Source organism: Phodopus roborovskii, unplaced genomic scaffold (genome assembly GCF_943737965.1).
Source record: "Phodopus roborovskii unplaced genomic scaffold, PHOROB, whole genome shotgun sequence".
Taxonomy (NCBI): domain Eukaryota; kingdom Metazoa; phylum Chordata; class Mammalia; order Rodentia; family Cricetidae; genus Phodopus; species Phodopus roborovskii.
Window position 1 is genome coordinate 105,781 of NW_026125577.1, and position 105,102 is coordinate 210,882.

Below are 105,102 nucleotides of genomic sequence, written 5' to 3' on the forward strand. Positions count from 1 at the left end.
GGGTTCCAGCCTATAAGGAAATCCTCAGGCTATTGTTTATCTGATATAAAGATGGCCCTTCTGCTGTGCTTTCTGTTGCTGGGATAAGCACCAAAACCAGCAATTTAAGAGGAAAGGGTTTCTTTCAGTTTACACTTCTAGGTCACAGTTCAGCATTAAGGGAAACCATAGCAGGAACTGGAAAAGAAATCATGCGAAATGGAATGTGCCTCATTCTCCAGTTTTTGCTCAGCTTTCTTATATAGCTGAGAACCACCTGCCTAGGGATGGTATCACCTATAGTGGGCCTTCTTATATCAATTAGCAATTAAGAAAAATGCCCCACAGACATGCCACAGGTCAATCTGGGTTCAGCAATCCTCCCTTGAGACTGTCAGATAGCTCTAGACTGTGTCAAATTGACAGCTGAAGCTAAGTAGGACAATGGCCAGTAGTGGGAGTGTTAATTTTCTTTACAGGAATTGTGTGCACCTGTGCAGTACTGGAATTTGACTGCAGAAGTTTACATATTGTTAGGCAAGAGCTCTGCCTAACTGGGACAAATAGTTTTCTTTTTATTTAGTGTGCACTGGGGGAGGGGTGTGTGTGTGAGTGTGTTTATGTTTGTGCATGCACCACAGCACACATGTGGAAGTCAAAGGACAACTTGTGGAAGTTGTTTCTTTCTACCACATGGGTCCTGGGGATTGAACTCAGGTCATCAGGCTTGGTAGGGAGGACCTTTGTCTGTGATCCACCTTGCCACCCCAGGGAGTCTTATTTTTACACAGAGTGGTAGAAACACATGACAAAAATGTTTCCAACATCTGAGTTACTCAGTTGTGACTGATGGCCATGCATGAGGCACCAAGAGCAACTGATGACTAAGAACAAGGCCAGTTCTTCTCAGGCTCTCTTTACCTAGCCTTTAAAGACTTCCAAAGGGGCCAGTGGTGGCAATGCTCGCCAGAGGCAGGTGGATCTCTCTGAGTTTGAGGCCAGCCTTCCTGGACAGGATCCAAAGCTACACAGAGAAACCTGAGTGGAGGGAGGGTGTGGAACGTGGGGGGTGGTGGACCTTCTAAGGGCTAGTCTCCCATCATTACCCATTACACTATATCATGACTGGATTCTGAAAATGGTTATTCTCCCTTGGGATATAAAGTGCACTCAGAGTGACTGATGGTCAACTAGCCTCGTGTCATTTCTGGTTTTGTGACAAAATGCTGATCAAAAGTAGCTTTCAGGAGGAAAGAGTTTATTCAGCCAACGTTGAGGGAAGTCAGCGGGAATCTAAGCAAGAACTTGGAAGGAAGGCATGGCTCCATTCCAGGCCGCACAACCTCTAACCAAACAAAGAACTGATATAACAGCCAAAGAAATAGAAATCAGAAATCATGGAAGTTGCTGCTCACAGCCCAGCTTATACTCAGTTAGCTTCCCTATACAATTCAAGACCACCTGCAGGGATGGCACCACCTACAGTGTGCTGGACCCTCCTATATGAATTAACAGTTAAGACAATCTCCCAAAGACATGCCCACAGGGCCATTCTTACCTAGGCAGTTCCTCAGTTGACTCCAGGCTGTGTCAAGTTGACATTGAAAATATGTATGTAGTGTATGTGAATATATGTATTTTGTATAGGTGTATTCATGTGCACTGGTGTGCTCTCCCATATGCATGTGTATATAAATGCCAGAGGTCAATGTAGGGTGTCTCCCTCAATCTCTTTTTAGATTATTTTTGGAGACAGTGGTGTATCACTTGACTTTTTTTTTAATAATTTAGTTTTATTTTATGTGAATTGGTGTTTTGTCTGCATGTATGTCTGTGTAAGGGTGCCAGATGCCCTGGAACTAGAGTTATAGACAGTTGTGAGCTATCATGTGGATGCTAGGAATTGAACATGGGACCTTTGGAATAGTAGTTGAAAGACCCACAGAGTGCACAGACCCTCAAGCCCTGACTCAGGAAAAGCAGTCCCCCAAATCACTCACAAGAAGTGGTCTTGATGCAAAAGCATGAGGTCTTTTATATTCCAAGTGCACTGGGGTCCGTAGCCATACTCCCACATGGGGGTAGAGGACTGGGAACCCTGGGTACAGGATTGAGACAGCTTTTATAGGGTTACAACAAAGCCCATGCATCAAAAACCAATCATCTCATAGCATCCAGTGCCGACCAATCAATTTGAATTATCCAAGCCTGCACTTAGCCCAGGAAGTCTGCTTTTGCCCGGGCTTCTGGGTGGGGTGACAAGGCTCATTTCCTGTGTTCACTCACTCACAGGTGCTGTCGTAAACAGCCCTGTCAGAAACAGCCCTGTAGTAAAACAGTCAAGAATGTGACCTTTTGCCTACTCACTGCTAGGGGACAGGGTCTGGGGAGAGTTAGGCTAAATTTTTCATCCTTACACAGTCAGAGCTCTTAACCACTGAGCCATCTCTCCAGCCCTCATTTGTGGGTTCTAGGGACCTGAACTCAAGTCTCCATTCTTGCAAGGCATGAACTTTACTAATTGAGCCATCTCTCCACCTGAATCCTTACATTAGGTTATTGTGCTTCTTGTGGCTCTATCTAAACTACCTGTCAGACTAACACTCCAAATGGATTAAAACTATATTCCAAATGAATTTAAAAATTAGTAAATTTGAATACTTTATTTTCTCCGTGGTGCTGGGGATTAGCCAGGTAAATTCAGGGCCTTGCAAGACCTCAGCCACAGAGCTATATCCCTAGCTATATTACTTTTCCTTCCTTCCTTCCTTCCTTTCTTCCTTCCTTCTCTTCTCTTCTCTTTTCTTCTTCTTTTTCTCCTCCTCTTCCTCCCCCTTTTTTAACATAATTGAAGAGGAATACTATTACAAAGAAATAATGGCTTTTCCATTTAATTCATTTTTGTTGTTGTTTTGAGAGAATCTCCCACTATGTAGCCTTCCTGCCCTCCAGTCACCTCCCAAGAACTGGGATTTCGGGTATAGTGGCTCATTAAAAACAAAGGAAAGGCTACAACATGAATGAACTTTGATAACATTCTGCTAAGTGAGAGAGGCCAGATACAACAGAAAAATAACATATGGCTCTATTTGTGTACTGTATAGACTACATGAATTCCCAGAGAGAGCAGAATAGTGATTACCAGAGGCTGGGAGGTGTGTGGTGGGAAGAAAGTTATTGTTTGATAAGGACAGTTTGGGTGATGAAAAAGTTCTGGGAATGGATATGGTTATAGTTGCACAACACTGTAAAAATACCTAATTCCACTTACCTCCATCTGGGTGGTGCATGCCTACCATCCTAGAATTTGGGTAGCCAATGTAAGCTAACCAATGAAATCAAGGCTATACTGGGCCATATTTTGAGACCTCCCCCATCTCAAACAAAAGAAAAGAAAAACAAAGCTAAAAATTGAATAAATGGAATCAAGCATGGGTAAAATCATAAAAAGGCTGAGGCAGAAAGACTGAATTCTGCATAGAGCCTGGGCTACATAGTGAGACCCTGTCCTAAAAATCCAAACCCAACAAAATGGTTCAATGGTAATTTTTATGTGTTTTTCACAATTTTAAAAAGGATGTTGATGAATTTATAATCCCAGCAATCATCTTGGACTAGAGTAAGACCCTGTGTCAAAATACACACACACACACACACACACACACACACACTCACAAAACAAATAAAAATTTTAAAAATAAAATTTTAAAGTTAGAAAAAAGGAACTATTGATACAAACAGCAACATGTCTGAAAGATTTACCTGTTGTAGAAATCAGATTGACTAAAAAATCCAAGCACAAAGGTCTAAATTCACTTATATATGTTCAAATAGATAACCCTCAGTTAAATAAAATTCTAGGAAGCCATTGGTTTAGCATGTCTGAACTGGGTCCCAATAAAGTGGAATTGGAGTCATGCTGAAGTTCCCTCATCAAACCCTAACTAATTTGTTAGACTTTCTCAGAAATCAGGAGAAAGAAATAATATCCAAACCCCCTAACAGGCCAGTTTTATTACAATAAGGAAGTGCCCTCTGCCTCTGGGTTAACCCTATAAGAAAGGTAACTTCTAAATGACCATCCCCTCTGTTTCCCTTTCTGCTTTCTTCAACCCTTTTTCTGCCTATAGACCACTTCCTCTGCTCACTGCATTAGAAGTTTTCTTCTTTAAGCTTATTTGTTTGTGTGTGTGTGTATGTGTGTGTGTGTGTGTGTGTGTGTGTGTGTGTGTCTACAGGAATTTATGTGCACCAAGTGCATGCAACTGAATATGATGCTGTGAGCCTCTTGACATGTGTCTTGGGAACCAATCCTAGGCCCCCTGTAAGAGTAGTGGGTGATTGCAATCGAGCCATCTCTCCAACCTTCTTAGGACCTTGTGCTTTATTTTTTAGAGGGTCTTGCTATGTAGCCCAGGATAGTTTTGAACTCATAATCTCCTGTGTGCTTGGATTAGAAGTGTGCACTACCACATCAAGTTTGGGATATTTTTTTGTAACTTTTTGTCTTTTGTTGTTGACAGAGATGGAGATATAAAGAGGTGTTCCTAAGGATGGAAGTGGGCTAATGAGATGGGAAAAGACAACCACTAAGAAACTTAATGTTGTTGTTTAGGGTTCCTTTTCCTTCTTATTCTTGAGACAGAGGCTAACATAAACTCTCTGTGAAGCTGAAGAAGATCTTGAACTTTTCATCCTCCTCCCTCTACCTCTCTAGTTCTGGAATTAGAGGCACACATACTCACCCAGTTTATTTGGTACTAGGGATCAAACCCAAGGGTTTCCTGTATGGTAGGCAGGGACTTTATTAACTTAACAACATGCTTGCCGTGTCATTTTATCTTTTGACATTCTCAACCCTATATTGATAGAAATCAAAACAGTGGTTTCCTGAAGTTGTATTGCAGTGAATAAGATTAATTGGAGGTGAGTACAAAGGAACTCTCTTAAGTAACAAAAATACTTTTTATCTTTCTTGGAGAGTTGAATATACTTAGTATATACAATTGTCAAAACCCCTAGGATTGTACAGTTAAGTAAGTATTGTTCCATTTAAAGTGTCAACTAAAAATAAAAGACATGACACAAGGAAAAAAATTAAGACAATTTAAAATCAAGTGTGTGAGAGTGGTATATGTGTGTATGGCAAATGTGCAGAGGTCTGTATTTATGTGTATGTGTACGTGAGAGGTTGCGCACAGAGGGCATCTGGAACTCTCTTCTGTCATTTCCTTCTGCCCCCTCCCACACCAGCACTGAGGTTGTAAGTGTGAGACCAGGCCTGGCTTGTTACATGGATGCTGGGTCCATATAATCAAGTCTCATTGTTTCATAGAGAGCACCAAGTTTGTATCTCCAGCACAATTAAAAACATTTTTATTAAAATTAAATAAAAATTTGGCTGGGGCTGGCTTCTCTAGCACCCACATGGTGGCTCACAGTTCCAGGGGATCTAACACCCTCACACAGATGCACATACTGGAAAAACAACAATGCAATAAAATAAAATAAAAATTAGTAAATTATTTTTAAGGATTGCTTCCTTCAGAAACATGTTTGAAAATTTTTATTTAAAAAAAAATTGGCCAGGTATGGTGGCCCATATCCATAATGGAGGCTGGAAAGGGGGATTGTCCTGGTTTAGAGATGAGCCAAGACTACACAGAGAGTACCAGGTCCCTATCTCAGAGACACTAAAATAACAAAAATGAATACAAACTTTAAACACAAAGGTATGAGATGTTACCAAGCAAAACGATGCTGAGACAGCATGGTATGATGGCTCATACCTGCTTAGCTTAGGCTTGGAAACCCAAGCAAGCTGATTAGCATAAATTCAAAGCCAGTATGGGCTACATGGTGAATTTTAGGTCATTCAGGGCTACAGTGTAAAACGCTGTCTCAAACAAAAGTGAAAACAGAACAGAATTCAAGGGGCTGAAGGGATGGATGTCTCAACTGATAAGTGCATGTACTGCTATACCAGAGGACCCCTGTTTGATTCCCTGTACCAACTTCAGGTGGCTCACAGCCACCTGCAACTCCAGCCCCAGGGGGTTCCAGTGCCGATACCTCTGTGGGTTTCTGCAATCAGGCACATGTACCTGACCAACACACATACACATAATTTTAAAAATTTATATTATATATATAAAAGAATTCAGGTTTCCCTGAGTAGCAGAATTCAGCTCCTCTCCTAGCAGTGCAAGTTAACACAAAAACCCACAAGTTCTTTCAAAACCTTAAAATGGTTTCTTGGGACACTAGTGCTTGCTTTGCAGATGGAAGATCTTGAGCTCAATCCTCAGATGGCCTGAAAATAATGATATCATAAAATAATAGTCTGTGTTGTTTCCTGCTTTTACTACACTATTATGCTATCATGTATGAAGACAGAAAGTGAAGCAGAATGCCAGGGTTTGGTGTAACACATTTAAAATCCCAGCACTGGGGAGCATGGAGGCTGGGAGATGACTAGTTAAGTCACACTCGGCTACTACTAGTCCAGGGTATTTGCAAACAGGCCAGGACGCTGTCTCAAAAAGCAAAAGAGAAAGGAGAAATCTCATTTATACTAGTTTTGCTTGGTGGCATTCTGTTTCATTTTGTGAAAGTTCAATTTCAAGAAAAACAAATTTGGTAATGAAAATACCCTGCTTAGTTTTCCCAGTGAAAAGGGTCCAAACAATGGATTACATCAAAAATGCAAACTAAAATGTAAATCCTAGCCAAACTTGCTGGGAACCACACCTGACTTCCTGGGTAGTAGGGTGAGCTTGGGAAACAAGGCCAGGACACATGAGATGGACCCTTCTCTGTACCATGCTGTTTTAGGGCCATTACAGTAGGAGTGTAGAAGAGGGACCTGAAGGGAAGACAGAACATCCCTTGTCTGAATACAAAACTGCATCTCAGCAGAAACTGCCACTGACAGGTTCCAGGAAGGAAGGACAGTGTGGAGGAAGTTGCCACAACAGCCACCTCCTTCTTCTCCCCAGCAGGTGGGCAGGCTTTTGCAAGACTTGGCTGACTAGACAGTAGAAGGCATATCTCTAAACTTGCAGATGGAACTACTGTTTACACAATTCTTTTAATTCCCTATTTTCTGGGATTGGAAAACGTCTGGCAAAAGTTGCATCTAGAGACATATTGCAGAACCTTGGGCTGAAATCCAGCCTCAGGAGTTTGAGCCATTATCCTGAAAATGAGAATCTTTGAAAAAGAGGTTGTGGTCATGCAAATTTTTTCTAGTTCTCTGACTGGAAAGAGAATCCCATCTGGCTGACTTTTTTTTTTTTTTTCTTTACTTTCTTGTATGACTGTGTAGGATATAAGATACAGTCTTCAGAATAGTAGATTTTTATTGCTTTAGTGTTTCAGGTATGATTAAAATATGACATATGTGAAAATTTGCCTCCAGGAGAAACCATGTAATGGACAGTTTATGTACATGGTGAGGTTACCAAAGGTTTTTGCTTTTGTTTAATTTTACATGTATGGTGTTTTGCCTATATGAATATATGTATAGCATGCTGGTGCCTACTGCCCAAGGAGGCCAGAAGTGGGCACCAGATCCTACACAACTGTAGTTACAGATGATTGTAAACTGACATTCGGGTGTGCTGGAAATGGAACCTGGATCCTCTAGAAGAGTAACCAGTTCTCTTAACCACTGAGCCATTATAGATAGATAGATAGATAGATAGATAGATAGATAGATGATAGATAGATATTTAGCAGTTACCTTGTAAAAGGTTAAGAAAGGGCTGGGGTGGGAGGAATGGATGAAACCTGCACGGTCTGGGCTAGCAGCCCGCTGGAAGGAACCTCAGCATAAAAAGCTGAGCTCATGACCCTTATGCAAGCCTTGCTGTTAGCCCAAGAGAAGTCCATAAACATTAACGAGCAGGAGGTACGCTTTTGCAACTGTTCCATATGCATGGGGCTGCCTCAACCGTGGTGGCTGAAGAAAAAAATTACTGAAGAAACTTTTCCAAAGATTTAAAATACCTAAGGTAGCAAAATCAGACAAGGGTCCTGTTTTTGTTGCCCAAGTAAGTCAGTCAATGGCCAAGATATTGGGGATTGATTAAAATTATATTGTGCATGCAGACCCCAAAGCTCAGGTAAAAGAATAAATAAAACCATTAAGGAGACTTTCACTAAATTGACCGCGGAGACTGGCTTTAATGATTGGATAGCTCTCCTACCCTTTGTGCTTTTCAGGGTTAGGAACCTTTAATCTTACACCTACCTGCCTCTGGGATTAAAGGCATGTGCCACTGCTACCCAACTTAGTTGAAACAAGGCTGGCCTTGAACTTGCTATTGAATTGTAATGTAACCCAATAGTTGAGCACAATAATTCCCCGGTCCTCTAGCAGGTAGGGCTGTGGAAGGGCCAGTCCACCTGGTCTCTTCCTGGGGCTGAGCAGGATGGAGAGTGTTGACCTCCCTCCCAGTCACTAGAGAGAACCACACTGAGTTGGGAGCCTTGTCAAAGCAGGATCTCATTTTATTGCATTAGGCATGGGCTTATATATATTTGAGAAAGAGAGTGGGAATCTCAGGATAGGTGTAAGGGCCAATAACATTTCACCACCTTGTTAGCAGTAGCTGGGCAAAGGCAGTTTTGCTGAGTCACTCCTATGCAGAAGTGATAGGCCAAAAACAGGTGAACAAACTCTAGCCAGGCTCAGGAAGTTCCACTAGGCCTTGCACCCAGGCCTTTTTAGGTCCAACAAATAATCCCAGCTAACAGAGTAAAATTATTTTAGTCTGTTGACTCGATGTCATGAGTAGCCTAGAAAGGTTGGGTGGCACTCCTAAGGATTTAGGCATTAGGCTGCCCCTGTCACCTGGCAGAATGCACTCAGGCAATACTCTGGTCAGCCCAGGGTTCCATGAGTACTAGTCTGCAGTCTAAAGGACCCCTTTAGAAGTCAGACCCCTGCCCACTTACGCTCTCTTTTGCTTTCTTTTTTGTTCTCTTTTTGCCTTCCAGATCTGTTCGATCTCTCTCTCTCTCTCTCTCTCTCTCTCTCTCTCTCTCTCTCTCTCTCTCTCTCTCTCTCCTGTTCTCAGTGTCTCTATGTCTCTTCCCTTTCCCCTCACCCCCTTTCTAAATAAAATACTCATTCAGGCTATATCTGCCTGGCGGGTTATTTCCTTCCCCTTGGTCACCCTCACCTGCTATGAAACCTGCTATGCTCTCCCACATGATCCCTTACCTTGGGGCCTCACTCACTTGGGACCACCACTCACCTCCCCTTCTCCAGCCTTTATTCCTAGAACTGTAACAAAGGAACACTTGTACCTTCTATTTCATTAGAATCATTTCATGTTTCCTGATAGAAACAGCCTCCCCCATGCAGCTCCAGGCCAGCCAAGCATAGCTGAATGGGAATGGGGTGCAAAGGCTTTTGCTAGTGGCTCTCTAGAGGGCAACAGTGAGTAGCCACTCCCATTCCCACCCCTTGATCTGTCTACCTGTGGCTATGATTCTAGGCAACACAGCCTCTGGAGACCCTTGCCCTAGCCATGCAATGAATTATAACATATGATATACACGACTGTCTCCAAATGGCTACTCTGGCTGGGTCTGTGGCACAATCCTGTACACTTGGCAATTCAGGAGGCCAAGGAAGGAGGCCTATAGTGAGTTGAAGGCCTACATGGGCAACTCAGTGAGACCCTATCTCAAAATTAAAATGTTGAAAAAAGAAGAAGAAAAGGGGGCGGGGGAAAGCCTGGAATAGAGCTAAGAACTTGCCTAACAAACATAAGGCCCTCAGTTAAAAAAAAACCCACCCCATCCCCACACAAATATTGAAAAAGAAAATTTTCATTAAAAATGAAAAATAACACATTCTATGTTTTATGGCTGCTTCAAGGTTGAGAGAAAATAATTTTAGGACCAGTAAATTCTAAAGTCTTAAAATGCTTAATGAACTCATTGTTGTATTTCTTCGAAGTGGGTTTCTGGATCAGGATTCCTAAGAGGAATATCATGGTTGTGGGTAAGGCACTCTGTAAGTCAACACATGAGTGTGTGGCTATGAAAGAAACCACCCACACATTGGGTGCTGCTTCCAAACATATGTGACCCTCTGGAGACCCTTGAGCCATGGAATTACCATATAATATGATACACGTGACTGATTCCAAATGGATACTTTGGCAGGGTCTGGGAGCACCAGCCTGGACTTTCAGAAATTAAAAAAGCCAAGGAGGAGGATTATAATTCTCATAGCCAGAAGCAGAGAAATTATGTCAAGCATAGGGGATGGGAAACATTGTTATGAAATTCTGAAAGAAAAATACCATGTTCAGGCATACTGAAAAATCATTTCACAAAATTCAGCAGCTCTTTCCTCAGATTTCATATAGACCAAAATAAGAAGGATATATATATATATATATATATATATATATATATATATATGAAAAAAATACTTCAAGCTGATCTCTAGTTCTACATGCAACAGAGGCCAATCTTGAAGTCCTGATCCTGATCTTACTTACTCCATCTTCTGAGTCCTGTCCAAAAACAAAAAATAAATAAGGAATATCTGTTATATGCTATTACTTGAATGAAACTTGACTTAAAGAACATTATGTTAAGCTGGGCAGTGGTGGTACAGGCCTTTAATTCCAGTACTCCAGAGGCAGAGGCAGGCAGATCTCTGTGAGTCTGAAGCTAACCTGGTCTACAAAATGAGTTCCAGGACAGTCAGGGCTACATAGAAAAAATAAAGAATATTATGTTAAGCTTGGCAGTGGTGGTACACACCTTTAATAGCAGCACTCCAGAGGCAGAGGTATATGGATTTCTGTGAGTTCAAAACCAAATTGAGTGAGTTTCAGGACAGGCTCCAAGGCTACACAGAGAAACCAAACCCTGTCTTGGAAAACAAGATGTAGCCATCTTAGTGTACAAGTGTATACTACAATGCTTGCATAAGGCAAAATTGCCTAACAATATACTTCTCAAAACGTACCTCAGGGCTGAGCATTGGGTATATGCTATGTAACCTAGTAACCTGAATTCGATTCTTGGAGCCCACATAAAAGTGGAAGGAGACAACTGACTCCACAAAGTTTTCTTCTGACTTCTACACATGCTCTGTGCCATGTGCATGCACACACACACACACACACACACAGAGAGAGAGAGAGAGAGAGAGAGAGAGAGAGAGAGAGAGAGAGAGAGAGACTAATAATAAATTAGGAACTTTTTGGCCTAGAACACAGTAATGTAAACCAGTCAGACCTCAAATTCTCAGAGATATGACTCCCTAAAGGGTTAAAGGTGTGCACCCCATGCCTGATTATAGATGAGATTTTTTTAATTAAAAAAACTCAATTATTAGGCAACATATGACTGTGCTGTATGATGTCAATTAATACTCATAATAAAAAATTCCTAGAAATGGAAAGAATGATAACTAGAGAAACGGGGAGATTTTAGTAGGTATACACTTTTAGTTCTGCAAGATGGAGTCTTGCACAGTAGCAAGACAGAGTGACACATGAGGCTGAAGCATGAGGATTGTGAATTCTAGGTCAGTCTGAGCTACACAGTGAAATGCTGTCTTTAAAAAAAAAAGAGTTCTGCAGATTGATTGTGTAATAATGTGACTATACTTAATATCATTACCATTGTGGCTAACACAGGACTGGGGTATAGCTCAGTTAGTGTTTGCCTCATAGGCATGATCCCCTCAGCACATAAGCTGGAGATAGTGGTGCATATCTGTAATGTCAGCACTCCCGAGGTAGAGACAGGAGGATCAGAAGTTCTAGGTCATTCTTAGCTATATAGCAAGTTGAAGAGCAGCCTGGCTGCACGAAACCTTGCTTATAGACAAACACAAAACAAGAAACCAATGTCCCCCCAAAATAGAAAATCACTAATAAATATTTTTTCTGTTTGCCAAAATAAAAAATACAAAGAAATAGAATGAAATTTTCTTGATGTGCTAAAGATTGCCATGGCAGAAATTGCATTTTTGAAGACCACTAAGATTAAGCTTTAAAACAACAAAACAAACGCCCACTTTTCTGATTCTGGTGGTTAGGGTGTATGACTTGGTTGGGTCCCATCAAACAGCAGTAATGTGGAGACTCTGGAACTGAATCACAAGAAAGAGCAGGTGAAGAAAACACCCCGTTTCACCAATGGGAACTGTACAGAAGTAGGGTGGTCCTCTGCCAGCTTCAGAATCAATGGTTTATTCATCTGATTGACAGATGACATTTTTTTTTAAAGGAAGGGTCTTACTATGTAGCCCTAACTAGCATGGAATTCAAAGAGATCCTCCTATGTCTGCTTCAAGAATGCTGGGGTGAAAGGTGTGCACCACCACACCTGACCTTTGTGTGTGTGTGTGTGTGTGTGTGTGTGTGTGTGTGTGTGTGTGTGTGTCTACGTGTATGCACCTGTGTGTATGTAGCCATGAAGGCCAGGAAAGGGAATGGATCTTTTAGAGCTGGAGTTATAGGTGGTTATCAGGTGGTTATGAACTGTCCAATATGGTTGCTGAGACAAAGCCCAGGTTCTCTGAGTGGCAGCCCTTTTTTTAAATTTGATTTAAAAAAAAAAAGTGTTTATTTTTTAGTGTGTGTGTTAACTGCATGTATGCAAGTAATACCCAAGGAGGCCAGAAGAAGGCAGAGATTGCCCTGAGACTGGAGTTATAGATGGCTGTGAGCTGCCATGCAGGTGCTGGGAAGAGAAACTGTGAAAGACCACACAGTGTTCTTAACTGCTCAGTCATCTCTCCAGCCCCCAGCAAGCACTCTCTACTGAAGCATATTTCCAACCCCATGAGATGACTTTTTTGATTGAAGATCTCTCCATATCAGTGATAGATACATTACCAATCAGGGTCAAGGAAGAACTGTTAAAAGAGATCTCCTAGTATTCTTGATTCTTGATATCATTTCCCCCACCTTTATGTAATGTTTGGAGGCAAAGTCTATGAATTGCCAAAAAATGATGCAAGGGTGGTGACAGGGAATCAGAAGGTAAAGGCACTTGCCTCACAAGCCTGGTGGTGCCTGAGTTTATCTCTGGAACCTATATAAAGGTGGAAGGAAAGAAGTGATGCCACAAAGTTGTTCTTTGACAGGCATGAGTGTGTATATGTGTGAAGAAAACTACTGCATTCCAAAAAAATCAGAGATTTTATTTTTCAAAAAACAAACAAACAAAACCCCCAAAAGCTATTGAAGCCGGGGATTTAGCTCATTTGGTGACATGCTTGCCTAGTATACATGAAGTCCTGGGTTCAATCCACAGCACTACTAAACAAAACTACTGCAACAAATGAAAAGACTTAAATAAACTGGCCACATTAATCCACTTATTTTTTAAAGAGATTTTCACCTTACTCTGTCAATAACTAGGTAAAAGAATAATTTTAAAATCCCATCCCACTATACTCAGCATTTTGTTCATTTTAAACATGCAGAAAGGTTTTCCTGTCATGAATTCAAAGAACCATTTAGTATTTCCCTCTAGAAATCAATTTCAGTGAAATGAATTCTAAGTCTTCTTGAGATCATATTTAGATAGCTGTCAGTAAATTTGAATGACAAGACCATATAGCTGAACCACATAAGTGACTTGATAATAAAAAATTACTAGACATACACCTGCATTTTGAAAGTCAAACTCCTTAACAATATCTGTACATGTGCATGGATGGTTTTGTGACAGCAGGAACCAAAATATATCATTAACATCTGCTATTCTCGAAATCTTCGTGCTTAAATTTGAAAATAATCATCTCCTGGTAAATTTTAAATCCCATCCCAGGGCCAGAAAGATGACCCAGTGGGTGCATAAACCTGGCATACTTAGAAATTCAAAGGAATAAAATAATCACAAGTAAGTTTATCAACAATGATTGCTGCTCCATTACTATATTACAGAAACTGCAAACCATTATTGAAGACATGAAAATTGAGGCTATAACTAGTGGGAGAGTACTTGCCTGAAAAAGATCAAGAAGAAACAACTTGGAAGTAGCAATGTTCAATTACTAGCACCATAATAATGAATAAATAACCTTTATGAATAGGAAGATAGCCTTTGTTAAGAAGGCCATATGTGTGATGTGACACATGCCTATCAGCAAACAAAACAAAGCAATCTCTGTTGTTGGACACTTTGGTGAAATCCGAACAAAGCCGAAGACTAGTTGATACTCTAGCAATGTTAGCCTTTTAAATTTAAATTTTTTGCTATTTACATAAGTAAACTCAACCCTGCTATAACAACTTCAATCCCAGGAATTGGCAGGTGAAGGCAGGAAGAACAAAAGTTCAGTGTCATCTTTAGCTACGTAGTGATTTTGAGGTAAACTGGCCTTCATGAGATACTCTACCCCCCCCTACCACCACCACCATGCACACAGAAAATACGACTAAAATCCCATCTAAACAGGCATATTGACACACAGACAAACCTTGTTATTTTAAAGAAAATTGCCCTTATGTTCTTTCATTGCCAGTTTATAATTAATTTGTCGTGTTCAATCAAAAATCCTGTTGGGGATTTGATTAAGTTGCATTGAGTTCTATGCGATCAGTTTGAAAAATCTATTACTATTTGAATCAAATGGAGATTTTGCAAAAAAAAGTTGAGCTCTGTGGGGATGCTGACAAACATAGCAAGTGCAAAGAACAGGCCTGTATGCCTTGATGATCCTTTGATCCTTTCATTTAATTTATTATTCATTAATAACTTACCTTGCTTCCTACCGCCCTTGCAAAGTAGGAGGAGGGAGGGAAAAGGTAAGAGCGCAGGCATTCAGTGCTCTTCTCAATCAGCGTTTCCTCCCGTGTGTTTTCAGAGGACACACTATTTGGAACAGTGGAATTGAAGGTAAGGATTGGGAAACAAAGAATGAAGTAAAGAATGCAGATTGGGAAGCCATACATACCCCGAAGTTCACGGGCAGGAATCCTGTATGGAATTTAGGGCTGTAGAAAAATGATGTTTAAGTTAGAGGTGGAAGGGGGATGGGGAGCAGATTGGGTGAGAGTTCCTAGAGTACCAGGAGTTGGAACCGGGCTGCACGAGTTGGAGAAAGAAGTTACAGGTATTCCAAACACTTGGGACAAGCAGCATGTGCATGAATCAGTGATGGGTGCACGGGAGGCAAGGAGAGATGCATTTGGAGCAATAAGAAGTTGATGCGATTATGCAAATCGATGAATACCAGGTTAAGGACTTCGAACTTTGTTCTGGGACACCAGTAGATACTCTTGAACTGGCTTTAGGTTACCGCGGCAAACCAGGAGGTCTCGGCCGCAGAACCACTCTTCCACCTGCAGGGGGCGCTGTCAGGACCGGGCGTCCTCCCCGCCCCATCCCATGTTGCTCTAGGACCGGTGTGCTCGGAACTCGGCTACTCTGCCTGGACGCTTCTGCCTTGGGATGCGACTAGAGTCCAGCCGCACCCCTGTGCGTCACCTCCGCTCTGGCAGAGACACTGCTAGTCTTTCGGGGTGGCGCCAAGGGGAGCCTCTGCGCCTGCGCCGCTGGTCGGCAGACCTCTGTGTGGAAATGCACACGTCTGAACCTGGAAATGCTGTCTGCCTCTAGGCGTTTGCTTTTGTCATAAGAGATGTAGGCAGACAGTTGAGAGAGGCTCGAGAGTTCCAGGACTTCAGTTGCACTGGCTTCCCCTCTGGGAAGCAGTTCTGTCTGCAGCCCGAACTTCATACGAGTGGAAACTTGACCTAGCCTCTAAAGTCGACAATCCATGTTCCTGGGGCTTGTTCCCTGCTTCTCTTCTGCACTTAAATCAGATTCCTAGTTGAAGGGAATCTTGGAGTTGAATTACCAACCCTTTAATGATCTCTTGACATCTTGAAGTAAGTAAATGTAGATTTACTTACAAAATCGCAAAAATCACCTGTTTTTCTGTGACACACACACACACACACACACACACACACACACACACACGGGCTCAGTTTGTAGCTCTGGCTCTGGCTGTCCTGGAACTCATTATGTTTACCAGGCTGGCCTCGAATCCACCCTGAATCTCCTGTCTCTGCCTCCCACCAAGTGCTGGGATTGAAGACTAGCATCAGTACACCAGGCAACTCCTTGTATTCTTACTTCAAGTAACCTCCATGCGAGAGATCATAAAGAATAGACACTGAGTGCTAGGAAAGAGAGACACATGGTAGACTCTAAGAGATGATAGTTAATTAAACTCACCAGAAAAGGCTTTTTGGAGGTTTTGATGTTAAAACTAGCCACGTGAAGAGCTATGTGCTCCAGATTGGGGAAAAACTGTGATTGATAGATGTGAGAAAATGTTAAGAGTGTTTTAAGTAGGAATCAGATGCATAGCTTTGTGCATAACTTTGAAGTGTGTGTTCTTTAGCGTTTGAGATAGTATTTATGTAGTGCTGGCGAGCCTGGAACTCACTGTTCCAGGCTCCCAAATGCTGGGATCTGAGGCTTGTGCCACCACTCTCACCTTGAAATGTATTTTAACATTAATGAGAAGCCAAGACACAGTTTTCTATAGAGAGTTGATGGTTCAGTCATTTTGACCACACAAACCAGTCACTGAAAATAACTGATATGTTTGTTGGTCTCTGAAACTTCTTTTCCATTGCCTCCCCAAGCTGTAGTCTCACTGCCTCTCTCTTTATTTTGTGTGTGGTGCTCCATTCACTGAACATGTATGAAGGCCAAAAGACAACTTTAGCAGTCAATTTTTCTTTTTCTACTGTGTGGGTTCCTGAGACAGAACTCTCAGGTTCTCAGGCTTGGTGGTAAGTGCCATTTATTGACCGAGCCATTTTACCGGCTGGCCTGCTCTGCCGTAACTCAGATGATTTATGGATGGACTTCAAAAATGTCATCTTCAACATATTCAAAGTATGGGAGATTTTTTTTTAAAAAAAAAAGGTGTATATTCTGTGTATATATTATAAAAGGGAAACTGTGAAGAGTTAATTCAGATTCTAGGAGGTCGTTTAAAGACACTGGTTTCAAACATTTTCCATCTGTGAGATCTTGTTTATTGTACTCAAAAAAAAAAAAAAAAAAAAAAAAAAAAAAAAAAGCAGGACATAATGTCAATTTGAGCCCAGGCTGGTTCTTCAAATTGTCTTCTCATCTATGAAACGAAAACTCTGAGAACTAAAACGACATTTTACTCTGAAAGTATTTAATGGTAAAGCATAGTGTGCCACGGTGTTGCACAATGCCACTATCTCGAGTACCTGCACCCTGGGATGGAAGGACAATTCGTAGATACTGCTTCTATAGCATTCCGGGATCTCCATGTCTCTCTTCTGGGGCGTGTACCAGGAGGAAAAACAAAAACTTTTTTTCCGAAGCTAATTATCCAGCTGAAAGATACAAAGCAGGGTGGACTAAGTCCATAAATAAATGCCCGTGGGTTTGTGTAGACACGAGCAATAACTATTAAACATATACATTTTCATGTTATGGAAAGGATGATGGAAACAGGACGATCTCTCTTCCCACCGGACAAATACTGGGCAGTAGTTTTTGTGAGAAGGAACCTATCTTTTGTGTGATCTGTTTAGTATACAGTGCATGCTCAAGGCACTCCTTATCTTCATGTTGGGAACAAAGTACACACACCCCTTTTCTGAGACCCAGTGCCTTGGGATCTCCCAGAGCGAGATGGGCTCCGGGCCTACGGGACCACACAAAGCGGCACTTTGCCTGCTCCCACACCTCCACGCCCAGGCCCTCCAGTCCCGGGTTTGCAATCAGGGTCTCTCGGCCCCGCCCCTGCAGTGCCCTCCCAGCCTCTTGCGCGCGGCCCTTCTCATCCGCGGGCAGCCGGAAAACCCGGAGCTAACCGTCAAGGGCCGGCGGCGCATGCTCAGTCGCGGGCAGGTTCAGTTTGCTATTAGGAAGCTCCGGCGCTACACCGGCGGCGGCGGCGGCAGAGGCAGAGCGGCTGGACTCCCCAGCTGTGACCTCAGGCCCTTCCCCGACCCCGGCCCCCGGGCTCCGCCCCGCTCCGAGCCTCGAGCTCGACTTCCCCGCAGGCGAACCGGCGCCACCGGATAGAGCGTCCCTCCACGCGCGTTCTTGGCTGCCCAGGCCGTGCAGGGAGCGCAGTCCCGGTTGCGGGCAGCCCGGGGCGGAGCGGGGGCCTGCCCCGGGGCGGTGGTGCGGGATGCCTCCGCCGCAACCCCCGTGCTGCGTTGGTTCTCCGCGACCGGCGCGCGTGTCGGGTGGGTGTCCGGCCGCGGGCCTCGCCCCCCATCCGCCTCGCCAGCGCTAGCCGGGCCGCGCGGCGCTCCGAGGGGGCCGGGCTGTGCGCGGGCTGCGGCCCTGCTCTGCGCCGCGAGCCGCCGCCCCTCAGCTCGCCCCGAGGCGTCCCGAGGGCACCATGCAGGCGCAGCAGCTGCCCTACGAATTTTTCAGCGAGGAGAACGCGCCCAAGTGGCGGGGGCTGCTGGTTCCTGCGCTGAAAAAGGTAGGAGCCCAGAACCTGCTTCCCGACCGCAGTCCGCCCCGGGTCGGGCCGGCCGAGGGCGGGGAGGCGGGGCGCGCACTACGTCTTTCTCCTTGGTCGGCGGGGTCCCCGGGAGGACTACACTGGCTGAGAGATTCCCCGTGCTCGGCTGCTCCAGCTGTTGACACTCACCCGGGGTGCGTGGGAAGGCCGCACACAGTCAAGAATGGTTGGTCGGAATAATCCAAGAGCGGAGGCGACGGTTGGAGGACCCTCGGTTTACCGTGGAGGTCAAAGAAGGCCACTGCCTACCTTCTTGGTCTTAGCGAGCTGCGGTCGGCCTCCAGTGCGCTCTTTACTGGCTGGAGAGTTCCCTGGCCAGTGCTTGCCTAAGTAATTGCTGAGGTAGCCTGCCAGCTAGAACATGGCCTGCTTGGCTTTGCGCGCCCTCAGTCTTAACTCCCGGTTCTCTTGACACTCCCCCACTCCCATTACAGGGGTGATGCACATGTCACTGTGTTCAGATGAGTTCTTCTTGGGAGTCTGAGAATCTTCCGAACCCTTGTTTGGTTTGGCATTTTGCATTTTTGGTCTCTGTGTTACTCGAGTTTGCCAGAGGTTGAAGTAAATTATTTGAAAATGTTGCTACATTTTAAAATCTCCCAAAGCAACAGTTTGAACAGTCTGTCCTTTGGTTTGGCATTTTGAATTTTTTAGCAATTGTTTTTAGTTTGCTAGTGGCTAAATCTTAAAAGCTTTCAAAGCAACACTGTTACTTAGATACGGTACTAAGACACCCGAAACAGGTGTTTGAATGGATTTTTAAAACAACCAGATTGTTTTTGCTCTCATTTGCCTTACCTGTAAAAATTGTTTTACTCTGAGTAGTTTTAATCTATATTTCTCGTTGCTCAAATAGTTTTCAAGGTATCTTTGCTAAAATACAGCTTTGTTTCAATTGAGAATTTAGAGTATTTGCTGTACCATTGTGTGGAGGCTTTTATTATACCAGGGAATTTTGAAGGTGTTTCATAGTCCTTAAAGGACAGCAACTTTTAGTTTCTCCTTTGCCTTGTTTATTTCCCCTGTGGTATCTTACGGTGGAAACTGCCGGCAGACTTTGTTTTTATTTCTCATATTTAGGTTACTGGTTTCTATCCTCAAGTGTCTCACTGCTTACAAACCTCTGTGAGGCTTTCTAAGGAGCTCAAAGAGACCACCTTGTGCATACTTTGTTCATTAGTGATCCCATGAGGCCTCATTCCATTTTGACATTGGTTTCACCTGCACACTTGACTGCTTGTAGAAGTGGAGAAGTATGCCTAGTGATGCTTGAAGCTTGGTATCTTGACAAAATGAGAGAGAAAAGTTGATTTATATGTGTAAAAGCCCTCACAGAACATTACCCCCTTTGGGGTATTTGGCTTAAAAGCAAGGCACTCCTATTGTAAGGAAACCTCCAGAATAACACTTGAGAACCCTTTGAAGTGGTGGAAAATGCATTGTAGAAGTTGGCAGACCTCTTTAACCTGCCACATGGGTGGCCCTTGCTGAAATCTATTCACAGACACAATTTGTTTGGCTGGTGTGGTGTTTTTGTTTATCAATTTATGTAATTAGTTGCCAGCATCTTAAATGAGAAATAGCACATACAGGCTGAATTTCTATTTTTTTTTCCCCTTGACAGTCTTGCCATACATTTTCACACAATAGAAAATTACTAGAGTTGTAAATGGCTGCCTTCTTGAGAAAGCATTATGTTTCTAGTTTACCACAGAGTTGCTGATGTTCTATAGCCTCATGGTTGATTTGTTTTTCCACTTTAAACAGAGATATCCCTGAAACAGTGTGTTTACAGAATCTCCCTAAGGTGTAAGGGTCATTTAAATTTCCACCTACAATGCTCTTCAGATCCCTAAGACAAGACTGGACATATTTCTCATAATCTAAATATGATCTTGTAGTACCGAATTATCTTCTGTGTGCTGGGCATTTCATGTAGATGTGTCCTTGGACATTTTGTGTGGATGTGTCCTTACCTTGAACCCTTTCTTCAGACTTTAAACTACTTGTATAATGCCTTTTCTTACCAGAGGCTTTTTGGACAGCTTCTGTTCCTTTCATCTGGTCTAATACTACTCAACCTCAGAGATTTTCCCAAACCCTCAGGGTTGAGTTGATAGTGCTCCATTGTTTCCTCCTAGCATCCTATCCTAACGCAGTGACTTTTAAGTTCCAATTTTACCTATCCATGCTCTCAATCCCCAACCAGAGAATAGGAATGTTATCTTACCCTACTGGACTTTCTATACATGGCTGTACCTGACACCTGTTAGGACTCATTTTGAACAAGTGCCTTTGTGTGTTACTTTGAGTTTGCCAGAGTTAGTAAATTATTTGGAAGTGTTGCTACATTTTAAAAGTTTCTAAAGCAGCATTGTAGACTTAGTAAATCTTCAAACTGTCTTCCCTCTTTTGCTTTGGCAATTTGAATTTTTAGCCTTTGTGTGTTACTTTTAGTTTGTTCATGGATAAAGTTATTTGGAAATGTTGCCAAATGCATAAGGGGAAACTCAAAATAAAACTACCCCCTTCCACCAGTTTTTAACTTTTTGGTTAATGGCTTTAGAATTTTATTTGTTTGACCCAAAACTCTGAAGTCATCCCTGCCTCTTCTCTGTGTACTGCTGCCCACCTTCAGGCAAAACCTTATGTCTGTCAACCTCTAACATGCTTGTAATCTGTTTTCCTAACTGCTTGGCGTTCCTCTCCCAGATGATTGTGATAGCCTCTCAACTGAGTCCCTTGCCCCAGCCCACTTGCCTTTACATATTTCAGAGTTATAATATGTCTATGAAAATGTTAATAAGCATTTATTCAGAATTGTTGATGTCTTTTAAGTTAAAATGTTTTTAGCATGGAATTTATAAGATGGCTCTGCCCTGACCTTCGTATTTGATTTCCTATTAAAATCTTTCTAGGTAGGACTGCTACTTTTCCTGACTATATTAGGTCCCATGGTATCCATCCTACTACATCTAACATAGCCCATAAATACATGATGCTTGTCTCAGAACAAGTATTTGCCCTTGGCACTAAGGATAAATGGCATAATTTTAAAAGATGGTAGCAGGTATGTCTAGAGAAAAAGCTCATTTTTAAGTGAGGGTTTTTGTTTTTTAGACAGTCTCATCATGTAGTCCAGACTAGTCTTGAAGGTGCAGCTTAGCTGACCTGGCTCATCTAGCACATCTGGCCAATGAGGAAGTAACACTTGATTTGAATTTTGTAAGAAAGGGAAGGGAGAGAAGCTGCATTCTGGTTTACTAAGTTCATCTAAGAGGAGATATGTATCTGCTTTAGGATGGATGCTATGTGAGTGGTATTGAAAAGGCAGAACTGTCAGGACTTAACCCCTCACTGATGATTGCAGAAATATTAAGGAAGTGGGAAGAATCTTTTCAAGTTTGCAGTCATGCTGATATTAAAGACTTTTTGGATTGTCTAGGCATATTTCTCCAGTTGGCAGCTCAGTTTTGATACCTGACGCAGCAGATTTGGAAGTCTGAGATAGAAACCTAGATGAGGTCTGTGTCTACAGAAAGTACAAGCCCATCATCCCAGCTTTTCGGGAGACCATTGCAGGAAAATTAAACAATCAAGGCTAGCCTGAACAAGTTTTGCAAGAACTAGTCTCAAAATAAAAAGTAATGAAAGGACTGGGTGATGTAGCACAGTGGTATAGTAGTGGATCACAAACCTAGTGTGTGTGAGATCCTGGATTCAGCCTCCATTACTGACAAACATACATATGAATATTTGTGGTAGGTCTGTTCAGCTCCAAACAAAAATCTAAATATCTATTTGCCTATCAGTAATCAACAAGGAAATGAATGAACAAATTGTATATAGCCATATAATGGAATAAAAGAGAATGCGGGTTACTGATATATATGGCAATTTAGTCAGCCCATTTAATAACTGATAAAGCCAAACTAAAACAGCATGTTCTATGTAACTGTACTTTCATAAAATTCTAGGAAATACAAACTAATGCAGATAGACTTTTAGGTTAGGTATGTTGACATACTCCTGTCATCACAGCACTTGAGAAGTAAAAGCAGAGGACCAGGAGTTGAGGTCATATAGGGAGTTTGAGACTGAAAGAACAATAACAAAATGGAAGACACTTTTATGTTTCCTTATCTTGATTGTGCTAATGGTATCATATATGTTGGTGTATGCTAGGTACTGTCAGATTATACAAGTTAGATATATACAGTTTATTGTTGTCTTGTTTCTCAATGAATACCAATATAGTTATCATCTAGGTTCTATTACTGTTTCACCATGGTTGCTTTATCACATGTCTTTTCACTCTTACATCACATCACAGTCACTCACAATGTAGCCTGGAACTCACTATGAAACCCAGGCTGGTCTCAGACTTGTGACAACCATCCTGTCTCAGTGCCTCCCACTCAGTGATGAGCTGCTAATGCCAGACTCACTGAGATCAGGATGTACCACCATACCACTTATCTGATATTCTGATGATTTTTATACTTTCAGGTATAAGCACACATTACTCTTAAATGCTGCATCAGTCACAATCAATAGCTTTTTTTTTTTAAACAGTCCTTTTGTTTTTGTAAGAAGTTTATATATAGATGCTATTTGTACTACTTAATGAATGTATACTATCAAAGTCTCTAATAAAGTGTAGACTATTACCATTGCTCTTAAAGTTCCCTTCATGCCCTTCTAATCAATTTCTGCCCCTCCTTCCAGAGATAGCCATTGTTGTAACCTTTCATTATCCCATCATAAGTTAATCTCATCTACTTTGGAACATCATGTAAATGGATTCAAGTAGTGAATATTTTTAGTAAAGCATTTGAGGTTATGCTTTAAAAATTCAGTCCTTTTTTTTCCATCATGTGACTATATCACAATTTGTTTATCTAGTGAGTGGATATCTCACGCTTTAAATTTGTAGCTATTAAAAGCCGCCATAAATGTTCTTTTAAAAATTGTAAAATTACGGGCTAGAGAGATGACTCAGAGGTTAAGAGCACTGATGGTTCTTCCAGAGGTTCTGAGTTCAATTCCCAGCAACCACATGGTGGCTCACAACTATCTATAATGAGATCTGGTGCCCCCTTCTGGCATGCAGACAGAACACTGTAAATATGATAAATAAATAAAATCTTTAAAAGAAAATTGTAAAATTGCATTTATGTGTTTGTGCATATGTGCACATGCATCCATGAATGTGGAGTCAAAGGACAACTTGCGTGAATCTTTCTGCCATGGTTTGATCTCTTGGATCTAACTCTGGCATGGTAGCAAGTGAGCCATTTCAGAGTCTCAAACATTTCTTTTTGTTGTTGTTGAGACAGTGTCATGTAACCCAGGCTAGCCATCAACTCCTGATCCTTCTGCCTTTGCCTCCTAAACGTTGGGGTTGCAGGTGCTCACATTCAGCTTCCATGATTCTTACACAAGTCTAGTTATAAACATCTTTCATTTCTTGTACATTAATACCAAGACACATGGCATATAGGATGGATGGATGGATGGATGGGTGAGTGGATGGGTGGGTGGGTGGGTGGATGGATGGATGGACAGATAGACAGACAGACAGATAGGAAAAAGAAGATAGATAGATAGATAGATAGATAGATAGATAGATAGACAGACAGACAGACAGACAAACTTTATGAGAAACTGCTAGACATTTCCCCCAAAATATAGTTGTACCATCTTAGGTCACCATTGATAGATGGAAGTTCCTTGTCTGTATTTGGTGTTATTAGTCTTTAATATTAGTGGCTTAAAGTGCTAACTTATTTTACTTAGCTTTGTGTCCCCTTGTAGATAATTATATTGATTACTTGTTTATGTTCTTTTTTTGCAAATCTGTGTGTGTATGTGTATGTCAGAGAAAAACTTACAGGAGTTGATTTTCTCCTTCCACTCTATGGGTCTCCAGGATCAAATTGAAATCATCAGGCTAGGCAGCAGATACCTTTACCCTCTGAATCACCTTGTTGGCCCCCTGCTTTCATATTCTTATTAGTCCTTCTTGTATATTCTTTTTGAAAATGTCTGCTCAACTATTTTGTTCTCCACAAGACATTGAATTATTTTTTTTCTTTTTAGCATTATAAGATATCTTACATATTCTGATGACTATCCTTTTGATAATGTGTTTTATGATTTTTTGTTTTGTTTGTTTTTTGACCCGGGGCCTTGAACTCTGTCCTCATGACTCTACTTCTAAGTGCTTTCATCATAGGTGTTTACCACCATGCTGGATGTGGATATTTTCTTCTAGCTGATTAACTTTCAGATTTACTTTTCTAGTAGTGTAAGTTAAATACATGTGATATTAGATAAAATGCTTGTGAGAGAAAAGGAGCAGGAGACAGAAGTAGTTGTCAAAAATGATGCAAGCTTGACTTCAAATGAAGGAGAGAAGTAAGCAGGGAGGAATTCTGGCTTTAAGTGTTTTAGATTGCTAGATGTGCCAGCACTCTGGAGACAGAGGCATAGGAAGGCAGATCCCTGTGTGTTAGAAGCCAGCCTGGTCTACATAGCAAGCTACAGATCAGCCAAACATAGTGAAACCATGTTTCAAAAACCAAACCAAAAGAAAAAAAAAAAAAAAAAAAAAAAAAAAAAAAAAAAAAAAAAAAAAAACAGATGTGTCTTGGATTTTAGTGTAGTGTTAAGGAAAATTTGCCAAGGCCTCAGGAAGTCTTTGAGTGAACTCTGGCTATCATAGGAATGTCTTACCTTAGTATGTTTGCCATGCTCAGTGATTGACTGGGAGGCAAGCACAGCGTCGGATTTCAGAGTGCAGTAGCTTGGACTCTCAGTCAAGTATACCTCCTCCAGTCATATCTGAGAGATACATTGTTGTGGTCAACCAGGCTCATCCCTGGCTATGAATTGCTTGATTTGGGATAATTTAGTTAAAATTTCCCCCATGTAGTCAGTTTGGTCCCCTGACACTTTTTATGTTAAAGTACAATAAAAAAATATCTTAAATTTTTAAAAAATTTAAAAAATTCATAGAATTTAATGGTATACAGTTGCTTCAGCTAATCAAATGAACTTTGTTTCATAGTGTGATAGCTATTCATACAGTTAAATCTACAGTTTATAAAACCACAGATAGGGCAGTAACTCAAAAGAAAACGGTTTCAGTGATGCCTAGATAGTCACTATGAAAACTCAGTATAACCTTGGAAGTGACTCTTGGTTACTACTAAGGCAGACAGAAACAAATGGACAGGTTGTTATGATAATGTGGGAGGGGAACCTTGGCACAAACATGCCAAGCAGACAGGGCTTAGTGAGAAGTTTTATTAAAAAGGAGGGGTGGGGAAGAGGTAAAGAGACAGAGACAGAGAGGACAGAGAGGGAGATGGGAAAAGTCCCCAAGGGAATAGAAGGCAAGAGAGAGGGAAAGAGCATAAATGGGCAGGGGTCTGTGTAAGAAGTAAGGTTTTTCCGCCCGCCGCCTCTGGTCTTGTCCCGCCACCACGCCAGCCCCAAATAACACACTGAGACTCTGTATTTGATATAATGCTATTGGCCAGGTACTAGTTTCTTGTCGGCTAGCTCCATCTTAATTATTAGCCCATTTCTATGTATATCCACGTGGTCTTACCAGCGAGAGGCGGCTGGCGGTTCTCCAGATTCTCCATCTTGACTCTCCTTACCACTTCCTCTTTCCTCCTTGTCTCCTAGCCCCTCCTAGCTTTCTTTCCTATTGGCCAACAGTATGAGAAACATATATACATAATGACATCTCCCATCAGGTCTGTCTTTTAAAGGGGTGCTTTGCACCTGCCTGCAGACTAGTAGTAGTCATGGAACCCTGGGCTGACCAGGTTACTGCCTGAGTGCATTCTGCCAGGTGACAGGCCAGGGTCTGAATATTTACACAGGTGAAATTCCTCATAAAGTTCAATTTTGTTAATTTTTGCTAGCGTACACATGGGAAAAAATAGTAAGTCCCCCCCCCATTTAGTTTCCTGATAATACTGGATGCCATAGAATTTGTTCAGTTGCCTCTGACTAACATGCCTGTATTTTTTTTGATAAAATTTGCATGCATGTGTGCATACATGATTGCATTCATGCATGTGTGTGTATGTATAGGCATACATGCATGCTTGCATTCATGTGTACGTGTGTGTGCATGTGTACGTGCTTGTGTGTCCGTGTGTGCACACGCACATACATATGCCTGCTCTGCAGCATTCATATGGAGGTCAGAGAACGGAGTTTTGTTGTTGTTGAAACAGGGTCTCACTGTGTGGACTGGCTAAGTGCTGAGAACAGTGTATGCCACTATGCAGGGTTCAGAGAACCAAGCCCAGTGATCTGCATTAATTTAACTCCTGCAAATTGTCCTCTGACCTTTATATACACACCTATGCCTACACATATATACACAACACACTAGAGAATAAAGAACTGTATTTTAAAAGTCATTCTAAAATTGTTGAATCTTATGTCTTAAAACCCATTGTCAGTTTCTTTTTTCTTTCAAAATGTATTTTAAGGGCTAGAGAGATGGCTAGGTGGTTAAGAGCACTTGCTGTTTTTGCAGAGGACCCACATTTGGTACTCACAACCACCCATTCACTCCATTTCTAGGGAATCTGATGCCCTCATCTGACCTTGGCATGCAGTGATGCACAAACATATGCAAGCAGAGAACTCATGTGCATAAAATAAAATAAAGAAACCTCAAAAATTTTGTCAGAAGTTTCAACATTTGGAAAAGCTCTGATTTCTAGATTAATATAATTGAAATTTCTATAATGCTGCCAGGATGCATACAATGATATTTATAAAGTTTACTTTCTATATTCCCTAATTGTTCAGAAGTCACCTAGGCATACTATTGAAATTTCTCAACTGGCTAATTTTGTATTTTCCTCTTGCTCCACCTCCTCTTCTCGTGTTCTGTCTGGTAAGAACGCCATTCAGATGGACTTTCTATGGGTCCACAGAACTTAAAGTAACATAGATACTTCTAGAAATTGATAACACACAGTAAGGTTTTCAGAGATGCAACACAAGTCAGTAATCCCCAGTTACATTTCTTTTAAAGCATTTTTAATTTTTATTTTTTCAAGACAAGGTCTTTGTGTGGTACTAGATGTCTGTGTGTTTGAAACATAATTTATAGTCATAACTTAAATAGCAAATTCACATTAATTAAGTCTTTGTAACTTGTTTGTTTTTCAAATGGGCTCTCATATAGCCTATGCTGATCTTGAATTGAATAAGTACCTTGAACTCCTGATCTTCTACCTCCACCTCTAGAGTGCTAGGTCACAGGTTTCTGGCACTATGCATAGTGTTGTTTTAATGTAGGTATTATCCCTGTTTTATAGAGTAGGAAGTATGTCTGTCATCCAGAGTCACATTGTTATCAAACTGAAAAGGTGGTTTTAAGTCATCTTTTACATTCATGTCAGAATGGCCTGCATATAGTTCTTTATTATTTGTACAATGGGGAAAGTAGGGTCCATCTTGCAAGATTGTTTGCGATTATGCCACCTGCTCTTCTAAGAGTTAACAAGCCTTGTCTGGGGGGTGTGCTGCCACCAGGGGCGATACATATCAGAGTGGCCTGCACAGCCACCGGAGTCCATGGTGATGATGTCTGTGTCCATGCTGCCAGTGAAGGCCATGTCTGTGCCTCTGGTTGTACTATGGTCATGGTCTTTATTAATGTCCATGCCCCATGTTGCCACCAAAGTCATGTGATGTTTGAGGTTAGTGCTGCAGCCTGAGGCCATGTTGGTATCTGAAGGTTATGCTGTATCCAGGGGCCATACTGATGTGAGTGTCCTACACTGCCACCTGAGGCCATGTTGATGTCCATGGTCCAAGCTGCCTCTGAGGGCTTTGTCTGGGTCTATGGTCCTGCTGCAACCAGGAGCTATGTTTGTGGTCAGTGCTATCACCAGAAATAGTGTGGAGGCCCATGATCTGTGCTCCTGCTGACTGTGAAGCGCACGGAGGCTACTTTTGCTATATTAATGACTACAGATGCACAGTTGAGAGGGAGGGGCATGGAAGGCTTCTATAACAGCCCTACCCCAACCCAAAATCCCTCCCTGAAAAAAGTAATAGCATAGACAGGAAGCCATCAAAGAACTCTTGGGAAGTGTGATGGGGATGCTGAAGTGCAGGGGAACAGGAGGGGACGGACTCAGTTCTATTTAAGGCAGGCCACTGGGAGTTTGACCATGCTCCAGTGAATTTATGTACAGCACAAATTGGACTTTTTTTTTTTTTTTGGAGGGAGAGGTCACAAGGGACCTGGTGGCTGACAAGGAAGGACTGGGAACTGAATTTAACTGAGTTACATGAAGTGAGATTACCAGATAATCAATAAAAAAAATGTTATATTTCAGAAAAGAGTTAAGAAGCCTTTAGTTAAAAGTTGCACAAAAGAGCTTTGCGGACACATCCCCCATGAAGGGATACTCCTTTAACCTAGAGACAGAAGAGAAGTCCTAGTCCCTACTCCAAATGACTTGACAGATTTAGATGACCCCTCCTGGAGGGCATCACCCTACATGTGGAGAGGGGGGAATGGGAGGGGAGGGTGGTTGGGGTGCATGTGAGGGTGGGAGAGAGGGAAAGAGGTAGGGAGGGAGAGGAACTGAGATCGATATGTAAAATAAAAATAAAAAAATTAATATAAATTTTTTTTAAAATTGTTTTTATTTCATGTACATTGATATTGTGCCAGCAAATATGTCAGCATGAGGGTGTCAGGTCCCCTGGAACTGGAGTTACAGACAGTTGTGAACTGTCATGTGGGTGCTGGGAATTGAACTTGGGTCCTCTGGAAAAGGAGTCAGTATTCTTAACCATTGAGCTATTGCTCCAGCCCAAATTATGTTTTTTTAAAATGCATTATTTCACAACTAATGTTTAATTTTATTTATTTATTATTATTGTGTGTGTATTATGGGGGGCATGCTTGGAATCACTTCTGTTGTTTTACCTTCATGTGTGTTCTGGGGATTGAACTCAGGTCAGGCTTGTGCATTTGTCCAGTAGTGTCCCACTGAGCCATTTGCCTATGGTGTGTGTACGTGTACCCTCCCACGTGTACACACAAAATAAATGTAATTTTTTTTTATTGCTATGACTCTAAAAAGTAGTGGTGTAGCTGGGTATGGTAATACCCACATGTGGTAATAGCATTTTTTAACACACCCCAATCCACAACACACACACCAGAGAGAGAGAGAGAGAGAGAGAGAGAGAATGAGTGAGAGAGAGAGAGAGAGAGAGAGAGAGAGAGAGAGAGAGAGAGAGAGAGAACTTGCTTACTCATCAATGTTTAAGACTAATGAAGTAATTCCAGTCAGTTTGGTCATATGTTTTTAAAACTCAAATACTGTTCTTAATTTTAACATCAAGCAATGAGAAACCAAGACAACTTCAAAATAAGAAAAAGGCCTCACACAATGGCATGGACAGTAGTTTGTTTTTTCTCTTCTAGTTTCATTGATGTGAAATCAAGCTTTGCTTTTAGTCAGAATTTAATTAGCCAGCTGTTTGTCTTTAGCTTTTATGGGAGCAGTCAGTTAAAACTTTGGAAGAAAATTTGTCATTTCATTCTGATTGGACTTTACCATATAGTCACATTTACATCTTGAAATGACCAAGATTTTTTAAACACAGTAGGGAAAGCATGTTCTCTTTAGATATGGATACTCTGTGTGTTTTAACATATGTACACACACAACACACACACACACACACACACACACACACACGAAGTAGAAGATCTGGGCTTAAGATATGATAGAACATAGTCTAAAACCTTTTCAATTCTTTAGAGATAAATTAGCCAGAAAGGGTTATTAAAGATTCAAGAGAACACTATTGTGTTTTTGTTTTTGTTTTTCTTTACTCTTTTGGCTTTTTGAGGGGCCCACCATCCAGCTCCCAAATATATCACACAGGGAGGCTTATTCTTAGGTATGAATTCCCAGCCTTCGCTAGGCTTGCTTCTTGTCAGCTTTTCTTAATGTAAATTAACCCGTTTATCTTATGTCTTTGGGCTTTTCCTTTTCTATTCCTATATACCTCTTTCCTTTTTATTCCTTGTCTTGCTTCTCCTTCTATTTATACTCTGCCTGCCAGCCCCACCTATCCTTGCTTCTGCCTCGCTATTGGCCATTCAGCTCTTTATTAGATCATCAGGTGTTTTAGACAGGCAAAGAATCACAGCTTCACAGAGTTAAACAAATGAAACTTAAACAAAAGTAACACACCTGAAAATAATATTCTACCACAGACCTCACAGGGCTCTCTGGAAGTTCACCCCAGGGTTAAGTATCCTTATGCAGACATATAGAAATTCATACAGAATTGGTAATAACAGCAAATAAAACTTTTATACAATGTGTTAGCATTTATTGAAGATACAGTCAACCATCAGGATAGAAGCCAATCAGTTTTTCTGGGTAGTTTAAAATTCAAGAGGTAGCATCTTTGATTAAATAAAGTGATTGGATCTTACCAAAGGTATTGCTGTCACATTGTTTAAAATTCCTATTCATGTCTATCATTGATTCTTAAGTATTTTCTTTAAAAATAGGGGATGTGGGTGGAGGCGACCTATTACTAGGTTGAGAGATGGCTCATCAGTTAAAAGAGCATTGTTGCTCTTTCAGAGGGCCTGGTTTGTGTTTCTAGCACACAGGGTAGCTCACAATGATCTGTAAACTCTAGTTTCAGGGACTCTAATGACCACTTCTGGCCACCACAGGCACCAGGCACATATGTGGTACACATAGGCAAAAGCAGTGATACACATTACAAAAAAGTGTTTCTTAGAAAAAATTGTTTTTATTACTTTTAATTATGTGTATGTATGTCTGTGCACATGAGTGCAGGTACCCATAGAGGCCAAAGGTTTTGAATCTCTTAGAGATGGAGTTACAGGTGGTTGTGTGCTGCCCAAGTTCCCAGCACCTGCAGGGAACTGAACTTGGATCTTCTTGAAAAGCAGTGTGAACTCTTAACTATCTCTTTAGCCTCTAATGAAGTATTTTCATTTAAGAAGCTTAATTACATTTAAAGAAATATTGTTTATGTGTCAGTAAATGTAAGTATAAAATATAGTATTTTCCAAAACTACATTTAAAGGAAAACCCACATCTAGTTTAAATACATTTTAAAATTTGTTTTACCATTGGTCATAAGACACACACACACACACACACACACACACACACACACACACACACACACACAATCAGCCTTGAATGGCTTTAGGGAACTGTTGTGAGATTTGTCAGGGTAACCTGTTTTGTAGCACAGTTTGGATCTTTTGGGTCCCAATTTTGAATGTGATGGAGTACTGTCTTGTAGGCAAAATATAATGCTACTTTTGTGTATCTTAGCCACATTTTTCTTGGATGACTAAAGATCAGTTAGTGTAAATCTAGCATTTGGGAATATGCTTTATTTTTAACCATGTTTTCAGTCAGAGGACTTGAATTTTTTTTTTTTTTTTGAGGAAATAAAACAATTTGTTGGTTTCTTGTATAAAGGAATTTTGCAAAACTAATTTGAGAGAATAGATAATAAAGGTTAGTGTTCAAAAACTTAGAAATACACTTGGCATTGTGCTTCATTTTCTGTAAGTAAAGTAATTCTCTGTTTGACTTATTTACCTAATAGGTTTTACTCAGCTTTTAGCAACTACCAGTAAATGAAATTATCAAATTTGAATTCCAAAAAACTAATACAAAAAAATACCAGATTTCACCAGCATTTGACTGTATAAAACTACAGTTACCCAATTGTTGTTTTTAGTCATTGTGTTTCACTGGTGTAACTATATATAATGAATTTGATTCTGCATAATAAATGTCTGTCTTAGTTTAAATGGATGTTGCATATGGAATATTTTCTGTTTGAAAGCATGCTCCTGGAATCAACCAACTTTCTAGCGTTATTTCCACACAAGCATTTGATTCTTTTACCTCCACAAAACAGGGGCTTTAGGTATTTCCTAAATGCTAGAACTTGGAATAAAAAGAAAGGAGAAAATGAATCTATATAGATGAACAAGGCCTTGCCTGGTTGGAGCATCATTTTCCAATTAGATTAATAGAAGAACATACAATTACAACTTGTTATTAGAGCTCAGTTATCAAACTGTGGTACCTGGGTTGGTGCACAGTAGAATATAAAGCTAATAATGTAAGCAATTATTGTGTTTGACTCACTCCTGTATAGCTAACCCTTAACAAACTGGATGTATAATATTTAAGATGTAGCTCAGTTGTTGTGATTGCCTGCATAGCATGCATGAAGCTTGTGGGTTTGATCCCCAGCAAAACACACACACACACACACACACACACACGCACACGCACACACACACGCACCTGTAACCCACAACTCATAAAGTGCAAGCAGGAAGATCTTTACACATAGTGAGTTTGAGACCACGATAAGTAAGTGAACTGTGTTACTGGGCATAGCTTGAGCATAAGAGACCTCAAAGTTCACCCTCACAGTAATCCATCTTCTCATAGCATAGCAGACTAAATCACAAGTGTCAAAGAGTTCATTTGGGTGTGTGGGTGGGGAGAGAGAGAGAGAGAGAGAGGGGGGGGGGGGGAGTGAGTATGTGCACAGAGGTCAGAGGACATTTGGAGAGTAAATTCTTACTTTCCACACAGGGTCTCTATTCCTTCTGCTACACAGAGAACTCCAGGCTAGCTACCAGGTTCTTGGTAATTCCACTGTCTCAGACTCCATCTGGCTATAGAAGTGCTATGATTAATTACAAATGTGTAATTTGTGTGTAGATTGACTCTGGTCACCGGGTTTGTGTTTTTATCCTTGGAGCCATCTCCTTGACTGCATTTTGAAGTCAGGTGACTTTGTATTCACAAATATCTATTAAATGTGTGCTGTGTGTGTTCTGTAGAGTACTAGATGCTGGGTATTCACTGGTGAACCTGATGAGATGTCCTCTTGGGTCTTATCATTGGGTAAGGAAGGTAGAATTAAACAAGGGACAGAGACCCATCAAAAGTCAAATCTACCCAAGTAAAATGTTGAAAGAAAGTTCTAGCTGATTCTGAGCAGACTTCCCACATAAACTGAATGTTTTATTACCGCCTTACCCTCTCCCTCTTACTCCCATTTCTGCATCTTAATACAAACCATAGTGTATGCAAAAATAGTGAAATTACAGTTAGGTAACTGGATCTCCAAAAGATATTAATAGCATGTATAGTGTATGAATCTGGGAACAAAGGTTGAGAAGCCCTGATTTTTTTTGGACAACATTCAATCTATTTGTAGGCTACCCCCATTTTAATTACTTCACTTTTTCTTTATAGGTTCAGGGGCAAGTTCATCCTACTCTTGAATCTAATGATGATGCTCTTCAGTATGTTGAAGAATTAATTTTGCAATTATTAAATATGCTATGCCAAGCTCAGCCACGAAGTGCTTCAGATGTGGAGGTATGACAAATGACAACTTTTATTTTTTTTATTTTTTTTTTTTTTTATTTTTTTTTCCGGAGCTGAGGACCAAACCCAGGGCCTTGCACTTGCTAGGCAAGCGCTCTACCACTGAGCTAAATCCCCAACCCCGACAAATGACAACTTTTGTCCTGTATTGACAGTATGTATTTCTAGTCTGTATGTTTGTTGTAATGGCAGTAAAGGAGAAAAGTGTTTGATCTCTTTAACTTTGTACTGGGTATGTGGGTATGTGATAGCTTATATGTGTCTTACCAGTGTAACTTTCAGATGTGACCTTTCAGTTTAAACCAACAACTTCTTGTTGCTACTAGAATTTCTTTCTTTCTTTTTTCTTTTTGAGACAGACCCTCTCTGCATATCTGCATAGTCCTGGCTGTCTAAGAGCTTGCTATATAAACCAGAATAGCCTTGAATGGAGATTTCTATTCATATTTTTAAGAGTAGAACATGCACAAAGGTTTCATTCCAAAAACATTTCCTTTAAATTTCAGAAAGTTAAAGGATTGATAATAAAATATCTGAGGGAGAATAGTAGAAAAGATTGGAATCAGAGAAAGATGAACCTAACAACTTCACTGGTAACAGTTACAAAGCAAATGTGGACATGTGGTGACAGTGATAGACTATAGCTAAAGGTTCCCAAAGTATGGCACTTAAAGAATTAAAATGCCAAACACTAGCATTATGCAAACCTTTAATACCAGCACTTGGGAGGTAAAGGCAAGAGGGTCGGTTTTCAGATCAATTTTGACTGTATGGAGTTAAAAGCCAGCCTGAGCTATGTGAAAATGTGCACAGAGGCCAGAGGACAACATTTGGGGCAGTAAATTCTTACTTTCCGCACAGGGTCTCTATTTTTCCTGCTGCATGGAGGATTCCAGGCTAGCAAAACAAGAGAGTCCAGGAGAGGGTTCTATTTATTCTTATCCTTAACTTCTACTAAAGTCACAGGACTTAGATAGGTGTGAAAGACTGCTGTTTCAAAAAAGCAGCTAATGGAGTCTGGCTTGGAGTTACAAGGTAAGTCATGAGGGAGGTCTGGATGTCAGTTGAGGCAGTTAAGCATGTCAGAACATTGAGGGTCAGCAATATAGCTTATTGACTAGGCAGGATACATGAAGCATCAGGTTTCATCTCTAGGGTCAGCCCAAGCCCCACCCCCACCATCACGGCCACCCCACCCAAAAAGAAAGGGAAAACAAAATATCAAATAACAGCTTTGGAATGTAGAAAAAGTTGTGCACAGGGTGATTCTCATTTCTTAACTCATTTACAGTAGGCTCTTTGTGGTGGTTTTGGTTTGTTGTTTTTGAGGGAGGATCACATGTAGTTCTGTTTAGCCTTGAACTCAACTTGCTGTATGATCAAGAATGACTCTTAATCTTTCTGCCTCCACCTCCCATTTACTGGGATTTCAGGAGTCCCCTACCAGGCCTGGCTGGTTTTTTCCCATTTCCATTTAGTTGTAAAGTCAGGTTTTTTTTTTTTTTTTTTTTAATTCACAATTCCTCTTATTTATGTTGTTTCACAGGGATCTTAAAGTAGCACCACTTTGCCTGACTTTATCATATCAACAATTTCAGTTGGACTTTCATTTTGTTCCTTGCTATGTTTTTCCAGGGTTTGGCAGAATCCAGGCTTATGTCTAGTAAGGGCTTACAAATCTCACCTTGCTTGTCATTCTGACCTTTGTACATTCTAGGAATTTGCTTATCTGCTGACATTGCAAATACAAATCATATTTTTCCATTTACAGAACTATACTTGCCTCATTTCATCTTTAATATACAAAGTAGGACAAAAAAGGCATATGAAATTCTAATGTGTAGACTTTGGGGCTGAAGATAGTTTTTTGCAAGAATATGTAAGAATATGACAGCAACAAGAATGCCAGTCACTTATGTAATAAGCTTTATCATTTCTTTTTCAAACATTTATTTTTATTATATTTAATTATATGTATGTGTACATATCAGTGTGTAGATATGTGCAAAATGCCTACAGAGGCCAAAGGAGTTGGATCCCTGTCTTAGTTAGGGTTTCTACTGCTGTGATCACCAAAAAAGCAAGTTGGGAAGGATAGGGTTTATTTGGCTTGCATTTCTGCACTGTAGTCATGGAAGGGAGCCAGGACAGGAATGCAAACAGAACAGAAACCTGGAGGCAGGAGCTGATATAAAGGCCATGGAGGACTGCTGCTTACTGACTTGCTCAGCCTGCTTTCTCATAGCACCTAGGACCACCAGCCCATGGATGGCACCACCCATAATGAGCTGGGCCCTCCCCCATCAATCACTAATTAAAAAAATGCCCTACAGGCTCCCTCCTTTCTGACTCTAGTTTGTGTCCAGTTGACATAAAACTATCCAGCACAATCTCACTTGGTCTGGGATTACAGGCAATTGTGTGCTATGTGATGACAGACTCAAGTCTCCTGGAAGAGGATTGCTTGCTCATAACCACTGAAATTTTATAATTTCAAAGTGCTAGTTTGTAAGTTTCTATATCCTTATATCCTTACAATAATCCTATATGGCATCTTTTTATTTGCTTATGTACTTGAAAATTGAGCATCAGAAAGTAATAGACATACACGAAGATTTAAGGCAAAAAAAAAAAAAAAAATCAATTATCTGGGACTGAAGAGAATGCTCTCTGGGCTGTAAGATCACTTACTGCATTGATCATCCAAAAAGAAGTAGAAAAGACTAGTATGCTTCATAAAACAAGGGCAAGGTTTATTAGGGAAACCCTATTTCAGTTAAGTTACTGTATAAGGGTATAATATAAACTATTGAAAATGTATCATTTAACTAGTTATGTCTTTGTGTGTGTGTAGACTGCCACATTGTGAAGGGAACAGATTTCAGGACTTTCTCTCCCACCTTGTGGGTTCTGGGGATCAAGCTCAGGGCATCTGTTTTGGATGTTCCTTTGTTATCCTTCCCTTTTCCACTTTTCCCCATCCCTCCCATCCTCTTGCTCTGCCACCATTTTGGACCTTTGTATCACCTTTATCAAAGGCAAACAGGGTTCCAACTAAGCATTTGAACAGATTTTCTACTTTTATTTTTCAACTATAAGAATTCTTTGACTTCTGATTAAACTACACTTATAATGAAAACATGCAGTTTTAATGACTGGCACCCGAACAGCCTTGAAGATAGAATGAAGAGAGGGATAGATAACTTCAGGTAAACCTGCCCCTAGGATGTCTTAAACGCATTGTATACCTTTCTCACACTTAACTCTAGAGTATCCATGGCAATGTATTTACTGGTAAAATTTTCATTCAGGATTGTATTCGGGCAATGTTAAGTTTCATCTAGTTTAACATACTACTAGTTGAATACTGAGTTTTGTAATACTGACCTCTACTGGCTCTAATTGGGTTGTACTTCAAGTGGGTATTAAACCCTTAAAAGGGAGCACTTTTTGCTAATAGTAAATTACCTTAAAGAAGGGGATTTAGTCATTTCACTTTCAATCATATTTTAACCATATAGCTTCTAGATGTTAGATTTGAAATAGTTTCCTAGAAAATGGATCTGTGCTTTGCTGTTACCATTGAAGACTACTGAATGTTATGGCTTGTAGACAGTTTTGAAAGTAAATACTCTCATGTGATGGTTTAAAAAAAAAATCTAAGGTTTTAATTGAAAATGCTTCTTGAGCTTATAATTGGAATTAAGTATTTATTAAACCGACTGTGATGGTGCATGCCTTTAATCCCAGCACTTGGAGGCAGAGGCAGGTGTTTTCTGAGAGTTGAAGAGTTCCAGGACAACTAGAGATACATAAGAACCCTGTCTCACAACCCTCCAAAAAATAGTTTTTGGAGTTATATTTGCTAAGTATGTGTGGGTCTCCTTCCTTGAAACTGAGAGTGGTGTTTAAAGTGACTTACCAGTCTTGCCATCAGTGTTAGTGAAGGTGGATTTCAGGGAGTGATTTCCCCAGGCAATAAAGTATGTCCAGTCCCTTAGTTGCCTAATTAAGAAACTAATACATTGGCAACCACAGGATTTTTAAAATTATGTTTACAGTGTAAATTATGTGAAAATCTCAACTTTGTATATTTTTATTTAAAAATAAATTTTTAAGTGATGAACTCTGTTTCATTTATTTGTTGTTTAATTGTTATTTTCCTATTTTCTAAGGAACGTGTTCAAAAAAGTTTCCCTCATCCAATTGATAAGTGGGCAATAGCTGATGCCCAATCAGCTATTGAAAAGAGGAAGAGAAGAAACCCTTTATCTCTGCCAGCAGAAAGAATTCATCATTTACTAAGGGTAAGCTGAACTTTTGCCATCTTGCCTTTGAAAGGCAAAATAGCTGACAGTAAAATCCTTTTAAGTTTTCCAGAAATTCATGTTGTGGGAAGGGGTACTATGATAATGAGTATAGATTGGCCAACGTGGTTTGATGCAATTTCACACCAGTAGTAATAAACAAATTGAAGAGATTCTGAAAAGTTATTTTGTGGATTTTGTTTACCCCAGGGGTTGCTAGAAAATAGCATTTGTAAAATTTCTGTTTTAGTTGTCAGACCTAAGTGTTCCATAAAGCTTTTAAAATCAGGAACTGCAGTAGATTTCTGTGTTGGTGTGGAACAAAAAATTCCATGAAGATTACTTACATGAGCTGGTCCTACTTAAGTTTAAGTCAACCACTTTAATCTCCCCAGAACTAATAAAAAAGTATGAAGAATCCTAATAATGGTAGTTTTGTTTCTTACTATGACACATTAACACATACACAAATACCTTATTACAATATTTAAAGCTAAGTAAAAGTTTCTTTGGTGTGTATGTGTGTTTTGTTTTTGTTTGTTTGTTTTTATCCCCCTTTGAGATGGTCTTACTTTATTTCCCAGCTTGGTCTTGGCCTGAAATTTGTGATCTTCCACTGCCTCCCAAGTGCTGGGATTAAAAGATATGCATTATTTTCTCCTCTCATTTAGAATTCATCTTCCTTTAGGAACTTTTAGTCCCACAGAACATGCACTTTATTAAGTCTAATATTAGGACTAGTTAATATGCTTAGTAGCAAAGCCAAGAATGTACCATAATGCTTCTTGGGGAGCCTAGGTTTCTTGGGAAAGTATTGAGTTATAAGACTAATAGCTATTCTTGGATGCCAGTATTATAGACACTATTGTTTGGCAAGAAAAAGATTTTGTGTAGTTTCTTCCATGTATTACTACTTGGTAACAGACCATTTGCTCCTGACTCTAAACTTTCCTGCTTAGATTAGTATCATCACCTACTTAGTAATGTGTGCTGCTCAAGTAGTGTACATGACTAGGGACATTTCCTTCCTTCCTTTCTTCCTTCCTTCCTTCCTTCCCTCCCTTCCTCCCTCCCTCCTTCCTTCCTTTCAAGGTTTATTTATGTTATATATGAGTGCTCTGTCTGCATGTCCATCTTTATGTCAGAAGAGGGCACCAGTCCCCATTATAGGTTGTTGTGAGTAACCATGTGGTTTCTTGGAATTGAACTGAGGACCTCTGGAAGAACAGCCAGTGGTGCTGAACCTCTGAACCCTTGCTTTTTTTTCAGGGGTGTGTGCGTGTGTGTGTGTGTGTGTGTATTCTACATATATAGGCATGATTGAACTATTAAGACCTAAATTATGAAATGTTGGTAATGACAAGCTTCAGTTAAAAAGTTGAATGTTTTTATTTTTTAATCAGTATATTTACTGTATATGATATTTAAACATGCCTTCATTTTAATTTTTCAGGAGGTTCTAGGTTATAAAATTGACCACCAGGTTTCTGTTTACATAGTAGCAGTATTAGAATATATTTCTGCAGATATTTTAAAGCTGGTGGGGAATTATGTAAGAAATATACGGCATTATGAAATTACAAAACAAGACATTAAAGTGGCAATGTGTGCTGATAAGGTAAGAACTTTTGTGTGTTTTATCCATAAATTTTACTTATGATTTATTAGATGCTAATATAATTCAGAAAGAACAGAAATGTGTTGGGGGAGGGTTTCTAGTAGTCTAATTCATGTATCCAGGTTATTACTGTATTGGGATAAGGTAAAGATATATGACACTTAAATATCTTCACAGGAAAGATGATATTTTCTAATGGCATTCTGTTGCACTTTCCTCACACTTAGCATTCTCATCACCGAATCTACGTAGATTTTAATACCTGTTCTTACAGAATAATCAGAGTGAAATAAATGTCCTGGTCTGAAGAATGACATGTGTTTTGATATTTTTAAATGGATAAATACTTGGTTTTATGTTTATAGTTTTTTGTTGTTGTTTGTTTTTGTAAACATGCAGAAAAACATGTTAAAAGGAGCTGGGATGTAGTTTAATTGATAGAGTGCTTGCCTGTGTTTGATTACTAATTTTGCATAAACTGCACATACTGTGCAAGCTTGTCATCTCAGCACTAGGATGTGGAGGCAGAAGGATCAGAAAATGATGCTAACCTTGCTACATAGTGAGCTTGTGGCTAGCTTCAGTTATATGAGACTATTTCTTTAAAGTTGAAAAATATTTAAAAAAATCCAACAAGGCTCCAAAATTGTTGAAAGATGACTTACATTGTAGCCTAAGGTAAAATATATTGTAGTGACACTTCAGAAGTCCACAAGAATGGGAAGGATGAGTTTCAAAGAGTGTTAATTATAAACTTTTTAAAATAAATTTGTTTTTTAACGTATATGACTCTTTTATCTGCATATATGTCTGTCACCATGCTCATACTTGGTCTCCATGGAGGCTAAAAGAGGGCATTAGAGAAACTGCAGTTAAAGAAGATTGTGAACCACCATGTGGGAGTTGGGGATGGAGCCCAGGTCCTCTAGAAGAGCATCAATTGCTTTTAATCACTGAGCCAGTTCTTCTCTCCAGGCCAATTCAAAGAATTTTTAGGGACAGTTTGTCCTCTGATTTACACACACACACACACACACACACACACACACACACACACACACATATTATGGCATGTGTTTTATATCTCTGACTATATAGGTATTGATGGATATGTTTCATCAAGATGTAGAAGATATAAATATCTTATCTTTAACTGATGAAGAGCCTTCCACCTCAGGAGAACAAACTTACTATGATTTGGTAAAAGCATTCATGGCAGAAATTCGACAGTACATAAGAGAATTAAATTTAATTATAAAAGTTTTTCGAGAACCCTTTGTCTCTAATTCCAAATTGTTTTCATCTTATGTAAGTATATTTTATTTATGCTGTTTTTGCACGTGTTGTTAAATTTCTCTTCAAAATTGAACTTACATAATTCATGACTTCTAATTTGACATTTTTTTTTAAGTTGTGGGACTTAAATTCATGATCACAAATAAACTTCAAGAGATTAAAAATCAGAAATCAAAAGATGAAATCTAAAATAGACTAATTATGTAAGTGAAAATGAATTCACATAATAATCCATTTATTTCAAGGAATAAAGCCTCTTGTTTAGGTGGAAGATATTTTTGATTCAATTGATTCATTTGAGTCATTTAACTGATACTTGTCAAAAGCAGTTGGACACTATATTTAGATGAGTAAGAAATAGTCCTTCTCTCTTAATTAGTCAGGGCAAAGCTGTAAACATAAAATACACTCAAGTGTGATGAATATCATAATAAAACTGGACCAGCAGTATTATTGGGAGTGTGAAGTTACTGGAATTTGGACAAGAGGCTAGTCTCAGGATAGTCCACCTAATCTCACTAACCAAGAGAATGCCTAAAGTATGGCAACAGGAGTGGGCTTAGGTATAACTGTCACTAAAGGAACAGTGCTGAGAGTGCAGCCCAGTGGCTGATATGTGTGTGAGACTATGGGTTCAGCTCCCAGCACCACAAAAATTAAATAAAGAATTAGAATCTAAAGTTTATAAATAAGCTAAGCACTATTTAAATCATTTCATTAAATTTACTTTTAAAAAAAGAGTAGAGACAAAACAAAAATCAACAACCAAAAGTTGTAGAGTGGTGTTCAGTATCATTAATCATCAGAAGTACAAATCAAAGCATAGTGAGATGTTTCCACACACTATTAGAAAGACTTTTTAAAAAGTATCAGATATTGAGAAGGATGTGGAGTGACAGCTTATGAGTTTGTAAAATTTCCATGTTACTTGTGAGATATAAATTAGTAATGTTTTAAAATTGGCTTTTTTGTAACATACTTCTACATTTTCTGATAATTCTATTAGTTTTTTGGTTAGAAGAAAGAAAAACAAGTCCATACAAAATAGCACATTTATTTACAGTAGCTCAAAACTGGAAATAACTCAATGCCTGTCAAAGGCGGACACAGGGAGACTGTGGTTTGCCCCTAGAATGGACAGCAATAAGGAATGAAGTACTTACACATACACCTGAATAGCTGAGTCTCAAGAACATGAGCAGACAGGCTGGACACACAGACATAGGTTTCTGGAAAAGATAATTGTCTAGTAACAGGAAGGAGAACACTCCTTCCTTGAGGATGGTGGGAGTTGATGCAGATAAGACATAAGAGAACTTTTTTAAACTATGTTTTGATTTTATTTTATATGTGATTGTTTTACTGTGCCAGCCAGAAGAGGGTATTAAGTTTCCTCGGACTAGAGTTATAGATGATTATAAGCTGCCTTGAGAGTGTTGAAAATCAATCCCTGGTTCTCCAAAAGAGTAGCCAGTGCTATAACTGCTGAGCCCCAGCCCCATAAGGAAGAAAAAAAAATTAAGACAAAAAAATGTGGATAGTAGCTGTGATGAGATTACAATGAGGACTAACTACATAAATCTCACCAATAAATACATTTAAAGTAGGGATATCTTACTGTATACAAACCATTTCCCAAAATTAACTTGACAGAAACAAAAATCACTGATAAAATAGTAATCAATAGATTTTTAACAGAACACTAGAAAATTATATGATCTCAGAGACCATAAACTAACCTGTATGATATGACCAGTTTATTAATGCTAGTGTAATAACATTTCATCTGTTTGCATGGAATGTTTAGAATAGGCAGATGAACAGATACAGAAAGAAGAATTGTGGCTGCAAGGACTGTAAACAAAACAGTAGAAAGTTACCTTTTTTAATGGGTTTGTCTTTTGTGGTGACATCTTTAGTCTGAGTATACTGAAGCCATTGAGTATATATTCTATAAATATAAATTATAGTGTACTTAAATGGTCCACATATAGGAAGATTACACTTACTTAAAATACACTTTTTAGTAAGATCTTATGCATTTATTTCTCCATATTTAACCCCATCATTGTTAAGATATAAGATACTTTCTTGCCTTACTTAGACAATCTAAGTCCCATCCACCTCAGCAACCTCACTTTCAGAAAACCAGTTCTTTTATAATATGTTAATTAAATCTCAATAGAAAAATTACACAGACATTACACAGAATACAAAAGATTATCACAGTTTGTTGAGTAGACTATTAAAGAAGTCCTTCATTTTCCCATTACATGTCTGGGTGAAATTATGTATCTGATACAGCTGTAGTTTTCTTCATGTACTTCAACCAAAATATTTTAACACAACAAATTTAATGCAGAGACAAGATCCTGTTGTTCTCTGGTAAACTGTGTGGAGGATTTGTAGAGTATGAAGATGTTCTATAACAAAATGATTGACAGAGATATGTATTTCTTAATTGTATATCATGGGCGAAAGGGTGAATTTTAAATTGTTTTTAAGTCATTAAAATTCCTCAATATATTAAACTTTGATTATAAAATGGTTTTATTTACTAAAAAAGATACCTTATTATACAACATGTGTGAATTAATATTTCCTTCCCTTTTCTCCACAGGATGTAGAAAACATATTTAGTCGTATAGTAGATATACATGAACTTAGTGTAAAGTTACTGGGCCATATAGAAGACACTGTAGAGATGACAGATGAAGGCAGTCCCCATCCATTAGTAGGAAGCTGTTTTGAAGACTTAGCAGAGGTAAGTATGTCATTATATACCTAAAGAAATCTATGTATAAGTCTACATTTACATTAAAAATGGGTCCATAGTTCCTATTTCCAGGTCAAGTCACAGGTAATTAATTTATAAATGCATTATTGCTCCTTTCTCATAGTCATTGTCAACATTTATTGTTATCAAGCACAGAAAAAGTTGTCATTCCCATAATCACAGAGTAGTGACACTATAGCAAATCCAAGTGTTACACTGTGACTCTTTCTCATAAAAATCAAGGGAAGCTAGTGAGTCAAAGTTTGGCTCTAGGATCTCACTACTCATTGTTTACTGCTGTTTATTACTTGTATGGCTCCAGGCAAGTTACTCATATTTACTTCTTTCTATGCATTTGTAAATAATAATAGCAATAACAGGACTCAAGATTTGTTGTGAAAATTAAGATAACCTCCCTTAAATATTTGGCTAATTTACATAGTAAACTAATTGTATGTGATACCCATATTAGTATTTAGAATTGAAGCAGTGAAGTGACTAGGAAACTCAAGTCCAAGGCCCAGATAGTAGAAATATCATGGGAAGTCTGGTAACTTTGAGTATTTCAAATGCTAAATGTGAGGTAATTTTAGTAAGTCATCACTGGTAGTCATTTTGAAGCATTCCATCTTTTATAATAATAGTGCTGAACTTATGGGAAAGACAGAGAGAGAGAAGAGGAGCTGGGGATGTAGCCCTGTTGGTAAAGTCTCAGGTGAAGACCTCTGATCAGTCCTCAGGGCCATGTAAACTGGATATGGTGGTACACACCTTGCAACCCTTTAATCTCAGCAATGGGAGGTGGATGCAGGAGTATCAGAAGGTCTGTGTTATTCTCAGCTATAGAGCAAGTTGGGTGCCAGGCTAAAGCAGTATGAGACTTATCAGATTATCTTCTGTTGCTGTGATGAAACACTATAACTGGGAAAAAAAACAAAAACAAAACCTACTTGAGGAGAAAAGGGTTTGTTTGGCTTACAGGTTACAACCTACCATCAAGGGAAGCTGGAGGAATCTGGAGGCAGAAACCAAAAGAAACTGGAGGACAGGTGCTTACTGGCCTGCTCAGCTTGCCTTCTTATATAAGCCAGGATCACATGACCAGGGATGGCTGGCACTACCCACAGTTCCACTTAAGTCATCAATCCAGGCCAATCAGTTGAGGGTATTTTTATGAATCTTGTGTCAAATAGACAAAAAAACTAACCAGCACAGAGATTGTTTCAGAAAACTAGAAAAAAAAAAATATGACAGGGACTGCCTAGTACAAAATGACAGAAAGGAACAGAATAAAATAAAGTTGTTCACTTGGTGCTGGTGGTGCACACCTTTAAATCCTAGAGCCTGGGAGGCAGAGACAGATAGATCTCTATGACTTCAAGGCCAGCCTGTTCTACAGAGTGAGTTCCAGGATAGCTAGAGCTACACAGAGAAACTTTGTCTTGAAAATAACAACAAAAAGAGTTGTCCTTATTTGTAGTCAATACTTAACGAATATAAGAAAACTATACTTATTTGAGTTAAATTGGCTGTAGTGGCTTAGAGGAAATAGCATCATTTCTGTGTTGTTACACCCATCAGAATATAAGACGTTAAAGGCAAAAGCTGCCATGTGTTAGAAGATAGTAAGAAAGTAGGGCTTCGAGATGGTTCCACCCATAAAACACTATGCAGGTTTGATAGCTGAGCTTGGTCCCTGGTTGAGGTCCAGCCCTAGAGTCCATCCCTACAACTATGGTAGAAAGAAAACTGACTCCTAAAAGTTCTCTGACCTGCACACACCTGTAAAACATACATATGCACGATGGCAATGGTGATGATGATAATAACTAAAAGTATATAAGACCTTTGCTAAGAAAAAAAGAGTAATAGATTCATACAGGATGTATAAGCAAACAGGAATATATACTGTGCTGTGTTTATGGATGGAAAAACTCAATATTACATTAATGTTAGTAGCCAGTGTACAGCAAGTTGATCTTTAATGTCTAAGAATGAGTGTGAAGCCTGTTGAAAGTTCTAGGGTAGTCTGTGCTATCTACCCAATGAGATCCTGTCTTGAATCTCTCATCCACCACCTCCCACCTACCTCCATACCAGAAAAAAGAGACAAAATCAATTTAAAGGAGCAGCAGACTGAGGAAACTCGCTCTATCACATATTTAAATTTATCAAATAGTAATATCAGAGTAGAGTGTTGCTACCAGTATAGACAGACAATCGAAACAGAATGTGATTAGAGTGTTGGCATGCAGCACAGATAGCATTAATCAGTAGAGACATAACAAATTAATAATTAAAAAATTAGGAGTTGAATGAAGATGTAAGGAAGAAGGATGGCTTGGAGCATTCCCTGCAACATTGCACCTTGTGGTGACCAGAGCTGTAGTCTGGAATGTTGTCAGACCTGTGTTCTATTAAATCTTAAGTAGTTTAAAAAACAACACTGAAGGTGATTAACACATAAAAATCATTTGTCCTATTGTTTCTTGCCTACTACATCCTTCCACTTGTCTCTTCTAGAATTGGCTTTATAGAAATGAACACTTTGTTAGAGGCTGAAGCTCTGTATGTGTGTGTTTCACATCTAGTAGAGGTCAGAGGACAGTTTCTATAAATCAGTCACATCCTTCCACTCTGTGGGTCCCAGAGATTTGAACTAAGGTCATCAGGCCTGTCAACAGGAGTGTTTACTCACTGAGCTATCTCTGTCCCTCCTGTTTTATAACTGGAATATAGTCCTCTTGCTAAAATCAACATACCTGCTCTTTATTTCCTCAGGAATTATCAGTACTCTTTTAGACATAATTAGGAGACTTTAACTTATTGATGATTGGTTATTAAATTCTGGAGGTTTTTTGTTTGCAGTTTAGATTGTTAGTTGTATGAAAACTGCAACAGAATTTTAGATGATACAAAATAGGAAAGTAAGCATTCAACACCAAACAAATATGTTTAGATTTATTTATTTTATGTATTTTGCCTGCATGCATATATATGCCACATTATGTTCTCCATGTCCCAGAAGCCAGAAAAAGGCATCCAGATACCCTGTAAGTGGAGTTAGGGTGGTTGTAAGCCACTGTGAGGGTGCCTGGGTCCTCTACAAGAGCAACAAGTGTTCTTAACTGCTGAGCCATTTCCCCAGCCCTTTAAATATGAGTAAATAAATATCTAACACCAGTATTCTAAATGCTTGTGTCTTACTTAGTCATACACTATTGTTTGTTGTTCAAGTTAAGATATGCTGTTTTCTAGAACCAAGTCTGCCCACTTTTAGGACAACTTTGAGTTCTCCTAGAATCCTTGACAGAGAAGTTTGTTAGTGTACATTGATCCTGTCACTTAGAAGAAAGAACTAATGTATTCTTTTACTTGAGAATATTTCTTTTATTCTGTTAAAAGTAAAATAACCACTCAGTTGTCATTTAGAGTCTTTAAAAGAAAGATATGGTCACAATTTAATTTATTTTGGGTGGTGGGTCATTTATATTTTACCTTGGAGAAAGATTTTTTACAATTATTCTTTTGTTTTACTGTCTTTTCTCTTTTAAGGAACTAGCATTTGACCCATATGAATCATATGCTCGGGACGTTTTACGGCCTGGATTCCATGACCGTTTCCTTAGTCAGTTATCAAAGCCTGGGGCAGCACTTTATTTGCAGGTATAGTGACTATTAAATCAAATTTCACAATCTCAGAAAAATAAACTCTTTAAAAAAAAAAAAAAACTTACTTCCTTTTTTAGTCAATAGGCGAAGGCTTCAAAGAAGCTGTCCAGTATGTGCTGCCCCGGCTGCTGCTTGCCCCTGTGTACCACTGTCTGCATTACTTTGAGCTTCTGAAGGTAAGAAAATTCTCACTGGCATTTGTAAAGCATTCTGGTTTCTTTCTTGTATTTTTTTTTTTTTTTATTTTGCCACTTCATTTGCAAATTAGCACCTGAGCATCCACATACATTAGTGTATATTCATTTTCTTTGTCTAGCTGAGAAGCAATTTTAAACATATCTGTAGAAGACTATAGAAGAATAGCATGTTTTTTCTGACTTTACTACTGAACTATAAGGCAGTTGTCAAATTTTATTTTTAATCATGTGGCCTTTTTGCTTAGATGAATGTGAAAACAACCATGTATGTATGCATCCAGTAGGGAAAATAAACCTAAAGTAATAAAGACTTAGCTCAGCAGCATTTCGTTCAGCTTTGCAGTTATATCTGTTAAACTCTCTATTTTTATTATTTTAGAAGCAGTGAATTTGTATACTAGTAAAAATTCTCCAATTAATCATAGTTAAAATATTAAGAAGTAATGGCATTCTAAAGGATTGAGTAGTCACATAAAACTTTAAAGTTAATTAATTTATAAATAAAGGCAAGAAGCTTTGAGGATTTTGAAAGACTGAGCATCTTAATAAGAAAAATAAAGGGCTGGCAAGATGGAACTGTGGCTGGCACTTGTCACTCAGCCTGGCAAGTTGAGTTCTATCCCTAGAGCTCACACAAAGGTGGAAAGAGAGAACCAGTGTTAAAAGGATGTCCCTGACCTCCGTGTACATGAGTGCCCATACGTGTACACACACATACACACACATGCACACACATGGAAACTTAAGGGATAGAGAGATGGCTTAGCACTTGTCACTCTTCTAGAGGATCTGAATTTAGTTTCTAGCACCCACACTGGACAGCTAACAAACCACATGTAGCTACAGATCCAGCACCACCTTCAGGCCTTCAGGCACACATAGCATATACTCACAGGCAAACAAACACACTTGTACTTCAATTTGTGTTTGTTGGTATGCTGTTCAACTTACTTTCATTGAGCAGAATTTCCAAGGTGTATTATTTTATAAGTATGTGAGTAGGTGGTACCCATTTGTATCTGTCACAGAAGTCAACATTGGGTGTCTTCTCTAGTTACCACCTTGTTTTTGGGTATATGACAGTGTCTATTATTGAACCTAGAACTTGTTAATTCAGCTAGAATTGCTAACCAGCCATTTTTAGAGGTCTGCCTGTCTCCACCTCACCAATTTGGGTTTTTGTTTTGTTTTTTCTTTCTTTCTTTCTTTCTTTTCTTTTTTTTTTTTTTTTTTTTTTTTTTTTTTTTTAAGGCAGAGTCTCTTTGTAGCTCTGGTTGTTCAGGAACTCAGGCTGACCACAAACAGAAATCCGCCTGCCTCTGCCTCCTGAGTTCTGAGATGAAAGGCATGAATAGTGTCTGACTTTCTAAGTGGGTACTAGAGATCTGAGCTCAGGTCCTCATACTTGCGTGGCAAGCACTTTAGCAACTAAGTCATCTTCCCAGCTGCCTCAGATTATTTCTTTGAGGTGCTATTATCATGAAATAATCTAAATAAATGGGGAAATGATCAGTATGTACTAGCATATTAAAAATGTTGCAAATTTTATAATACAATAGTATATTTGTAACTTAGGGAAACTACTAAAGAGGTTCTAATGTTCAGTCAGACACCCCATATACACCATACACACATGCACGCGCACGCACATGATTCTTGATATTCTAATTTTTTTCTCTTTGGGGAATTGTTGTTACCCCCAAGTATCCATCTATACTTGGTAATTTGGGAGGCAGAACTGACTGCATGAGATCAGGGCAGATGGAGAAATCAAATGCTAGAATTTGAGGAGCAGTTGGAACCTAACCATAATTTATCTGGATGTTTGGTGGGTTTGGAGATTTTGTAGACATTGGAGTCTTTCTATCTGCAAACTGTGTGGCTAGAGGAAAGCCACTTTATGAGCCCTGGTTTCCTTTTTATAGAATGCTTATTTCACTGGGTAGTACTACCAGCTTAAAACACTATGTATATAAAAGACTAGTTCATGTAAACACTTGCACATTTTCATCACTAGAGATGTTTCTTATTGTCCTTACTAAACACCTTTCCCTTGTCACATCTCCAACTCCACTGCCTGCCCAGATTTTTTTTTCCCTGTATCCCTGCAGTCTTTATTCTTCAGTTTGAGTTCCATCCATCACACCAACTTTGATTCTTTTCTCTCCCTTACTGGCAGCGTGTCATGATTTAACATGAGAATTGAGTCTGTGTTCAGCAACATGTCCATTTGTAGTGGCATCACCTTCATATCTCTTTAATAGACACAATAACACCATCCTTATATGGTCTTTATACTTCTTTGAACTCTCAGATAGAAAGGTATAGTTGGTTCCCTGGCACCTGCAGCAGGAAGTCTGAATTCTTGAGCTTCACTGCTTGCTAGCCCTTAATTTCATCTCTGGAGTTAGTCCTACCAATGAGCTTCAGCTGCTCTGGATATTCCAGTTCAGTGCAAGGCAGAGTTTGTTTCCATGTTTCTCCCACTGGCCTGGTGGAATTCCTATTTCCCTAACTTCTCTTTTTAATCGGCTCCCTATAGAACATCCCTTTGTTCTTGAGCTTCTCTTTCCACTAAGCTAAAACAGTAAGTGTCTTCAGACCTCTTTATAGAACTTGTTGATTTTTTATTGTCTGCCTCATCTTCAGACAGTATGATCACTGAGGAAATAGGACAAAACCTATATCTATGCCTTTGAGTTCTTGTGCCTAGCATAGTATCTGACATTTAAATCTTAGATGTCCTATCAATGTATTGTGTTATATTTTAAAAGAAATTTAATTGCAAATTTTATGTATACATGTTTATTTGAGGAATTTAGAATCCTTAAACTTTATAAATTCATAGGGTAAAATTTTGAAGGTATTAGTATAATACTGTTAGACTCAGAAATAGAATAATATGGTAGTTCCCAGAGATTGAGGAGCATGAGGAAGATATTTGTCAATGAATATAAAATTTCAATTAGGAGTAAAAAAAAAAAAGAAAAGAATTAGGGTTAATTGGAATATGATTAAAATGAATTTAATAATAATATTAAATCACACAGAAATGAGAGATTAAGCTAAGGGGTTCTGTCTAATTTCTAGTTAGCTTACTAACACATGTCATCTATATAATGGAGGAAGACAAAGGAAATAGACTTCTGACCTCATTGGAATTTGCTTTTGTGTAAACCTGCTCTTTAAAGCCCTTCTCTATCAGAAGAGTTTGGTCTCATTCCTTGAATAAAATGACCTTGGTTACCAGCTGCTTTTAGGTCCTATTTGCTTATGATGACTGAGACTGCACTTCCTCTGTGAACTCAGAAAATGTGGCTTGGGGTGGGAACCTAAAGATCACCTCTATATGGACACATAATAAGATTACAACATTATACATGGCCCACTCTAAAAGCTGAGGGAAATTGTAATTGGGAGAGGACTCCCTTAAGCATTAGCTAGGGCCAGTCCACACTAACAGACCTCCTGTCTGAGTGCTAGGGTGAATTCCTCACTGGATTGGTCTTTTTCTCATGACAAGAGGAATAAATTCAAGAGATCTATTTTAGCCTAGTGTAGCACATGCTTCCAGCACCCAGGACCTAAAACAAAGATGTGAGTCTACCCTTGGCTACAAAGTAAGATGCTTCAAAATGAAAAATACATATATACATATATATGAGAGAGTGTATGTACATTGTGGTGAGTACAGCAAAATAATAATATTATATACTTTTGAAAATTGCTGAGAATAGTTTTAAGAATTTACAGTGGAGAAAAATGATAATTGGCAGTACATATTGTTAAACATTATCAAGTACCATATTGCATACTATAAATATATACAATTTTTACTTGCCAATTAAAAAGTAACTTTTTTCAATTAAAATTTTATTTTTGATCATGTGTATGTGTGTGAGTGAGTGTGTGTGTGTGTGTGTATGTGTGTGTGTGTGTGTGTGTGTGCGTGCTGTGAGTGCAGATGCCCTCAGACTAGAGTTTTAAATGCCCTGAATCTTCAATCACAGGCAATTATAAACCTCCTGGAGTGGGTACTAGACATCAAACCTGGGTCCTCTTGAAGAACAATCTTTCTGACCTAAATTTTTACTAATTTTAATACTACTCAAAATCAAAAACATTTCCACCAAGTTAGACAGTTCTGAGACCTGTTGATGGATTAAAAGCATTAAAGTTGATATTTTATAAAGTGAAGGCTTCCTTCTGCATTTGTGAAACCATCTGTTCCCATAACATGATTTTTGTATATGAAGTTTTGTTTGCTTTATTAAACAAAGTTAGAGTAAATGTAATGACCAAGAGTCTGAATATTAACAGATTTGTTCAACAAAATAATTAAACAACTTTAATTAATATCTTGGCAAGTACCCCATTCTCTTTGCAATATGCTGGGTCCATGTAATTTAAGAGAAACTGAATTTCTTTCATTTTAAGAATCAAGCCAAAGTCTGATTGATGTACATGTGTGTATGTATGTAGGTCTATGTATATATGTGTATGTATTCATACACATATGTAGTATGTACATATTAATATAATCTAAGGCTGCCACAGCAGAATATAAACTTGATGCTCTGGAGGGAGAAATCTGAAGTTGACAAGGCTACATCTTAAAGTGTCTAGGGAAGAGTCCTCTCTTGGCTCTGAGGAGGCAGTCACAGGTAGACTTTGCCTCTACCTGCCTCAGGTTCATCACTTCCTGATGCTAATGTTGTAAGCATACAAAGTCTCCAGGTTAGTGAATATAGGGTTCAATCATAACGTAGCATGATCTCATTTGAATAAACATGCAAAGACCTTAGTTCTAAATAAGTTTTTCATGTCATTTCAGTTAATTGGGCACATTAGTGAAGAGGTCTTTGGACTGACAGTCATGAACAGTCATTAAACTGCCTATTCATTTAAGTAAATGGTATTCATTTTATATTATGTTGGAGAAAAATAGTTTCTAGAAATAAAATCATTAATTCACTTGTTCCTTTTTAAAAGGGAAGCCATTCTAGCTATTCTGTTTACTGATAAACTGAACTGGGTGGAGGTATGGAAATGGATATAATTCAGTAGTAGAATGTCTGCCTACTATGCATGAGGTCCTGCCTTCAGGCCCTCCATACCATAAAACCAAGAACCTCAAAATTAAATACCATGTACAATTTATTTTATGTTAAAATAATCAAATTTTATTCTTAAGAATATTTCTATGAATATCATTTGTGTGTGTGTATGTGTTTTTTTTTTTTTTTGGTTTGTTTTTGTTTTTTTTTTTTTTTTTTTTTTTTTTTTTGAGACAGGGTTTCTCTGTGTCGCCCTGGCTGTCCTGGAACTCACTCTGTAGACCAGGCTGGTTTTGAACTCACAGATATCTGCCTGCCTTTACCTCCTGAGTGCTGGTATTAAAGACATTCACCACCATTACCAGGCTTATCATTTTCCTTTGATAGTTCTTTTATACCATCTGTCTCTTAGGATTTCTTGGGAGCTCCATTGTACATGCAGTATACCATGATAACTACTTTGCCTTTGCTTCTTTCTGTTAAACAGGCTTTACTCTGTAGCCCTGGCTGGGATAAAGTTCTGCATCCCAGCTAGCCTTAAAGTTGTAGTGATCCTTCTGCTCAGACTCCCGAGTGCTAGATTAGTTACAAGCCACCACACCTGGCTTCCCTACTACTTCTTTCTAAGGAACCAGAAAGTGAGCAAGGGTGTAAGTGGTTCCTTCCCTGTGAAAAAATAAGGCTTATTGTCTGTGTAGGACATATACATTTTCATTATACATTAGAATATGATTCCTTAGATGACATTCAGTGTATATATGAGCTATTCTTAGAGAGGGTGTGCTTAATAGGTAAGCTTGCAGTGTTAATAACAACTACCCATGGACAATAACAAGAGAATACTTCTTTGCTGTCATTTATGTATGAATTGTTACTGGTTTGTCTGTGGCAACAGTAAGCCACCTCTTTAAGGATAATTAGCTTCAAATATTTTGCATCATTTCCTAGTTTTAATCAATTTAAAAAAAAAAAAAAGGTCTTTATTAGTTGGGTGTGGTAACCATACACTTTAATCCCTCCTTCAGAAAAAAAGGAAGAAAAAGGGGAAATATTTGTTGGGTTTTTGGTTTTAAAAAATGCTAATAGTAGAGAAATGGCTCAATGATTAAGAGCCATTGTTATTCCAAAGGACATGGTTTCAGTTTCAAGTACCCACATGCCAGGTGGTTAACTGTCTTTAACTCCAGTTCCAGGGCATATGACATTCTTTTCTGGTCTCCAAGGCACATAGTGCATATACATGTAGGCAAAATACCCATACACGTAAAATAAAAACACAAGCAGTATTTTCCATATGCCAATATATTCCACATGCAAAATGCAAGTTAAGTGGTACATACAAGACTCTGAAACATGAAACATGTTTTTTAATAGAAAAATCAAGTGACCTCTAAGCAGGTTTTCTTGTATATACCTTTATATTAGAATTTTGTACAAATGGGTATATTTGCTGAATACCAAGTCCAAGATCTGGAGAGATGACTTAGTTGATTAGAGCATTTGCTGCTCTTCCAGAAGGCAAGTTCTCAACATCCATGGAGGGTGATTCAGAAACACCTGTACCTCCAGTACCCTTATCTGACCTCTGAGGGTACTGTACTTACATGTATACATCTTCACTCCCTCCCACAGGCACACAACTAAAAACATATCTATGATCATGACAAAATACAGAGGGAACAATATTCTGCCTATTGGTCAACTCTTGCTCTGTGTGCTATTGACCTGACTTTACATTTTTGAAGACTTGTTTTTACATTTATTCAATTATTTATATGGGGGGGGATGAGCATAAGGAAAAGGGGGTCATATTTTTGGAGGTCAGAGAACAACCTAAGGTTTTCTCCTCCTACCATATGGGTCCTTGGGATTGAACTGGGGTTATCAGGCTTAGCAACAGCTTGATTTGCTGATTGATCTAGCCAGCCCTGAACTTTTTTTTTTTTTTTTTTTTTTTTTATTCTGTACTTAAATTACCTCTGTGTGCCAGGCAGTGGTGGCACATGCCTTTAATCCCAGTACCCTAGAGGCAGGGGCATCTCTGAATTCCAGGACATCCAGGGGGGTTGGGGATAGGAGGGGGTTTCTCTGCCTGGTACCATGTTAAATCCTCTAGGTTTAGAAGCAGTCTGTGCTGTTTGTTTTCAGGAACTTGAATGCTGAATGCATGCATGGTCTTTCACAAGAAAACCGGGTAACAGTAGTAACAAGTCACATTCTGAGCTTAGGCCAACCACAGACTTTCAAGTGCTAGAATTACATGTATATGCCACCAAACCTTGCAAAAACAGTGACAAGAACTGCTGTCTTCAGGGACAGCTTCTCAGGTATCTGAGGCTGCCTCTGCCTGCTGAGTCCTGAGATTACAGTGTCAGAGACTAGAACTGGGGGCTTTATATGTGCTAGGTAAACATAATACTATAGCTATATCCTCAGCCCAGAAAAACACTTCAAAAATAAAGTTAGAGGTCAGGGAAATGGCTCAATTGTTAGGAACACTTGTTGCTCTTGTAGAGGACACAGGTTCAGCTCCCAGGACCCACATATAGAGTTACTACCACCTGCAACTCCAGTACTAGGGGATCTGACATTTTCTTCTGACCTTTGTGGGCATGAAGCACACATGTTCATATATGCAGGCAAAACATTCATACACACAAAATCTAAAAAGTTGCATTTTTAGACTATTTCAAATTATTGAAGTTGAAAGGATTGAGTGAATATTAATTTTATCCTTAAAGTGAGGTTATTGATTTGCCCTTTTGACTTCACAGCAGTTAGAAGAAAAGAGTGAAGATCAAGATGACAAGGAATGTGTGAAACAAGCAATAACAGCTCTGCTTAATGTCCAAAGTGGCATGGAAAAAATATGCTCCAAAAGCCTTGCGAAACGAAGACTGAGGTGACTGTTCTCATTCTAAAATCTCTTCCTTTCTACCCTGGAGCTGTGGCATAAATTCAGGGGCCTTAGCTCCGTCCTTAAATAAACAATGACGAAAAAGATGTTAGTGACAAGCTTGGTCTTACAGAGGAAGTGACATCAAAGCCAGGAGAATTTGTTATTGTTTGAAAGACCTTTCATATTTGTGCATTTTCCCTGCATATTCCCAGACAAGATCTGAGGAGCAGCGGGTGAACTGAAGGTGACAGGGCAAAGTGTACCGGGTAGATTTACACCAGTGACTTTGTATCAGAGGCAAATTAGAAGTGTTCTTTAGTTTAGGGATTATATAACTTGAGCTATTAATTCACATAGCAGATTTTCCACTTTCCTAATTATAATGTGCTGTATACTTTTATTGTTGGGTCTTGTTCCTTTAAAAATACAATTCATCTCTTAGGACTTTTTTTTTTTTTTTTTTTTTTTTACTGTATTGGGCTACTTTTTGATATCTGTCTTTCTAAATATTTAGTACTCAGGCAGAAATAATCATTTTGTACCTGAATTTATGTAGTTGAATATCACTGTTCTTTTTATAAACTACAAATATTTCTGTGATGTTTTACTTTCCAGAGTTGTATAATTACATATATTTAGGGAATTAGTAAGGACATGATGTTTTAAGTTCTAGTTTGCCCTTCCACCTTATCTGCATGAACTGTAAATTCTGTCTCTGTGTTCTAATAGTGTTTCTTCCTTTACCCAGTGAGTCTGCATGTCGCTTTTATAGCCAGCAAATGAAGGGGAAACAACTAGCAATCAAGAAAATGAACGAGATTCAGAAGAATATTGATGGTTGGGAGGGGAAAGACATTGGACAGTGTTGCAATGAGTTCATAATGGAAGGAACGCTTACCCGTGTAGGAGCCAAGCATGAAAGACACATATTTCTCTTCGATGGCTTAATGATTTGCTGTAAGTCAAATCATGGTCAGCCAAGACTTCCAGGTGCTAGCAATGCAGAATATCGTCTTAAAGAAAAGTTTTTTATGCGTAAGGTACAAATTAATGATAAAGATGACACCAGTGAATACAAGCATGCTTTTGAAATAATTCTGAAAGATGGAAATAGTGTTATATTTTCTGCCAAGTCAGCTGAAGAAAAGAACAACTGGATGGCAGCACTGATATCTTTGCAGTATCGGAGTACCCTAGAGCGAATGCTCGATGTAACAATGCTACAGGAAGAGAAAGAGGAGCAGATGAGGCTACCTAGTGCTGATGTGTACAGGTTTGCAGAGCCAGACTCTGAGGAGAATATTCTGTTTGAAGAGAACATGCAGCCCAAGGCTGGGATCCCAATTATCAAAGCAGGGACTGTGATTAAGCTGATCGAGAGGCTTACATACCATATGTACGCAGGTAAGAAACATGAAGTAGCTTTTATTGGCTTTTTCTGCTCAAGCTGACTGATTTGATGGCTCAAATAGAAAACTAACAAAAGGCCAAGATTCCAATAGAGAAGCTCTGACTAAACCATCACCCATTTCTTTGAAGTCTTTACTACTTCTACCATATTTATATCCATTATTTTAAGCCTAGAATCAAAGTTACAAAGAGAAAAGGTCAGTCCCTTGTCTAAAGTAACCTGGTAAAAAGTAGTAGGAACAGGATTAACTATCAACATGAGTGTCTCAGAGTTTCTGCCCCTGTGCACTGCTTTTCTTATTCTATAACTGAGTTACAAACTATGTGGGATTTTAAATATTCACCCATCATCAAAATTGTGCTAGTGGCAAAAATATATACAGTATTGCCTTTTCTTAGTCTCCATCCCTCTTATCTATTAAGGAAATCTGGAAACCATTTTCAGTATTTTGTTCTTAGTGTTATTTATGCGGTTTATCTCAGCAGGTTTTAAAGACAGACCAGTCTGAACAACCTAGAAAGATGCTAGGCAGGATTATATACAGTGGTTGAGAGGTAAGGGGCATATGTGAATCATTTTATATGCTTCAACACAGTGAGACATCTGATCATTGTCACATCTTAGCACTGTGGTGGCATAGACAGCACTGAACTCACACTCTGTCCCTTCAGGTCTCAGAACCACAGTTTCTTAAAAATTAACATCAAAATAGCTACCATAGTGTGTTGTTGAAAAGCATAAATGAAATGCAGAATATAAAATCTATTTAAATATAAATGTAAATTTTCAAAGAATGTTCTTTTTTTCTTTAAAAGACATTTGAAATTTAAAGTCAGTGTAACTCATATGGTATTAAATACCAGAATGTGAAAATTAACCTCTATTCCCATATTTCTCATTTAAATATGTTCCTATTTTTAGGAAATGTATGTTTCTGAGAGAAAATATTTCCCGTTTTTTTTTTTTTTTTTTTTTTTTTTTTTAAGTTCTATAAGTGGGTCCCCTGTTTCCTTTGGAAAGTGTTCTGGTGCTAGCAAGATTAGGCTTTGAAAATATTATTTTGTTTATTCACTTGAGTAAAACTGAACAGGATTTAACAAGGCTTTTCTATTCAATTTATTCAGTACACAAGCAGAACTCTATATGACTTAGAACTACCAAAGGGAAAGAAATTAAATTTGAGTAGTATTTTTATGAGTGTTCTCAAACCACTTTATAATATAATATATGCCATTACCCACATATCTGGGATAGATAAGCTAGAGTTTAGTTTTGCCTTCAGTAATTTGGACTCTTAACAGGTAAATCTTTGAAACCTTTTCCATAGTAAATTGACAGCATTTACCAAAGGTGAGTTTTACCATGATTTGGCTTCTTTGAATGTGTATTATTCAGTGAGAGTGCAGAGTAGCTGACACATGTTGAATATTAAGAGAAGCCTCGTCTGGGGTTCCAGTTTTAGTATAAATTGTCACCTAGACACTTATATAATCAGTGTGTTTGTTACTCAAAAATTAAAAAAATATGTATATTAAAAAGATTTAAGCTGCTCTGTAGTTATATTAAAGATAAATAGGTTACCTCTTTATATATATACATATATATATATATATATATATATATATATAAAGCTGTTTTTAAGCTTTACAGTTTTCAGTAATTATTATGACCTATCATTTACTTTATCTTCATTAACCTTCTATATACTGTTTAAAATTATAGCCAGGCAGTGGTAGCACATGCCTTTAGTCCCATTGCTCAGGAGGCAGAGGCAGGAAGGTCTCCATGAGTTTGAGGCCAGCCTGGTCTACAGAGAGAGTTCCAGGACAGCCAGGGCTACACAGAGAAACCTTTTCTCAATAAAAGAAAAAAGCAAAGGAAATAATCAACAATAACAACAAAATTGTAAAATTGTAAAAATACTTTGTTAACTCAAGATTTGTGAATTTAAAATACTCTTTTAATTTTTTGACAGCAAAAGTTCAAGTCATTTATCTTACCCCATTGTCTTTGTTTTTAAACCCTTGTGAATTTAAAACCTATTTATTTTATCCTCAATACTGTTTGCTTGTTTGTTTCTTAAGAAAAGGACAAAGCAAAAACTATATAAGCCACAGTAAAAAAAAAAAAAAAAAAAATCAACATTTGAATTGAGTGGTAATACTGCAGTGTCAAGGGGACTTGTGTCCCTGAGCCTTTGAGGGGTGGCATTCTTAGAACTATGTACCTCTGGTTATTAAGGACAGTTTAATTTTCCCTACAGCACAGTCAGTGATCACTGGAGACTCAGTAGAAAGAACAGGCTGTTCTTTTTTCTAGCAAGTCAGTTGTTACTGATTTCTATATTCTGAAATCTACAATCTGTTTTTATAACATTTCTGTACATTTTTAACTGATGTATTTAAAAGAATTCATTTCTGATTAGCAGTTATAATCTATAATTAAATATTTGTTTTCTGGGGAATTATGTCTTTTATTTTGACTTTTTTTTTTTTTTTTTTTTTGAATGAGTATACTTTGTAAGCATACTTCAGTAAGCTAATGGGTTTTGTTTGGTCCAGCAGCTTTCATTCTTTATGTATACAATGCTACTAAAGACTATTTTTGCCATGATATTATCTTATACGTCTGGTGACTATTGTCAACTTACAGCTTTTGTATAAAGTAATGTCTTTCTTATTTTGATGAAGTTTACTGAAATTTAACCTAATGAGATTATTTTACTTTTCTAAATTTTTTTTTAAAGTTTTTATGTATGTGCAGTGCTGGTAGCATCCAGAAAGTGTCAGATCCCCTGGGACTGGAGTTATAGATAGTACTTGGTTAGGAATCAAACCTAGTTCCTCTGGAAGAATGCCAGGTGCTCTTAACCTCAGAGTTCTCGCTGCAGTTTCTGTTTTACTTTTTAAATTTAAAATCCTGGAAGGATTTTTTTTTTTTTAATTATGTTATAGCTATGCTTTTTGACTCTTTTTTTTTTTTTTTTTTTTTTTGCTCTGTCTTGAAATTTAATTGAATGTTTTGTCTCATAATACTAGAGTCTACCAGCAACTTTGATGAGTTCTAAGCTTCAAGTACATGAAATTACTGCTAATTATTAGTTTACTAGCCATTCTTTGATATCTGTTTACTGAAGTTTTTACTTGCAGTATAGGATTTTTTTTTTTCTTATAATAGACCAACTACTCTATAGAGTCCATTTTTGACTTATTACGGTCACTATAGAATGTGCTTTTGATAGACATTCAGGGACTTGTAAGACATAAAAGCAGTATTGTAAGATCTCCTCCAGCTTACAGTAAGTTATCACTTGTCTTGAGTAAACATTAGTCTGTTTTTTTCCTTTTATCTTCCCAAATTTAAAAAAAGGGGGGGAGGGGGTTCTGATAGTTATTAGGTGTTTTTGTTGGAGAACATGAAGTACATGTGTGGCTACAGTGAAACAAAAGCTAAAATTAGTAACTCAACTTTTTTATTATATAGTGAAAGTCACTGTATATAATACATGAGGAAATTTAATGATGTAACAGCACTTAAACATCATCTAGATTATTACAAGTTGCTCAGACATATTGAAAAACAGAAGATAAAACTGGATTACAGAAGATTAAGTCAGGTTTACTTGGCTTCAGCTAACTTGATTTCTCAAATGTTACAACAATAAATTACAAATGAAAGCTATATACCTTAAGTGCCAGGAGTTGTCCACACCCTCAGTTTATAAATAAAAGCCCAAGACTCCTAAGGATTGTTTAATTTGCTAAGGGTTGTTTAATTTGCTAGAAATCTATCAGTTAATTACAGAATGAAGCCTATAAATTAATTGCTTTATCAGCCAAATAAATGTCCATGACACACTTTCAAACTGAGTTTTTAAAAATTACTTTGACATGCTTTTTAAAAGTTATATGTGATTAATAATAGAAACAAATGGACTTTTAATTACTCATGATGCTTATTCATTTGGGGCAAATACAGGTATACTATGAAGAGGTACAGGTTTGGTTTTCATTGAAATAGGCAACATGTTCTGGATATTATGCTTTGCATGCAATTAGGTCCTGTCCATCTCTTACTTCTGGGCATGAAAACTATTCAGTCACTAGCCTATACCTTAGCCATGTCATTTTATTTGCTTTTCTGTGTTCTTGAGGGAGGATAGGTAACCAGGCTGGCGTTAAGTTCACCAGCACCCCCCTCCACCCCCAGTACTGGGGTTGGTTATAGGTGTTGCCACCAGGTTTTTTTCCTGACAAAGCTCAGTCATTGAGCCATGAGAATAGTTTGTTCTGTAAATGGAAAGCTTTCTGGAAAAATACTTTTATATTTTAGGTAAGTTAAAATATGGGTAACATACATGAATGATGACAGTCTAATGTAGAGTCTAATTTATAGCTTTTGTTTCATCCCCAGTGTTTCTGGACTTAGCAGATTTTGGGTAATTCATCCTGAATTCTGAAAGGAAACCTCCTCGGTTGGGTGGATTATTTTACATTTGGCAATGATATAGAGAGACAGTTTCCTTACCCTAGAGCAATCACAAAGCAGTGTCACAAGGGAAAGGAGAGCAGGAAGTTCATTCCATAGAGCTGCTGTAGACAATGCACTGCAACCAATTATGAGATAAAGCAACACTGGCAGAAATATGGTTATGGTTGGTGGCAGTCTATTAGTCTGGCCATGTGTGGTAGAAAATAGGATGGCACCGAGGCTAGGATAATAATAATTCAGGACACACTGAAGTGTGGAAAACTGTGACTTTATGTGGTCAACTTCTTTTGTAGAAGATGACATTGAGAAAACTTAAAATCTTTTTCTGATGTACTGCTATCTTTGCACTCACATATAAAATGTTCAAAATTCTGCATTAGACTTGAGCCTGTATCTTGCATAAATTCACTCTAGGCGTTTAACTTTTAAAGTCTCTGAACAATTTTTGATCTATAGGGCAGTGCTTTTCTATTTTTAAACCCTGATATTTTTTTCTAAGTGTTTGTGCGTCAGCATAGCGTCTGTTTCCTTTTTTTAAGGAATTCAAAAGTGATTGTTTATAAGTCCTTGCCGAGGAGCTTATTGTTTCTTGAGGTTTTAAATGGATATATTAAAAGGGAGTATTATCACATGAGCAGACATCCTGAGTAACAGTGTTCCACTATGCTGGATGGGGGAAGGGTGCTCTTTATAAATAGATGTGTAATATACTAAATATTTAATAAATCTTATGACCTTGCCATACTAAATGTCAAGTGTTAGAGACAGAAGGATTGATGACCTAAAAGCTAATATGCTGTATTTTTGAACACGAGATATACTGTAGATATAATTGAAGTTCAGATGAATTTGAAAAATTGTACACCAAATAACCAAGAATTGTCCAGGAGTGGGGTCAGTTAGAAGGCAAGCAAAAAAAAAATAGTAACCATGGTCTGGGGATGTAGCTCAGTTGGTTGAATGCATGCAACTGTGGGTTCAGTCACATACACTTCATAAACTGGTATTGACACATGCCTGTCATCTCTGCCTGTAGTACTCAGGAGGGAGAGGTAGGAGGTTTAGATGTTCAATTCAGAGTCATCTTCAGTACATAGTAAGTTCTGGGTCAATCTAAGATCCATGAGACTCCATCTCAGAAAACAAAACAAAAAACATAAAAATAACTACAACTTAAAGTTGAAGATACAGGGACATATGCCAAGTACTTGAAACTAGACTCAGAAGGTATTTGTATAAAGGAAGTATGGAGAGGAGGAGTCAGAGAAGCTATGAACATGACAGGAAACAAGAAAGAAGAATGCTTCCTTTGGTAGGGGATTATGTCTGAGTAACATGTTTCTAGAGTAATCTTTGCTTCCACACCAGAAGGCAATGTCAAATTGTACTACTTTTTCTATTAGTATTTGTTGTGCTTGTACCTTAAAGTCAGAGTCTGCCTGATGTTTTTATTTTTGTGTTTGTCTCCTGATTTTGAAACATCACTGCAGAATATGAGTAGATACATAACTGTGCCACAAGCAAAGAGCAGGATATTAATTCTTATCATTGCTTGTTAAATGGAAGGAGGTACTTTATTTTTTTTAATGAAATTTTATAATCTGCCTTTGTTGCTGAGGGTTTTTTTTATATCATATTTAGTCCTTTGCATTGTCATAAAGGTCTCCTGTGATTGATGTGGCATAGCACATGTTTGAATCATTGAGACGGAGAAATCAATGCAGCAGAAACAAAAATAGCTTCTGGAATATGTATATATAGCTTTTCTGTATAAAATTCCAAAATGCAGGTAAATCATCTCAAAATAAGTTGTTATTAGGAATTTTTCATTGCTTAAGATTAGAAAGTGTGGTGTATTAAAATCAGCATGGGCATATGAGTAGTTTTTAGTTCCTTGGGTTGTTTTGTTTTGTTTTAAGTACTTAAGCTTTTGCCAGTTTTCCTAGAGTATTTTAGTTCTTCCACATACAACCCACCCTCCCTTTTTGGCAAGGCTGCTTTCAGCTTCTAGTCAAGATAAGAACAAACATTAGAGCACACTACAGCAGTGGTTACTGTGGGGTATTTGTTCCTCTTGCCAGCACCAGAAGACCCTCTCTGAACAGTGTCATAGGAAGAACAGCGCTCTACTGACTAGACTGCTCACTTCCAGTGACTTCTGGTGCCTCTACCAGCTTAACAGTTACAACTGCATCCTGATTTAATCATTTATGTGAACTTCTATGGTGACACTAATTAGTTGGTAAATTCTGTATTTTTAGATCTCATAGCTAGGTAAGGCTTATGGGAATCCTTTGATCAGGGGAGGTATCTGGCTTGGGAGAAAAGAGCACCAGAGCAGGAATCAGTTTCTCTTCCATAGTTCTTATGACCTACTTACCTCCCAGAAACTATATGACACAAATGTAGGTGAACACTCTCCTGGGGCTGTTACTTAATGGGCATCAGGAAGTGATATGGGACTGAGGCACAGCATGCCTTTCTCAATATCAGTTACAGAAGTAAAGATATGGCTAAAATAGATTTGGCCTAAGATGATAAAAATTCCACTTTAAAAAATAACTATACTTTTCTTAAAACATGCTTTAATTCACTTAGCACTTGCTCTTTTTTGTCTGAACCCACAGCTTTTAGCCTAACATGGTGGTATTTGAGAAGAAAAGTTCTGAATGTGGATGTTAGATCATCAGCCTGAAATAACCCTGTGTTTTGAGGAGTGGGTCCACACTGTCAATGTGTAAACACAGCCCAGAGATGCTCAGAGGCCTCATCTAGGATACACAGCTCTCTCCAGCAGGGACAGCCAAGCATCCCAACTTTGGCTGCCACTGTTGCTTCCTGAACACATACTATTTTGAGAAGCCTCACCTTACAAATAGATTTGCAGAACAGGAAGAAGGTTCTTGGAAGGGAGGGTTGTGATGGAACCGATAAATATCTCAGTTTTAAAATCTCGTACAGCCTTCTGTTTTTAAATCTTTTCTTCTGGATGAGACATTAGTCTTTAACTGAGGATCTCTGTAACTGAAGACAATAAAATACCAACAGAAAGGAAATTATTAAAAGATTTTATGTATTTAAAATACTTTTATCAGCAACCCACTCTAGCTTTAGGAGATTCAAACTAAAGGAAGGAACACTAAATAAAACCAAAAATTTTTTTTAGCTGGAGGTGTGATCACACATACCTATAAACCCCAGCACTTTGGATACTAACACAAGAAGATTGTGAGTTCAAGGCCAGCCAGCCTGGATATCTAGCTAGGTCCTTCCTGCCCAAAGCAAAAGACTCCCACAACAGTATGTTTTTGCTCTATAAATTTTTCTTCAAATTGAAAAAAAAATTCAATAGTTTCAACTCAGGGCTGTTTGATAGTTAAGTCAGTTATTATCTTGATGATAATGTGTACCAACAGATTAGATCAGCATTCTATCTTGTCATAAATCTATGAACTTGAGTTTTAGGTAAAAAGTTACTGTGATATTTTAAGGCTAAATTTAAGGTGCTTAGAATCAAGTAAAAATTTTTCTAAATATATACTAATTTTACTAAACCTTGTCCTAATAAAAGACTTCTTATAAAACTTTGATCAATTGATGTATAGGTGTTTACTGCCATCTGTGAATTTACAATCACAATTTACCCTTATCTGTAATGTAAACAGGGAAATAATCCCACAGGACTCAAGTTACCTGATGTTCTCCCTTCATTTTAAAGGGCCTAAGTATGAGATCTGAGATGTAGAAGTGACTGGGTTTTTTGAGACTGTCTTACTATGTATCTCTGGCTGGCTTCAAACTCCCAGAGATATGCCTGCCTCTGCCTGTGATTAAAGGCCATGCCATCACATCCAGAGAGTATTGAGAAAGGGACTTTCCCTTCATTATGCTTAAAACCTGGGAGAATACTGTCAAGGAAAGATCAGAGGAGGCAAGCCTAGGAGAGTGATCTGACAATAGGCCTCCATTATATTCCATGGAGATGCACATGCAAAGTAGGCCTTTGAAGAAGAGGTTGGAGCCTGCTGCTCTTATGACTGAACTTTTATTGTAACTACTTCAAATGACAGGGTTGGGAAGAGTAAAAATAAGAGATTTTTTTTAGAACTATTTTTTATTGTCTCTGTTCACACATGTTCATGAGTATGGCACAAACAAGCTCTGTGTGTGTATGTGTCCTAGGACAACTTTTGGGATATGATGACCCCAACCAAGCTTGTATGGCAAAGGACATTTACTTGGTGAGACATCTCATGGTCTTTTTTTTAGCAGTTAAAAATAAGGCCTCTGGCAATCGAGACCATTAACTACTTAGCTAACCCTACTACTCTATAAGATTTGGTTTCTAGTTCTTTGCTCTGTTAACATGATTTATAGGAAGTTAGGAAACATAGTTAATTAAAGTGATGTCAGGAAATGGACAGGTTATTGTTATAGCCATCTTTACTAGGTAGGTGACCCAACACACTGAGATCCTGGCAGCAAATAGGAACCTGGTTCAAGTCCCTGTCCTTGCTTTTTTTCCATTGCACATTCCAGAACAAGAAATCAGCTGATTATATTTTACAGTCAGTGTTTTTTGTTTTTCTAAAGCCACTACTTTAGGAGGTGCCAAAGCTATCAATACATTAAAGTTCAAAGCCGTCTATATGGGTAAAATATCTGGGTACTTTTTGTTTTGCTTTAATTTTGTTTTTGTTTTTTCAAGGAAGGGTTTCTCTGTGTAGCTTGGGAGCCTGTCCTGGACCTTGCTCTGTATACCAGGCTGTCCTCACAGCCACAGAGATCCACCTGCCTTTACCTCCTGAGTGCTGGCTGGGATTAAAAGCATGCACTACCACCACCTAGCAATATCTGGGGACTTTTAAGACTGTGTCTTTGATCTGTTTTGAAACTGAAAATAATAGTTTTAATCATTGTTTATCTGAGACTTTAATACTGTTCCTTTTCCTTTTCAGATCCTAATTTTGTTCGGACATTTCTTACAACATACAGATCCTTTTGCAAACCTCAAGAATTACTGAGTCTTATAATAGAACGGTCTGTCCATTTTAAATGTCTGAATTCTTTGATTTGGAAAGGATTAAGTTACATATTTCCTATAAATGTGTCAATAAGTATAACTGTAGATGAACTTAATATAAAACTACTACTGGGCTTACAAAAATGTACTAACTTTGGTTATTTATATAGATTTCTCTCTTCCCCTCCCCCCCATTGATTTAGTATTAAAATTCCAATTTTTCAAGGTTTAGGCTGCACTGGGATTGAGCCATGGGCCTTTGGTTCAGTCTAAGCAGTATTCCCAGCCCAGATTAAAAGAACTGTATAATATATGAATATGTGTGATTTATTAGACTCTAGACTGGACATATGCCTATAATCCAAGAATTTGGGGGGTAGAGGCAGGAGGATCAGAATTCAAGGTCATCTTTGACTATACATAGGGAGTGTAAGGCTACCCTGAGCTACATTAAACCACACCTTTAAAATAACAACACACTAGAAATTCAGATTTTAATGCTTCACAAATTCTAAACAAATTTTCAAATTTCTACATATTGAATAAAGTGGATCCTGTCAGTGAGCAAATGCTTTTTATCAAGGAAAATGTTTTTCATCTACCCAAATGGCAATCAAGTTTCAAGCACTAGTCACCCTTAAAATTATAGCTACTGATTTAGAGTAATCTACAGACTAAAAATTAACATTAGTCCCATTTTAGACTTTTTTTTTTTTTTTTGCTTCTAGTTAGTTTCAGCTCTACTGGCAATATTAACTTCTTTTTAAAAAATATAATCAGCCTTTACCATTATAAAAGCCTTGTATATTTATAGTAAATTTTTATAGTATTCTCTTGATTATACTTATAAGTATAAATAAAAGTTTGTGAATCTGGATTTGATATAATATTTTCATTTTTTTTCTGTCTTATGGTAGATTTGAAATTCCAGAGCCTGAGCCAACAGAAGCTGATCGCATAGCTCTAGAGAATGGAGACCAGCCCCTGAGTGCAGAGCTGAAGAGGTTTAGAAAGGAATATATTCAGCCTGTCCAACTGCGGTAAGTAGTAAAGATGTGGCTGCTGCATAGAAACTGCAGCTTCTTAAATGTGTGTTTCAAAGTGGGGAGGTTCAAGAACTGTTCCCAAGTATGGTGAAGGGAGGCAAACCAAGTGGATTAATTCAGAGTCTTCTCCGACTTACAAGCTCTAGTGGATTGTTTATTGGTAGGAGCTGCTCTTGTTTCATGTTTACACTCAGTGTGAGATCCCATGTAATCCAGTTGTGTTAATGCCACAGAGTGTTAAATGTATGTCGGCACTGGGTGGAGCACCATTTTTATGACTTTGAAAGAGATGCAGACCTTTTACAACGAATGGAGGAATTTATTGGAACAGTAAGAGGTATGTTTTTAATTTGCTACTTGCATATATGATAAAATTACTAATATGATTACCCTCAATTGATACATTATAGCTTATTTGAAAATGTTAAACTTTCTCATCAAACTTCATTTAAGCTGGGTGTGGTGGTGCACTCCTTTGATCCCAGCACTCAGGAGGCAGAGGCAGGCAGATGTCTATGAGTTTCAGGAAAGTCAGGGCTACAGTAGTGAGACCCTGTCTCAAAAAACAAAACAATAAAACCCATCATTGAGACTTGTAAATTGCTCAGCAGTGATCTGCTGACTCGTCTGTTTTAAAACTGGGTCTTTTAGGTCTCAGTTTAAGATACACCACTTAATTGAAACTATGTGCTACCTACAGTACATGTTTGAATTTTTCTACCACTGTAGCACCACTGATAAAGGTGTATAGTTAGGTAAGTAAAACAAATCAGAGAGATAATAAATAGCATATTACACTGACAGACTACTTCTTACCATCACCACTAGCCAGATACATAATTTTGGTTCGTTAGACTTTAGTTTATTGTTTAGTTTATTTAGTTTATTATTATTATGAGAAATGGGTTGATTATCATTATCACAAAGTCTCCTTTACTTTAAAATTTCTGTGATTGTGTGACTTTAAGGGTGCCCTAGACAAGCTTTGTTTTATAGTCTAAAGAAAATCAGAAAATAAAGGGTTAAATAGATTACTGTACAGTACAAAAGATAGCCACATCAAACAGAAGACTAATATGGTCAATCAGTCCTCATAATTGGGTTATAAAATACAATATTAATTAGACATGTATAATTTACTTTTATTAATCTTTTAATTATATATGGGATATTCCTTGCATGTAAGAATTATAAAAAATAGTATTTCAAACTAAGGTTCAAAGTATTAGAGGTGAAAAATCAAATTACTTTTTACATTCATTTAGGAAAGGTTTAGATACATGCCAAATTATTAACAATGATTACCTGTCTGAAGAAGGATGAGAAGATGGAAGAGGGAAACTCTTAGTATTTAACGTTGCTCATTTGACTTTATAGCAATGATTTATTCATGTATCATTTGTATTACTTTAAGCATTTAAAAATAAAATATTAAAGAGTATTTAAATGTTTGTTAAAATGTATTTCAGGTAAAGCAATGAAAAAATGGGTCGAATCCATCACTAAGATAATCCAAAGGAAAAAAATTGCAAGAGACAATGGCCCAGGTCATAATATTACATTTCAGAGTTCACCTCCCACAGTTGAGTGGCACATAAGCAGACCTGGGCACATAGAGACTTTTGACTTGCTCACCTTACACCCAATAGAAATTGCTCGACAACTCACTTTGCTTGAATCAGATCTATACCGGTATGTTGTTCACCATTCGAGCTGAGAAGTTATTTCAAGAATTCATCTTAAAAATGGAAGACATTTTCTGCCTTTTGGTGTTGTCTTGAGATGTAAATGAGACAGTATATGATATATTTGGAGCATTAAGGCATAGCAGACAATTTTGGTCCTTTTGCCCCTTTGATCACCCTTATCTACTTAACTTTGTGTCTTTCTGCAGTTACCCCTGCTTGGTAAGCTGAGTTCAAATCCTGGCAATATCAATTGCTGGCTTAAGTTTCCTTGTATAACTCTGATCTTCTGCTTGTTTCCTCCAAGGAAAGTGAGGCCAAAGACCATACTAACTTGTAGGACTGTGAGGTTTCCTGTGTATGCCCAAGGCATAGCACAGGCTGAACATAACACAGGAACATAGAACTACTGCTATAGTTTCCCCATAGTACCACAGATAGCTACTACTGTGTTAAAATTAAGTCACAGCCAGTTATAGCCCTTTATAGTTTAATATTGTTCATCTGAAAAATGTGATTCTGGTTAAACTCAAAATTATTAATCACTAAATGAGAAAGGAGCTAAATTTATAAATCCTCTTACCTAAGTTATCATGATCTCCAAATGTTAATGTTAGAATTTTAAATTTCATTTTCAGGAACTATTTTTTGTAGGATGGTTTCTCTTTCTACCCATTTTAAGAGCAAAAAAAAACCAAAAACAAATACCAACAAAACAAACCAAAAATGAATTTTAGTACTTGTGTCCCCTCATTGGTTACTTATTAGACTGTATTTAAATATATTACCATCCTGAGTAGTATTTATAAGTGCTAAGAAAGACATTATGCAGAAGTATCTACCAAAATATTTTAATTGGAAAACATAAAAGAAAAATTGTAAATATTTATCTTGTTTTCACCAACTTCCTGTTGGTGGAAAAGGAATACTTATAAAAGTAGTTTAGTTTTTTGTTATGTAGCAAGTATACTAAAGGGGAAATGTGATGTGGCATTTTATGTTGATGATTTTAGAGCTGTGCAGCCATCAGAATTAGTTGGAAGTGTGTGGACAAAAGAAGATAAAGAAATTAATTCTCCTAACCTTCTGAAAATGATACGGCACACTACTAACCTCACTCTGTGGTTTGAAAAGTAAGTGTTGTTGACATTTTTGTTGTATCAATGGCTAGCTTATGAATTCTGGGGCTGTTTTGTTTCTGTATGTCACGTGTCTTTTGTTCTTTCATTCCTTTTATTGTGTGTACCCTGAATGTTTTCCTGATGTGCATCTTAGTTTCACTAATACTAAGTTTCCAATGATTGCCTGAGTGGGCTGCAAATTGACACAGCTTCATTCCAGCAGATAGATGTCCTCCCATATGTGTCTTCAGCGTCTCCTCTTTATGCAGTTTGGATATACCTAATTAATGGTGCAGATCCAGCAATGCATCCCTACAATTATTATTTGCTATCTGCTGTCACCATCTTAACCTTGAATGGCCTTTTCATCCTCTTTTTTGTTCTGCTGTTGGCAGGATATTACATTTTTGTGCTATAGACCAAAAAGTACATTCATATACATAAAATCAGTTGCTTTTTAAACCAGGTAAGGGGGGGGGAGGAATGAGGCAAAAATGGGCATTGAGAGTGTTTTTATTATTCAAATTACCATCTGGGGTCACTCACTTGTTTTCAGCCTGGAGAGAACTTCCTTTAGTGTTCTTGTACAGCTGGTCAACTAGCAACAAATATGCAGGGTTTATTGTTGTCCTTTAATAAATTCTTTGCCTTTAGTTTTGAACAATGGCTCTATCTTCAAATTAGCTAATTTTCATTCTGCCAGTTCATATCTACTGCTGAGCTCTCCAGTTTCTCATTTCCAAGATTCCATTTGGTTCTTTCTATAATTTTTACTGCTTTCCTAATACTCTTCCTAGAGCCATGTTGTCATATACCTTCCTTATCATATTTACTGCTGTCCTTTAGTTCTGTGAATATATCTTTGACAGTATCTTTGAAATCTTTCTGTTAATTTGGCATGTGGTCATTCACACAGGCAGTGTCTGCTCCCTCCTTTTATCCTGATGTTTAGCTGATACTTTGTATTTGTTTATATGCTTCATAATGGATATTGCAAATCTTAGAACTGCCCTCTGCCTTCTACAGCTTTTTCTTTGCTACTTAAATGTGAAGTGAACTAAGCAGCTATAGGGGTGTCTATAGTCACTTTGAGAAGATGGGTTCTGATATGGCTCACGTTCACTCCTTTCCAGATTGCACACTCCAAGCTGTTAAATGTGCAATTACTAATTGCTATGTTCACTCTTTTGTTGTGAACAGTTCCCTCGTAGCACAAATTGCTGTGCTGAATAAGCCAGTGAAAGTCTGGCTTCTTGGAAGGTAAAGTTTCTAAGGTCCTTAATCAACTACTGTTCTAACCCCAGGAGGTTCCCTCTCCAATTGTCTTCCTGCTTCTCTTGAGGAAACTAGATAATGCACAGTTGAGGCTATATATTTTCCTTGTTTCTCCAGGTTTCTTCCCAGGTGCCTTTCATGGCAGCCTCCATTGTTCCTGAACACACCTTTAGGTTTAAACTCTCCATCCTTTGTTGTAAATGGTAAGAGATTAGGAGCTATCTGTGTGAAATAGTTATGGAGAGGAGAGGATTACAAACTATCTTTCTAGTCCAAGAGCTAGGGTGAAGTGGTAGGAATGGTACTATGGCCTTGGCATAGTACCTCTTAGTATGGAAACACTGTTTCAGAAGCCAAAGAGTTGTTTATTCAGAGCCTACAGCCTCAGCCCATAAGTTGGCAAAAGGAGGGGGGTATTCACAGCTGAAATATTAAATAAGTATTATAAAGTAAATAAATACTAAACTACACTCAGATAATGAAATCCTGCTCCTCAGGGTAGGAACCCATCCAGCCACTCCCTCTCCCTGAAGATTCAAAGCTGTAACTAGGTGATCTTAACTACATCTAGAATGGATTTTCCAAAGAAAGGAATGCAGGAAGGAACAATCTGAGTTGAAATAGCCCACTCTCTCTTGTATAGAATTATTTTATAGATTTTCCTAAACAGTGTCTCATTTGCAGCTGGTTCTTAGGGTCATTTCCAAGAGTTAGAGTGGGTGGGTATGGTTTGTTTTAATAATTTCCACTGAAGTATTATGATAGAACAAAGAAGTGGATGCATTTTTATAACTAGGAACTAGAGACCCGAGCTTTGTATATTAGCTATTTTTCTGAGTAAAGGCAATATATTTTTGTAAAGACATGATTTCCACAGATCATATTGAGAATATAAGAACAATCATCTGGCATATAATGGCTGAAGGCCTGACATAGTCAAGTCACATGAAAGCAAGAGTTTGTTTATGTTGTCTGAGATAATATACCTCTAAGAAGTAAGATTCAAATTTTCTCCCAAAATGTTGCTCCCTGATTTCATTTTAATTTATAGAAGCACTTTCTCACCATAGTAGCTGTAATGTGTCATACTGGGAAAGAGACATATAACTAATGAGATATAGCTACAGGCCCAGGAGATGTGGAACCGAAAGCACTGCACACTGCAGGTGATCTTCATTTGTCCTCAGGCATCAGAAGAGTTAAAGATCTGTCATACTTGCATTACCTGTTTTTAACTATTCACCTTGATAAACTAGCCAGAATATATTTGTATAGAATTCTTTAAATATATAAACATGTTCTGTTTAATTTGATAAGATTTTAATGGTTTCAAGGAGAGTGGTTTTATTCTTAGTATTATGTTAGCCTCATCAAGAAATAATATAATCTGTAGCTTTACATTTAAAAATTTTAATAATATTTAGTTTTGTACTTAATTTTTCAAACTATTAATATCACTGAAAATGAGATTTTTTTCTTTACTAACAAATTATTAATAAGAAGTTCTCTTAAACAGAGAGTAAATGTTGACTAAGCAACTAAGCAATTTTTTATGGGCATATGTGTGTGTTTGCTTGAGACAAGGTCTTACTCTGTAGACTAGACAATCCTAGAACTCACTGTGTGCTAACATTCTGATGTGATGCAATCTCTCTGCTTTAGCCATCCAAATGCTAGAGTTTACAGTTGTTGATCAACCATACTTAGCTGTTATTTTTATTTTATTTTAAAATTCTTTTCACTGTTTGATGGGAAAATAACAACATAACATTTTATATCATTCTCTATAATAAACTAATATGGATTTTCAGTATATAAAAATAAAGTGTTTTGGTTTTGTTTTAATTGTCTCTAAGTAGTATGTTTTATTTGCTTCTTGTTCTGGGGAATTAGAGCTACAGCCTAATGTATAGTATACACCATACCACTGAGCCACCTCTCTTGCCATTATTTATTTTTTAAATTTTAGTAAAATATTTCAGCTGACTTTGCAATATACCAATGGTTATCCTAAGAACTATTTCTGCAAACATTGCCAAATAGATCAGAAAACAAAATTAAGCTGGATATGGATTACAAACCACCACTCAGAAGGCTGAGGCAAAAATACTACCAGTTCCTGGCCATCTTGGGCTACATAACAAGACTTTGCTGAGGCAAAAAACAGAAATGAATCACTGAAGTAAGACTGTGTACACACACACGCATGCACATACACAAAGGAAACAAAAGTTCTATAATAAACATGCCTAGAACACACCTAAATGACAAAGATTCACACGCATTCAGTAAGGTATTTGTTATTCTAATACTGACAATAGAGGATGTGCTACATATATCATGGATAGTTGTCTGACTATAGCAGTATAGCAATCTAGATGTCAGAAAGAGTAATGTGCTCCACAAGAAGCCTGCCTTTCTCTGAGTCTCTTATCAATCCAGTTCTTCACTGTAAATGTCTTTTCTGTGGTCACACAGAAGCCACACACACACTCTAGATCATTGTTTACATGACAACTTTTTGGGTCATAGTTTTTGGGGAAAATTCAAATTTTTAATTCTTTTCAATTTCTAGATGTATTGTAGAAACAGAAAACTTAGAAGAAAGAGTAGCTGTGGTGAGTCGGATAATTGAGATTCTACAAGTCTTTCAAGAACTGAACAACTTCAATGGTGTCCTTGAGGTTGTCAGTGCTATGAACTCATCCCCTGTTTATAGGCTAGACCACACATTTGAGGTAGGTTTGTACATGTATTTTCAAATGAACTTCCACTGCTTGTTTTAATAATAGGAATTTGTATGATTATCAGCATAAGACCTGTACTACACTGGGCCATCAGCATGGTGTCACAAGCTGGAGAGGGGTTAGAAGGCCCCAACTCTTCCACAGGCTGTAACTGTAGTTAGTGGTTGTTGAGAGAGCAAGGAACATCTCTGTCAGTGGTAAGGTCCTATGTTCCATAAATGACCTCTTGCCCATGCTCCTGTAAACTACCCTGATCAACTCAGTGGATCATTGGGATGTTGGGGTAGAGCATGACAGGGGAAGGGAAGACTGGTTGGGAGGCAAAAGGGCTCCAGGGGAAGGAGGACTGGCCAGAAAGGACTGTGAGATGAATGAATGTGATCAAAATGCATTGCAGACATATATGAAAAATCATAATTAAGTCCACCATTATGTATAATTAATATATACTAACAAATAGAAAGTCAGAATGTTAACAATTTTGATACTTAAGTATTTAAGTGTCTCATTTGTTTTTGTTGTTTTTTTTCAGTAATAGGTTAAAATATGCACTTAACTAAATTTCATAATGAATGGTTTCTCTTTTAAAATTAAGTGATCTCATTCATTCATTGGGTCCAAGAAGAAAAAAACATTCATTATTTTATTTTCTTAATTTTGTAGGCACACCATAGGCACACATGGAAGTCAAAAGGATTTTGTGGAATAGGTTACCTCCTGCTACCTCAATGGTATTCTGGGGTCAGACTCAGGTCATCAGGCTTATGAAGCAAGTATCTTTATCTACTGAGCAAGCTTGCTGACCTATATTCAACAGTTTCTTTGTAATACTGAAACATTTACATAAGTTGTACAAATAGTATATTGCAAGCTCTACTTTTATCTACACATTTTTTAAGTTTGTACTAAAGAATATGAAAAAGGCTTTAAAAGACAAAGAAAAAAGAAAAATAGCATTAACCAGTTGTGGTCACTCAAGCCTTTAATCCACTACTTGGGAGGGAGAGGCAGGTATAGCTCCATGAGTTTGAGGCCAGCCTGACCTACATAGTGAGGTCCAACCTGGCTAGGAATACACAATGAGAACTTGTTTCAAAATATATATAAATTAAAAAACAAAAAGCAGTAATAGTTGTAATTAGATTGATATGAATGGGCCATAATGGTTAGTTGGGTATTTTTTGGCAAGATTTGCAACTAAGGTCTCCTAATTTTTTTTATTATTACAGCAAATACCAAGTAGACAAAAGAAAATTTTAGAAGAAGCTCATGAGTTGAGTGAAGATCACTATAAGAAATATTTGGCAAAACTCAGGTCTATTAATCCACCATGTGTGCCTTTCTTTGGTAAGTATTCCTAATTTGTATTGTGTTTCTGGATAAAACAAGGCATTTTATTAAATGAGTGACAAAAATAGCACCTGATTCCCTTCAGAATTTTTCCATTAGGACTTTTGACTTAAAATCTAGTATAGATTGAGCATCCTAATGTAAAAATCTACAATTTTCAAAAAACTGAAATTTGTTGAAGTGACACCACAAGTGGTACACACCAGTCCCACTTAAGCTCTTATCCAGACCTGGTTCTTTTCTTCCTAGTACAAAGGTTCTAGAACCAGCTATGCTGCTTTCTACATGTGCTAGCTTACATAAATTTCTTAGTCTCTGTCTATGCCTCAGTTCTTCATAAAATGGAGATATAAAGGTTGCTGTGAGAAACAAATGAGAGTTTATATATAAATAGGCCTTAACCCCCCCCCCCTCCAAAAAAGGTGTCTATTAGTAATGGTTGACGCTGCTGATGTTGGTATCTGAATAACTTCTCTCCCAGATTACACACTGCTTTTCAGGGAAGGAGTGGAATATAATATGTAGAAACATGAGTTCACTGAATAGGAATGTACTACCTTTCTGCTATAAGTTAATTACTACATTAGGTACTATAGATAAAAATACAGTGGGGGGGGGGCTGATCTCAGAAAGTCCAGGCTTTGAAGATAGGATACAATGTTGCAAATGCTATGTATTAGGAAATGCTATGCTAGTAGTAATATTTAAGATGCTGTGCAAGCACAAAGGAGGTACCTATCCTGTCTTGAGTTGTTGAGGCTAGAAAAGGATCATTAACTCTCAAAAAAGTGAGTTAAGAGTTTAATGGGTAGAATTAAGAGGGAGGGCAGCAATGTGACACTAACATATGTGGTGAAGCATGGCAGGCATTCTCAGAGCTGGTAATGTTTAGTATAGAGTCTCAGGGTGTATTCAGTGTGTCGAGTGAAAGAAGACTGGAAGGATGTTAGACAAGATCTAATGCTTAGCAGTAGAGAAGAACTTCTACTAAATGATGTCACTTTTTTTCTTTTTAAAGTGGGGGGGGGCAAGTGTGTGAATCTGGTTATCTTCCATGTGAGTCCCAGGGATTGAACTTAGGTTGTCAGGGCTAGCAACAGGAACTGCCAACTCACCAGCCCTAAATACTACAAAATTTGTGGGTCACATTCTTTAAAAAATGAAATGACTCAAGCCAGTAATTAAAAAGTCAGCAAGAATAATGTAGGGCTGATATCAATGCCTGTTTCTCAGCACCAAAGTCACTCTTCAAGGTATGTTCACAAAATAGTTCCTATGCACTGTAATAAGCATAGATTCTTGTGCTTTCTAACAAACATGCCCTTAAGAGTGTGCATATTCAATGGCAGCAGCCAAAAATCAGTTCTCCAAATTAATTTCAAATTGAAGTGTTTGTGGATAGTAACATCTAGTACTCAGATAGTGAAATGTCTTTTGTTAAGTTTAACTTTTATTCTGGGCATGGTGGTACAGAGATATCAAGCCATCTGAGATTATATAATGAGTCTCTGTCTTAAAAAAAGAAAAACAAAAAAGGTTTAACTTTTATCTAGGAGATAATGAGTAGAAACATCTTTTCATTCTAGTGTTGCTAGCTGTATTGAATGCCAAAGAGCAATTTACAGGCTATAATACTTGCGTGATTGGAGATAGCAGAGGCATAGAAATTTAAGAGGCAGGCAGATCCTTAAAGAGTTCAACATCCTCACACAAACATACATATAGGCAAAACACCAATAAGATAAAAAATAAATTTAAAAAAGGATTTAATAATGGACTGGAGAGATGGCTCAATGGTTATGCGGCCTTGCTTTTCTATATAACTCCCGACCACCTTTAACTACAGTCTCAGGGAATCTGATACCCTCTCTCTTGACCTCTCAAGAGTCCCTCCCACCCACCCCCAACACACATGTGCGCACACACACAACACACAACACAACACACAGTGTAAGGACACATGCATCCCCCAAATAAAATTTTTAAAATCTTTACTGGTTTAGAGAAGGCTCTGAGGTCTGTGCTTAGGTGACTGAGGTTGTTGTTTTTTTCATAGAATAGAAATATGGGCCTTGATTCTTTGGTTATTATGACTACCTGCATAAATCCCTGCAGTTAATGAGAAAGAAAAACAAAAAAAAAAAAAAACAAAACAAAAAAAAAAACATTTTCTTCTTTACCCATAAAATAATTTCATGGTCTCTTTTAGGAATATATCTCACTAATATCTTGAAAACAGAAGAAGGCAACCCTGAAGTCCTGAAAAGACATGGGAAAGAGCTCATCAACTTTAGCAAAAGGAGGAGAGTGGCAGAGATAACAGGGGAGATCCAGCAGTACCAAAACCAGCCATACTGTTTACGGGTCGAGTCAGATATCAAAGTGAGTTGGATCGTGCAAGGGCCCATATCTCAGAGCAACTTTACACATTGCCTCAGACAGGCCAAGTTTACTTTGTGAAGAAACAAGGGGAAACAAAACTTAAGAGTTTCCTTATTGAATATATGTATGTATGTATGTATATATATATATATATATATATATATATACATACATATATAGTTATTTTCATGAATTTAAATTTGATTAAGAATATTTAATACTAATAATTTTTTTGCATTTATTTTAGAGGTTCTTTGAAAACTTGAATCCAATGGGAAATAGCATGGAGAAAGAATTTACAGACTATCTTTTCAACAAATCCCTAGAAATAGAACCACGGAACCCTAAGCCTCTCCCAAGATTTGTAAGCATTCATATATTCACAGTTTTATACCCTTTTTGCAGTTGTCGTTACATCTAGGGGTATTCTCAATACCATTGTAAATCCATACCATTTGTCATGTAGATTAGTTTCTTGTGAAAGCATTTAGGGATGCGGTATAAATGTGATGGTTAAAAGTAATTAATAAGTATAATCAGAAATATCCCAGTTGGTTACAAATGAACATAATAAATTCTTCTATGATGTAATGATAAGTGTTAGCAAATTTATATTGTTTGCAACTTTTAGTTTTAACAAAAGTTAAAATATTAGTCATGAGTCATTAAGCCATAGTAATACAAAGTTTAAATAAAAATACTTTTAATATCTTTTTTATTTTGTAGTAAATTTTCTAGTGCCTGGTCAAGTTTATGCTTGGTATTACTCCTCATTGATCTGAACACATTCACTCACTCAAAAAGTAAACAGAAGTCATTTTAAGTGGTCACAATAAACTATATAATGCTTGTGACTCATGGCCAAATTGTTCAAACTCTAAAACAGTTTTTAAATGTAAATCTTCAATAGTTCATTGGAAATACATATGTCAACTCCAGTAAGACACTCTAACATCATTGTTAAGTAATCATTCTGTAGGAAAGGGGCCCTAAAGTTAACATGTGTACCTAGGTTAAAGAGCATACAGGCAACTCAGTCCATCTGTAAGTAGCCCATGTTCTAATGGGCTAATGGTATCACTGTACTACAACAGGGAGCCACAATTCATGATGACTGTCCTGCCTTTTCCAACTAGGTTTAACTGCCCCAAATAGTGTTTTTAAAAACAGGGAATTTGTAGGGGTGCAGTGGCAATGCATGCCTTTAATCCCAGCACTTGGAAGGCTGAGTTCAACCTGGTCTACAAAGTGAGTTCTAGGATAGCCAGAACTGTCACACAAAGAAACCCTGTCTCAAAAAACAACAACAACAAGAAGAAGCCAGGGAATTCCACAATGTATTTCAGAAAAATTTCTGTCTGCCAAGGTGACACTGTATTTATACTGAAACAGTGAAACACATTTTTTTTTTTTTTTTTTTTGACAATTAGAACCTTCAGCAGGATGAAGTGACAACACTGAAATTTGGGATGCTCTGATCTAATCATTATGAAATTATCATATTGATAACTCGTAATTTTCCTATTAAAGAAAAACCTTCCTTTTAGCAATGACATTTTAAGTACTGTGGTTTGTTTTTGTTTTTGATATCTATAGCCAAAAAAATACAGCTATCCTCTAAAATCCCCTGGTGTCCGTCCGTCAAACCCGAGACCAGGAACCATGAGGCACCCCACACCTCTGCAGCAGGAGCCAAGAAAAATTAGTTACAGTAGAATCCCTGAAAGTGAGACTGAAAGTACAGCCTCTGCACCAAATTCTCCAAGAACACCACTGACACCTCCTCCTGCGTCCGGTGCCTCTAGCACCACAGATGTTTGCAGCGTGTTTGATTCTGACCATTCAGCAAGCCCTTTCCACTCAAGTAGGTGCCTAAAATAATCTCTGTGGTTGTGTGTGTGTGTGTTCATGTGAATATGAAAGTATACACAAACCTGTATACTTTGAAATACTATTTCAAAAGATATTATAATTCTTCAAATATAAACTCCAGCCACTTGGAGTGTTTTAAAGCTGCTGAAAAAAACACTCTAAATTTACCCAAATGCACCTCTCATATCAAGAGGAAACAAAGATCATCCTTAATAATCTTCAAAAACTGTCAGCCCTGTGATTTTTTAATTTTATGTGTATGTTTGTTTTGCCTGTGTGAATGTGTATCTAAGTATCAGAGAAGGGCATTAGGTCCCCTGAAGCAGAAGTTGCAGATGGTTGTAAGCTGTCATGTGGATGCTAGGAACTGAACCCCAGTCCTCTAAAGAACAGCAAGTACACTTAACCATTTAGTCATCTCTCCAGCCGACAAAATAATTAATTTGAATATAAGGCACATCATCCCCTCCCCACCAAATTCTGCATTGGCTTCTGACTTTACAGTATATAAAATTCAAATTCCTAGATGACCCTTCCTCAAACTCCCTGTAGCATCCTGGTAATATGTAGTTCTTATTGGTAGTATGAAAAGCAAAGCCATACAAATCACATAGTTACTGTCCAACTGTCATCACTGTCCAACAGAAATATAAGAGCCATATGTATGACTGTAAATGTCTAGTAGCCACATTAGAAAAAACAAACATAACTAAGAAATGATTTCAGCATGAAATAATATAAAAACTCATTTCAAGACATCTTACATTTTTATTCTTAATATTTAAAATCCAATGTGCACTTCCTATTCGTATCTCAGTCCAGACAAGCCCAAGTTTGCACTCAGTAGTCACAGGCTTTTCCAACTGACCCTCTGTAAAGTACCCATTTGCTTAGGTATTTCATCAAGAGCTTTGCAGCTCCCCTAAAACCCCATCACCTTTTTACGTCTGTTTATTGTTAGGTCAATCTGAACCAATTCAACTTTAATGCTCTGATGAGTGTTTGCACTTGTTCTTCCCATTGGCCTTCTTAGCTGATCAAACTCCACTTAAGGACTTGAGCCAGTGCCAGCTTCATGCAGCATCCCATCACAACTTAGGCAGAGCTCAAGAGCGCCAACTTTTGCTGGAGGAATCCTGGTTACCATCCAAGTCTCATAATCTCCCTGGTCCTTGATAAAATACTTTTTGCATGCCTTGTGGAACTTTAGGATTTTTCTAACCCAACTACAAATCTGTAAATATTTGCAAGAATATTATTTTGAAATTTGGCCCAGAATTGTGTGTAATGATTCCTCGTGTGCATGAATCTATAGTCAACCAGTGATGGGTCTTGTCTTTATACTACATATGATGTGTTTATTGGGAGTTTACTTGGCTTTATTTAGGAATGGAGGACCTTGAAGTTACACTACACATAGGAAGCTGTCACAGGTCAAATAGACACTGAGTGAAAAATATACTTTTATCCAACTCAACACTCCTTGAGCGCTAAAACAAAATGCACAATTTTCTTGTCTATATGACTAAAATTCATTATTGTTGGACCTACTCAGCTATTTGCTTGTTTTTATCCCTAGAGGAGAAGAGATCTTTAAGTACACATTATAATGATTCCTAAATAATTGAGTTATTGAAGGCACATGAAAACTATCAGTTGTGAATTCTGCTTTTCTTAGTTTAAGTCACTAAAGAAGGAAGAAGAAGGAAAATAGATAAACACATTTTCTCTAGTATTAAATCTAAGTGATTAGTCACAAGAGAGGTCATCATTCTGGAATGCTGTGTTCTGTTCAGTAGCATATGTCAGAAACTAAAGTTTCTAGAGAAAGAGAGGAAACTTCCAAGAATGATAAAGCTTTGTAATCCTAAACTTCAAGATTTCTTAATTTCTTATCATAAACTATTAACTCTTCCCTTAGTAAAAATTGAAAAGAACTCATTTTGAGATAAAGTAACTCAGGTTAATATAAAACTGCCCTCATGTTCAACTAACCCACAAATTCCATCCATAGCCTGTTTGTTATAAAGATAACCACCTGCCCTGGACAAATAGCTATGGGGCTGCTGGAGACTTCAGTTGCTCCCGCTGTGGGGTCTCAGCCAGAAAATTTCTGCTGTCATTGAGCATAGTCCACTCACCATAAAATCAGCCCCATTACTCAGGTTTCCAAAGGCCAAAGCTGACTAGAATTTAACAACTGCGATGTCCTTGGGGGTTATCTCTAAAGGTATACTATTTCGTTTTTTAAGAAAATCGAGGGTCAGAAGACCTGGCTCATGGGATAAGAGCACTTCTGCTCTTGCAAAAGGACCTGCATTTAGTTCCCAGCACCCACAGGGCAGCTCACAACCCTGAACCTAATGCCCTCTCCGGGCCTCTACAGGTTCTAACATGCACGTACTGGTGTGCGCACGCATAAACACACACACACACACACACTTAAATAATTAAAGGAAAATAAAAGAGAAGTGTATAAGCCACATACTTCCTTGATCTCGTCTCTAGTTCCTCAGAACTACATAAAGAAAAACAGAACAACAGCTTCATGTAATTCAGAGTATAAAAATGAGTCTTAATCTACTTACTAGAAAACGATAAATTGCTACTTACTTATACATATAGAAAGTAAATAATGTAATATAACACTACCTTATGAAGTTAATCAAGTTAACAAGTCATCATCAGGCCAACTAAACCAAGAGTATAAAGTTATCCTCCTAGCCAAAAGCTAGAAAATCTCCCAAATTAATTCAGTTATTGCATATTGTATAAAACAGATGGCTTAGTGGTTAAGAGCACTGGTTGCTCCTCCAGAGGATCTGGGTTTGATACCCAACACCTACATGGTAGCTCACACCTGTCTGTAACTTTAGTTCCAGGGGATCCTGCACTCTCACACAAACATGCATGCAAGCAAAATACCAATGATCATTATTAATAATAATAGTAATAATAAAAGAAACTACAGAATTAAAAATAAAACAAGTGAAAGGGAAATTTGAATTAATTTAATCAGGTCAGTACAGTACTGTAAGAATTATTTTAGTCACTTGGATTATTTTCTGTTCCATGTGTTTAGTAATGAAGTAGTGTGGCAATGATGATTTCTAACTGGCCTTGGTATTCTAGCCCTATTTTCCTACATTTTAATGCAATGGTTCTCAACCAGTGGGCAGAGACCCCTTTGACAAACCTCTACCTCCAATAAAAATTTACATTATGATTCATAAACATAGCTAAATTGTAGTTATGAAGTATCAGAAAAAATAATTTTATGGTTGGGGGTCACATGAGCATTAGGAAGGGTGAAAACCACTGTCTTAATATTTGGAGTTTTTTATGTTTTTTAAAAAAATTAAGACTTAAATTAATTATTAATAACTTATTGATTATTAAATTAAGGCCTTAATTTCTTAGAAGAATTAATATTTTTGAAATTAGTTATTCTAAATTTATCAAGGGATTTCCTAAATGAAATATAGAGAAGAACCAAATATATACTGAATTTTTTAAGTGTTTATGAATATAGAAGCTTGTTTTAATATTCAAAACTGAATTATTTTAAAATGACAATATATGTTCCAAAAACAAATTTTCAAAGGTCATATTTGTCTTGATTTTCCCTTCAATCCCTAGTAAATGATTTGAGTCTCCACCACTTGAATTGAGTTTTACACTTTACAATCAATGCTTTCCATGGGGGAGCTGAGATGGCTCAGCAGGTTAAGATGCTTGCCAGCAAGCCTGACAACCTAAACTCAAACCCTGGAGTCCCCATGGTGGAAGGAGAAAACTGACTCCTACAAGTTGTGTCCTAACTTATGACTTCAGCACACACACACACTGTGGCACATGTACACACTCACACATGCATCTCTGATTTCAGCACACATACACACAAATAAATGTAAAAAGTCTTCCAGGAATACAGTACCATATTGTTTCCTAATGAATATTTTTCATTTATATTATGACATTAAGTAGTAAGAAAAACTTCAAAATTCCCCATATGATAGTAAATCCTTTTTTTCTTATCAAAATTATTAATGAGGTTTTTCTAAAAATGTTTGATGTCCTTTAAAACTAACATGGCAAAAACAGCATTTGTCTTTATGGATAAGCTTTCCCTGTTTCCTTTCAGGCGGCGATTCCATCTTTACGCAGGTTACACTGCCCCATGGCCCAAGTCAGTATATCTAATACCTAACTCCTGCTTTGGCTTTAAAAAACAGGCTGGGGGTCACCTTTCCCTGCTGACTCTCCTTTCCTGCCCCATCTTAGAAGTGAGCCTTCACTGCTGCTGTCTTGATCATAAGCAATTGGCTTCGATGTATATACTTTTTGTGCTCTTTACAAAACCTTTTGCTCTTTAAAAGAACCGATTAGATGAGTAGCTTCCACGTTTAACCATTTCTCTTTTCTAATTATACCATTCAAATCAACTTTTAAAAGAAGCAAGAACATGCATGTGCAATGGGGAAGCTGGCAGCTGCATGCACTGGTCCAGCTTACAAAGTCCACTTTGCCAGTATGCTGGCAACATAAAGTGTAGGCAAATAACTGCATTTAGCTTTATAAGGACTACCTTATAATTATAACTAGTTGCAAGTTATAAATATTTAGGTAAAATCAAGTGTTACTGTAGTTAATTGCGTTCAGTTTTAAACTAACAATTCACTATAAATTCTATTTTTAGTTATTTTAAACTAACAAATCAGTGGCTTTACTCTTAAATATGTACAATAAAAATGCCAACTATGAGCTAAAGGAATTGTATATATATTTTTTTGAATTGTATATATTTTCTTTAAAAAGTAGGTGATCAAACTGTTGGTCATGGTCTGGGAGATGCTATGCAAGCATGAGGACTTGATTTTGGATCCCCTAAATCCACATAAATCTTGGTATAGTGTCACATGCCACTGCTGGAAAATTGTACACAAAATACTCTTTACACTCTGTGTAGTTATATTTAATGGCAGGAGGAAACAGAATGCTTAAAGAAAAAAAAAAAAGAGTTGTCCAAGTACAGTTTTGAATATTTAAATATTCTATTATCTTTTTAGTATTTATATTTTTGGTTGTGAGCCTAGCCTTTAATGACTGAGCCATCTCTCCAGCCCTCTTTTTAGTATTTATAAACTGACAGTACACAGTGTTGTCTTTTCACTAAATGTCTGTGAAATGGGTTCTAGTTTCATTTACTTCTTGTGCCATTTCATCAACTTATTCTCAAATCAGACTCATAGATTTTTTTAGTACAGTTCTGTTTCCAGCATCAGCACACTCCCTGTCCCTGGCATTTTGAATGGTTTCATCATGATTAAAGTTTTTGGATTAGATGTGATGGTTCTAATTTTGTTTACATACTAAGAAGTCTGGACCCAAGAAAAATGTGAATAGACCTCGGGGCACCAGATTCTCTGCTGTACGTCATGTAAAAGATGTTTCAGTAGAGCTATCAAATCATAGACTGTTCTAGAAACTTCTGTCTGGCACAGTACCTTGAGAGCAATCAAACTTAAAGTTGAACCTACCACAGTTTGTAAAAAAATGATCATTCTGAAGGTTTTCAAATTACCTTCTCAACAGATACTTGAAAAATAGATCCAGTTAAAAATTTCAATTATAGATTAACAACAGTAATCCTATTTTGTTTAAAAAGAAAAATGACTATTTTAGGCAGCTTTTTCTTTAAAAAAAGAATTGCTAGGAAATTTCTGCATGATTTATAGCAGTTTAATTTTAAAATGGAATGGTACTAGGTATTGGTTTATTAAAACTGCTTTTGATGCTTCAACATATTTCTTTTAGTCTTTTGAAAAGAAATAAATGAAATAAAAGTCCTATAATCATTTTTTGTTTTTAAATTAACACCTTGCAGGATCTGCTTCGGTCTCATCTATAAATTTAGCCAAGGGCACTGATGAAGTGCCCATCCCACCTCCTGTTCCCCCTCGAAGACGGCCAGAATCTGCCCCAGCAGAATCCTCCCCATCTAAGGTAAAATAGAATACCTTGTTATCTAGAAATTGGAATCATTAGCTTCAGTCAGTTGTTTATGTCAAGTCTATTCTTACTGGGATAAGCTAACATCTCAGTATTTGGGTTTAATAGTTTAAGGATTAAGTATAATTTTAGCATGCAATATGTTTGTTTTTTTCTTATAGTGATAGCTTTGGGGTATGCATACATAACTTGTATACATTTACAGCTATGAGCATTATTAATGAATAAAACAAGTCTTAATCTACAAGGTAATAGTAACTTGAACTCATGTAATTCTTTTATACTTTGTTTGTGAGCCTCTCCAGCCCTCATGCAGTTCTTTTAAAACATAGATGGGGGAGGGAGGTACAAGTGGAGTTTGTGAAGGTATATGATAAACGAAGCTATACTGGATATCTGCTGAAAGCTATTCTCTGAGCCAAGTACAAAAGTACTTAAATTCTAGATTAGAAGAGATCCTAAAGACTCATGATAACTAACTTTCCTACTGGTTTAAATCCCCTTCCTCTTATCATTTATTTTATTTTGCCAGGTACTAACTTCATTTATTTGATTGTATGCTATCTATGTAACAGAAGCACAAGGATATGTAAATGCCTTATAGCTTTCATAACACATTAATACAGTACATTTTAAACTTAGTTATTAGGGCTGTGGTAGTTCATTTTTGCCTAATGTAAGCAGTGAGCACTACCAAAAAACAAAAATAAAAAATAAAAATAAAAACTAATGGATAGTTTATGCTAAATCAGAAATATGATAGGCAGCCAGTAGTAAACAAATTTTTCACTTAATCTTGGCAAAATCAGTTTATTTATTTGGTGGGGGTTTTTTTTGTTTGTTTGTTTGTTTGTTTTTCTCTAAGAACTGGTAGAGCATCTCACTACATATAGTAAAACTCCCTGTTCTATACACAGTGTTCTGCCAGTAGCATGTCTGGAAATTCCAATTTAACTCTTAAAATATTTATGATGCTTTTCAAATTAAATTATTAACACATGTTCTATTTTTCATTTGTTAGATTATGTCTAAGCACTTGGACAGCCCCCCAGCTATTCCTCCTAGACAACCCACATCAAAAGCCTATTCACCAAGATACTCACTATCAGATCGGACCTCTGTATCAGACCCTCCTGAAAGTCCTCCCTTGTTACCACCACGAGAACCTGTGAGAACGCCTGATGTTTTCTCAAACTCACCATTACATCTCCAACCTCCCCCTTTGGGCAAAAAGAGTGATCATGGCAATGCTTTCTTCCCAAATAGCCCTTCCCCCTTTACACCACCACCTCCTCAAATTCCGTCTCCACATGGTACAAGAAGGCATCTGCCATCACCACCGCTGACACAGGAAGTGGACCTCCATTCCATTGCTGGGCCTCCTGTTCCTCCACGACAAAGCACTTCTCAACTTATCCCTAAACTTCCTCCAAAAACTTATAAGAGGGAGCAAACACACCCATCCATGCACAGAGATGGACCACCACTGTTGGAGAATGCCCATTCTTCCTGAGTTCCTCTGTACTGGGATGTACAATTTCCTAACCCCAAGTCCATTGCTGGCAATGGATGCACTGAACATGCCAGCACTGAGGAGTTAAAATAAGAACTCCAAACACTAATGATTCTACTTCAAGATATAGCATAAGACAATGAATTTTAACATATACTTAATTACAAAATAAGATGGTATTCAGCTTAGAATGTGGAGACTGATCTAGAAGAATTGAACAAAGGATTACACCTGGAAGTCACGTGAAGGGACTTTTCTGGCCAATAGGCAAGAGTCCTCATTTTGTGAAGTAATCTTTATCATTAAAGGGATGGAAAGCAGTCTAATGTCCAACACGCCCATATGTTGACAGTTTTGTAATTCAAAGTATTATGCACTTTTTTTAAAAAAAAAAATCTTAACAGGGATCTTACCCTCCTTTGTTTTCCTTTGCTTTACTCTTCTATTTTAGAATATTTTCGTAAAAATCAGAGGACTGTGAGAAAAGGCTGTGGTACCTGACCTTGTTGAAACCAAGGCCCAGTACTGTACTGCAGTCCTGTTTACAGATTATCACAGTGAATTGAATGGGTACCGAGGCTTCACCAAAGAGGTACTTTTTGTTATTGTTATTGTTTTAAGAATAATTGTACCAATTTTAAGAACATTCCTTATCTACCCCCACTCATAAAGTGTGGTGGTATTGCCTTCCAACAAGAAATTTCATCATTAACATGACGGAAGAAGAACTTTTTAAAATGTAACTATCACGTATACTATTTACTCTTAGGAGACTGTTAATCTATGCTAGACTGTCATTCCCCTCCCTCTTTGTCCCACAGGAGTTTACTGGTAACATATGTCCTGGCTTGTGGCTGTTCCTCTAACCATACTGCAGAAATCCAGGCACCCAATGTGAAAAGGAACGTTCTCTGGGCCTCACTGACACCATTCATGTTTTACTAATAGTTGAGTAGTCAGCATACTTAGAATTACCTTGCATTGCCTAAATCATGTGTATATAGTGAATGTTATATTATATACCTGACAGGTCTGTTTTTATTTAATTGAATAAAAATACTTTGTTTGGCTGGCATATATTAAATTATTATATGGATAAAATGGTTGATTCTTATTTCCTTCAGTTGAAAAACATACAAACACTAAGCATAAAAGCACATGTAGTTGGTTACACCTGGGTGTCTAGTTCTTACCGAATGAATAATCTAAAGTTGGGAGTTTGGCAGATAGGGAAATGCTGGTTTAAAATGGGATGGGCATATTTTGAGCAGAACCTTGCAGATTTTTTTAATTTCTCGAACAACCATACATGTTTGTTAACATTTATATTTTATTTTGCTTAAGGTCTTTGGTTCTGTCAGAGCTGTTCCTTAGAGAATCTCTACGTGCATCATTAATATCATGTGATTATTCATGAAGCCTTTTACTGCTCTTCTGAGTCTAACAAATACTGTGACTGAAATGCATGCAACTTGAATAGAAAAAGTGGTATTAATCTCCACTATGTCTGTGAACTGTGTAATATTCCATTCTTAGACAGTCAATTTGTCAGTATGTGCATGTGTCCTCAATAATGAAGCAACATTCAGTAACTCTGTGAATTGTGCTGCATCACGGTAGAAACTTAGCCCATTAATATTGTCTTGTGATATTTATTAGAGCACTAAATGTACATTTCAATAATACAGTGTATAGTCTTCTAAGATCAGAAAGGACATTCATTGCATCATCATTAAGCAGTCTATCCTATCTCCTTGTTTATTTGTTAGAGTTGAATCTTTTTCACTTATGTCTGTACCATTCCTAATATGGTAGCCATTTTCTTTGTAAAATGTCTACTCATTTAAAAGTTAATTTCCTCAAAAGTTAATTTCAAATCCCTTCTTGGGTGCAAAGTGTCTATAAGACCATTTATTGAACAAATGACTATTAATTCAACTAAAGTAACTAGCCAGGCCTACTTACTAATGCTGCACCATATGATTGCAATGACATCCCAAATTCTCCTGTGACTTACTAGACCAGCCTAACTACACTATCCCATGGCTTACTTAAGTTCACTTTTTGATCACACCATCCCTATTTAAAATGAGAACGTAAGAAAAGCAACATTAGAGCCCATTCAGTGTCTCTCTGGCAAGTGTTGCCTTCAATAGGGTGGTGACTCTTTCACTCTGCTTGAGCAAACAAGGGAGGATTGCTCAGATTTGGAGTTAATCATATCTCTTCCAAAGGAACTGTTCTCTACTCCACTGTTGTAGCAGACCACTACACCATGCAGCTATGTTATATGCATCATGGATAGAGGATATTTTTTATTATCAAATATGGCATCTGAACAAAAAATATTTTCTGTAGTGGTAACTGATTTTTAAAAGTTCTGATTAGATACCTTGAGGTAAAGGTGAGAAAGCTGTATCCTTGGGTTGAACATTATCTGGCTGACAAATTTATCCTTAGTCCTGACTAAAATGGACTTTTTCAGGGACAAGAAGTGGCAGAAGATAAATGCACCATTACAAAACCGCATCTGAAACCAGGACATTATGAGACAGCCAGTGCAGCAAAACTTGCTTAATTACATCCCCAAATATGGAACATATTTTCCCAGGAAACAAAATGTCAGCAAGTGTTTTCTTATCCTTGGATCACAAAGTAAAGGGAGTTCCTCATGGTGAGCTTATAACCAATAACAGAAATGCTTTTCACAGCTAAGCACTTTGAAAAACAGGAACAGACAAGTGCATGTTTCTAAATTTATTAAAAGTGGGGGCTGTTTACTCTTTCTACATTTACAAATGTGCCTGAAGGTTAAAAATAGCAAATATTCAAATTCTGCTTAATTAAAATTTCTTGCTTAAATAAAGGCTGTTGGGCATCAAATTGTTGAGTTTAGTTGGTTAATATTCTCTGACTCAAGAATGTTTGAATGATCTAAGTTGAGTCAACAATATGCCAAATATCAGCAGAACATCCTATTAAAGTACTATTTAAGTTGGAAGCTACACTGATTTCAAATTCTTAATGCAAACCTAAAGTGATATTTATCATAATGATCAAATTCTGCTCACATGTTATTTCATTATTTTACTAGAATGGCCTAAATTAGAGGTATTTAGTGGCTCAGGAAAATAACAGGGTATCTTGTCCCAGCTAGAGTATATACAGAAGAAAATCTTATCCCCTCTTCGGATTCAGAACCAAGGCAACCACTTATTTCTTGGTGTTGTGCTGCTGGCTAGGTTTGCATGCTCTTTCCATCTCTACTGTGTAACTGTTGTACAGGTGCTGGTTCTCTGTATTTACCAGTAAATACACATCACCAGGATACTGTTAGTTTGGCTGAAAGAGAATTATGCAGTAAAATCCAAAGGAAAGTGATGACTTTATTCATTTTTTTTTTCATTTGAAACAGCACTAACTTTTAACATGATTTCATAGTCCCTTATACATGAGCCAGTGAGGTACTCTGTGTTCTAATTAAGAAAAAGAGCATGAACTCTACATGACAACAAAAGCACTTAAAAGTTCTTTTATAAGTTTTATGCCTTATTTTCCATTTTTTTGACACCATAAAGTGCATTTTCTGTCAACTGTGAGCAAATTTCCCTTTTGCCTTTAATAAAAAGTGCATTAAGTAGCCAGTTGCTGAAAAAATTATAAATTTAAGTGTGGGGCACATTGGATTACCACTCAACAAACCAAGATACACAAAAGATGCAAGTTATATGTGGTATGGCTTAGAGTGCACCCATGCCAGATGCCACCTTCAGTAGCTGCCAAATGTGCCTTTAATTAAGAACATTTCTGATATTTTTTTTTTCAGACCAAGTCAGCATTTGGGGGTGGGATTAGGGCAGAGATTTAGGGGTGCAAATACCTGGTGAACCCACCAGAGAATTTGTCAAAGTGACATGTATAATTTTAGTTGAGATGTGTCTGTGTATATATGTGTATCTGCCTTTGTTTAGTAGCACGGTTATTTGCTCTGTCAGTCTTACTTCGATGTAAACAAAATGTGGTCCATACATCTAATGGCCTTTGTACCTAACCATGTTTTAGGTAATCTTTGTACTCTATGTGCAGCAGTATTTGGTTTGTGTTAAAAGTGAAAATAATGGCTGTTATTTTTCTGTCATTACTAAGATAAATTGAAAAATAATAAAGAAAAATGCCTTACACAGCCCACAGTGTATTGCTTTTGCATGCATTTACTTTAGAGGGCAGTATTTTGATGTTGTTAGTGATTCTAATTTAGCTTATACTTTCATATTGAAATAACTACATTTTATCATGGCCTTCCTCCTAGGATACTATTTCCTGTAACCAGTTTAAAGGGATACAGTAAATTTGTCAGATTCTATTATTGTAACAAGGAGGATTGGGATAGAAATTAGTCAAGTGGCCTTTAAGTATAGAGTTTCAGAGGTCAGTTGTAGTTCTAAAAGAACATGTGTGGGTGTTGCAGGTCCTGTAGGCAGCTCTTGCTGTGAACAGCTGATGTTGGGAGATCAGCTTTACTAGTCCTTTCCAATTTGGCCCAAAAAGAGCTTATGGTGTTAACTAAAGAACTGTGCATATATAGGGTCACTCAAGTATAATATCAAACAAAAATATTAAAGGACTCTTAGATTCAGTTCAGTTATTTCATAATAAAGGCAAGCCAGACCTGGTAGTTAAATCTTTGATCCCATCTATTCAGGAGACTGAGTCAGGATGATTAAAAGTTTGAGGTACACCTGGGCTACAATGAGCTCAAAGCCAGCCTAGCAGCTATCTCAAAACAAAAAAGGAGGTGGGTATAGTTCACTCATAGAGGCTTGCCTAGCATGTATGTGACACTAGTTTCATTCCCTATGCTACAAAAACAAAGAAGGAAGGCAGGTGAGGATTAGGCAAATGATGTGTTAGTTTGTGACTGACACTAAGACTCAGTGTTCCTGGGTTTTTAAGGAATGCCTTCAGGTATGCCTAAAACAGTGATTCCCAGCAGGCATTATTGAATGTACTCTAAATAATCAGGTTTACTAACAACTGTAAGTAATATTAACACTGAAATTAATCAGATTTTAATTTTTCTCTTCAAATGTTGGTTATGAACTTTTAACTATTCTTTTTATCATCAAAAGTAAATGCTGGGTCATCACACTTAGGTCTGAAAAACAGAATCAGGGAGGCCAGTTCCTCAGCTGAGCCAGCTTTTTTGTACCTTTGATAGAATGCAATTTCAGAAAAGCAGTTTATGACCATGCTAACTTTTGGGGCCTTTGATAATTAGTGGAGGTAAGACAAACTACCAACTGTTTAGTGCCTGGTCTCACTACCTTAGTAACTCAAGAGATAGAAGATTCACTATTTACAGGGTAACAGGTGCTGTGGGGAGGGCTGTTTACAGAGTAACAGGTGCTGTGGGCAGGCCTGTGAAAGGAATGACTTGAATAGGTATATGGCACAACACCTTTCATCAAGCATTAAAATACAAAAAACTAAAGTATAGAGGACATGTTTGCAGTTTGCCCACTTTAGAAAAATCTTAAGAGGTTAGCTACTTATCCTGACATCCTATAATTTGATTCATTATGGCTTCCTGTGCTGTTTGTCACTACTCAGATTGGTTTTGAACGACCTTAAATTAAAAGCATTTGGTAAGAGCTCATTTGACTATTCAGCCATAAACTAGTATCAGTCTCTTTACAGAACTGATGTTAGAAACATAGTAATGAAGAAAAGTCCATTTCATGACATCTATAAGCTAATGAGAAGATGCAGACAATATTTTATAAGTAGAACTACTATGAAGAGAAAAGGGCATCAGTAACTTGAAGTGTGAAATTCAAATGTAATGATCAGTAGGTCTTATGGAGATAGAGGTGAAAAATGAGACATCCAAGTGACTAAGAGAAAGCTGGTTGGAAAGTCCAGAGGCAGGGGCATACTTGGTATACACAATACAAAGGTGGATAGAGTGGATAGAGAAATGAATATGGATAGACTAGAAGGAGGTGCCATTGGTAGCTTAATCAGTGTAAATCACTTACAGCTTTTGTTTTGCTTGGTTGTTTGTTTTGTTTGTTTGTTTGTTTGTTTTTCAAGACAGGGTTTCTCTGTGAAGCTTTGGAGCCTATCCTGGAATTTAATCTGTAGACCAGGCTGGCCTTGAACTCAGAGATTTACCTGCTTCTGCCTCCCTCTGCTGGGATTAAAGGCATGCATCACCACTGACCACTTACAACTTTAAAAGCCATTCTAACAATCCTGAGAGCCCTCAGAGGTTTGAGCAGAAGAGTAATAGGATTGATCCACTTGTGTATGAACGATACTTAAATTAGAATAGGAACAGGGAAGCCAGTCCAATAGAAATAGCTTAGACAAGGGCAGTGGAAATGAGGGGAAGGTAAGAGTTAAGAATATATTAGAAGACAGTTTACTAACAGACTAGCATGGTATTAAAAACAAAAAAACAAAAACACAGAACTGTCAAGGTTTGGGGCCAAAGCAACAAGAATAAAGATTGTCATTAACTGAGGTGGGAAAGATATTGTGGAAGAAGGCTCAGAAAGAAGCCTTTGAACATTCAAAAAGGCAAAGAGAAACAGATACTATTCTAGAGTTTGAGAAAGATCCAGAGTAAAGATGTAAAACTAGCAGCCATTTTCATAAGGACCTTATGGGTTGCTAAGGACAGAACCTATACATATCCTTGTGCATACTAGGCAAGTGCTCTATCACTGAGCTACATCTCTGGCCCAGGAAGATAAGATTTTCAAGTCAGCAGAATGAATATAAACATGAAGGAATTGGCAGGGAAAAAGTTTAAAAGCAGGGATGTATTGAGTCCTTAAAGGCCTAGTAAAAGAGGATGTGAGCTTGCTACTTAGCAATGAGGACATCATTACTGATTTTTGTTGTTTTTGTTTGTTGGGGAGGAGTGGTCTTGCTATCCCAATGTGCCTTAAAATTGTGATTCTCTTGTCTCCATCTCCCAACTGTTGGAATAACAAATGTGAGCCACCACTTCCAGCATCAGGTATCTGTACACAAGAGGTTTCTAGGGGTGATTAGGCAAGGGCCTGGGTAGAACTAGTGAGTTTAATTAAAAAAATAAAATGCAGGAAAGGAACTGGAGTAGCTTTCTCTTGTATGTTTTACCATAAAAGGAGGCTGAAAACTAGAGAACAGGAGAGGCCACGAAAGATTTCTTTTTATTTATGGATGATGAAAATTAAGGGCATGTTTGTATGGTGCTAAAAGGTTTGCCCCTGGTTAAAAAAGAAAAAAAGAATTTGTGATACAAGGGGGATAGAGCATGGTGTTAACTCAAGCACGGATGTTATCTGCCAACAATCCTTTATAATAGAACCTACTGTCTTCAGAATAATCAGTTTATATACAGAAGAAAGAAACAACTAAATTTTCTTTCTAAGAATTAAAGGAGTATTCCATGTAAGATGGTTAAGTTTCCTGTTTTATAGGAACAAGGGTAGATGACTTAAAGACTGTATAGAGGCTGGAAAGATGGCTCAACAGTTAAGAGCCCTGGCTGCTCTTCAGAGAGGACCTGGATTCAGTTCCCATCATCAATCACATGTCATCTCACAACTGTAACTGCAGTTCTAAGGGATCTAGCACCCTCACGCAGACAAACATGTAGGCAAAACACTAATGGACACAAAACAAAAATAAATCTTAAAAAAAAAAAAAAAAAACAGTCCACCCTACTTCGGGGACTCCTCGGAGTAACTCTGAACAAAGGAGACCTGCCTATCCACACGGGACCACCCATAATTTCCACCTGCTTGGTCTCTGACCCCCACCTCCAGCACCTCCAGTCCTCTGCTGGAGTCCCAGGCCCCTCCCAGAGACCCGCCTATCTCTGGGACCACTCTGAGTTTCTGCAGGCATCTTCTACTGGATCCTCATCCCTGAACACATCCCTGGGTCCCTGTCTGTTTAGAGACCTCCTATAGAGCTTGGACCACCCAGAGCTATAGATTGAACCTCTGACCTGCATAAGCCCACCGGGGAAGTACCATAGAGAGAGGGGGAGACCCCCCAACACCTACTGGAAGAAGCTATGGGAAGACAGCAATACAAGAAAACATCTAACAACAGAAAGACAAGCATGACACCACCAGAATCTAGGGAATCTACCCCAACTAGAACGAAACACAACTACAAAGCAGAGGAAGCAGAAGGGAATGACTTAAAAATTACCATCATAAAAATGATAGAGGACCTCAAAGAAAATGTGAGAAAATCCCTTAAAGAAATGGAAGAAAAAACAAAAAAGTGGAAGGAATGAACAAATTCCTTAAGGAAAGTAAAGAATGTACAGAAAGCCAAGAAAAAAAAAAAAAATAAGCAGGTGAAGGAAACGGTTCAAGACTTGAAAACTGAAATAGAGAAAATAAAGGCAACACAAACAGAAGGAATGCTGGAAATAGAAAAACTGGGCAAAAAATCGGGAACTACAGACACAAGCATAACCAACAAACTTCAAGAGATGGAAGAGAGAATCTCAGGCGCAGAAGATAAACTAGAAGAAATAGATTCATCGACCAAAGAAAATCATAAACCCAACAAATCCTTAACACAAAACATCCAGGAAATGTGGGAAGCTTGAAAAGGCCATGCCTACAAATAATAGGCATAGAGGAAGGTGAGGAAGCTCACCTTAAAGGTGCCGAAAACATATTCAACAAAATCATCGAGGAAAACTTTTCCACTCTGAGGGCGTGCCCATGAAAGTACAAGAAGCATACTGAACACCAAAAAGGCTGGACCAAAGAAAAAAGACCCCTCGACATATAATAATCAAAACACCTAGCATACAGAATAAAGAAAGAATATTAAGAGCAGCGAAGGAAAAAGGACAGAAAACATATAAAGGCAGACCTATCAAAATTACACCTGACTTCTCCATGGAAACCCTCAAGGCCAGAAGGTCCTGGATAGATGTTCTAAAAGTATTAAGAGAACACGGATGTCAGCCTAGGCTACTATACCCAGCAAAACTCTCAATCACTATAGATGGAGAAAACAAGATATTTAATGACAAAACCAGATTTTCCCAATACATATCTACAAATCCAGCCCCACAGCAAGTATTGGAAGGAAAACTCCAACCCAAGGAAGGTAACTCTGCTCACAAAAATGTAGGCAACAGATAATCTAACTACACCAAAAACCAAGGGTAAAGCAGAATGAATATATTCACAATACCACTGCCAACAACAAACCTAAAACAAACAAGCATCAACAATCAATGGTCCTTACTCACCCTCAACATTAATGGTCTTAACTCACCTATAAAAAGACACAGGCTAACAGAATGGATACGAAGACAGAATCCATCCTTCTACTGCATACAAGAAACACATCTAAGTTTCAAAGATAGACATTACCTCAGGGTAAATGGTTGGGAATAGATTTTCCAATCAAATGGAACCAATAAGCAAGCAGGCAAGGCTATCCTAATATCTAACAAGTTAGACTTCAAACCAAGATTAATCAAAAGAGATGAAGACGGTCATTTCATATTCATCGCAGGAGAAATCCATCAACACAAATTCTCAGTTCTGAACATCTATGCCCCTACTACAAAGTCACGCACATTCGTAAAAGAAACACTACTAAAACTCAAAGCTCATATAAAACCTCACACACTTATACTGGGAGACTTCAATACTCCACTCTCAACACTAAACAGGACCACAAATCAGAAACTCAACAAAGAGACAAAAAAAACTAACAGAAATTATGTCTCAACTGGGGTTAACAGACATCTATAGAACATTCCATCCAAACACAAAAGAATATACCTTCTTCTCTGCTCCACATGGAATCTTCTCTAAAATCGACCACATACTAAGTGGCATAACAAGCCTCAACAGACACAAGAGAATAGGAATAGTCCCCTGTATCTTATTGGACCACCATGCTTTAAAATTGGAATTCAACAACAACAACACAAATAGCAGAAAACCTGCAAACTCATGGAAACTGAACAATGTGCAATTGCACCACACCTGGGTCAAAGAAGAAATAAAGAAAGAAATTAAGGACTTTGTAATATTCAATGAGAATGAGGACACAACATACCCGAACTTATGGGACACCTTGAAAGCAGTGCTACGAGGGAAGTTCATTGCACTAAGTGCCCATATGAAGAAAACAGAGGATAGTCACATAAGAGAATTAACAGCAGAACTGAAAGCCTTAGAACAGAGAGAAGCAAACGCACCCCATAGGAGTAGATGCCTGGAAATAATCAACTTGAGGGCTGAAATCAACAAAATAGAAACCAGGAAAACAATACAAAAAAAAAAAAATCAATGCAATGAAGAGTTGGTTTTTTGAGAAAATCAACAAGATAGACAAACTAACGAAAAACCAGAGAGAGAACATGCAAATTAAAAAAAAATCAGAAATGAAAAGGGGAACATAACAATGGACACAGAGGAAATCCAGACAATTTTCAGGTCATACTTTGAAAACCTTATTCCACAAAAATTGAAAATTCAAAGGAAATGGACAAATTTCTGGATAACTATCACTTACCAAAATTAAATCAAGAACAGACAAACAACTTAAATAGACCTATAACCCACAATGAAATAGAGGCAGTCATCGAAAGCCTTCCAACCAAAAAAAGTCCAGGGCCAGATGGATTCAGTGCAGAATTCTACCAGCCATTCAAGGAAGAACTAATACCACTACTCCTCAAACTGTTCCACAAAATAGAAACAGAAGGTTCATTGCCATACTCTTTTTATGAGGCCACAATAACCTTGGTACCCAAGCCTCACAAAGACACACCTAAGAAAGAGAACTACAGACCAATATCCCTCATGAACATCGATGCAAAAATACTCAATAAAATACTGGCAAACCGAATTCAAGAATACATCAGAGAAATCATCCACCATGACCAAGTAGGCTTCATCCCTGGATTGCAGGGATGGTTCAACATATGAAAATCTATCAACATGATGCACCAAATAAACAAACTGAAAAAGAAAAACCATATGATTATCTCTCTAGATGCTGAAAAAACCTTCGACAAAATTCAACACCCTTTCATGATAAAGGTCTTGGAGAGATCAGGGATAAAAGGAACATACCTAAACATAATAAGAGCAATATACAGCAGACCAACTGCCAACATCAAACTGAATGGAGAGAAACTTAAGCCAATTCTTCTAAAATCAGGAACATGACAAGGTTGCCCTCTCTCTCCATATCTCTTCAATGTCGTACTGGAAGTTCTAGCTAAAGCTATAAGAAAACAAAAGGAGATCAACGGGATCCAAATTGGAAAGGAAGAAGTCAAACTGTCTCTATTTGCAGATGATATGATAGTTTACATAAGCGACCCAATAAACTCTACCAGGGAAATCCTACAGCTGATAAACACCTTCAGCAAACTAGCAGGATACAAGATAAACTCAAAAAAATCAGTAGCCCTACTTTTTTCAGATGACAAAGAGACAGAGAAAAAAATCATAGAAACATCACCCTTTACAATAGCCACAAGCAACATAAAGTATCTTGGGGTAATGCTTACCAAACAAGTAAAAGACCTATATAATAAGAACTTTCTGGCTCTAAAGAAAGAAATTAAAGAAGATACCAGAAAATGGAAATATCTCCCATGCTCTTGGATAGGTAGGATAAACATAGTAAAAATGGCAATCATGCCAAAAGCAATCTACAGATTCAATGCAATCCCCATTAAAATCCCACCACAATTCTTCACTGACCTTGAAAGGATAATAATCAACTTTATATGGAAAAACAAAAGACCCAGGATAGTCAAAACAACCCTGTACAATAAAAGAACTTCAGGGGGCATCACCATTCCTGACCTTAAGCTCTACTACAGAGCTATAGTTCTGAAAACAGCCTGGTATTGGCACAAAAATAGACAGGTAGACCAATGGAATCGAATTGAAAATCCTGATATTAACCCACACACCTATGAACACCTGATTTTTGACAAAACAGTTAAAATTATACAATGGGGCGAGGACAGCATCTTCAACAAATGGTGCTGGCACAATTGGATGAGGGTGTGTAGAAGACTGCACATAGACCCATGTCTGTCGCCATGCACAAAACTCAAGTCCAAATGGATCAAAGACCTCAACATCAACCACATTGAACCTCTTAGAAGAGAAAGTAGGAGGTACCTTTGAACAAATTGGTGTAGGAGACTGCTTCCTGAACATAACTCCAGGGGCACAGACACTGAGAGAAACAATTAATAAATGGGACCTCTTCAAACTTAGAAGCTTCTGTAAGGCAAAGGACACAGTGGACAAGACCAAATGGCAGCCCACAGACTAGGAAAAGACTTTCACCAATCCTATATCCGACAAAGGGCTGATCTCCAAAATATACAAAGAACTCAAGAAACTAGTTAACAAAACACCAAATAACCCTATTTAAAAATGGGGTACAGACTGAAGAAAGAATTCTCAATAGAGGAAATCAAAAAGGCTGAAAGACACTTAAGAAAGTGCTCAACATCCTTAGCTATCAGGGAAATGCAAATCAAAACTTTGAGATACCATCTTACTCCTGCCAGAATGGCTAAAATTAGAAACACCAATGACAACTCATGCTGGAGAGGAGAAAGGGGAACACTCCTCCACTGCTGGTGGGAGTGCAAATAGCCATTTAGGAAAATGGGAATTAGTTTACCACAGGACCTGGCAATCCCCCTCTTAGGCATATACCCAAATGATCCACATCCATGCAACAAAGACATCTGTTCAACTATGTTCATAGCAGCACTATTTGTAATATCAAGAACCTGGAAACAACCTAGATGCCCCTCAACTGAACAATGGATAATGAAGATGTGGCACATTTACACAATGGAATATTACTCTGCAGAAAAAAGTAATGGTATCTTGAAATTCGCAGGCAAGTGGATGGCACTTGAAGAAACTGTCCTGAATGAGGTAACTCAGTCACAAAAAGAGGAACATAGTTATGTACTCACTCAGATATGGATTTTAGACCTAGAGCAAAGGATCACCAGCCTATAATTCACACCACCAGAGGAATTAGGATACAAGGTGTATTCTAAAAGATTCATATAAAGTCCCTCACAGAACTGGGAAGGGACAAGTCCCCCAGAGCTCAGGGGAAGTTCGGGGGGCAGCGAATGCAAAGAGAAGTAGGAGAAAGCGGGGAGGAAAGGAAAACACGTGCAACTAGGAAGATTGAGCCTGGTTAGGAATAGAAGACAGAAGAGAGAGAGAGAGAGAGAGAGAGAGAGAGAGAGAGAGAGAGAGAGAGAGAGAGAGAGAGAGAATATAAAAGAGGGAGCCAATGTTGGTTTGAAGATAAAATTGAACACAAAGAAAGGTCTAGAGAACTACAAGACTGCTGCCAACTAACAATATGGAAAGGCTACCATAAATGCCCTTCATGGATAGTGAGATCAATAACTAACTTATCTATGGAGCCCTCATCTAATACATGTTGGAAACAGGAGCAAACACCCATACCTAAACACTGAGTCGAACTAGAACCCAGATGCAGATGGAGAGGACAAGACCAGGCTGCAGAAACACTTAGAGACAGCTTACCTGAACAAGGAGGAGCTAATGGGCCCCCAGACTGATAGCTGGGAAGCCAGCATGGGACGGACTCAGGCCCCCCCTGAATATGGGTCTCAGCCAGAAGGACTGAGCAGTCTAAGGGACCTCAGACAGTGGAGCCAGGATGTATCCCTGGTGCACAAAAGGAACTTGTGAACACACCCCCCATGGAGGGATAACTTCCTTAACCTAGAGACAGGAAAGAAGCCCTAGTCCCTTCTTCACATGACCTGTCAGATCTACATGACCCCAGCTGGATGGCATTCCCCTACATAAGGAATTGGGGTGGGGGGATGGGAGGGTGGTTAGGATGCATGTGAGAGGGCAGAGAGGGTAAAAGGGAGGGAGGGAGGGAAGGATGGCGAGAGGGAAGGAGAGAGGGAGAGGGAACTGGGATCGACATGTAAAATAATAAATAAAAAAATATCTGAAAAAAAAAGACTATGCTGAGCTCTCAGAAAATAACAGATTTTGGATATTTCAGTTCAGGATCTTGACTATTTTGAAAAAATAATAACTCCTCAAAAAAGGCATGCATAGCATTGCCTAAATTTATATCCTTGTTTTCTTATGTAATCAACACTTAAATGTTAAATATCAATTTCTACCCTTTTCTCTTAAAAGGCTGGGATGTAACTCAGTGAGCAGAGTGTTTACCTAGCACACTTGACAATCAGGTGTGATGGTGCATGCCTGTAGTCAAATTTCATGGAGGTAGCTACAGGATAGCCTAAATTATACGGTATGGGATACATGAGAAACTCTGTGTGTGTGTATAGAGATATTTAGATAATATATATGTATACACACACACATATATATGTGTGTGTATATATATACATATATACATATATATACATATATATAAATGTCTATATTTCAATCTATTTTTTCATCCTTATTCAACTCATGTCCTTGTCTCCCCCTTTTTCCCAGTCCCTCTCCTACCATGTGAGTCTTACAAATCCAAGAATTCTTAGCAGCCATGAGTCCTACACTTATGTCTTTAAATCATCGTTTAGGGCAGAGAATCCTAACTTTACTGGAAGCACTGCTGTTATGGGCTCTTGAGGAAATTAATGGCAATGTTTTGTAGCCTAAACACTTGATAGTTTTATTGTTCAGTGTTATCTAAGACAGTCATTCTTACAGATTTGCAATCGGTTTTCTTGAATATGCAATCAATTTGCCAGTTTATAAAGAGTACTTATCATGTGTATACATATATATATGTATGTATGTATATATTTTTTAATAGTATTACTATCTATATTGCTTTTTACTGTGAAATCGTAGGTGATAAATTTAAGAATACAAAGTCTCAGTAAACCAAAGAAAATTACAGCCTAGGTACACTTAAAATACAGATTTGTGGACTTGATCCCTAAATATTCCATTATAATGGGACTAAAACAGTGCCTGGAAATCTGTATTTCTACATGTCATCACTGAGATGACATGAGACTTGATGGAGGTCAGCAATAAATCATAAAGTACCAAAAACACCATTCCAGGAGTTTTCCTAACAATCTAGTTTCAAAGCTCAGATTAGCTTAAACTGTTACATGAAGAAATAGCCCACCAATTTGTGATCCACAAATCCCTGGTTCTTGTGTGATTCTGAAGTCAGAGAAATAAGACACTCCTTGATTGGGCTTGTATGTAGACCTTCAGGGCTGCAAAAGATACCACTGGGACATCCTAGCCTGTGCAAAAAGCTGTGTCTTCTGGTAAAGTGCTTCTTCCTACATACACATCTGTGTATGCAGTCTACTTTGGAGGCTGGAGATCAGCCAAATTCTGTACCCCCTTGATTTTATCTCCAGTTCATCATTATAGCAAATATCATGAGTCACTAAAGACCCTAGGTCTCCTATCAATTTATTGTGCTATCTAAAAATACTATGAAAAATGAGCCAGAAGAAAGAAAAGAGAGTAACCTACTTCTCTTTTTATTGAAGTTTTTTAGTATTAGGTGAAAGTGGTTGCCTTTAACTGATTCTGAAGACAACTGTATCTTCCTTTTTGATTGGCATTTCTTCCTCTAAAAAGGTGAGAGACTGGCCAGGTGTTGGTAGTGCACGCCTTTAATCCCAGCACTTGGGAGGCAGAGGCAGGAGGATCTCTGTGAGTCTGAGGCCAGCCTGGTCTACAGAGGAAGTTCTAGGACAGGCTCCAAAGCTACACAGAGAAACCCTGTGTCGAAAAACCAAAAAAAAAAAAAGAGAAAAGATGAGAGAATAAAGTACAATGCTAAAGGTCTATCAAATGAAAAGTGGAAATTATTTATGGACCACTTAAAGAAACACATAGTCCTTTGAGAGGGCTTGCTTTCCTCAATGGAAAGATAAAATATATCAAAAGATCACACCATTGGGGAATCTCAGAAAACTGAGGGCTCAACCTGGATCTTAACGATCAAGGCTCAGTTGAAAGAGCTAGAGCAAGGTGTGAAGCCAGAGTGAGCTAGAAAAGTGATGGCTTACTGGCAAAAGCAAATGCCCATTTTGGGTGGTGTTAGTTCATGCAGAACTGTGAAGTATGAGAGACAGTCAGAAAACTCTGCTGCAAAGTGAACCTAAACTGTGATGTTGAGGATTTGGGCATCTCATAGTAGACAAGAGTTATGTTTCACTAAGCTGTGTTTGGGGATATGAATGCACTAGGGATATGGGAGGAAAGAGTACTTAGAGGTGGTTATAAAGGTACCTGCCTAAGGTCCAGTTAACAAGAAACAGGAATCCAGAGTGGCAACATTATTATTAGTTTAATAATACACAATGGTGGTTTGCAGATTTAGATGAAGTGTGCTATCAAAATAAAATCTGAGAGGTGTGTAATACTTTTAAACTTTCTAATAACCTACTATTTTAATGACAAACAGGTTATGAAAGGAAAAAGAACTCTTATTTTTTGTTCATTTGTTCATTACATTTAAAAACTGAAACTTTAGAAACTTAGTAGTAATCTTTTACATGTCTCATAAACTCAATTGCATGATAATGGGTGTGTTCCTACTTAATCATTAGACAAGGAGAAAGACTGTAATACTTAAAATGAGTCATCTATCTACAGTGCATATCTATAGCTGCACTGTCTACAGAAGTCACTGTAAATACCAATACTGTTTAGGCAACTGCCTAACAGTGGAGTCAGTTTAAACCTCTTTTGTTTCTTTCTGTTCCAAATCTGATGTTTGGAGCCTGTCAAGGAAAAGGATATTCTGGCCATCTGGGACATGTCCAGGTGGGGAGAACACACTTTATTACTCCAGAACCAGGCACAGGCAGGGCTTATTGCAGGAGTGAATTCTCTACTAGGGTTACGAACTTTCTATTCTTTGTAACTCCCTAAGACAGTAGAATAATACACCCCTAAGTTTTCATCCTGGTTTGTAGTGACCACTGGGTAAATGTGGCCATTGAACAACTGGTGCTTGGGGCAGCTTCAGTCCAGACTACAGGAAAGGTTTTAGAGCTTGGGTATAACTCAGTGGTTAAGCACTTGCCTGGCATGCACAGACCCTGGATTCAAAGTCTTTGAAAGGGAATGTAGCTAAGATTATAGTGCTTTCTTTCCCTGGGCTCTTTGGGCATAAGCAGGTATGACACATTATCTACTGGAGTCTATGACCACTGCCATCCTCAATGCAGCCCATACAAAGAGAATGTTTCTTTGTTTTTGCTCCAACCCCTGTTCCATTTACTGATTTCCATAACCATAGA

The 105,102-nt window shown here is 37.9% G+C and overlaps 1 protein-coding gene across 1 annotated transcript; it reads left to right on the top strand.

Annotated features, from left to right (window-relative positions):
* The first annotated feature begins 18,089 nt into the window (after positions 1-18,089).
* Sos1 (SOS Ras/Rac guanine nucleotide exchange factor 1) lies at positions 18,090-88,839 on the top strand. The gene is made up of 22 exons (XM_051177860.1): positions 18,090-18,475; positions 33,880-34,005; positions 38,190-38,321; positions 39,775-39,939; positions 41,038-41,247; positions 43,856-43,999; positions 47,567-47,677; positions 47,761-47,859; positions 55,712-55,839; positions 56,585-57,240; positions 66,697-66,778; positions 67,679-67,801; positions 68,041-68,144; positions 69,277-69,499; positions 70,506-70,625; positions 74,464-74,626; positions 75,865-75,982; positions 78,195-78,367; positions 78,615-78,731; positions 79,964-80,231; positions 86,127-86,245; positions 87,273-88,839. The coding sequence occupies exons 1-22, from the start codon at positions 18,389-18,391 to the stop codon at positions 87,762-87,764; spliced, it is 3,960 nt and encodes a 1,319-aa protein (XP_051033817.1). The 5' UTR covers positions 18,090-18,388; the 3' UTR covers positions 87,765-88,839.
* Positions 88,840-105,102: the final 16,263 nt, after the last annotated feature.

What these genes read in the sequence shown, in the direction of transcription:
- Sos1 (XM_051177860.1), top strand. Translation starts at nt 18,389, where the DNA reads ATGCAGGCGCAGCAGCTGCCCTACGAATTTTTCAGCGAGGAGAACGCG. An exon ending in ATTACTTTGAGCTTCTGAAG is followed by an intron (nt 47,860 to 55,711) that starts GTAAGAAAATTC and finishes TTGACTTCACAG; the next exon opens with CAGTTAGAAGAAAAGAGTGA. An exon ending in ATTCAGCCTGTCCAACTGCG is followed by an intron (nt 67,802 to 68,040) that starts GTAAGTAGTAAA and finishes TTAATGCCACAG; the next exon opens with AGTGTTAAATGTATGTCGGC.